Source organism: Plecotus auritus (assembly GCF_963455305.1).
Source record: "Plecotus auritus genome assembly, chromosome: 3".
In the NCBI taxonomy this organism is placed as follows: Eukaryota; Metazoa; Chordata; class Mammalia; order Chiroptera; family Vespertilionidae; genus Plecotus; species Plecotus auritus.
In genome coordinates, this window is record NC_137772.1 from 158302966 (window position 1) to 158447144 (window position 144179).

At 39.9% G+C, this 144179-nt stretch overlaps 3 protein-coding genes across 6 annotated transcripts; 1 reads left to right on the top strand and 2 right to left on the bottom strand.

Moving 5' to 3' along the window:
• Positions 1-6988: 6988 nt before the first annotated feature.
• LRRC10 (leucine rich repeat containing 10) lies at positions 6989-11012 on the top strand. Its single transcript, XM_080662866.1, has one exon. The coding sequence runs from the start codon at positions 7214-7216 to the stop codon at positions 8042-8044; it is 831 nt and encodes a 276-aa protein (XP_080518992.1). The 5' UTR covers positions 6989-7213; the 3' UTR covers positions 8045-11012.
• Positions 11013-14023: 3011 nt separating this feature from the next.
• CCT2 (chaperonin containing TCP1 subunit 2) lies at positions 14024-44336 on the bottom strand. Of its 2 annotated transcripts, XM_080662865.1 has the most exons (19): positions 43624-43898; positions 42499-42564; positions 39435-39589; positions 36963-37265; positions 35271-35345; positions 35107-35172; positions 34307-34418; positions 33758-33834; positions 33519-33631; positions 32140-32342; positions 30470-30570; positions 30146-30273; positions 27328-27431; positions 24428-24547; positions 23934-24062; positions 23642-23745; positions 21744-21843; positions 20720-20861; positions 14024-14297 (listed from the first exon to the last, which is right to left on the bottom strand). In XM_080662865.1, exons 4-19 carry the CDS (start codon positions 36963-36965, stop codon positions 14267-14269), a joined length of 1608 nt encoding a protein of 535 aa, XP_080518991.1. In that variant the 5' UTR covers positions 36966-37265; positions 39435-39589; positions 42499-42564; positions 43624-43898; the 3' UTR covers positions 14024-14266. The 2 variants fall into 2 exon arrangements, with proteins under 2 accessions (XP_080518991.1, XP_080518990.1); XM_080662864.1 differs by lacking the exon at positions 39435-39589 and having other exon boundaries at positions 43624-44336.
• Positions 43678-94669, bottom strand: FRS2 (fibroblast growth factor receptor substrate 2; the record flags this gene model as incomplete). Of its 3 annotated transcripts, XM_080662860.1 has the most annotated exons (9): positions 94589-94669; positions 93064-93106; positions 60809-60903; positions 60177-60228; positions 51515-51607; positions 50370-50556; positions 49443-49601; positions 48847-49010; positions 43678-44628 (listed from the first exon to the last, which is right to left on the bottom strand). In XM_080662860.1, the coding sequence occupies exons 3-9, from the start codon at positions 60862-60864 to the stop codon at positions 43678-43680; spliced, it is 1662 nt and encodes a 553-aa protein (XP_080518986.1). In that variant the 5' UTR covers positions 60865-60903; positions 93064-93106; positions 94589-94669. The 3 variants fall into 3 exon arrangements, with proteins under 3 accessions (XP_080518986.1, XP_080518987.1, XP_080518988.1); XM_080662861.1 differs by lacking the exon at positions 93064-93106; XM_080662862.1 differs by lacking the exons at positions 60177-60228; positions 93064-93106; positions 94589-94669 and having other exon boundaries at positions 60809-60905.
• Between the last annotated feature and the right edge of the window lie 49510 nt (positions 94670-144179).

Genomic DNA, 144179 nt, shown 5'->3' on the forward strand with positions numbered 1-144179 from the left:
CGCTTCTCCACAACACACCCCACCCCATCAATATGACTCGATCTGGGCAAGATTCAGCCAAGTGTTCAAACTGAGCCCTGCTGTCGGAAAGGCACCTGAGATAAGGCAATGTCAAACCAACGCCACTCCTTCTCCCAAAGGAGGTGGGAGAAACTTTCCAGCCAGAGAGACACACAGATCATCCTGGACCTCTGGGGAGTCCTTGGTTTGTGGCTTTCCCAAGCCAGATCCACAGTCTACTCACATCATCACGTAGCTGCTCGTTGGCCATTCTCTCCTCTACATGCACTTCCTGAGGGAAGCGTCACAGCTATCGACCAGCAAACCTGCAGCTGGAGGTCTTTTCTAAACTCCTCCAGGGTCCCTGCTTCTCCAAGATGAGGCCTGCTGACCTGAACTTCGATTAAAGAAACTCTGAAAGGCTAGAGAGGGATGAATGAGCGAGCATATGGCGTCAGTCCATCCCCAGTGTCAATTCGTCTCATTCCTCTGTCAGCTCAGAGGCGGGTGGGGAATGAGAGGCGACGTCAAGGAGAGACGATGTCACACCGGGCTGTGGCACGGTTCCCTTAGCTCCTCACACCACCAGGACCTGAAGGCACACCCGGGTCACCAAGGTAAGGCTCACTGTCCTTGTCCGGTGGCCGCTCACTACTCACCGGGCTTTGTGATGGCTCATTAGATTCCAAAGTTATGAGGTTGCTCCATCAATTCCAGGAGGTTCTGCGTTGCCAGTTAGTGGCCTGCCTGGGCAAATATCGGCATTCCTTAAAGACGCGAGGTGGTTTCAAGCAAGTATTGATGAGAGAACGTTTACAATGGGAGGGGAAAGCTGACCTGTATTCAGCTCCTACTGTATTCCAGGCATTTACTGTCATTTAACCCTCACCGTGACGTTGTTAATTACCTTCATTTGACAAATGTCGAAGGACTTTCCAAGAAGTCCAGCAACCTCACCAAGGCCATACAGGCAGGAAATAGTGGAACTAAAATGCCACCTCAGGTCACCACCTGCTAAGCTGCACCCACCAGATGTTCCCCTGGCAGAAACTGCTGGTTTTCTAAGGAACCTTTCCTTTCTTCCTTGATGCTAGGACCCTGGTTGCATTGGGACAGCAGCGTGCCCAGCTCCAGGTGGCCCCGGTTTAGCAGTATCTACCATCTGCTGGAATCACCTCCAGCCACTAGGCCTCATGCTCGAGCTGCAGCTCAGAATTTATCTCATTGAACCCATCTTACACACAGCAGTCAGCAAGACAGCACTGCTGTGTTATCACTGTGCTTCTGCTGTCCTACGGTTATGCCAACTCTTGTAGATTGACCTGGGATTCCATCATTTATAGCATTGTTTCTATGGAAAATACATTATAAGATCCACCCACCCCCTGCGGATTCCCCTCCCCCAACAAAACCAACAACTTAGAAGAGACTTAATGAGTCCTTTATAAGATTTACAGTCCATTCAAATTTCACAGGTCCAGTCTTGGCCGGTTTTCTCATTGGTTAGAGCAGTGGTTGGCAAACTCATTAGTCAACAGAGCCAAATATCAACAGTACAACGATTGAAATTTCTTTTGAGAGCCAAAGTTTTTAAACTTAAACTTCTTCTAACGCCACTTCTTCAAAATAGACTCGCCCAGGCCATGGTATTTTGTGGAAGAGCCACACTCAAGGGGCCAAAGAGCCGCATGTGGCTCGTGAGCCGCAGTTTGCCGACCACAGGGTTAGAGCATCAGTCCATGAACTGAAGGGTCCCGGGTTTAGAATCAATTCCAGTCAAGGGCATGTGCCTTGGTTGCAGGCTCAATCCCCACCCCTGGTCAGGGTGCGTGGGAAGGCAGCCAATCAATTTATCTCCTCACATCAATGTTTCTCGCTCTGTGTCTCTCCCCCTCCCTTCTACTCTCTCTGAAAATCAATGGGAAAATTTCCTTAGGTGAGGATTAACGAAACAAAAAAATTATTTTTCACAGGTCCAGACCCAAAGCTGCATTTACATTATCAACCCTTTACTTGCCTAGAACAGTGGTCAGCAAACTCATTAGTCAACAGAGCCAAATATCAACAGTACAACGACTGAAATTTCTTTTGAGAGCCGAAAACCGACTTCTGCGCATGGGCCACGAAGTTTCAATCGCACTGTACGTGGGCGCCCGCACGTGGTATTTTGTGGAAGAGCCACACTCAAGGGGCCAAAGAGTCGCATGTGGCTCGCGAGCCGCAGTTTGCTGACCACTGGCTTAGAAGATCTGGGGATATCAAGAATGCCAAAGCACTGAAAGTATGGTTAATATGAGGTATTTCTCTACTATCCAAGCCACTTTATCAAATTGAAAGAAAATTTTCCCTATGGGCTTAGAAGTTATATTTCATTTAGGGGGAAATAACATTATGATTACTCCCCTTTTCCCAATGAAAGACAACTTTTATGTGTGAAACTGCATATATACTATATGTCACATTACTCGTGTATGTACAATCATATATGTCAAACAAGGTTTTTACCTAGGGTACTATCTGTAGCAGTACTAACGAAGGATAATAAATGTGTGGTTTTTCTATATTTTGAACTATCCTTAAGTATTTAAAAATAATTTTCTGTGTGTAAATAAATGCCTGCTTCACTAGCCAGTTAGCATCAGCCCCTTTATTTCTGCTGGCTGAGGACTTACCAGGGGCCGGGCACTGAGACAGAGACCCAGCGGAGGGCTTCCCAGCTGACCTCGGCCTCCTGGAGATGACAGTCCCGTGGAGGATGGGCAGGCAACAAATGTTTACAGAGAGAACTACCAACTGCACGTTGTAAAGTCACTAACTCAGTCTGAGGGTCAGGAAATGACCTGAGGTGGGACAGCACAGATGAGCAAGAGAAGAGAGAGGGTGGCGAGTGGGGGAGCATTCCAGGCGGGGGTGGGAGAGGGGGGTGGAGGGGGGGGTGGGGGGAGGGGGCTGCATGTGGGAAGCCCTGAGGAGGAAGGTTGGCACCTTGGGTGACCCAGCAGGAGCCAGAGGAGGAAGCTCATGGTTCCCAGTGCACAGGGCCAGGTCCTGGAGGGTCCTGTAAGCCGCACTGAGGAGTCTGGACTCCGTTCTTCATCCTTCGGGAATCAGAGGCCCCTGCCCCGGCTAGAGGTGGGAATGAAGCTTTGCGTGGCCCCTGCGGCCCCAGGTGGAGGTGCTGAAGCTGACAAGTGAGAAATGAATAGAGTGGGGGCAGTGGGAGCACAATGAAAAAGCCAGGGCTCTTTTTAAAAATGATTGTTATTTTTTACTATATTTTTATTGATTTCAGAGAGGAAGGGAGAGGGAGAGAGAGAGAAACACATCAGTAATGAGAGAGATTGATCGGCTGCCTCCTGTACGCCACCCACTGGGGCTCAAGTCTGCAACCAGGCATGTGCCCTGACCAGGAATCCAACCGTGACCTCCTGGTTCATAGGTCAACGCTCAACCACTGAGCCACACCGTCTGGGCAGAGGCCAGTGCTCTTTTCCTGAGCCTCAAGGTCTCAACCCAGGAGCCACGAGCAATGGGAGCGGGAGGGCTGTGAGCGCAGAGTCCTTTGGGAACCTGCCAGGATCTCCCCCTTTCACACTCTGGTTTTCCTTAGCTGTCTGCTCACATTTGGGGGCTGCCGTGAAAGTTCAGTGTGTGAGGGCAAAGTTTGTCAACTGGTGTGACCTAACTCCAGGAAGAGCGCCCACCACACGCCCCCATGCTCTGGTGGAATCACATACTCTGTGAGATCAGGTCCCTGCATCTAGAACATAGTGGGGCTCAGTACATACCTGATGTTATTGTTAAACCTCTCTGAGCCTCAGTTTTTTCATCTGAAAATTGGGGATGAAAATATTTCTCTGGCAGGGGTTCTGAGAAGCAGTATCTGTAAAGCACCCGGCACAGTGCTCAGTTTCACAGATTACTCACAAATAACGAGTACTAATCATTATCATCATTATCATTTCTAGAGATGACAGCAGGGCAGCTGCTTCATGACCATTTGTGGTCACTACTGGCCACGCTAAATATAGAGGCGAAGCACAGTACCTGTTGAGAGGGCTGGTTATTACAGGACAAATCAACAAAGCAAGGAGAGGACTCAAGATAAAAGCCCTTGACATTCAATGTGGAAAGTCCAAGGGCTTCAGGGTGACCGAGTAGGACACTGCACCCCCAAATAACCCTGCAGGACGGCCATCCCCGTGGAATGGTCCTCTTCGCTCTGTTCAGTAAAGGCAGCCCAGGAGGTGACAGGGTGTGCCAAGTCTCCCCCCAAACTCGGACACTATCCAGACCAGAGGGCAGGCAAGCTAATGGATTGTTACTTGGGACTACAGCTTTTAAATTTAAAGGGGATGGCCCTAGCTGGTTTGGCTGAGTGGATAGAGCATCGGCCTACGGACTGAAGGGTCCCAGGTTCGATTCTGGTCAAGGGCACATGCCTGGGTTGTGGGCTCGATCCCTACTAGGGGGCATGCAGGAGGCAGCCGATCGACGATTCTCTCTCATCATTGATGTTTCTATCTCTCTCTCCCTCTCCCTTCCTCTCTGAAATCAATAAAAATATTTTAAAATAATAATAATAATAATAAATTTAAAGGGGATGTATGTCTATAGTTTTTTAAAAAGTCAAATAGTACAAGAAGAAATAGAAAAGTCAGCATTCCTATCAGAGATAATCACTGATTCCCCAGAGATAATCACTGTTATTGTTTAGATAACTTTATGCATATACAAGAACCTATGCATATTTTTACAGATATGATTATAAAAAACTGTTCTGAAACTTGCCCCCCCACTTTATCCTGAATAGCTTCGCATATCAATATATGTAGTTTTACCTACTTATTTTTGATAACTGCTCTATTAAGATGCGATAAGCCACCAGATCTGGAGGGCTTAACATAATTGAAGTTTATTTCTCACTTACCAATATCCAATTGGTGGTAGTAGTGTTTGGGGAGGCAGGAGGTGTCCTGAACCTGGCATTTATTCAGGGGTCCAGGATGACTAAGGCCCTGCCAACTTCCACATGTGACTTCCACATACTTGGTGGCTTCTAAGTTCACCCTGGGTGTTGATGCTCAGCTAGCAGATGGGGACAGTGCGGAGGAAGGTTAGGTCTGTTTTAAATGAGCCAGGCCCTGAAGTGACATATATCACTTCTGCCACATTCCACGGCCAGAATTAGACTCCCTCCCTGCCCTAGGCTGGTGCTAGAAAATGTCCCAGCTGGACAGCTGCTTCCGACAATTCCACACCATGGCAGGGAAGCATGAGCCTGTGATGGGCAGTGAGCTACACCTGCCACAGAGGCACTGTCGGAATACATTCTCAGTTACATAAGCTGTTGGAGGCTGGCGTTCTCTCCTCCTCTTTTTTCTGCTTTTCTACTTGTCTTTTGTCATAGGAATTTTTTTAACCTTTTAAAACTGTCTTTATTAGTCATTTACTTTGTTATAAAAGTAAAAATACTCTCTGTTATGGAGGTTTCATAGAGACACAGCATGGAGCAGACTAAGGATAGGGGAAAACAATATAGAGTTGCCTCATTCAAATAAATACAACACAGTATTCCACAGATGAATTGTCATTTAGTCAATCATTCCCCTACTAATAGTCAGGTGTGTTCTAGTTTTTTTTTTTATTATTGCAACCATAGTGAAATAAGCAAATATATGTATTTATACACTGGTATTTTTATTTTTATAAGAGTCTCCAAAGTCGAATTTCCAAGTTAGCATGTAGGGAAGTGTTGTGTGTGTGTGTTATTTTTATTTGTTATTTTAATTTTTATTGGATTTATTGAAGTGACATTGGTTAATAAACGTATATAGGTTTCAGGTGTCAAAGGCATTTTTAAAGTGTGGGAAACTATTACCTGGTAAGAGTGAAGGATAAGAAAATGGACACCTGTTGAGTATGTACAATGGTCAGAATTGGTTGGGTAGGGAGGAGACACCATCAATGAAAAGCTTTAAGAGGATACAAGTCTTTGACCCAGAAACACTTGTAAGGATGTTTCTTAAAGAAATGAGTGGATTACTACCCACATGGTACTTATGAGGATATTTATAACAGTTAAATGCTGTAAGCCTCGATACCCAATGACAGAGACCTGTCTAAATTACAGTGTATCCGCACTGGGACCCATGTGGCTCAATGGTTGAGTGTCGACCCATGAACCAGGAGATCACAGTTCAATTCCAGGTCAGGGCACATGCCTGGGTTGCAGGCTTGATCCCCAGTAGGGGACATGCAGAATGATTCTCTCTCATCATTGATGTTTCTTTCTCTCTCTCTCTCTCTCTTTCTCTCTCTCTCCTTCTCCCTTCCTCTCTGAAGTCACGAAAACGTATTTATTTATTTTTAATTACATCCACATATTTTTTTAAATGTACATTCGTATGATGGACTCTGCAGGTGTTTATAATTGTATAGATACCTGCAAACATAAATATATGTCCACACATTATGATAAAACATAATACTCCTGAACAGGATAATTTTTTTATATATATATATATATATATATTTTTTTTTATTGATATTTTACAGAGAGGAAGGGAGAGGGATAGAGAGCTAGAAACATCAATGAGAGAGAAACATCGATCAGCTGCCTCCTGCACACCTCCCACTGGGGATGTGCCCGCAACCAAGGTACATGCCCTTGATTGGAATTGAACCTGGGACCCTTCAGTCCGCAGGCTGACGCTCTATCCACTGAGCCAAACCGGTTTCGGCAGGATAATTTTTTAAAACAAACTGATTACTTGTAAGAAAAAGACTGGAGGACAATTATTAAATTGTTTACAGTATTTATCCTTGAGTCGTATGACTATGGGTGTTTTCCACTTTCCTCTTTTACAACCTTTATGTAATGCCTCACTGTTTTATCATTAGAAAAAAACAGTGCAGCTATTTTCAGCTTGAAACAAACAAATAAAAAAATGCAGATAAAGGAGATGGGGTTTAAGGGATTGAAAGCAAGTATGTGAGGCAGACCTGGGCTCCTGGACCTGGCCTGTCTATTAGGCCTGTCACCCAACACTCAGGTTGCTATCAGAAGCACTTTCCTCTGTTGAAGTGACTGGCTGCTGTCACACCACCCGCTCCCCCTCGGTTATAAGGGGAGGGGAAGACAGGCCTCTGAGCAGTGGGCAGCAGCCCCATCGGTTGGTGGGCCGGGGCTCGCCATGCCTCCAGCCTTCGCATGGGGAACACCATCAGGGCCCTCGTGGCCTTCATCCCCGCTGACCGCTGCCAGAACTTCGTGGTCAGAGACCTCCGGGAGATGCCGCTGGACAAGATGGTGGATCTGAGTGGGAGCCAGCTCCGCCGCCTCCCGGTGCACGTGTGCTCCTTCCGGGAGCTGGTCAAGCTCTACCTGAGTGACAACCACCTCAGCAGCCTGCCTCTGGAGCTGGGGCAGCTACAGAACCTGCAGATCCTGGCCCTGGATTTCAACAACTTCAAGGTGCTGCCCCAGGTGGTGTGTACTTTGAAACAGCTCTGCATCCTCTACCTGGGCAACAACAAACTCTGCGATCTCCCCAATGAACTGAGCCTGCTCCAGAACCTGCGGACCCTGTGGGTCGAGGCCAACTGCCTCACCCAGCTGCCAGATGTGGTCTGTGAGCTCAGTCTCCTGAAGACTCTGCATGCCGGCTCTAATGCCCTGCGTCTGCTACCAGGCCAGCTGCGGCGCCTCCGGGAGCTGAGAACCATCTGGCTCTCAGGCAACCTGCTGAGCGATTTCCCCCCGGTGTTGCTTCACATGCCCTTCCTGGAGGTGATTGATGTGGACCGGAACAACATCTGCTACTTCCCCAGCCTGGCCCACCTGTCAAGTCTGAAGCTGGTTATCTATGACCACAATCCTTGCAGGAATGCTCCCAAGGTGGCCAAAGGTGTGCGCCGCGTGGGAAGATGGGCAGAGGAGACACCAGAGCCTGACCACAGAAAAGCCAGGCGCTATGCTTTGGCTGAGGGAAGCCAGGAGGCACCTGCCCCACCTCCTCCACTTCCTCCTACCAACTCCTGAGGAGCTTCAGTGGTAGGTCAATACCAGGAACCCAGCTGGCATCTTCCAGAGACCTCTCCAGTGAAGCATAAGAGTGCTCTGGGACATTTAGGGAGGAGCCGATGGAGTCAGATGAAATCCCTAAATCACACCAAGAGGAAAAAATTTCTGGCAAATCTCTCTCCCAGAGGGCAGCATGACAACTTCCTTGCCAGAAAACCAGTCTTTCCAAGTAGGTATTTTGAAACAGTGAAGAGCAAGGACTGGGGCACTGGGGCCTCTTCCGCTCTTCAGAGTGGCTGGTCATGAGGCTGTGAGCACCTCAAATAAGGACTTTGTAAAGAACATACCTAAGAGGACTGTCTCCAGCCCTTCACACATGTATTTTCTTACTATGAGTGACCACAAATAGTATGAAAAGATTACTAATTCAGGCCACTTTAAAAGGACATTTCTACCTAGTCAGTCACTCACTCACAGAAAGACCTTGCTGTTGCAAAGGCTGCCACCTTAAACTTGACAGTGGTTCATGCTGACTTGACTCATTTTCCCTAAAAGGTTTGACCCAAGGTCTGCTCTAAACTGTTTCCTGTCGCTGACAATGCTAGAAGTCATGTAGGAAGTGGAACCTCTCTATGGCAATGTGGTCTCATTAAAATGAAGCCTAGTTTTAACCCTGGCTGCCTCTGTGGAGCAGAGCCCTGCTGTTTCCCTGCCATGGAGGGAACCACATTTCCAGAATCGTACCAGGTTAAAGGTAGTAGGTGGGGAAATCTGTTCACTTGAAACAAGCACTTGGAAATTTGAATTGCAGGTTGTGGTATAGAGGAAGCTTTTGCCTCTTTAGCCTCACGTACCTCTGATTTGTTTTGATTTTTGTAGATAGGGTCCTTCTGATGATCAGTGTATAAACGTAGGAATTTTGGACATTTTTAAAGTATGTAAATTGTGACCTTCTTCCCATGGATACTTTAAAGAAACTGCTCATTTCATTCATTTGAAACAGGGGGAAGTTGTTCTATTGATGTTTGTACAGACTTCAGTTTTAGTTAGTAATGTATCTCAATTTTAATGACTCCTTGCTGTTGGACTAAAGCTCATGGGAGTAAAATGTTCCTTTGCTACTTGGGGGGCAGAGGGGAAACTGCTATCAGTGGGTGATTTGATAACACAATTCTTTATGTAAAAAGAATGATAGAAATTCTGTATTTAAATTTTTTTATCAATCAAGGACACTAAAAATGTCATCTTAACTAAAACATACTATATAGCTTTTTGCCATAAAAGCATCTTAACCCATCAAAGTTTGGTTCTCAAATGACATTACACAGCAGACTATTTTCATTTTTCCTACCACAAATATTTCTTAGTAAGCCAGACTAAGTTTCATATCACATAGTCTTCCTATCACCACTCCCAGTCTGTGGAGTACTTGCAACCCATTGATTAAACTTTAATCATTAAATGTAATAGGTCATCAAATATTTAACTCCTTTAGTAATGAGCCCAGATTTCTATTAGATAGTATTTATAGTCTATTTACTCATTCCTAATGATTGAAACTAAACTATACTCAGTTCATGCTAGAAACTTTCTGCCAGCAGGCAGCCTTATGATGAAAGTTTTGACTTTTTAAAAATATGGTTTTATTGATTTCAGAGAAAGGGAGAGGAAGTTAGCAACATCAATTATGAGAATCATCGATCAGCAACCTCCTATACACCCCACCTCCTACTGTGAACAAGCCCGAAACCTGGACATGTGCCCTGACCGAGATTCAAACTGTCATGGGTCATAGGTTGACGCTCAATCACTGAGCTACACCAGCCAGGCTGGACTTTCTTTAATGCTCACCTGAGGGATGTTTTTTTAGAGAAACATCGATGTGAGAAACATCCATTGGCTTTCTCCTTTACTTGACCTGACCAAGAATCAAACCCAAAACCTTTTGGTGTACAGGATGACGCTCCTTGTTTTGGCTTTGAGTTTCTTTTGACCCTGTCTTCCCCTCCCAAGATTAACAGCTCACCTTTTCCAGTGTAGCCCCATGACCTGCGGCTATAAGCCATAAGACAAAGTGAAGCCACATGACCTATACAGAGGTTCCATATAATGAGCTACCCAGTCTGAATCAAATGTTAAATATCAAATGTTAAATTATAAACATTTACACACAAACTTTTTTCTTTTAAAATAATACATAATAAACATTTCTCAAACAGTATGATTAAGAAATCACCTCTGATTTTGCTGTACAAAATGTTTCCACTATAGGGTTTCAATAAATTTTAATAATTGATTAACTATGTAAATGCATATTTCCATTTCCATTACTCTTTTTCTTGAAATTCTGACACAATTAGAAAGTTAAAGAGCGGAAAATGTTGAAGCACCAAATGTAACTTTACTTATGATTTTAAAAGTCCTGAACCTTAAAGTGTTATGCATCAGAGGAAAATCTCTTCCAGAATTTTGTACAGAATTTCAGCTTCCATAAATATGAGTGATGCCAACCAAAATCTTTTACTATGCATTCTAGGGAAATGAGCCAAAAAAAATTTTTTTTGTCCTAAAATGTAACATGTAATTTCACATTTAAAAAGTGGGCTTGTGACCTGATAGTCATCTAGACTCAAATTTTAACTAAAAGCGCAGTGTGGTTATGATGATTAAGAGCATGGCCTTCAAACTACCTGAGGTCAAATCCCATGTTTGCCATTTACTGGTCAGTTACCATCTGTGTACCTCAGTTTTCTCATCAGTAAATGGTTAAGTTCCTACCACTCAGGTACTACAAGGATTAAACTAATACTGTGTATAAAGTGCACAGAAGAGTGCCTGGCAGGCGACAGTTGATGTTTACATACCACATTCTTATGCCATGCAGCACAATACTTATATTTACCCTATTATTATAGTTCCTTGCTTGAAGAAAAAAAAACATAAATGCCATAGAAAGAAACTTTTCTTTTTTCAATAAAATTTTCAACAACAGTATCTGTAGTCTTGAATATGAAAAATATAACTGCCATGTGGTCAAATGCTTCTGGCTTATCTAAATAGGAAAACACAGATGTAATTACCAAAGACTTCACTTTTAAATTTCTAAATGAATATACTTTGCCCTTTCCCTATTTATTCTAGAATCAATAATATCACCAAAGTACAGTTAAGTCCTCACATAACATCGAGAAGTTCTACAACTTTAAGCAAAAGGACATAAAACAAAACCAATTTTACCATAGGCTGATATAAACAGGAGTTAAGTTCCTACAGCATCTTATCAACATAATGAAAAATTGGAAAGAGCATATGAGAAACTGCTGTACTTGAAAACATGAGGCTATTCCTTGGCACTAAACCCTATGTGTCTTGAGGGGCAGGAGGCCTCGGACTAAAGACATGGGTGTGTATCTGCTAGACACATTACTCTCTGGCTTTTATCACTGTAAAAAAAAACATGCATATACCTTTATAATCTCATTACCATAGAAAGGGTATTAACACTATTAAAAAACAACTAAGTTTATGTTTTTCCCTCCTGGACTAACTACCTCTGAACAGGAAACAAGTGATATTATCTGTGAATCTCCAGTGGCTAGTACAATTCTACCAAGTTACCTGAATTTTGGAGATATTATCAGGCACCCAGCCCACAGGCATGGTATGTACTATCCTCAGGGTCTTGGGTAAGTCAATTCATATAACCTTTTCAATACCCATATGAACTGTATAGCTCACAATTTAAAAATGAAGTTGTGAAATCAGGTTTGCCTTATTCTTCATATTGAGAAGCTGGAATGTTCTATAGTAATTCTAATTTTATTTATTTTTTAATATATTTTTATTGATTTCAGAGAGGAAGGGAGAAACATCAATGATGAGAGATGCCTCCTGCATACCCCCTCACTGGGGATCGAGACCGCAACCCGGGCATGCCCTTGACCAAAATCGAACCTGGGACCAATACTCTATCCACTGAGCCAAACTGGCTAGGGCAGTAATTCTAATTTTAAAAAGATTAAGTCCTCTTTACACTTCTGTTCTATGAATGTTCTAATACACTACACTAGATAAAGACAAGTCAGACTTTAGAAAATAATTCTATACAAAGAGTATTCTGTTAACTTTTATCAGTCAGGGTCCTGGCAAAAAAATTCATTCCCCCCCTTCCCCCACTCCGCATATCGTTTACATGGGGAGACTTTAATACAGAACTATTACTGAGTAGGATTAAGGGAGGGAAAAACCAATACTGAGGTGGTAATACTATAATACTGATACACAGAAACAAGAGCAACAGCAGCAGCTGTCATGACCTGTACGGCTAACTGAAAAGGGAACAGAAATGTTACCCAAATCCAGTAAGAGCTGAGAGCCATAAGAGGGGCTGCCCTGTGAAGTAATTACTGGTACGTCTCACAGAGATGCAGCCACTTCCAGAGACAGAGTAAGAACAGGAGGAAAATAGTGATTCCTTCTCTTGCCATTGCCTCCTGAGTTAAATCACAGGAAACCAGCACAGAGAATTGTGAAGCAGTCATCCAGTGGAAGCCCCATGGCGTCCAAGCAGGCCAAAAATGGACCCTGGCTTGAGGAAAGCTCAAAAGAGAATAATCAGCCCTAACCAGTTTTGCTCAGTGGATAGAGCATCGGCCTGTGGACTGAAAGGTCCCAAGTTCGATTCCAGTGAAGGGCATGTACCTTGGTTGTGGGCACATCCCCAGTCAGGGGTGTGCAGGAGGCAGCTAATCGATGTTTCTCATAGATGTTTCTAACTCTATCCCTCTCCCTTCCTCTCTGTAAAAAAATCAATAAAATATATTTAAAAACAAAAAAAAGAGAATAATCAGCACACATTCTCCTGCAAATAAAACTCTGAAGGCTACTAGATTTTAAAATCCTGAGCATTTAGACAATTTTCCATGCAGTGATTATTAATGTACATTCCAAATCTCTATTTCCATGTTACATAAGTCTTGTGAAAATCAAGTTCAGTTTCTTTGTTTTGAGTTAACAGAAACTCTATTCTGAAACTCATAGAAATTAGAAGGGCCTAGGTTAGAACTTCACCTACTTGTTAACTTGGGCCCTAACGGGTTTGGCTTAGTGGATAGAGCTTCAGCCTGCAGACTCAAGGGTCCCAGGTTTGATTCCGGCCAAGGGCTTGATCCCCAGAAGGGGTTGTGCAGGAGGCAGTTGATTGATGTTTCTAACTCTCTGTAAAATCAATAAAAATATATTTTTTAAAAATTTTGTTAACTTGGGAGTATTCTAGGGCCACGATAATAAAATCTGTAAGGGCTTCAAGGTTCCCAAGCTCGATCCCCAGTGTGAGGCGTGCAGGAGGCAGCCAATAGATGATTCTCTCATCACTGATGTTTCTATCTCTCTTCCTCTCCCTTACTCTCTGACATCAATAAAAATATATTTTTAAAATGACTCTTTCCGCCCTGACCAGTTTGGCTCAGTGGATAGAGCATCGGCCTGCGGACTGAAGGGTCACAGGTTCAATTCCGGTCAAGGGCATGTACCTGGGTTGCGGGCACATCCCCAGTAGGGGGTGTGCAGGAGGCAGCTGATGGATGTCTCTCTCATCGATGTTTCTAACTTTCTATCCCTCTCTCTTCCTCTCTGTAAAAAATCAATAAAATATATTAAAAAAAAAAATGACTCTTTCCCACTTGAAGTAACAGAAACCATCATAAATTTTCCTACATAAGAGAGAGTGCTTAGGCTACACAAAGTTAAATGGGTACTGAAGACTAGGTATTTTCACTAAACAAAAATAAATGGTTAATAAAGGTTATCTATAACTGAAAACCAAAAAATTAGTGTATGTGTATCATATTTGACTTGGACTTATATTACCCAAGATAACTATTTCATTAATGTTAAGGTCAATCAGTAGTTCAGTTGAAACAACTCTATACTGAAAGTACAATCATTCATACCCATTAAGTTACAAGTAACAAATCACTAAAAAAGGTAAGACATAAGTAATTGTTCAAATTTTTATTTTGATGCACAATATGAGAAATGTACTTTTAAAACAACTGAATTTTATGGAGAATGAACAGCAAATAAGTTAGACCCATGTTAAAATAAAAGGTCAGCTAAATGTCTACATTTAAGGATAGAAGAACCACAGATCAACTTCGATTCCACAGTCTTCTTTAAGAAGTCGAAGTCTTTCAAACTTTGCTATGAACTGGTCCAGAGCATAACAGCATATAGGAATGCTTAACAAGGGTGGTGATCAGGGACACGTTTCCTGCAAGGATTACATAACATACACTTTAGAAAAAAGTCAATGGTGAGAATGAAAAGCATGATTGTAACCAAAAGTTTATATTATTAAGACCATTATAACCCAATTCTCTACAAGATGTTTTTACCTAACATCCCTCAATTATCATTTTATTAAGAGGACTTTACAGAATCTATGAAATACAAAGGTCCATAGTAATTTAGCAGTTCTTAATTTCTTGTCCAAACAACCTACTTAAACAAATACGTCATTTTCCAGAAAATGCTTAATATGTATTTTCCAGAAAATGGTTAATTCATGTTTGCAACTACTATGTGTTAGGGAATTTTACTAAATTAGTTAAAGACAGTTATTCTTAACCAGAAACTGTAAAATGACAAGGCTTTGGAGCCTCCAGAAGAAAATTTTTGGATTACTGAAGAAAAAAAAATCCAACAGGTAAGGTGGTGATGGTGTCAAGTAATTCGCCAATAGTACCTCTTACACGTTAAACTTTTATTCTCTCATAACCATATAGTGAATGGCTCAGGAAGGTGGCATGGTAGGGGTACTAGTGAAATTATTTACTTAATGCCTGTTCAAGGAGGTAGGATTTGAGAAACACCGCTTCTAAACACAATAGTTACTAGTAAGAGAAGCAGAAAAGCACGAATACAGACCCAAGGAGTATAGACAGCATACTGGAATCATATAAAGAGATAAACCCAACCTCAAAAGCCTATGGGAGTATGACTAAAGGATGCTAAAAGATGTCAATATAGAAAGTTATTAAGCAGCTGTTAAAGGGCACTGACCAGGAAAATAAGTCCTCTGGATGCTATTAACTAGTACGAAAAGAAGTCCACAGCCCAGATCAGAATTTCTAATAGATTTAATACACTTAAACCTCTAAAACAGTATTACCAGATCAAGTGAGGTATTACAGTGTGTATTTCAAAAGCAGTGGAGGGAGTTAAATTATTGTGAAGATTTCTGAGAGTGTGGCTATGTAACCTTGACCCAAATAAGAAAAGCTTAATTACAGAACTGTTTCCTTTCGCTATCATTCTGCTTAAAAACAACAAAAATCCTAATTGCATTTAATCATCTTTGGTGGCACTACTTCCAAAAAAACTTTGTCAGCTTCCTCTTCTCACCAATTTTCCATTTCAAAATATGGGAAACTGGTGAGGGAAGTGCTCCTCATTATCCTATCTTCCCAGTACCAGAAGCAGGGAATCTCTAGATTTTTCATTCCAGTCCTCTTTCCACTACATCACAGTAGATTTAAATACCATTTCATCTGTTCTCTCTACATCCAAATCACTATTCTCTACTCTTTCCTTCCTCTAATAGTATTATGATAGTTGCCACTCACAGAAGTCAATGAAATGAGTAATGCAGGGTTCTGCACAAAAAGTCACTTTGTAACTTTGTGCATTTAAGGTACAATTTCCTAGTAGCATTCCAACTTCCTTCCTATTACTCCAGATTAACTCCCTGTGCTCCTGTCTAAAACCAACTCCTGCTCTTAATTCGCTGATCTCCCATTCATCCTTGTAGCTGCTTAGTGGACAGCTCCCCTTTTCTGCATCCATCATTTCCTCTCTAGGAAATCTCTCCCTTAAGCTGAATTTTCAAGGTAAAGACCCATACACCATCTCTAGCTACTATCGCACTTATCTGCTCCCATTCACAGGACTCCTCCAAAAAGCGGTCTATATACACTTCTCCAATTCCTCTTTTCCCACCCCCTCCATTCCACTAAAACTACTTGTCAAGATTACCAATGGCCTGTGTTATTAAACACAATTTTTTTTCTAGTATTTTTTAATTGATTTTAGTGAGAGAAGGAAGGATAGATAGAAACATCAATGAGAAATATCGATCGGCTGCCCCGTACTGGGGATGGAACCTACAACCTGACCAGAAATTGAATCATGACCTCCCAGTTCATGGGCCAACACTCAATCACTGAGCAATAACTGGCCAGGCATTAAATCCAATTTTTAAGGTCAATTATCAGTCCTTATTTTACTTGAGCTATTTGCATCATTTTGACAGTTGATCACTCCTCCTCCCTAAATCCTTTCTTCACTTGACTTCTGGATACTCATTCTCTTGATTTTTCCTCCCACTGTAGTAGCACCCCCCCACTATTCCCACCTTTTGTATTACGGAAAATCTCAAATGTATATAAAAGCAGAGATTATATCATGAATCCAGTTTGAATCTTTCCAAACTGGAATTCTTCAGTGCTCAGTCCTTAAAACTCCTTTCCTTTTTTAACTACACTCACTCCCATGGGGACTGGGCCAGTCTAATGGCTTAAAATAACACACATAGGCTGACAACTCCTACATTTATAACTATAGCTCCAACTTTCTACTAAACTACAAAATCAACTACCCAACTCAACTATCAAAACACATCTCAAATTCCCAAATTGAAATCCCCTTCTTCCCTCCCAAAGCCATCTTAGAAAAGAGAAACTCTATTTCTCCCTACAAAAACCTTGAATTAGCCACAATTCCCTTTCCTCTCACATCTTGCATCCAACCCATAATCAAATCCTACCTTCAAAGTATGTATCTTTTATCAACCACTTCTCACCACCACCTTCACTTCTACCTCCTGGTTCATGCCACCATCCCCTCCCATCTCCCGGAACCACCACTAACAAGTAAAAATAAATGATTTTGGTAACTATTAATAAATTAAAATTATTAACTGAGGAGAAACCAAGATGGTGGCATAGGTAAGCACCTAAACTGCTGCCTCGCACAACAATTTCAAAACTACAACTAACAAAAGGGACACCATCCAGAACCACAGGAAAGCTGGCTGAGTGGAAATTCTACAACTAGAAGGAAAGAGAAAAGCTCACAGAGAATTGGAGGTACGGCAAAGGGTCTTTGTGCGCGCAGAGAGGAAGGGCGGCTGAAAGCCTGGCTGACTTTCTCTGGCGGAAGGGGGAAGGAAGCCCCTGACCGCACTGAACCCCAGTTCCGACTGCACTGAACCCCAGTTCCGGGCGAAACCCCGTGGACCCAGGCTCATACAGGGGAGTCTGGACTGTCAGGTAGAGAGAAAGGCACCCGGAGACTCGAAGACCCGGGGGAGCCCCGGCGGGCAGGGGTCTGGAGGCACGCGCGCCAGTGTGCACAAAGACGGCGGAGGTTGCCACAGGCTTTCCCTAGCAGAAGGGAGTCAGAAGCTCCTGACTGCACTGAACCCCAGTTCTGACTGCACTGAACCCCAGTTCCAGGCGAGCCCCTGGGGACCCACGCTCTTACGGGGGGGGAATCTGGACTCTTGGGCAGAGGGTCGGGAGCCGGGGAAGGCAGAGGTCTGGAGGCGCGCGCCAGTGCGCACAAAGATTGCGGAGGTTGCCATAGGCTTTCCCTAGTGGAAGGGAGTTGGAAGTTCCTGACTGCACTGAGCCCCAGTTCTGACTGTACTGAACCCCAGTTCCAGGCGAGCCCCTGGGGACCCAAGCTCTTGTGGGGGGAATCTGGACTCTTGGGCGGAGACTTGGGAGCCAGGGAAGGCAGAGGTCTGGATGCACGTGCGCGCGAGGGCAAGGCTGACGGGAAGCCAAGACTGTCTGCTCTGCCCTCAGACTCCACCCCATCCAAGCTGAGCACAGAGGCTTTTGCAATTTGGCAAGTCTAATCCTATAAGGCTGTCTCCAGCACCTAACTTCTCCCAGCATAGACACAGCTGATCCTCACAGCCAACTGGCCTGGAGGTCAATTCCTCCCAATGATACCAACAACAATCAAGACTTAACTACAACAAGGCGGTATACACAGTCCACAAAGGGGTGCACCAAGAGTGTCCACCTCAGGTTAACTGGGGAGGCCAACCCACTGGGCCATATAGGAAACCTAGCATTCAAAGCTCCCCTACCAACTCAGGGAAGCAGTGAAAATGCGGCGACAAAGAAAACAGATCACAAACGAAAGAAATAGAGGCAAACAAACGACTGGATATAGAATTCAAAACCACGGTTATAAGGTTTTTCAAGAATATCCTAGAAAAGGCCGATAAATATAACGAGACACTCGAAGATATGAAAAAGGACCAACTAGAAATTAAACATACACTGACTGAAATAAAAAATATTATACAGAGACCCAACAACAGACTAGAGGAACAGAAGAATCAAGTCAAAGAATTGAAATACAAAGAAGCAAAAAACACTCAACCGAAAAAGCAAAAAGAAAAAAAAAATCCAAAAAGTTGAAGAGTGTAAGAAGCTTCTGGGACAATTTCAAGCGTACCAACATCAGAATTATGGGGGTGCCAGAAGGAGAGAGAGAGCAAGATACTGAAAACCTATTTGAAGAAATAATGACTGAAAACTTCCCCCACCTGGTGAAAGAAATAGACTTACAAGTCCAGGAAGCGCACAGAACCCCAAACAAAAGGAATCCAAAGAGGACCACACCAAGACACATCATAATTAAAATGCCAAGAGCAAAAGACAAAGAGAGAATATTAAAAGCAGCAAGAGAAAAACAGTTAGTTACCTACAAGGGAGCACCCATATGATTGTCAGCTGATTTTTCAACAGAAACTATGCAGGCCAGACGGGAGTGGCAAGAAATTTTCAAAGTGATGAATAGCAAGAACCTACAACCAAGATTACTCTACCCAGCAAAGCTATCATTCAGAATTAAAGGGCAGATAGAGCTTCACAGATAAGAAAAAGCTAAAGGAGTTCATCACCACCAAACCAGAATTATATGAAATGCTGAAAGGTATTCTTAAAGAAGAGGAAGAAGAAAAAAGTAAAGATAAAAATTATGAACAACAAATACATATCCATCAACAAGTGAACCTAAAAATCAAGTGAATTAAAAACCTGAGGAAAAGAATAATCTGGTGAATATAATAGAATCAGGGGCATAGAAAGGGAGTGGACTGATAATTCTCAGGGGGACGGGGGTATGGGGGGGTTTAGGAAGAGACTGGACAAAAATCATACACCTATGGATGAGGACAGTGGGGGGAGGTAAGGGCAGAGGGTGGGGTGGGAACCGGGTGGAGGGGAGCTACGGGGGGAAAAAGGAGAAACAATTGTAATAATCTGAATAAAGATTTAATTTTAAAAAATTATTAACTGAATATTCAAAAGTTAAAATTTTCTTGCCATTTAATCATTTTAATGTGACTTTTAAAAGAATTTGACATCTTAGAAAAGCTGCTGATATAGGAACATGCAAGAAACTCTGCTCATTGTGTGCTTAAGAATGTCGGTATGGCCCTAGCCAGTTTGGCTCAGTGAACAGTGTCGGCCTGTGGACAGAAGGATCCCAGGTTCAAGTCCGGTCAAGGGCACATGTCCCGGTTATGGGCTCGACCCCAGTAGGGGTTGTACAGGAGGCAGCCAATCAATGATTCTCTCTCATCATTGGTGTTTCTATCTCTTTCTCCCTCTCCCTCTCTCAAATCAATAAAAATATATTTTAAAAAAAATGTTGGTATGGCCCTAGCGGGTTTTGTTCAGTGGATAGAGCATCAGCCTGCGGACTGAAAAGTCAAGGGCATATGCCCAAGTCAAGGGCACATGCCCAGGTTGCGGCTCGGTCCCCAGTGGGGGGCATGCAGGAGGCAGCCAATCAATGATTCTCTCTCATCATTGATGTTTCTATCTCTCTCCCTTCCTCTCTGAAATCAATAAAATAAAGAAACTACAGGAAACTCATCGTTGCAAAAATTAATAAAGAATGCCGGTATGGAAAAGTGTGCCCAGGACAGGAATGACTGGAGCTGATCCATTATGGTAAGATATCAGTTCTTCCCCTGCCCCAAGCTCTCTGGTTCTTAACCTTTTCAAGCCTGGCTCTTTATGTGCCCTTTCAATCCTGAGAGCTACCCTGTGTCACCATACCTTACTCCCCTAAATTTTTCTGGCTTAAATCTAAGAGTTGTGATTACATATTTTAAGTAACTTGCATAATTCTTTTATCTAGGCAAAAATGGCTACACTTTCTATCAACTACCTATCCTATGTAATAAAAGGCTAATATGCAAATCAACTGAAACCGGTTGCTATGACACGCACTGACCACCAGGGGGCAGACGCTCAATGCAGGAGCTGCCCTCTGGTGGTCAGTGCACTCCCACAGGGGGAACTCTGCTCAGCCAGAAGCCAGGCTCACGGCTGGTGAGCACAGCAGCAGTGGTGGGAGCCCCTCCCACTTCTGTGACAGCGCTAAGGATGTCCGACTGCAGCTTAGGCCCGCTCCCTACAGTAGGACATCCCCCAAGGGCTCCCGGACTGTGAGAGGGTGCAGGCCAGGCTGAGGGATCCCCTCTCCTGCCCCCAAGTGCACAAATGTCATGCACCGGGCCTCTAGTCAAATATATGCAGCTACCTGATTGTTTCCATGTCAGTAATTTTTTTCTAAGAAACGTTTTATAAAGTGCTCCAATACCTTGGTGCTGCTTTGATGATATTATCCACACGCAGAATCACCTCCGCTGCTTCAGCTGCACTCAGAAGAACTTGCCGTTTCACTTGGAAACTTTCTGTTATGCCCAGTATTGCCATATCACCAATAGTACCTTCCTTCATATCTGGAAAGAAAAAGTTTTTACTAAATAAACTACAGTTTTAACAAGTATCAAAACATCACTAATGACTTTTAAGAAATGAATATAATCCTGTTACAATTAATAAAATTACAGCACCTACTGACTCAAGTCTATGACTCAAGAAAAGCCTTTTAAAAAATCAAAACATCAACTACTGATGATTTGTATTAATGGAGAACTACTAAGTCAAATAATGAAAATTTTACACAAAATTTTATACTAAATAACCTACCTATCTTGAACATATATATAAAATTATAGAAAATTTGCTAATTACCATTAATTCTTAAGCACTGGGAGAATTTAGAAGTCAAATATTTTTATTCTTGTGAGAATCCTAACCTCATACAGATCATTATTCATCTGCTCTCTTGTTCAATGGCAGGATTACTTACCCTCTAAGACTGTTCCTATAACATCCTGGATAGTTTGTTGGGATATTTTTCTATCTGAATTAAATTTGCCTTTTTGGCCATTTTATCTATGTATCAGAGATCTGCATTCAAGAATGTCTCAGAATAAGTCTACTGTGAGATTAGGAATTGATGCTGATTATATTACAATAGATATAGTGAAGTTTACACACTTATTTCAGAATGTAAGTACTGCTTATGTATTTAAATTCTATAGTCATAACATAACAAACTAGTTACAAGTCTTTTATCTAGATTTATACCCTTTATGGAGTAACCAAGTTTGGCAATGTTAAGTATATGAAGTAAAACGTTTTTCTAGATTATGTAATGCTTACAAAAGGGCCACAGGAGTCTTTTATATGGTTACGAGAATTCATTTTTAAAAAAAGGTAAAGAACTTGGTAAAAATTTACTCTTAACAACTACAAGGTCCCAACTGATTTCTTACCCAGTCCAGCAGTTGTATTGCCTTCACTATGGGCAGCTCGGAGCTGTGCCACCAGATCTGCACTATCATAGCCTGCATTGTCAGCTATAATAGTAGGCAACTATAAAGTGGAGAAGACAAAATGTTACTATCTATTATAGTATAATTCATTTATGCCTGCCCTGGCCAGTGTTGTCCAGTGGTTAATATCAGCCCAAGCATCAAAGGGCCAAGGGTTCAATTCCTGATCAAGGGCACGTGCCTGGGTTGTAGGTTAGATTGCTGGCCCTGGTTGGGGCAAAAAATATCCTTGGGTGAAGATTAACAACAACAAAAACAAAACACATTTATGCCTAACTAGGATAGCGTTTTAAAAATACCTAACACTGTAAAATCTGCTTCCTTTTAATCACTACTCAAAAAGGATTAACTCCAGAATCAAATTTGTTTTTTCTTTAATATATATATTTTATTGATTTTTTACAGAGAGGAAGGAAGAGGGATAGATAGTCAGAAACATCGATGAGAGAGAAACATCGATCAGCTGCCTCTTGCACACCTCCTACTGGGGATGTGCCCGCAACCAAGTTACATGCCCTTGACCGGAATCGAACCTGGGACCCTTCAGTCCGCAGGCTGACGCTCTATCCACTGAGCTAAACCGGTTTTGGCCAAATTTGTTTTTTCTTAATCCCCACTTGAGGATCTTTTTCCCACTGATTTTTAGAGAGTGGAAGGGAAACATTGATGTTAGAGACACATCGATTGCTTGCCTCCCACATGCCCCTGACCAGGGCCGGAGCCTGCAACCGAGGTACATGCCCTTCACTGGAATTGAACCTGGACCCTTCAGTCCGCAGGCCTACGCTCTATCCACTGAGCAAAACCAGCTAGGGCCAGAATCAATTTTTTTTTTGTTTTGTTAATCCTCACCCAAGGGTATTTTTCCATTGGTGTTTAGAGAGTGAAGGGGAGAAGGGGAGAGAAAAAGAAACATCGATGTGAGAAGCGAGACATCAATGGCTGCCTCTAGCACAAGCCCTGACCATGTGCAGGCTGATGTTCTAACCACTGAACACACCAGCCAGGGCCAGAATCAAATGTAAAAGTAGTGTGAACCAGTTCTTTTTCTTAAAGGCAAGAAAATAAGCATTTTGTGTCCAAGTTATAAAAATACTAGTGCCTCATTGCACATTTTTGTGCACACTTTATAGGTGTGGAAAGGAAATTACTTAGAAAGTGACCAGCGGGCCCTAGCTGGTTTGGCTCAGTGGATAGAGCGTCAGCCTGTGGACTGAGGGGTCCCAGGTTCGATTCCAGCCAAGGGCACATGCCTGGGTTGTGGGCTTTATCCCCAGTGGGGAATGTGCAGGAGGCAGCCGATCAATGATTCTCTCTCATCGTTGATGTTTCTCTTTCTTTCCTCCTAAAATCAATAAAATATATTAAAAAAAAAAAAAAAAAAAAAGTGATGGGTGGGACGTGACTGGGCGAAACAGACCGGACGTGCCCTGGAGTCAACCTCCCGTGGTCCCTCCCTGGCCAGCCACACCTCAAAGGGCGACTGTGGAGTAAGTGGGGTCCCTCGGGCAGGTGGGGTCCCTTGGCCTGGCCTACGGGGATCGGGCTGAAACCAGCTCTCCGACATCCCCTGAGGGGTCCTGGGTTGCCAGGGTGGTTCTCAGGGGACGCACCCCAGAATTGGGCTCCCTCCCCTCTGGTTCTGGGGTGCATCACCCAAGAACCGCAGCTGCCAAGTCACCGCAGCTTGGCAGCTCCTGTGTTGAGCATCTGCCCGCTGGTGGTCATTGCATGTCATAGCTACCAATCGGATGGTCGCTTAGCCTTTTATATATATAGATATTAAAAACCATCAAAATCAACAAAATTTAAGTTCAGATCTCTTGTTCTTAACTTACCATTCTCAGTGCTTTAGCATAAGACTCCATTGCAACAGCTTCTTTACCTGGTGTTTTATTGGCAAGCTGTGACACAGCATGAGCCATCAGCATCTCTGAACAGCCTGTGGGTTAAAAATTCAATAAAACACCATATGCTTAGTTGTCTCAAAGACACTAAATTACTGACTTCCCTTAGATATATCACGCATTTGAAAATTAAGTGCAAAGGCAATATATAGTTTCTATAAGAACCATTAAAAACCACTTACAATTTATACTATACTTTAAGAAAAGAAATAAAATGTTTTACCTCCTCCATAAACTGTTCTAGAATCCTTCACAGTTTGTGCAAGAACACAAAGAGCATCATGCAAAGATCTTTCTGCTTCATCTAAAATTTGTTGAGTGGCACCACGAAGAACAATAGTGCAAGCCTCACCTAATGTTAAAAAATGTCACAATGAGCATTTAATTATAAAACATAAAAATTTGCCTTCTATCATTTATGTGTTGGTTATATTACTTTGTTTTGAAAGCTGATATGTCTTCCACTGTTACACATTCTCTACCAGCAACCCTTGTTCTAAATTATCTAAAAAACAAGTATGTTGAAAATGCACTGTTCCCAAAGATAATATAAGGCTGACCTCAAAGGAGATTAAAATTAACATACACCATACTTCACAAGAATTAAGACACATCATATTCTAGTAACTATGTAACTTGTGTGGTTTTTTTTTTTTCATTTCAACAGAGTCTAGCAAAGATTTAGGAACCTAAACCAGGATCTACATGATCACTCACCAAGGGCTACCCCAGAAAAGTGAATGAGTGTGTCTTCTCCAATCATGACTTCCTCAATAAGCTTGCAACTTCCAAGTTTTACAAGTTCTGGGTGGTCAAAGGTAGAGGCAATTTCACCACCTACGAACATAAATACACAACAGGCTTAAAACTTGTTTTTTAACAAGCAGTAATGGACAGATAACATTTTTAAAAATTGCCAACCACTGTTTGAAGCACCTCAAATGAACTGGTTTATTAGTCTTTGTAACAAACCTAATGAGGTAAGTTCCATTATCATTTAGAAATGATAAAATTAAGGCAAAGAGATATTTAGTTTCTTATCCAAGGTTACACAGCTTGAACAAATAAGGTAAAGCTAGGATTCAAGTCCAAGCAGTCTGGCCTCAGACCTATATACACATACTGTATACTACAACCCACAACCTGAAAGGTTAAACTGAAACTTTAACATTTAGCTTTAAGTCAGAATTTAAATACAGATTCTCTTCTGAATCTGGTCTAGAAGACCAGTACTCCTATGACCCAATTTCTCAAAACAAAAATGAGAATATTTGACTAGTCCTATTATGTCAACAGTATTATGACAACAGATGTACAAATTTTAGAACCAGCTTAAATAGTGAGCACTTGATATCTGCTAATTATCACAATAACTGAAATGTCAGAGAGCCCCTGTAATGCCTAGAAAAGAGGGAAATATATAATTTCCAAGAGCAAACTTAATTGAGGTGTCAGCAAAATAAACTTCGCTTTCTAGACTTGAGACCCAATAGATATGTTTGGGACATCATATCCCAAAAATGAGACTAATTTGACTTTTGAGAATTTTCACTTATCCTACACTCACTCATCTACATCTGCTTACAAGGTATTTCTTGATATTTGCAAGAACCAATTTCACACACCTTGACAACATACAAGCCAATAGAATGGGAGCCACCCTTGGGGTCAAATTCAGTTGGTGTGCTTAGTGCAGCAAATTTTTTTCTGGGTATATGCCTCAATTTCATGTATAGGATCAACTTATGATATCAACTTATCCCATAAATATGCTGTCATTCACATTTACGTCTTTAATTTTTTGCAATAAAGAAGGAATTACATAAACAAGAGCACCTCAAGTTTAATCACCTTAAGCATCACATGTGCAATGGCTTTTAAAGAACTTTAATTAGAACAGGTAAACCCACTTCAAAGCAATTAATAAAAGAAAAATGCTTCTTTTTAGGTCAGAAGATTATGCTTCCCAGATTATTCAAAATGGCTGAAGAAACAAAATAACAAAAAAGAGGGAAAAAAAATGGCTGAAGAATTCTGAGATGAGACTAATTCTACTCTACATTAATTAGTATCCTTTAATTATTTCTAATACTCATGGCAGTTCCAAACGGAATTCAACATTCCCGGTGGCTTTACTTCCCAAACCCCAATCTCCTCAATTCTCATTGCCAGATCCCAAACCAACTTTCCAAACTATTCATTCATTTACAAAAACATGAAAATTAAAATAGAGGTTTTTAATACTTAAGCTTATCTGTAAACACAATTTCTATTTCACACAACTGGGATATCACTCATACCTGGTGTTGGAGTATACTAACTTTTCATCATACATTGCCGAAATGTTTCACACTTATTTCAACATTTATTGCTTTTAGAAATGTTTTTTTTAAAAAAATAAAAACAATGTTTAAATTCTTGACCCACTCTCTGGTATATTGTTAAGTGTTCAGTAAATATTCTATCATAATTATACTACCATGCAGGGCATAAAGTATTAAACTACTCACTTAGCACTAGAAATTAGTAAGTGAATAAACTAGATAAGACATATCCTTTAAGCTCCAGCTTATATATAGACTTTATGTTTAGAACAGTGGTCCTGTGAGTTTGAGAAATAATGTAGTATGAATCTTTAAAACACAACAAAAAGAAATCTATACCAAGAGTAAGCCTGACATGTAATTTAATATCTATAATAATAAAAGCATAATATGCTAATTAGACTGGACGACCTTCTGGACGAAGCTGGGGCTGTGAGGGAAGCCTGGGTCCCAGGTGCCAGAGGGAGGCCGGTGCTGGCAGCCGGGGCAAGGAAGGACTACTCTTGCACAAATTTCGTGCATCGGGCCTCTAGTGTTAAATATAATGTGTTGACCAGTGCGGCTCAGTGGTTGAGCGTCGACCCATGAACCAGGTCATGGTTCGATTCCCAGTCGATCAGGGCACATGCCCAGGTTACGGGCTCAATCCCCAGTGGGGGGGGGGTGGGGGGGGGGGGGGTGCAGGAGGCAGCAGATCAATGATTCTCTCTCCTCATTAATGTTTCTCTCTCTCTCCCCCCCTCCTTTCCTCTCTGAAGTCAATAAAAATATTTTAAAAATAATAATGGGGGTGGGAGCAGGTGGGTAAAGGTCAATGGGGGGAAAAGGAGACATATGTAAAACTTTCAATAATAATTTTAAAATAAATGAATAAACAAATAAATAATGTAACTAAAGATATCCAAAAAGTTTAAATCAGATTTCAGAATAACAGTTTATATTCCAAACTCCTTAAAAAGGGATTTCTTTGTACTCTCAGCAATGAGTTACATATATAGTTGACCCTTGAACAACAGGGTTTGAACTGCGTGGGTCCACTTATGAGTGGACTTAAAAAACTGGGTACGTGCAGTTCAAACCCGTTATTCAAGGGTCAACTTTTTCCATTGCAGTTGGGTGTGAAGGGCTAACTATTATGTTTTTGCGAACTCAAGTTGTATGAGATTTTTGACTGCCCATGGTTGGTAGTTGGCTCCCCTAACCTGCCCTGTGTTGTTTGAGTCAACGTACTAAAACTCAATAAATCCAAGAATGATTATTATGTTTGTAAGAATTAATGACTTTTCCCCATACCTGTGACAAGAGCCAGGCGTTCTACACCTGCAAAATCTGCATGTTCAATAGCCATAACACCAGCAGCACCAAAGAGCTGTTCAGGATAATTATAAATTAATTGCCTATAAATAAAATACATAAGTACATTGTTACTTCCTAAGATAAAATACATTAGACTAAACAAAAACGGAAAATTTTTCACAACAGAAATCAAAGAAATACTAATTAGAAGATACCATTTCTCAGCTATGCAATAATTTATAAATTGTAATACATCCATGCTAGTATTAAAAACAGGTGTTCCTTTACACAGTCAAGCCTCAGTTCTTGACCGACTCCCATCTTGAACAATTTGATTCTGGACTAAGTTGTTCAGAGAAAAAATGTGTTAAGTTGTCAAGCCAAACTTCTTGTTGAGGAACCAAACTTTGACCTGACCACCTTTTCAGCATGACAAAAAAGGTCTCAAGCAATAAAGGAGAGAATGCTTTTGATGCTGGGTCAGTCTATGATTAGCACAATTTTAAAACATAAAGAGGCCATCAAGAGTGCTAATGTTGCTACGGGTGCGGAAAAAAACGATGACAGGCAACTGAAGTGGTAGAAAAACTGTTGATTTGGATAGCAGTTAGCCAGTGACAGCATTTCAGAGGCAGCCATATATGAAAAAGTGAAGATGCCTCATACTGACTTCCTGAAACTCCTGGAATGAGTGCAAAAAGTGATTCATGTAAGGCTAGTAGCAGATGCTTAAATTTTTTTAAAAAAGTGATTATTTGCCTTAGCCAGTTTGGCTCGGTGGATAGAGCGTTGGCCTGTGGACTGAAGGGTCCCAGGTTCGAGTCCAGTCAAGGGCACATGCCCGGGTTGTGGGCTCGATCCCCAGCGGGGGGGCGTGCAGGAGGCAGCCAATCAATGATTCTCTCTCATCATTGATGTTTCTATCTCTCTCTTCCTCTTCCTTCCTCTCTGAAATCAATAAAAATATATTTCTAAAAAAGTGATTATTTATATACTAGAGGCCCAGTGCATGAAATTTGTGCCCTGGGGCGGGGGGGTGTCCCTCAGCTTGCAGTACATGAGCTCCCACCACGCTACTGTGCTCACCAGCTGTGAGCCCAGCTTCTGGCTGAGTGGCGCTCCCCCTGTGGGAGCACACTGACCACCAGGGGGCAGCTCCTGCATTGAGCATCTGCTCCCTGGGCGTCAGTGAGCATCATAGCGACCCATTGTTCAGCTGTTCAGTTGATTTGCATGTTAGCCTTTTATTATATAGGATTAAACAATACATTAGACATGTACTATATAAAACAAAGGTTAAAAAGGAATCATTTGGGAGTCTGGAACTAAAGATTAATTCAATTTACATTATTTCTAATGGGAAAAAATTACTCCGTCTTTGAACAAATCACTTTCCAAACAGCCTTCCAGAATGAATTAAGTTTAAGAACTGAGGTTCCACTCTATTGCTATTGGTAGTATCAACTGAAAAGCAATTTAACAGTAATGCAACAAAACCATGTCAATATTCACATGATTTAATTCCACTCCTAAGAATCTACAACAAGAAAATTTGGTATTAAAACATGTAATGAAGATATTTGTAATAATTTTTACATAGAATAACAAAATTTGCCAGAGATCCAATGTCCACTAGAAGAGTGCTTGTATGAATCACAATTTACAAATTATAGAAAGTCTGTAATTTTAGGTAAAAATATATAGATTTCAAAAGTGAGTTACAAATTTACAGCTTATGAAATTAGACTGCCACATATACAGACACACACACAAAAGTTAACTTTTGTAAAGGAAAGACTTTCTGAGTAAGACCCTTGATTGTTACTTCTTTATACTTTCCTGTTTTCCAAAATGAGCATATGTTACTTTTACAACAGGAATAAAAAGAACATATGTTTAAAAGTTTGTAAGTTTTTTTAAAAAAGCCAAATTATAATTAGTATAATACACTGCTAGGCAAAATGTCTTATCAGATTCACAGATTACATAGTTGAGAAACTTACTTTTAAAAAGCCCACAAACATTTAGCCTAAACAATTATTTTTCATTAAACATTATCTCCCAAAGTTAACTGCAGCCATTTCACTGAAATGTGATGTTCCTCTTGGTATTTTCTCCATTCAAAACAATCCATAAAAGCCTTCATTACTGACAATTAAGAATACATGAAAAAGGTTTACATATATTTTTTCATACAAATTAAAAGCCCTGCCCTAGCTGGTTTGGCGCGGTGGATAGAGCGTTGGCCTGCAGACTGAAGGGTCCCAGATTCTACGATTCCAGTCAAGAGTATATGCGCGGGTCGCTGGCTCTATCCCCAGTAGGGGTCGTGCAGGAGTCAGCCAATCAATGATTCTCTCTCATCATTGTTGTTTCTCTCTCTTTCTCCCTCTCCCTTCCTCTCTGAAATCAATAAAAATGTTTTTTAAAAAAAAGTCCTAAAAATTCTTAATATTTTCATCTCTTCATTGTTTTATCTCTATGCTTTTAGCTACTTCAAACTCCCATCATTTAATACAAAACTCTCTCCTCCAAATACATGTATACTATAGCCAAAATTATAGCATATCTGCCAAATCAGAAAATTGTTTTTGTTACTGTTAACATAAAAAGGCTTAGTAAAGTATAATCAGTAAATATCACTAAAATCTTTGTAATGCAAATGCCTTGTGTATAATTATATTTCTATCTGGGGGAAAAAAGCAGTTCCTAAATAAATCATTAATTCCATATAAAGTACTTCCATAAGCCTTTTTAGAAAAAAAAATCCTTCCTTAGATCGTTATAAATATTGTTGGCACAAGAATGCACAGACCTGTTAATAAAGCAATTTATCCCATGCTTAAGAATACGTTCAACTTTCTCCTTCATTTTTTCCTTTTCTGCTTGTTCTATTTCAGCTACCTTTGCTGTAGAATCAACTCTTACACGGGAACCAAATATCTAAGAGGAAAGCAGAAAAATAGCATCACTTTCATTACTCTTCAGAGTCCCATAGCACACATATACATTTTTATGTAAACACACCAAAAAGTGTACATGTGCATATATTCATATATAGTCTAACCTTTATGGTACAATGGATTCCCAGCCTGAGTTTATAGCAGCTAGGAACTAGTTTCAAGAAATGTAAACATACCTTTATTTTGTCTGTATCCATACCAGTATTTGCAATAAGAATTTTAGCATTTTCAATTCGCTTTGGTTGATTTACTCCAATTTTTTTATCCAACAGAAAGCCTATAAGGATAGTAAAATACTTCAAGGTTAATAACACTTACAAAGTTGTCTGCTTTACCAAATTGCTTTCAAAGAATGCATTTAAGTCTAATTTAAGACTTTAATACTTAAACTAAGTCTAAGCTCCTAGACCCTATAAAGCATTCCACACTAGAACATTGATCACAAAAATCAATTTAGTAGGTCATTTAAAAAACACTATATGAAATGGAAAAATTTTAGAGTATGGCACAAGTACTAAGAGTCCTAGTAAACACAGTATTTTGAAACTTTTATCAGATATACAGTATACTACATACACAGGAATGTGGGTTGCAATGTAAAAGTATCAAGTCCACTATTATTAGCTTAAAACGAACACAAAAGAAAACAAGTTGTGAATATTTAGATACACAACATACTGCTAGAAATTACTGAGATACATAAAGAACTGAGGCTGGTGATAAAATGAAAAAGCCACAATGGAGTCTGACAAACCTGTCCCCAATCACACCCCTGCTGCATATAGGCTATGTATGCAACCTTAGGCAACTTATTCAACTTTAGTTACTCATCTGTAAAACGGGAATATAACCAATGGCATAGATTATTAGTTAACAGCATAGGACCCTGTTGATTTAGAACTATCCTAAGAACACGGCCTCTCTCTTCAGGCTTCTTTCAGATGTATATGTAACTTTTATCTTATTAATCCATTATCACCTTGAGTTTTCTGCTCTATTAAGCTGAACCTAATTCTCACTATCATAAGGAATGAGATTTTAAGTAAAATTCCTATTAGAATGCCTGGCACAGAGCAGACATTCAAAGAATGGTAGCTATCTTTGTTTTATCTTTCCCTACCATCAGTCCCTATTAGAAATGATAGAGGCCTTGCACATAAATTAAACCAAGAATATTTTCATAATTATTACTCCCTTTGGTAGATAAAAATAACATGCAGCAATACCTGGAAGCTAAATCACTGGTAAAGCAGAAATTGGAAAGCACAACTTACTCCCTTTTTCCTTCTCTATAAAAGATAATGCCTACTCCACTTTCTACAGGCCAGCTTATGAAGTAAACACAATGGTAAAGGTACTTGGAAAATTCCTACTTTATGAACAAAATACACCAGTATAGGGAAATAGTACTTGCTAAGACTCATTTATCACTCTGAGAACACCAAGAACTATATCCTCAACACCTGCCAACTAAAAAATTATTTGACTTATTAACCCAGACCCTTCCTAAGAACCCATGTAGTCCTGGAAAATGCACCATTTGAAAACAGCTGACTTAGTAAAACTGTAATTTCTCTTTACTAGAGACTGAAAATCTTCCTGGTATAAAGTAAAATCTGGATATTATCGAAGAAATGCTGACATGGTGTGAGATGAAGGACACTGTCAATTTAACGAATGAATTGAAATGACAAAAATGGTTGCAATATAATTTTTGTCCTTAAAACAGGTTTTCTGGCTTTGTACAGTCACTCGTCCTGGACTAGCTAAAGAGGATTCACAGTATTTAGCCTTCAACCTCCCATCAGAGCTTCTTTTCCCCCATTTAACATATATACATACATACCTTCATCTAAATAGGAATCCACCAGACTTCCTCCTAGCTTCTTGATGACATGAATTGCCTCCAGATTACCAGAGCCTTTCAATCTGAGAACAGCTTCTACAGCTAACTTAGTAAAGTGATCTTTGTGATGAGTAAGAAGTTTTGAGGATAACGTTGTTCCTGCAATGTTCATTAAATCTTGGCGGAATTTATCTTCATCAGAACTACAAAACCACCAAACAAAAAAACTCATGACTTTTCTCAAATGAAATGCTTAAGTTGCTTCTTCATTCTTAAATGCTTCTTCAGAGATATCAACCCTAATTTACTTTGCAAAATTTATGCAGATAGATACATGCCTGTCAATTTCATCCCAACCAGTCAGGGCTAACGTGGTAAGAATTAAACCACACCAATAAGCAAGAAATGCAAATTAAAGAACACCATTTTCCCCACTAAACTGGAAAATACTAAAAAAGAAACAGCCACACAAAAGCATACCAAACATGGAAAAACAGGCGCTGTTATACAGGCAGTGGAAATGTAAATAAATTTTTTTCTGGACGATTACTTGTAAATTAAAACACGCACATTTGCCTGGCTGATGTTGCTCAGTGGTTGAACATCGACCCATGAACCAGGTCACAGTTCAACTCCTGGTCAGGACACATGCCCTAGTTTCAGGCTCAATCCCCAGTAGGGGGTGTGAAGGAGACAGTCAATCGATGATTCTCTCTCATCATTGTTTCTATCTCTCTCCCTCACCCCTCCTCTCTGAAGTTATTTAAAAAAAGAACTTATTTAAAAAAAGAAAAAAGAAACAACAACACACATTATCTTTGAACCCAGCAATACTTCTTGGAATATTTTCTTGGTAACAAGTTTGTCACAACATGAAAGTTAACACTGCGTGGGTCAATCAATAACCTCTTATACTGCTAGTGGGTAAATATCCTGGATGGCTATTTGGCAGTATCCATTCAAATTTTTCCAATGCACACACCCAAGCAAACCTTGGTATCCACCCCTAAACTCTAACTACAGATAGGTAAATTATACTGTAGTGATATAATCAAATGCATACCTCGATTAAAAATGTTGTGTAGAATACTGATACCCACAAATCTGGTTGTTATTCAACTGTGCTAAAGAGGCTAATACTAATACCCCTCTACGCAATGCTATTATTTGTTTTACTTATGATTAGGCAAAAAATAAAAACCCAAACTTTAACTTTAGTGGCCATCTCTGGAGGGTAAATGTGGGGTTTTTGGCTTGGGCAGGATGAAGCAGCAGGATCATGTTTGTGTATGCTTTTCTTGTTCTCTAGACTTCGTGCATGGAGCATACTTTGGACAGAATGTCGAATGTTTAAAACAGTAATATTTTGGTATACCAACCCATGATCAACTGCAGAATTCAACAAAGCCTGTCTTGCTGCCTTTGTGGCTTCTCTCCAACCCGCAATGATGGTCTGAGGATGAATCTTTTTTGCAATTAAAGATTCTGCTTCCTATTAATAAACAGTGAAAAATACTTGTCAACAGTAAAAATGTAGGATGTAAGGTCTTATTTCTGACATTCAAAACCACAGAAGCAAAAAAAGTTAATGACATTAAAGTTGCTCAGATAGTCTTACCCTTAGTAATTCTGCTGCTAAAACAGTAACAGAGGTAGTGCCATCACCAACTTCATCATCCTGAACCCGTGACATATCTAGAAAAAAAATTTATTAACTCACTTATATTTGATTCTGCCTTTAAATTACTTCTCTGTAGCTTAGCTAATCCTCCAAAAATACCCACTACCAATCCAAGTCTCACTTAACCATGTCTCCTTACCTGATAAATTCTTTGCAACTTTTCAGTCTGAAATGCAATACTTTTACTATCAATAATGGCACTCCAGAAGCTTTTATTTTAATAATGACAATAATTAGAAAGTGGACAACAGTTCATTGAAAGTAGTTAGTCAACATAGGCTATTTAAAATTTATTTCAAGCCCTGGCCAGGTAACTCAGTTGGTTAGAGCATCATCCCTATAAAGCAAGGCTGCAGGTTCAATCCACGGTCAGTGCACATACAAGGATTAATGCAACAGTAAGTGGAACAACAAATTGATGTTTCTCTAAAACAAATAAAAATTTTGTTCGAAATGTTAACAAATCAGAATCATCTTCAGACTCACCAACTAAAACTTTAGCTGCTGGATTATCAACACCAATGTTTTTTAGAATAGTTGCACCATCATTGGTCACCATAAGAGAGGCTTCTCGTCCACTGCTTAAAAGAATTTTGTCCTAAAAGGAACATATTTGGCTCAAGTTAAGATCTAATTACATCTTGAACACTGCATGGCTCAATCAATACCCTCATATACTGATAATGGGTAAATATCCTGGATGGCTATTTGGCAGTATCGATTCAAATTTTTTCAATGCATACACCCCACAAGCAAACCTTGGTCTCTACCCCTAAAAACACTAGAAGAACAAGGGAGATAGGAACAAGGTTATTTCAGCATTGTAATAGCCAAAACAATGGAAACAAACTATCACTCAATACAATAAAAAATGTAAACTATAAACTAATCAACATGCCAAATACCATTTGACACTTAAAGAGGCAGAATTTTAACAAAACAAGCTGCAGAAAAACTACATATAAATAATACCTACGATAAAACAAAGTATTACCTTGCAAGTCTAAAAAATACACATAAGATACACATATATTTACATAAATGAACAAAAATACTGGGAAGATTTACATCCTAGTGGTAATAGCGGTTGGGATGGGGGGGTAGGAACGAATGGGATTTCAGCCATATGACTACTGTTTTGATTTTTAGTAAAAAGAATATATCCATGTCTTACCTGTATAATTAAGAGTTAAAGTTGAAAGATTAAAAAATGTTATTTACTATGTATATTTCCACTAAGGGCTCTAAAACAATATCAAAACATAAAAATTCCCTGTTTTTCTCACCATGCCTTTGGGTCCCAAAGTGCTCTTTACCAAGTCTCCAATAGCAATGGCACCAATAAAGGAAGACTGGAATAAAGATCAAAGAGATGGTAAAAATCAAGTCTAGTCTTAAAATTGTAAAAGTACAACTGTATCTTTAAATGAATGAGGAAAACAAGGTTTACCAGACGAGCTGTCTCTGCTCTCTCTTCATCAGCGCCAGCCTTGAAGATGTTGACAGGTGCAAGAGAAAGGGACGCCTAAAAAGAAAAATCAAAAATCAGTTTGAATACAAATATTCATTTTAAATATTTTTAATTTCATCTTTTATATTTCAACTAGTGGCCCAGTGCACGAATTTGTGCACATTAAAAGGAAATTAGAAGAAATGTTTAAATATTGCTCTTCGCCCTTTCTCTATAAGAGTCAATCAAAGTCACAATCAACAATGACAGATCAAAACACCTGTGCGATTGGCGCCAGCAAGAGCTTTATATGTATCAAGCATGCGCAAATCAAGTTACCCTTTCATTGATATAGAATAAACTTGCTTAATTAGACCTGCTTTCTGATTTAGCTAAACTTTTTCCAGCCCAGGGAAGCACCCCAACTTCTCTTTCAGGTAATTGTCAGCAACACAGCAGTAAATATCAACATGAAGCAGATTATTATTGTAGATCACGCAGGGAGAACAACAGGTAAAATATTTAACTGCAGCAGTGTTTGACTACATTCTGTGCAGTGAGAAAACCTGAAGCCATTTTCAAGGTCCACCATTTCTTCTTTTCAGTCAGGCCAAGTTTCTAAGCTTTCTAAATCTCCCTTTTCTGGCTAATGAAAAGAAAATAGGATTCCACTGAGTCTCCTATCTACCTACTCCAGGACTTCTGTGAGGATCAAATGTGATGAGGCACAAGAAAACGCTTCACAGACATTGGGTTAAAGTGTGAAATGTTTCCACCTGGCTAAAGTGTTCCTGGGCGGAAGAAACTGCAAGGAGGCTAGTTGGTAGGGAGAGGAAGCCTGGCATTGCTACATGATGTCATTACCTGGAAGAAGGGAAGGGCACTTAGCATATTAGCCTTTTATATAGAGAGTTGACATTCAGTATTATTTTACATTAGTTTCAAGTCTCCAGCATAGTGGTTAGACATTTATATAATTTAGAAAGTGATCCCTGGGTTAAGTCTAGTACCCACCCGAAAGCCAATATTTAATACATAAACTTAGATGTCTTCCATTAGACTTACAAGTAGGTAGACAAGAAAAAATTAATTTACAAGATTGTACTTTTTCAAACAAATGGAAGTTCTCCATCATCCAGGCAGTCACTTATTAAAGGGGGAGGCGAGAGGGACTTCTAAACGCTACATAAGGAAGGCGACCTTTTATTTTGGATGCACAAATGCTCCAGTAATAAAAATCACACACTAAAGAGACGGTGTGTGATTTCAAAAACAGCAAGACTGAAGATGATTTTAAACTAAGAATAAATCAGGCATGGTTGTAGGCCGCTAACGGGCCAAGCGCCGGGCGAGGAGGGACCGCTCCCTCCCCGCTGCTCCGGCTCCGCCCGAGGAAGGCGGGGCCAGTCTAGCCGCCCCGGCACTAGAAATTTCTCCGCTGGAGGTGCGCCCCCGGCCTCGGAGTTCTGGGGCTGTGGAGAGGCCGTGTCAGAGCAGGCCGCTGGCCGGGAGGCCCGCCCCAGCCGCTAGCCCCCACGGAAGGGGCACAGGCCACATGCCACAGCCCGCACCATGCGCGGCGGTTCCGGGGCACAGAAACAGGGAGCCGACGGCGCAGGAAGGATAAGAGGGGCAGTGGGGCAGAAGGACACGGCGGGAATGGCAGGGCAGGGCCAGTGGGGCCAGGCTCACCATGGTTCCGAAGAGGCGGCCACTCACGGTACTCCCTCACAACTCGCGGCCGGGATCCGAGGGGTAGAGGAGCCGGATGTGACGCCACACGCTCTGCCGCAGGGGGCGGAGCCTCTGACGGCGTGCCGCTCCAGCTGCGCGCCCCTCGCGGCGGAAGGGAAGGGAGCGGGGACGTAAACCTGCTCTTCACAGTGGGGGGCGGGGCCCCGGCTCCGCCCCGCCCCCTGCGGCTCCACCGGCTCGCGAAGAGGAAGGGGCGGGTCTGACACTGTTGGGGGGCGGGCGGATTGGCAGTAGAAGCGCCTAGAACAAGAGACAGACGCTGCGCCCCAGGGTTTGCCATAGTAACAGAGTTTCTGCTGGCAAGTTTTTCTTAAATTTAATATTTAAAAATTTGACTTAAAGTACCACGTGGAGAGGCCGTTTCATATAATATGTATAATATTTATACATATTAAAGTGTTATACACTAATAATGAACAACCTAATTCACCAACCTCATCACTTCCTCTTTGTTTTGGGGGGTTCCTTACCATAAAATACCTAAGATTGTTATTGCTATTTTAACTTTACTGAGTATTAGAGAGGAAGACTTACGTTCCTTTTATTGAATTTTAAAGCGCTGTTTTCAACTGGACGTTGACTGTCCAGGACAAGGCTTTCTGAACTCTGACGGAGACATTTATCTTTGCCCTGCTGGCTTATTCAGGAGGCTTTGCATTTCACTCGTCCCCCTTTCCCCACTACTAGAGATGACTGACATATACTCGCAATAATGTCTTGGTAGAAATCAAGATCAATCCCAAACATTTCAGTTCATCAAAAAGTTTTCTACTTTCTCTAAATTGGCCCTTTAAAAAAAAATCGTTTTCTGTCACCTACTGATACTTTTCCCTTTGATTAACTAAACAATTAGCAAGCTCTTGGATTTTTGGCATTCGTTATCATTTTCCATTTTTAATTTATTCTACCGGGTTAGTTTACACCAGGGATTGACAAACTATGGGGAGCCAAATCCCTCCTGCCTACCACCTGTTTTTGTGTGACGAGAGTAAAGAATAATTTTTACATTTTTAAATGGATGAAAAAAATTATTTCGTGATACATTAAAATTATGAAACATATTTCGGTGTCCATACTTGGTTAGAACACAAGCGTACACATTCATTTTTTATACTGTGCAATGCAATGGTTATACAATGGCAGAGCTGAGTAATTGTGACTGTATAATATAACCCATAAAGACTAATGTATTTATGGTCTTATCCTTTATAGAAAAAGTTTGCTGACCCTGGCTTACACTATTCCCAAGGCCTATCATGAAGAGGGCTGTTGAGACTGGATATCAATTGGTTCCACTTATTTATGCATTCATTGGTTGATTCTTGTATGTGCCCTGACCAGGCATCAAACCCAAAATCTTGGTGTATCCGGACAACACTCATTACTAGCATATGACCTAGTTCATGCTCATTCATTAAATAAAAACATGTGAATAGCTATTGTCTTCTAAGGAACTCAAAGAAAAAATACATAAATAATCCAAAGTTCTTAACTTCTGAGAACAAATACCTACACTTCCCAAGATTTGGTTTCTGCCACATCTTTACTAATTATGTGTTCCGTGGTGTCTGGCACATAGTAAGCACCCAATCGTTTGTGGACTTGTCTTTCCCCTCATTGTTTAAATGATTTCCATCTTGAGTGTATCCAAACGGGCTTTGCAGTGTCACTCAGTAACTAAAAACAGGTTTGGAGACCCAGAGCTGAGAACTACTAGTTTGGATGACCACACATTTAAAACAGTGAGTCTGTCAAATACTTAAAATTTCATTTCACTTTAATGAAACATAAACCTTAACCCATTATATGTTCACTTTGAAATGGAGGCCGTGATATGAGACAAAGAAATAAAACCTCTTATCATAGTTTCAAGAAATGTGTGAAAAATACAGTAAAACTATAAATAGGTATCCAAGCTTTTATTGGGGCTTTATTGCAATCTACTTTCATCAGTAAGAGGAAAGTATCCATAAGAACTCCAACCAGATTTCATTCAACAAAGCAGTTTTTCATGAATGCTTAAGGTCAGTGTATAGTCAGTCAGCTCAGTTTCCAATATCAACTTGAGTAACTCATCATGGAAATTTAGGCCAGAATGACAACAGTAAGCCATCACAAGATCCTAAATCCTCTAAGATTAAACCATATTTTACATATAACTTTGGGACAGTATACTAATACTCTACAATAAGTAAAGATTTAAAAAAATATATTTTAAAAATGTGTTGTTTAGCCCTTGTTGAACTAAATTCAATTATTAGCATATTCTTTTAAGTACTCCAGTTACTAAAGGTTTGATTGTACTTCAAGAACTCTGACTTTTCCAAAGATTAAAAATTAGTTCTTATTTGTTATGACAAAAATTAAGCTTAAAAGCACATTCACACTTGTCCTTAAAAGCATGCTTACATCATAAGAGATAACTTTTCATGCCTGGAGACATGGTTCATATGGCAAAAACTAGAGGGTAATTCTCCCATCTCCACATCCTCCAAAAAGCCACACTCGGCCTCAGTGTAAAAGTTATATTTTATTGCCATGCTACAAAATGTATGAAGTTGGCACTGATAGGGAGAAACAGAGAACAAAGGGTGGGGAGGAAGAGAGGGCAAAAGATGATGTTACATATACAACAAGGTTTTAATCAACAGTGGTAAATTTTGCCAATATTAAAAATGCAAAGCAAATTTAAAATGCTGTTATGAAACAGCATTAAAATACAATTTATGCATAGTACAGTATCACTTATGTCTTTTATTAGAGAAATGTGGAATGTTTATAAAAGAAATTAACCATAGGGGGTAAAATTCATATTTCATATACAATTTGGCAATGGTAGTCCCACTGTTAAACAATTTTATATAAAAGAAAAAAATTAAAAATCTAATAAGCTACCTTTATACAAAGTTGCTATATTTATGCCTTTATGTAGGAAAAAAACATTTATAATGCAAATTAGGACATACAATAATCTTACAGTATTATACAATGTAATGAAAATAAAAACATAACACAAAATTTGTCCTTTATAAAATGTATATTTTGCATTTACTAATGCAAATGTGGCACACCGGTGACTACTGTACTATTAATAACCAGTCCATCATAGAATTGCAATCATAATGATGCTACAAAAGAATTGTGTTATACCCCCAAAAACTGAGAAAGTAGGAATGGGGAATAGGGATATAAAGAACAGGAAAGATAGATATGGTGCTGGTTTGGGCAGAGTATATTGTGGTATGTAATAAAATAGTTGTTCATTTTTCAAGCCAAAAACATTTTGTATACATTCTGGAATTTCGTACCAATGCCTTTATTCAAATTTGGCAAACATCAGGGAAAAGGTAATTAGTACCATATACCTCACATATCAGAAATATGAATGAGATGCCAATACATCAGTTACTTCTGAATGTTGTCTCTGATGGTATGTCTATTTCAAAGATAAATATATGTATATGTATACATATACATATATATTTACACATACTACACATTGCACAAAACACTTGGGCATTGGGGGTTAGGAATAGCACAGGGGGAAGTGGGAAGTACTTTTTAGCTTGTTAAAACTTTTACCTTGAGGCAAAAATATGGTGGCACATTATTGAGAAATTATGAAAACATAAGGCCCCTGTCCCATTTTTAATAGAACATTATTGAGGTACATTTTTATATGTTGTGCCACAGATTTCTTTGGGGGCGGGGGTGATAAACACTAGCTTGACTTATAACATTGAACTGTGGAGTTAACATAATAACTATAAAAACAAAGATTGCTTGGCAAATTTTCTTAAGTCCCAAATGTGATCTATTCTGGATATACTGGGAAGTGAAAAGTTTTTTGCTGAATCTTCTAAAGTGCATATCTCATCACTCCACAGCAGCAGTAAATAAAAGAACTATTTGCCAGTCTTCCTGGAGGGAGAGAAGGCACCATAATTTCATTTTTAAAGAAAGATGAAACTGGGAAGTAAAACGCACTAAGAAAAAACACAGTCAATATCCATATCTGTTTCCAACCCTGGTCTGGGATAAAAGCTGTTATGATCTATAATGATAAAAGAGGATTCTATTTAGGAAAATATATGAATAATTATTATATTTCCAAAACTGAAAAGTAGGATCACATAGTCTAGCAACATAACAGAATATCTAAAATTAGGTCTGTCTCAGAAAATCTGAAACATATGGCCACAATTATATCCCAATAAAATATCTCATTCTAAAATGCACCTAGTAATAGGTACATTCTTCCAGGATAGAGCTTAATGCCCATTACCAGACTACTGCAAAGGAAAAGGAGTGTTCTACATTACTTTTTATTAAATAGGAACACAGGTGATTTCCAGAGACGACTAGAAAATAACACCAGTTTTATGTGTACATCTTCCTAATACTCATAGTACCTAAAATCAAATTCTTAGCAGACAAATTGGTCCCATTTTCATTTTTAAAGCACACAGTATTAAAGCATAAACTGCAATGATTACATTGGAGTTACCTAAAAAATATAAAAACTAATTAGAATCTGGAAGGGAAAATGAAAAGGATGAGAAAAAGAAAATAAAGTATCCAACCTCCAAAATGAATAAATAGGTCAGCCCTTCCATTTGGAGGTTAATGTTCTGTCTCGACTGCTTATTTCAGAGAAAACCATGTGTACTAATTGCATCACAATTCTTATTCCACATTACAAAAATCACATAAATTTGGCACGATTAGCAAACTACTCAGAAGAAAACATAAATGCAACAATATATTAAAAATGGAAACTGCACACCTATACCACTGCTCTCTTTTTAGAGAACAGTGAACACTTTAGTAAGCACCAAGTTCACAGAAAAAAAGAGAAGAAATTCTGCTATGCACATAAACCAATGGCACTGAAAATAATAGACACCTTTAATAATTTATTTTCTTTATAATGGTCCCATTCTAATAATTTTCCTAATCCATTCACTGTCCTATAATTGGTTTTTTATTGAACAGGTTGGATGCTATATGACTGAAACTTTTTCATGCTAACTTAACCTTAGTTACATCTGGTAGATACAGATCATAATCTCAAACTTCCTCATATTTAGAGAAAACGGTAAAATATTTTGCAAGGTTACCTAACCTTCTTTTCACTCTACCTTCTCTTGTCTTCTCTAGTGTTTGGGAAACTGGGACATTCTTGATTTCCAAGAGTTGGACATATGACCTCTCGTCAGTTTATATAAGCTTTAATTCATTTTAAATCCTAAATTATGACAATCTCATTGCTACACGACTTCCACTGTACTTGCTATGCTGGCAATAATCTTAGCATTCCATTGAAATCAGGGATAATCAAAGATCCAGCTACGAGTGAAAGGACAGCAGAGCTGAGGAGCACTGCAATGGGCAAAGTATAACTGCAGCCGTGTGACTTTGAGGGAATCACTGCTAAAGTGCTGGGGAGAGTGCCCACGAGAAAACACAGTACCTTTCGGGAACTTCGCTTGTTAAAAGTAACTTCCTTTTTTTTTTTCTCAGCTGCTAAAAAGATCACCTATGGACACAAGTAAAATTTAAAACTGAGAGAATGTTTTTATCAACAACTTGAAAAGTAAACAGCATATAAATAAATACTGGACAAGGGCAACCCTGTTATAGAATAACAGTAAGTTCTAAATGAACCTTCAAAACCACAATTTGACAAAAATGCAAACTAAACAACAATAAACACATAATCCAATTTAAAAACTATATACAAACTCAAACATTTTAAATTGAAAAAGACATTAAGCAACAAAATACACCATCCCAAACACCAAAGGAGAAAAACTGAAGGTGAGTGGCAATCTAATGGCACACCAGAACAATGTTATTGTTAATAATCCATAGGAGAGACACTTTCAAAAGATCATGGTTCAGATTTTCAAATGCTTTTGGATATAGTGACCTGAGACTGATTCTTGAGCCTACTGTAATTCTGATTAAGATATCTGGGCATGCCCTTCCAATGACATCATGAGATGAATAAACAAAGTATTGTCTCCTTCCCTGCCTTTCAACACACCAATAGCAAACCATATTCACGGACACAGGACTCTTTCTAGTAAGATGAAGGCAAAGGAGCTGACGGGTATATAAGGAGTGTGGTACTTCTATTTCCTTTACATATGGTTTGGCTCAAGTCAAAAAGCCTACAATTAATGAAATAAAGGATTCTTCATGTTACATGCTGAACACCACATACCATGAACAGTGAATCTACAAATATTACTTTCAAAGCCTAGAGTTATCTGTTAGCAATGCACATTATCAAGAGGCTTTATAAAATGTTTGAAATGCCAACCATGACTTAGGCATGAATGATATGCCTAAGTCCAGAATATTGATAAAAGTCAACCAGCATGTCACTCACTCCAACTCTCATTTTAAATAGGCACTGTGAAAATAGGAGTGCTGCTGTACAGTAATGAGTTGTATATAATGAAATTAGTGTTCTTTAATGAGTACCTGCTCTACATTAATTCCCTTTAGTTAAAGAAGCACATGAAATATTAAAAAAAATTATCAGTCTATAAAAGGAGTTAGTGTTTAGAAATGAAAATGAAGTACTTGCATCTTCATTTTTTTTAAGTTCACAAAGGTGCAAACAATGTAATGCTTTCCAGGCTCACATAGGCAGATCAGTACTATTATGTCTAGTTTTCCTAGATGTACCATCATCTCGTGGTAGTGCTTTCTGCAAATTTGACATAGCAGCAGTTTTCTCGATGTCTATCACAGCATACAGCTCTGTGCGCCTGGTAGGGGTCTGTGGAAGAGGAGTTGTAGGAGTTTTTGGAGTCTGAGGGTTGTCGGAGTCACTGCCCCCTTCCAAGTCAACCTGTATGTAATTGAGCTGCCTGTGTTCTAAACTTGGGCGTCTGATATCAAAGTTAAAGACTGTCGGTATACAATCCCGACGCCTTGAATATTCTATTTTGTGAGCACTTGCTGGCACTGTTACATTCTCTGTATTTACATAGTTATGCATTGGATCTAGATTATTATGGTAGCCATTTAGAGATGGGGTCTTTGGTCCTAAATTGTCATCTTCATCCCTACTTAGTTTGCGGGCTTCCCAAACAGGAGGCAAAGATGGTAAATTTTCATAGTTTAATAATGCAGTTCTTCTCTGAGCTGAGTTGTTGATATTTTGGGTATCTGAGGTACTGGTAGATGTCAGACGACCTCTCCGGACCCCTGAGGCACTAGGGATAGATAACCCATTTATATTTTCATACACTAGCTTGTTAACAGAGGGTGCATCTCTTCGTTCATCACTGTCATATCCAGTGTCCCATTCTGTGTTGTTTGCACCACTTCCGCCGACTTGATCTCTTCCAATTTTCTCCAGTTTCTCTTTTTCCATTAATTGCTTTTGAACAGGAGTTGGTCCTAAGACAAATCTAACTACTTCAGGTTCAAGAAGAATCTGAGGGTCCCTGTCCTCAATACTACTTGGTTCTTCTTTTGGAGTGTTGCTTTCAGCATTAGAAATTCTCGCCTCCAACGGGACATGCACAGCTGCACAATTTTTCCGCTCTTCTTGCACACCTGTAGTATTGACATAGGTATGTACCTAAAACAAGAAAGTGAATCAGTAACTTGCTGAAAACAATAAAAATACCCAGCCAGGGTGTGGCTCAGTGGTTGAGCATCGACCTATGAACTAGGAGGTCACAGTTTGATTCCCAGTCAGGGCACATGCCCGGATTGCAGGCTCAATCCGCAATGCGGGGGGTGGGGGGGGGGGGGTGGGGGGGGAGCGTTCATCACTGATGTTTGTCTCTCCCTTCTTCTCTGAAATCAATAAAAATATATATTTTTAAAAATCCTATCTAATAAAAGAGTAATATGCAAATTGACTTTCACTTCAAGACATAAGATGGCCACCACAAGATGGCCTGCAGGGGAGGGCAGTTGTGGGCAGTTAGGGGTGACCAGGCCAGCAGAGGAGGGCAGTTGGGGGAGGCCAGCAGGGAGGGCAGTTAGGGGTGACCGGGCCAGCAGAGGAGGGCAGTTGGGGGAGACCAGGCCAGCAAGGGAGGGCAGTTGGGGGGGACCCAGGCCTACAGGGGAGGGCAGTTGGGGGTACCAGGCCTGCAGGGGAGGGCAGTTGGGGGGACCCAGGCCTGCAGGAGAGGGCAGTTGTGGGCGATCAGGCAAGCAGGGAGGGCAGTTAGGGGTGACCGGGCCGGCAGAGGAGGGCAGTTGGGGGAGACCGGGCCAGCAAGGGAGGGCAGTTGGGGGGGACCCAGGCCTGCAGGGGAGGGCAGTGGGGGGGGGGGACCAGGCCTGCAGGAGAGGGCAGTTGTGGGCGATCAGGCAAGCAGGGAGGGCAGTTGGGGGGAACCCAGGCCTGCAGGGGAGGGCAGTTGGGGGAGACCAGGTCAGCAGAAGAGGGCAGTTGGGGGGACCAGGCCTGCAGGGGAGGACAGTTGGGGGGACCAGGCTGCAGGGGAGGGCAGTTGGGGGCGATCAGGCAAGCAGGAAGGGCAGTTAGGGGTGACCGAGCTGGCAGAGGAGGGCAGTAGGGGGAGACCAGGTCAGCAGGGGAGAGCAGTTAGGGGGCACCAGTACTGCAGAGGAGGGCAGTTGGGGCGGGGCATGCCTGCAGGGGAGAGCATTTGGGGGGGACCAGGCCAGCAAGGGAGGGCAGTTGGGGGGGACCAGGCCTGCAGGGGAGGGCAGTTGTGGGGGGACCAGGCCTGCAGGGGAGGGCAGTTGGGGGGGGGGCAGGCCAGCAGGGGAGGGCAGTTAGGGGTGACTGGGCCAGCAGGGGAGAGCAGTTGGAGGCGACCAGGCCTGCAGGGGAGGGCAGTTAGGGGTGACCAGACTGGCAGGGGAGGGCAGTTAGGGGTGACCAGGCCGACAGGGAAGGGCAGTTAGGGGCAATAGGGCCTGCCGGGGAGCAGTCAGGCGTCGATCAGGCTGGCAGGGAGTGGTTAAGGGGTGATCAGGCTGGCAGGCAGAAGCCGTTAGGGGCAATCAGGCAGAGGAAGGCAAGCAGCTGGGAGCCAGAAGTCCTGGATTGTGAGTGGGATGTCCGACCACCCAGACATCCCTCAAGGGGTCCAAGACTGGAGAGGGTACAGGCTGGGCTGAGGGACACACACCCCCCCCCCCCCCCAGTGCACGAATTTTGTGCACTGGGCCTCTAGTAAATATATAAAATATGTCTGATCTTATCAGTTAATTTTATTAACTTTCTGTCTAAACAATACTTTTTCTTTGAAACTTCTGCACCTGTTTTTTACTAATAAAAAGGGGTGTATAGCCAAAACCGGTTTGGCTCAGTGGATAGAGCGTCAGCCTGCGGACTGAAAGGTCCCAGGTTCGATTCCGGTCAAGGGCACGTAACTTGGTTGTGGGCACATCCCCGGTAGGAGGTGTGCAAGAGGCAGCTGATTGATGTTTCTCTCTCATCGATGTTTCTAACTCTCTATCCCTCTTCCTTCCTCTCTGTAAAAAATCAATAAAATATATTAAAAAAAAAAAAGGGGGGGTGTATAAATGTACTTTCCTAATTTGATAAAATAACTACTCTAACATGAAACATTATACTTGATAGTGAAACATAAAAAAAAAAGCATTCTATAAAAACACAAAAACATCAGGAACAAATAGGGATTAGCATTTTGGTGGTATCTAGAAATTTTCATGATTCATAAATAAATATTAAAAAGGAAAGACAGGACTAGCCAGTGTAGCTCAGTGGTTGAGCATTGACCTATGAACACCAGGAGGTCACAGTTCGATTCCTAGTTAGGGCATATGCCCAGGTTGCAGACTTGAACCCCAGTGGCGATGTGCAGGAGACATCCAATCAAAGATTCTCTCTCATCATTGATGTTCCTATCTCTCTCTCCCTCTCCTATCTTTCTCTCTAAATCAAAAAATTATATTTTTTTAAAAAAGGAAAAGACAATTTATCATTATTTACCAATGATTTGACTATATAAAGAAATAAACCCTACTAGATTTAATAAGACTTCTGTAAAATGCATGGACATAAAATAAATACTACCTATTAAGAAATAATCACTAAAATTATAATGAAAAGCTCAATGGTATTTGGAGAGACAATATAAAAAACATTTAGTAGCCTATACATAAAATCTGAAAACCTTAAAAATAAAATGCAAAATTGAGAGAAATGTAATTATCCTATCTAATAAGAGTAGTATGCAAATTGACTGTACCTCTGCTACACCCGCAAGCCACGCCCACCGGCCAATCAGGAGTGAGTATGCAAATTAACCCCATCAAGATGGCTGCAGCCATGGAGAGAGCAGGAGGCTTGGGTTTCCCCAGCAATGGAGGAAGCCAAGCTTTCCACACACCCTGGCCTGCCTTGGCCTCTGCTTAAGGCTACAAAGTTTCAATTATAGAAGATAAATAAATCCCAGATACCAGGGCCTCCACTTGGGTCGCGGGGCATGGCCAGCCTGCAAACCACCACAGGCCCCTTGCCCAGACCTCCCCACTCCCCAAGGGAACCCCCACCCTGATCCGGGACACACTTCACGGCAACCAGCCGGCCCCCACCCGGGCACCAGGTCTCTATGCTATCTAATAAAAGAGTAATATGCAAGTTGACTGTCACTCCAACACACAAGATGGCTTCCCCCATGTGGTCAAAGATGACTGCCCCCATGTGGACACAAGATGGCCACCACAAGATAGCCAGCAGGGGAGGGCAGTTGGGAGGGACCAGACCAGCAAGGGAGGGCAGTTGGGGGCGATCAAGCCTGCAGGGGAGGGCAGTTAGAGGTTACCAGGCCGGCAGAGGAGGGAAGTTGGGGGCGACCGGGCCTGCAGGGAAGGTCAGTTGGGGGGACCCAGGCCTGCAGAGAAGGGCATTTGGGGTGGTACCCAGGCCTACAGGGGAGAGCAGTTGGGGGGGACCAGGCCTGCAGGGGAGGGCAGTTAGGGGTGACTAGGCCTGCAGGGGAGGGCAGTTAGGGGAAAACAGGCTGGCAGGGGAGCAATTAGGCATCAATCAGGCTGGCAGGGGAGTGGTTAGGGAGTGATCAGGCTGGCAGGCAGAAGTGGTTAGGGGCAATCAAGAAGACAGGCAGGCGAGCAGTTGGGAGCCAGCAGTCCTGGATTGTGAGAGGGATGTCCGACTGCCCGTTTAGGCCCGATCCTGGTAGGATCGGGCCTAAACGGGCAGTCGGACATCCCTCGAAGGGTCCCAGATTGGAGAGGGTGCAGGCTGGGCTGAGGGACACACACCCCCGTGCACGAATTTTGTGCATCGGGCCTCTAGTAGTAAATAATGTAAGAACTCATGTTCTGTGTAAAGAACACAAAAATGAATTTTAAAACAATAAAAATTTCTTAATGATAAATGACAATGTGATTTACAAAAGATAATTATATAACTAACTAATACATAGATAATGTTTAACCAGATACTTCATTCCTCAAATGAAAAACAGAATAATCAGGAATATTACATAGCTCTATAAAAACATCGATAACAAAATCTACCTTCCTGCTAGTAGTCCACTAACTATAAACGCTGTAATATAAACAGTAGCATAAATTCTGAATTGACTGGAGGTTATTATAATGGGAACTGGCCACTGTTATGTCTGTCTTTATCTGTAGATGCACCTCTCCTGTGAACCCACAAACTACTCTAATGCTAAGTTTCCCTCAACACCTGCACATATTTCAGCAGATTTCAACAAACATATATTTCCTCTGATTCTTCATTACAAAAGTCATACACAAACATTAAAACTAAAATCTTCAACTCCACACAAGTTAGACAGTAGCACGTGCTTACCTGTTCCTCAGCCACAAGCAAAGGATGTGTGGATTCTTCTCCCACTGAAGGCAAGCGAGCACTTCCCACAGAAGGGTGCCTGCTTGAAGGGTGGGATGAAGCATCTCCAAATGAGGGATATCGGGGATATCCATTAGGTAAGTTCTGAGCAGCAAACCCTGGAGCTGAGTTTTTGTTTGTATATTGGTTTAAGAAGAAAAGCAGGATACAGAGGCAGGGGAGAGAAAATAAAAATGAATGAGAATCCAATCTGCACTGACAGGTTTAAGGAAGGTGTTTCTGGCAAATAAAGCAGAAACCAGACTTATTATTTAGATAATGATAAGTATATAACTAATAAAAAGGAAAAGAGAGGCCTGGCCGGTGTTGCTCAGTGGTTGAGCATCAACCTCCATGTCAACATTCTATTCACATTTTAGATACTATGGAACAGTTAATGTTATTATATTTAAAATGTTAAATACATTTATAATATAACCAATAGCTTTTTAAAACTGACAACCATTACTCTTACATTTCTAACATTTTATAGATTAAATATCCACAGTCTATAAATGGCTGCTAATCAAAATACAAGAAGGAAAATGGGTATTTACTTGTAGGTGTTCGAGGTGTTCTGGGGACTTCCAATTCTGTCTGATGATTATTCCTTTCAACAACTGGTTCTTCCACCACATTTATACTGTTATTTTGCATTATCTCTTGCAACATGTTAAATAATTCTTCTGCACGGGCACACTTAAAGGCAAAGATTCCTACAAATATAAACCAGAAGGGAACAATGGTTACCACATCTTTTAAAAAGATACAGGAGCACCGATTAAAGAATAAAATTATAAAATAAGCATTCTGTGTACCAATAGCAAGAAAGGCCATTTAAATAAATGTCTGATAAATTATTGAAATTCCCTGTTTCAAAACATAAACCCAAAAGAAAGTTCACAGAATAATTTTCATTTGTCTAAGGGAGATGGCCCAAAATAAGGCAGATAAAAATAAGATTTTCACACTTGCTTCTGTTTGCTTCTTAACAGCAGGGGGAGCCCAACTCACCATTACCAAGGTGATCCTTTACCATTTGACAGGCCGTGGCTCTGTTATGTTTAATCATTATAATAGTTCTGTAAGGCAAGGATTATCATTCGCCTCTGATAGAGAAAAAGAGAGGTAACTTGCCCACGGCCTTTCAAATTGCAGGTAGCAAAATAATCAAACTTGCACTGTTGGACTCCAAAATTTAGTTTCTTTCCCCAACAAGTTGTAACAGTGAAAACACACAACCCTGTTTACTGGGCTGGGACTAATCATTTACAGAAAATCTTAAAGCTAATATGAGTCAAAATTCTGGACACAGAAAAGGTGCTAAATGACTACTATATCTCTTTTCTTAATGAGGCACTTATTTAGGTAATTTTTTTTCTATCAGAAGAAAATAAAATATTAAGCACTGTGTATAGAATAACTGAAAGAATAGTACTAGTATTTCAAATGTGACAAGGTTTGCAGAAAAAGGCTCTGCCTACCTTGTCCAGTTTGACATCGTCGACCACTTTCAAAAGAGAAGAGATTTGAATCATAGCCATAGCGTCTCAGGCAGAGGTAGTGCCATTTCACCGAATCACGTTTGCGAGTGTATAAGATCAGTTCTGTCTCTGTAAGTTCCATTATGCCAGAACCTAACTCATTCCCATCATCATCCACATTAATGACCTAAAAGAGAAAGTTAATTAGTGCCAACTTAATGCTTTTCACTTGACAGTCATACTCATATTTCACCGATTTGTCAGGAAAATACACTGTTGCTGATTGGTTCAGTTACTTACTCCTTTGTTAGTTTATTCACCAACCAATGTGTGTAGGACTATGTAGCAATATAATACCTGGTTCATATCTGCCAAGGAACTCACATTCCTACTGGGGAAATAAGTTCATGTTAAGATAAGGCTTTATACTGAGTTTCAGAAAATGGCCAGAGACTGTGAAGAACAGATACTGCTTTGGGAGAATTTACTACACCCCTGGAACTAGACAGTGTTGTACATGTATTTTCCCCACTTAATCCTCATAACACTCCTAAACTGCAGGTAATACTGTAAAAAATCAAAGACTTAGTGACAATCCAAGATCACAAAGCTATGAAGCAACAGGGTTATAACCTACACCTAAGTTAGTACGATCCAGAGGCTATGATTTATAGCAGACTGAGGCCAGACTACAAGAAATGAATGAGTAAGGAATGGAGCATTTAGCTTCTAGGTAACAGAAAACCATAGACATTTCAGAATGATGAAAGAGTAATTTGATGTCAACTGCAGGACGGATCACAGTGGTGACTCAAGGTAGAGTCCAGTTAAGAAATTATCCAGGCATGAATCAATGACTGGAGGTGGTGAGGACTAAAGAGGAACCTACAAAATGGTGTTTTAAAGAAAGTAATATCAGAACTGTGTGGCTAATTAAATACAGAGGACCAAAGGGAAAGTATAAGATGATTTCACATTGTCGGTGAAAAAATATCATCATCATTTGCTAAAATGAGAAAAGGCAGAGTGAACAAAAAAGGAAATAAAGGATCTGGAGATAAAAGTGAAAAAGTAAGATATATTAAGTGAAGTAAAAGAATATCCAAGTACGCAATAAGAGAGATAATTCAAGCAGTTTTACTGACCTTAAACTTGTTCCGATGGTTATCTGGGACAGTGTCTTTATCTGGACAGCTACAACAGCTACCCATGGCTTCTTTCAGAAGACCATGTGAGCACTACATGAAAGATAATTAGAAAAAAATTATTAGATGTAGGATATAAAAATCATAAAATAAAAAAGGTTTTAGAAATCATCTAACACAAGCCCTGAATTATTTTGATGAGGAAAATGAAGCCCAAGAAAGTATATGGCTAGAGGTAGATTTCACACAACTAGCTGGTGAATTTTGCTCAATGATAATGATAATTTTGTGAGGTAGACGTCGCAGGAATCTCAAATTTCCAGTTTAATTTGCAAAGGTCTGCCTATTTTTAAATTATCTTAAAAAGCAAACCAACTTCAGGTCTCATATGTAGCACTACTTAAATAAGTCATTGAAGGAATTAATCTTTTATGGCTTACCAGGAATTTCATGTCCCTTTTTAATAAATTTACAAAGGATGCTTGACTTCTGACTTGGCTGATATTTTTTATTACTCATTGTAGTATTCTTTATGTACTCCACCAAACTAGAATTCATTGGTAAATCTGACACAAAACCAAATTTGGAATAGTTCACTAAGAAAGAAAACTCAAAATTCAAGCAATAACCAAAACAGAATATTGACAAAACTGATAGAGTGTATCTATCTAAACCTTCTTTTCCACTGAAGGTTACAGATAAGAGGTTATAGGTGACATGAAGTGTTTAAGAACACCCCAAATGAGCAAAGGAAAAATCCAAAATGTCACAAAGGAAAGAGAATAAATGTGACAATATTTGAAAAAAGCAACAAGAAGCTACAAAATATTAAAAACATAAATTTGATGAAAACTTGCTTAAAATTCTTCAGTGGCTCTTTACTACATTCAGGAAAAAATTCAGAGCTTATGCCATGAGGTTCTTCCCAGTCTGGTCCCTGACTACAGGTCTAGACTAAACTCTCCTCTCCTCTCTGCTTCAAGCCCTACCCAGGCATATTAAACAGTTTCCCCAGAGTATCTTATTCTCTCACACCCTTCTGCTTCTTTTCTTTCTCAAGATACAACCCAGAGTACTGTGGGGTTCAGGAAGCCTTCTCTGACTCCACCCAACTGGGCGAATTATACTTCTTATGTAACCCTTCCCCCAAAACACCCTGGGCATCCCAGTATCACAGCATCTTTCAGTGTTTACTTAGTAGAAACTGTGGTAGATTGTCTGTTTACTTATCTACCTTCTTCCCTACATAAGGAGCTCCTTCCAGCAGCAATGAACCTTATTCCTTTTTGCATTGCTCATGCCTAACACAAAATCTAGCACACAGTAGGTGCTCTAAGTCTCTTGTACGCTGAATAAACTGTACTAAACAAAGGTAAAGAATGTCTGGCAGGCATAAATATTAAGAAGATGAAAAAGGCCCAGCTGGTGTGGCTCAGTAGTTGAGTGTCAACCTATGAACCTTCCTCTGAAATTAAATTATATATATAAGAGAAGCCCTAGATGGTTTAGCTCAGTGGATAGAGAATTGGCCTGTAGACTGAAGAGTCCCGGGTTCGATTCCAGTCAAGGGCACATGCCTGAGTTGCAGGCTTGATCCCCAGTAGGGGATGTGCAGGAGGCAGCCAATCAATGATTCTCTCTCATCATTGATGTTTCTCTCTCTCTTCCTCTCCCTCTCCCTCTAAAACCAATAAAAACATTTTTTTAAAAAGAGAAAGAAAATGTGATACTTGAGTTATTTGCTGTTTTAAGATGACATAGATGTATGCAGGTTTGTAATCAGTAGGTCAGGAAAGGTTTTAAAATATAGGGGGAGATTTTCCCCGGAGAGCAGGCCTTGGAGGTGGTAGTGGCTGTGGGGGAGCACCCAAGGCAAGGGACACCTGGGTCCAGGTGTGGTCTCCACCCCAGTCCCCCCAGGTTTTAGTTAACTAGTGGAGTATCTGAACCTCCTGACAGTGGTTGTATTTCCAATCTGGCCAGCGTGAGCTTCTCCCAATTACAGATGCTTTCTAGTTTCTGGGACTCTAGATAGAAGGCTGGGCCTCAATTTTGGCCTGGCTTCTCTAACATGCAAGAAGAGGGAGATGGGGATAGGCAATGGGGACTTGCTCTCCCTCTCCAGAGCCTTTCCCTTCCCATTCTTCCTCCCAGGAGCCTTGCCTTTGCCTTTGCCTTTGTCTCCCCTAAGCTCCAAGGGCCCTTCAAAGCCCCTGTAACTTGTCTCCTGAGCCTTTGCAGCCCATCTGGCTCACTTCTACTACCTCTGTAACTTTCTAAATAAACTTTGTTATAATTTGAAATAAAAAAAAGAAAAGGAAAGGGGCAATGGGGACACACGGAGGACACCTTTACTCTTGGCTGGTTCTAGCAAGCTGTTTCATATCCCCTTTTGAAAACCTGGGGCAGGGTCTCTTCTCTTTATGCCAGACATGTTACCACAACACATGTACTACGAATCCAGGTAAGTCCCCAGTGACCCCAGAGTCATTACTTTCTGGTGACATTCTAATAAGTAATCTTTCTGCCAAACACTTCACAAGTATAGTCAGGCACTCCATGGGTTATAGCCCAGCAGACAGTGGAAGTATGAATATTAGGCCAAGATATACAACCTCGATAGATTTAGGGTATGGTCCTTTTAGGTACTACATCTGGTCAAAGTTGGGAAACTATCTATATGATTTCACAAACCGTATTTGACACAGGCAGGTGGTTGGGATATAAGCCAATCCTGAGGCTAATTCAAGGCTTTCTGGAAACGGTAGTTGCTTTTGGTTAAGAACTATTCCAATAGGGCTTTCTGGGAATTGTAGTCTTCCCAGACCTACACTTCCAAACCTAGTGATTGAACCATTTCCCCAGACCAAAAATGACCAAACATAGGCTCCTGGGGGTAAAAAAAACACACACACTATATATATTATTTATATATATATATATATATATATATATATATATATATATATATATATATATATATATATACACATACACACACACACACACACACACACACACACACACACACATATCGAGAGAGAGAGAAGAAGGAGGAGGAGGAGGAGGAGGAGGAGGAGGAGGAGGAGGAGGAGGAGGAGGAGGAGGAGGAAGGAAAGAGGGAAAGAGAAGGGAAATAAAGGATGGATCAAGACAAAGGGGAAGACTAAAGATGAGTTCCAAAGTGAGACATCTGACCAGAGGAGGAGGAATGCCTCATGCTGTGAAGAGAAAGGGAAGAGGATAAGGACATGTGGAAGGAGCATAGTAGAGAAGCTGAAGGAGATTAACATCCTAAATTTCCTTTGTAAAATAGAAGGCAAGTTTACAAAATGAGAATGACAGGGTATTTCACTGAGGAACTTACCCAAGAAAGGTTGCCACATTATTAAGTAGGCTGTGCTGATAGCTCAGAGAGGCTACAAAGTAAGTTTATGCTGTTTTTCTAGCTGTGCTCAGCAGTCCAAAAGGTAGAAAGTTCAACTGGCCAGGATGAGTGAAGGTAAGAGGATAAGAAAATTAAAGAAAGAATATTGGCAACACGGAGTTGGGAGGGAGGTATTAAAGTGGTCTGTTCAGGATAGAAGAAGAAGCCTAATGAAATGGGAGAAAATGCAGGCAAAAAGGAACAGGAAGCTTTAGTAAGGTTGAAAAACAGGCTTAGTATTGAGTGAGAGACTGAAATAACTGGAACAACAGGCAGTTGTGGTCAATTTCTAACATAAAAGGAGACTTATTTTAGTGTGGAGTTTTCGTCCACATCTTTGACTGCTCTTCGTGAACCACAAACTCCTAGGCAAGATACTAGATATTCTGCATTTATGACCACCAGACTAATACTTGGAAACCACATCTGAGTTATGTAAGACCTAATAATATGCGCTAATACTGTAACACTTGATGAGAAACCATATGATCTCATCATCTCACAGTGCCAAGTTCATTACTCAGCAAAAACACAAATAGACTTACTATGCTCCTTTAAGAAAGCAACTTAGGAAAGTAACTAGGGTTCATTCAAGAACAAAAGATAGCTACTGTTTGGGAGGATCAATATTGCAACAAGTTTGCTGAATATTTTATATTAGTAAATACTGTCTTAGTTTAATTAAAGCCCTTTATCCTTATTCCTTGGAGGTGGGAGGTGACAGCAAATCAGCAGGCAAAATGAGTCCATTCAACAAAACATTATTATGGGACAGATTGATAGTAATACAGTCTTAGTAGAAAATTTTAACACCCCATTGGCATCTATGGATTGATGCCAAACAAAAAATCAACAAGAAAACAGTGGGCTTAAACAATACACTAGACCAGATGGATTTATTTTCAGAGCATTTCACCCCAAAGCAGCAGGATATATACATTCTTTTCAAGTGCACAGGGAACGCTTTCTAGGATGGACCACATGTTAGCATACAAAACAAGTCTCAATAAATTTAAGAATGTTGAAATCATATCAAGCATCTTTTCTGACCACAATGGTATAACACCAGAAATCTACAAGAAAAAAACTGGTAAACACAAAAACACATGGAAGCTAAATAACATGTCAATAAAAAATGAATGGGTCAACCATGAGATTAAGGAAGAAATCCAAAGTTACCTTGAAACAAATGAATGTGAACACACAACAACCCAAAATCTATGGGACACAGCAAAACCAGTCCTACCTAAGAGAAAAATTCATAGCAATACAGGATCACCTCAAGAAGCAAGAAAAATCTTAAATAAACAATCTATACTTACTAGTACACTTAAAAGAACTAGAAAAGGAACAACAAACAAAGTCCAAAGTGAGTAGAAGGAAGTAATAAAGATCAGAGTGGAAATAAACAAAATAGAGACTAAAAAGACAATACAAAAGAGCAATGAAACCAAGAGCTGGTTCTTTGAAAAGAGTAACAAGATTGATAAACCTTTAAAGAGACTCATAAAGAAAAAAGAGAGAGGACCAAATAAATAAAATCAGAAATGAAAGGAAAATAACAACTGACACCACAGAAATACAAAGGATTATAAGAAAATATTACAAATAAATTGGACAATCTGGAAAAAAGTGGATAAATTCCTAGAAACATACAATCTTCCAAAACTGAATCAAGAAAAATTCTAAAATCATGCCCTAACCGGTTTGGCTCAGTGGATAGAGCGTTGGCCTGTGTACTGAAGGGTCCCAGGTTCGATTCCGGTCAAGGGCATGTTCTTTGGTTGCGGGCACATCCCCAGTAGGGGGTGTGCAGGAGGCAGCTGATCGATGTTTCTCTCTCACCGATGTTTCTAACTCTCTATCCCTCTCCCTTCCTCTCTGTAAAAAATTAATAAAATATATTTAAAAAAGAGAAAAAAAGAAAGAAAAATCAGAAAGTCAGAACACAGCAATTACAACTAATGAAATCAAAGAATTAAAAAAAAAAAAAAAAAAACTCCCAGCAAACAAAAGTCCTGGACCTGATGGCTGGCTTCACACGGGGGAGTTTTACCAAACACTGAAAAAAGAACTAACACCAATCCTTCTCAAACTATTTCAAAAGTTCAAGAGAGGAATCCCAAGCTCATTTTACAAGGCCAGCATTATCCTAATTCCAAAACCAGATAAAGACACTACAAAGGTGAACACAAATGCTAAAATCCTCAACAAAATATTAGCAAACCAAATCCAGCAATACACTAAAAAGATCCAACACCATGACCAAGTTAGATTTCTTCCTGGGATGCTAGGTTGCTACAATAACTACAAAGCAATTAATGTGATACACCACATAAACAAAATGAGTGATAAAAATCATATGATTATGTCAAGAGATGCAGAAAAACCATTTGACAAAATCCAGCACTGATTTGTGATAAAAAGTCTCAGAAAAGTGGGGACAGAGGGAAAATACCTCAACATAATAAAGGCCTTATATGACAAACCCACAGCTAGCACCATACTCAACAAGGAAAAACTAAAAGTGTTTCCCTTAAAATCAGGAACAAGACAGGGATGTCTGCTTTCACCATTCTTATTCAATACTAGAGGCCTGGTGCATAAATTCCATGCACCAGTGGGTTCCCTCGGCCTGGCCTGCAGGGATCGGGCCAAAACCGGCTCTCTGACATCCCCCGAGGGATCCCGGATTGTGAGAGGGCGCAGGCCAGGCTGAGGTACCCCACCAGTGCATGATTGGGGCCAGGGAGGAACCGCAGGAAGGATCCAGGGCGTGTCCAGCCCATCTCGCCCAGTCCCGATTGGGGCCATCAGGGCCGATCAGGGAGGGACCGCAAGAGGTTGGATGGCCGGGGAGGGACCGTGGGAGGACTCTAGGACGTGTCTGGCCCGACTCGACCAGTCCCAATCAGCCGGACCCCAGCAGCAAGCTAACCAGTCGGAGCATCTGCCCCCTGGTGATCAGCGTGCATCACCAGGGGGCAGATGCTCCGTCTGGTTAGCTTGCTGCTGGGGTCCGGCTGATTGGGACTGGTCGAGCGTGCAACTGATTGGTTAAACAGTTGGACACTTAGAATATTAGGCTTTTATTATATAGGATAGTACTGGAGGTTCTAGCCACAGCAATTAGACAAGAAGAAAAATTAAAGGCATCCAAATTGGAAAGAAAAAGATAAAACTGTCATTATTGCAGGTTTTTAATGGAGTCCTTAAGGTTCTCTATATACAATATCTAGAGAACCCTCCATTAAAAAACTAGTAGAACTGATAAATAAATTCAGTCAAGTAGCAGGATACAAAATTAATATTCAGAGATTGCTTGCATTTTTATACACCAACTGGAGGCCCGTTGCATGAAGATTCGTGCAATAGGCCTTCCTTCCCCAGGCTGCTGGCACCGGTTTTCCTCAGGCACCCGGGACCCAGGCCTTCGCAGCAGAGAAGCCAAGCCTCTACAGTCTTTAGTCTTCATTCGTCTTCAGTCTTTGCTCAGGCCAGAGCCTTCAGTCTTTGCTCCACGCTTGCATATGCAAATTAACCCGCCATCTTTGTTGGGTTAGTTTGCATACTCACTCCTGATTGGCTGGTGGGCATCACGGAGGTACAGTCAATTTGCATATTTCTCTTTTATTAGTGTAGATAGTGAACTATCAGAAAGGGAAACTAAAAGAGCAATACCATTTATACTGCATCAAAAAATAAATAAAATACCTAGGAATTAATTTAACCAAGGAGATAAAAGACCTGTCCTCAAAAAAATGGTAATACACTGAAGAAAGAAATTGAATAAATGGAAGCATATATCGTGTTCACAGATAGGAAGAATTAATGTCATTAAAATGTCCATACCACTCCAAACAATCTATAAGCAAACACAATTCTTATCAAAATACCAATGGCATATTTCAAAGAACTAGAACAAATAATCTGAAAATTAATACAAAACGATAAAAAAATCTGAAAAGCCTCAGTAATATTGAGAAAGAAGAACAAAGTTGGATATCACACCACCTGATATCAAACTATGAGGCCATAGTAATCAAAACAGACATGTAGATCAATGGTACACAAGAGAGAGCCCAACAATTAATCCATGACTATATGGTCAATTAATATTTGACAAAGGAGGCAAGAACATACAATGGGGTAAAGATAGTCTTCAATAAATGGTGTTGAGAAAACTGGACAGATACATGCAAAAAAAAAATGTAATCAGACCCCCTTCTTACACCATGTACAAAAATAAACTCAAAATGGATTAAAGACTGAAATGTAAGACTTGAAACCACAAAAATCTTAGAAGAACACATAGTAAAATCTCAAACATTTCTCTTAGCAATATTTTTTCTGATCTTTCTCCTTTGGCAAGGGAAACAAAAGAAAAAATAAACAAATGGGACTACACCAAACTAAAAAGTTTTGCACAGCAAGGGAACCATCAACAAAACAAAAAGACAACCTATTAAATTGGAGAACATCTGATAAGGGGTTAATATCCAAATTTTATATAGAATTAATACTATTCAACATCTAAAAAAACAAACAATCCAATTAAAACTGGACAGAGGACCTGAATAGACTCATCTCTAAAGAGGATATACAGAAGGCCAATAGACATAGGAAAAGATGTTCAACATCACTAACCATCAGAGAAATGCTATTAAAACCACAATGATATATCATCTCACACCTGTCAGAATAGCCATCATCAATAAATGCACAAATGACAAGTGCTGACGAGGATGTGGAGATAAGGGAACATTAGTGCCCTGTTGGTGGGAATGAAGATTGCTGCAGTCACTATGGAAAACAGTATGGAGTTTTCTCAAAAAAAGAAAAAGGAAATTGCCCTATGACCCAGTGATTCCTCTTCTGGAGATTTATCTAAAAAAAAAAAAAAAACAACACCCAAATTACTAATTTGAAAGAATATATGCATCCCTATGTTCATTGCAGCATTATTTATGATAGCCAAGATGTGGCAGTAATTCAATTGCCCATCAACAGACAAGTGGATATATTGTGAATAAAAAAGCTGTGGAACATATATAAAATGGAATACTACTCAGCCATAAAAAGAATGAAATCTCACCATTTGCAACAACATGGATGGACCTTGAGGATATTATGCTCAATAAATTAGTCAGAGAAAGACAAATAGCATATGCTCTCCCTTATATGTGGACTCTAAAGAACAAAATAAATGAACAAATAAAATTGAAATAGACTCACAGACAAAGAGAGTGGACTGGTGGTTGCCAGAAGGGAGGGAGGTTGGGGGGGACTAGGAGAAAGAGGAAAGAAGTGAAGGTGATTAAGAAATACAAACTGGTAGTTACAAAATAGTCACAGGGACATAAATTACAGCATAAGGAATATACTCGATAATACTGTAATAACTATGCATGGTGCCAGTTGGATACTGCAAATATTTGAAGGGCACTTTGTAAAGTATATGAGTGTTGAACCACTATGCTATACATCTGAAACCAATACAAAATATTAGTGAAAGTAAACTGTAATGGAAAAATTTAAATTCATAAAAAAAGAAAACATCAAATTTCTTGTTTAAAAAATATATTTGTGGACTTAATGATTTTTTATGCTATTTTTTAAAATGTATTTTTATTGATTTTAGAGAGGAAGGGATAGGGAGAGAGATAGAAACATCAATGATGAGAGGGAATCATTGATTGGCTGCCTCCTGCACGCCCCCTACTGGGGACTGAGCCTGAAACCTGGGCATGTGCCCTTGACCGGAATCGAACCCAGGACCCTTCAGTCCACAGGCCAACGCTCTTATCCACTGAGCCAAACCAGCTAAGGCGATTTTTTTTTTTTTTTTAAGATAAACTTCAACTCACCTAGATCTGGCCATGTATATGCTTAACCTCTGCTGCAGCCGCAGGAGTTTAATCATACTTCAGAACACCATGTTTTCTTTGTTTGATGACTTAACCTAAAAGAGAGGAGAATTTTTTATTTCTTTTAAAATAATAATTTTCCTTATGAGACTTCTGGCAGCACTGTTAGTTCAAATTATCTATTTAAACTCAAAATATCTAAAATTTGATTTACAATTATTATTAGTTGTTGTTGTTAATCCTCACCCAAGGATATTTTTCCATTAATTTTTTTTAAAGAGTAGAAAAGAGGGGGAGAGACAGAGAGAGAAACATCGATGTGAGACAGACATATCGATTGGTTACCTCCCACAGATGCCCTGATGAAGGCCAGGGACTGAACATGCAACCTAGATATGTGCCCTTGACCGGAATCAAACCCGGGACCCTTCAGTCTGCAGAATGACACTCTATAAACTGAACCAAACCAGCTGGCTAGGGCTAAAAATCATCTAATAGATAAGATATATTTTAAAAATATTATGTGTAGATGTTATAATTAATATGGCCTTTTCAAAAGAGAAAGTAATAGTTTGAGTTCTATGTTTAGAAATATCAGGGCTTTTAGAAGCCATTGATTCTGGCTTTTCCATTATAGCTATGACTTTGGATAACCCACTTCTCTATCCTTACCTCCTCAGCCATAAAATGAGAAGTAAACTAAATCACCTCCAATATTCCTTTCCAGTTCTAAAACCCCATTTTAGCCAGTGGCAGGCTAATTCTCTACCTCCAGTGCCTTTTCTAAAACCTCATCATCATCTTTCCAAAGAGCAGTCAGTGACTCTCTTTAGAATCCCTCCTCTGTATCTTCCTATGCTATGAGAAGCCCCCAGAACAAAATCAGGAGTCAGTCATCACTAAACAGTCCATATGAACAAACATGCCAGAGTCACAGGACAATATAAGTTATAGCAATCAATTACAATCTAGAGTTTCAAGAGATTTCAATACACTTTTGAAATTTTTCTGGTGAATTTACTCACTTTTTTAATTGATTTTTTTTTTTTTTGAGAGAGAGAGGAAGAGGAAGGGAGGGAGGGAAAGAGGGATGAGGGAGTGGGGGAGAGAGAAAAAGAGAGAGGAGAGAGGAGAGAGGGGAGAGAGGGGAGAGAGGGGAGAGAGGGGAGAGAGAGAGAGAGAGAGAGAGAGAGAGAGAGAGAGAGAGAGAGAGAGAGAGAGAGAGAGAGAGAGAGAGAAATATGGATGTAAGAAATATTGATTGGCGGCCTCTCTTATGCACAACTGGGGACCAAACCTGCAATTTAGGTTATGTGCCCTGAACAGGAATTGAGCCTGTGATTTTTCGGTGAACAGGATGATACTTCAACCAACTGAGCCACAGCAGCCAGGGCATTTATTCACTTCTTATAGCACAGAAAAAATTAAACTCACTCAAACACAGGCACTAACATTTATTGCTATACTATATCAGGCATTATTTTAGAGGTTTGTGAATTGTCTCATTTTAATCTATATTAACTAGAGTTAAAAGAATATGACTGATAACCAAAATGAACATTTCCAAAAACATGAACCCATACTCAATCAAAAATTTCAATTCTGGATTTCAGGCTTATATATATAATCAGTTCAGCCAGGTATTTGCTCACACCCCTAATAAGGTGCTGCTACACACCACGGTGGGGGTGGGGGGTAGGGGCAGCACCCTAGTGTCTCTTCCTTAGCACACCCTTCTTTTCACCATAAACTTAACACACATCATGCTTTGTCTCTGGATTGTAAAACTGTCCTGCTGCTAGCCCTAGCCAGTTTGGCTCGGTGGATAGAGCATCAGCCTTCGGACTGAAGGGTCCCAAGTTCGATTACAGTCAAGGGCACTTGCCCGGGTTGCAGGCTTGTGTCCCAGTGGGGGGCGTGTAGGAGGAAGCCAATGATTCTCTCTCATCATTGATGTTTTTATCTCTCCCACTTCCTTCCTCTCTGAAAAATAAAACTGTCCTGCTAATTCTACCATAATCCATGCTTTTTATATAAAATACGTATTGTCTATCTCTTTTAAGAAAGTTTAGCCAATCAACTCAGGAAAATCTGTCTTCCTCTCTTTAATCATTCTACTTATAAACATCCCACAACCCCCACCTGAAATGAGTTTAAACACAGTAAATATAATTAAGACAGTGAGAGTGATCCATCTATAACCCTGTATCAAGGAAAAGTCCTAAGTCTTGAAATGAAACATTAAAGAACCAGCGTACCAACCTATAAAACTCTTGAAAATACTAAAAAGCCTCCATTAGAATCTCTGGAAACTTTTTATTCTATCTAACCTTCAAATCTCTTTTTTCTTTCTTTTTTCAAATTTTTTAATTGTAGTAAAATACACATAAAATTTGCCATCTTTCCCACTTTTAAGTATACATTTCAGGACTGTTAAATATATTCATTATTGTTGTGCAACCAATGTCCAGAACTACTTCATCTTGCAACATTGAAATTCTACCCATTAAACAACTCACTTCCCCAGGCAACTGCCATTCTTTTTATTTGTACTACAAGTAGCCCTGCGCATGAATCCATGCACCAGTAGCTCGCCAATAGCTCTTCGCCCACTGCCCCACCCTCCTGTAGCTCCCTCCTCCCCCCCAAACCCTCCTCATAGCTTGCTGCCCTGCCCGCTCCTGTAGCTCTCCACTGCCCACTTGTAGCTCACTGTCCCACCCTCCTGCTGATCCGTGATCTGGTCGTTACGCAGTTGGTCATTACGCTTCACAGTGTAATGACCATTTGCATATTACATCTTTATTATATAGGATTAAGTTGGACTACTCTACTAATAGATACCTCATATAAAAGATCATACAGTATTTATCTCTGTGCCTGCCTTATTTAACTTAACGTAATGTCCTTAAAATTCATTCATGTTGTAGCAAGTGTCTGAATTTCTTTTTAAAGGCTGATTAATATTTCATTTATGTATATTGCAAACTTTGCTTATCCATTCATCTGTTGTTAGACATTTATCTACCTTTTGGCTATTGTGAATATGCTGCTATAAACATGGATGTACAGATATGTCTTGGAGACCCTGTTTTCAATTCTTTTGGATACAGACCCAGAAGTAGTATTGCTTCTGGGTAATGTTATTAACTAGACCACATGGTAATTCTATTCATAATTTTTTGAGAAATGGTCATACTGATTTACATTCCCACCAGCAGAGCACAAGGGTTCCAACTTCTTCACATCCTTACTTACATTTGTTTTTCTTTTTTTTTGTATCAGCCATCCTAATGAGTGTGAGGTGATATTTCACTGTAGTTTTGATTTGCCTTTCCCTAATGATTAGTGATGTTGAGCATCTTTACATGTGCTTATTAGCCATTTGTTATCTCCTTTGGAGAAACGTCTATTTAAGACCTTGGTCCATTTTTTAACGAGGTTGCTTGTTTTTCTATGACTGAGTTTTAGAAGTTCTTTATATATACTGGATACTGTCCTTTATCAAATATACTAGTAGCCTGGTGCACGGATTTGTGCACATTGAAAGGAAATTAATTAGAAGGTGGCAGGTGGGGAGGGACTGGGCAAGATGGGCCGGACATGACCTGGAGCCAACCTCCCGTGGTCCCTCCCTGGCTGGCCACACCTGGGGCAACACCGCAGCTAGAAGAGCGTCTACGGTCACTGCAGCTTGGCAGTAAACCAGATTCAGGGGCAACAGTGACCCAGCAACAACATAACCCACAGCCAAAGGTGGAATTGCACACCCAAACCAGGCTCCCTCCTCTCTGGTTTCAGGGTGCGTCAACCAAGAACGGCTGCTGCCAAGTCACCGTAGCTCGGCAGTTCCTGTGCTGAGTGTCTGCCCTTTGGTGGTCAGTGCACATCATACCTACTGGCTGGTTGCTTAGCCTTTTATATATGTAGACTAGAGGCCCGGTGCATGAAATTCATGCACGGGTGGGGCGTGTGTGTCCCTCAGCCCAGCCTGCACCCTCTACAATCTGGGACCCCTCGAGGGATGTCTGGTAGAATTGGGCCTAAATGGGCAGTCGGACATCCCTCTCACAATCCAGGACTGCTGACTCCCAACTGCTCGCCTGCCTTCCTGATTGCCCCTAACCACTTCTGCCTGCCAACCTGATCACCCCCTGACCACTCCCCTGACAGCCTGATTGATGCCTAACTGCTCTCCTGCCAGCCTGTTTGCCCCTAACTGCCCTCCACTGCAGACCTGGTCACCCCTAACTGCTTTCCCCTGCAGGCCTGGTCACCCCTAAATGCCCTCCCCTGCAGGCCTGCTCCCCCCCCCCAACTGCTTTCCCCTGCAGGCCTGGGTCCCCCCCAAATGTCCTTCCCTGCAGGCCCAGTCGCCCCTAACTTCCCTCCTCTGCTGGCCTGGTCCCTCCCAACTGCCCTCCCCTGCTGGCCATCTTGTGGCGGCCATCTTGTGTCCACATGGGGGCAGCCATCTTTGACCACATGGGGGCAGCCATCTTGTGTGTTGGAGTGATGGTCAATTTGCATATTATTTTTATTAGATAGAACAGAGGCCTGGTGCATGGGTGGGGGCCAGCTGGATTGCCCTGAAGGGTGTCCTGGATCATGGTGGGGGCTCCCGTGGGGTGTGGGGCGGCCTGGGCGATGGGCCTGTGGTGTTTTGCAGGCCAGCCACGCCCCCAGCAACCCAAGCGGAGGCCCTGGTATCTGGGATTTATTTATCTTCTATAATTGAAACTTTGTAGCCTTGAGTGGAGCCAAGCCTCCTGCTTGCTCCATGACCACAGCCATTTTTGTTGGGATTTATTTATCTTCTATAACTGAAACTTTGTAGCCTTGAGTGGAGGCCTAAGCCAGCCAGGGTGTGCGGAAAGCTTGGTTTCCTCCATTACCAGGGAAACCCAAGCCTCCTGCTCACTCCGTGGCTGCAGCCATCTTGGTTGGGTTAATTTGCATACTTGCTCCTGATTGGCTGGTGGGCGTGGCTTGTGGTGTGGCAGAGGTATGGTCAATTTGCATATTACTCTTTTATTAGATAGGATAATTTGCAAATATTTTCTCCCATTCTGTGGGTTGCTCTTATCCCTCTGTTTCTTTAATTTTTATTTATTGATTTGAGAGGAAAGACTTCAGAAAGAGGAAGGAAGAGGGAGAGGTAAAAACATCAATAATGAGAGAATCATCGATTGGCTGCCTCTTGCACACTCCCTTCTGGGGATCAAGCTCACAACCTGGGCATGTGCCCTGCCTGGGAATCAAACCATGACCTCCTGGCTCTGGGTTGATGCTCAACCACTGAGCCACACCAGCCGGCTGTTCCACTTATTTATGCATTCATTGGTTGATTCTTGTATATGCCCCAACTTGGAATTGAATCCACAAGTTTGGTATATGGGGATGATGTTCTAACCAACTGAGCTACCTTGCCAGAGCTGTTGACAGTGTCTTTTGAAGCACAAATATTTTGTTTTCTCAGGAAGTCCAATTTGTCTATTTTTGCTTTTGTTACCTGTGCTTCTAGTATCACATCCAAGAAAGCACTGCCAAATCCAATGTTGTGAAGATTTTGGCCTACGTTTTCTTCTAAGAATTTTATTGTTTCATGTCTTATATTTACATCTGATTCATTTTGAGTTAATTTTCATGTATATTAGATAAGGGTTGAAGTTCATTCTCTTGCATGTAGACAACCAGTTTTCTCAACACCATTTGTTGAAAAGACTGCCCTTTTCTCCATTGAATTGTCTTGGCACTCTTGTCAAAACATTTTTGAACATGAGTTTTTTCATCATGTGAGGGCTTATTTCTGGTTCTTTATTCTATTCCATTGATCTACAAGTCTGTCTTTATGCCAGTACCACACTGTTTTGATTATTGTGGCTTTGTAGTAAGTTTTGAAATCAGAAGTGTAAGTTGTCCAGTCTTGCTCTTCCTTTTCAAGATTATTTTGGCTATTTGGAGTTCCTTGAGATTCCATATTAAATTTTTGTAATTTCCTTTTCAGACTGTTCATTGCTTGTGTATGTAAATGCAACTAATTTCTGCACATTGAGTTTATATCCTGCTACTTTGCTGAACTCATTTATTAGTTCTAAGACTTTTTTTGTGGAATCTTTAGGGTTCTCTAAATAGAAAATTTTGTCATCTGCAAACAAAGATAATTTTACTTATTCCGTTCCAGTTTGGATACCTTCTATTTCTTTTTCTTGCCTAATTGCTCTGGCTAGAACTTCCAGTGCTATGTTGAATAAAAGTGGTGAAAGTGTGCATCCTTGACTTTTTCCTGATCTTAGAGGAAAAGCTTTCAGTATTCACTATTGAGTATGATGTTCACTGTGGGTTTTTCATATATAGCTTTTATTATGTCGAGGTAGTTTCCTTCTATTCCTAGCTTTTTAGTGTTTTTATAAAAAGGTGTTGAATTTTGTCAATTTTTTTTTCTGTACCAATTGAGATGATCATGTATTTTTTATCTTCCTTCTGTTAATGTGTATTATATTGACTGATTTTTATATGTTGTAAAATCCTTGCATTGCAAGAACAAATCGCACTTTGGCTGAACTTAGTTTGCTAGTATTTTGTGGAGGACTTTTGAATCAGTGTTAGTAAGGGATGTTGGTCTGTATTTTCCATGTGGTTTCTTTATCTGGCTTTGGTATCAGGGTAATGCTAGCTTCATAAAATAAGTTAGCAAAGCGTTCCTTCATCTTCAATTTTTTGGAAAAGTTTGAGAATTGATATGAGTTCTTTAAATGTTTAGAAGAATTCATCAGTGAAACCAGGGGTTTTTCTAGTCAAGAGATTTTTTATTACTCATTTAATATCTTTACTAGTTATAGCTCTGTTCAGATTTCCTATTTCGTTTGTGATTTAGTCTTGGTAAGTTTTGTGTTTCTAGGAATTTGTCTGCTTCATCTAGGTTATTTAATTTGTTAGTGTACAATTGTTCATAGTATTCTCTTACAATCATTTTTACTTTGGCAGAATCAGTAGTGATGTCCCCACTTTCATTTCTGATTTAAGTATTTTGAGTCATGTATGGTCTATAGCTGTTTTCTTTGTAGTTGCCATAAGGATTACATTTTGCATCCTGAAGTTATACCAGTCCAATTTGAATTTATACCAGCTTGACATCAATAATATACAAAAACTCTGCTCCTTTAACAGCTCTGTCCTCACTCCTTTCAGTTATTGATGTCACAAAACTACACCTTTATACAGTGCACCCAGAAAAATAAACAATTCTTTTAATTATTTTTCTTAAATTATATAGAAAATAAAGTTGCAAACCAAAGTTAAAATACTAGCTTTTAGATAAGTTATTTTTTTCTTTGAATGTAGTAGTCCCTTAAATACTAAATCAGAAAACAAAAAAGTACAGTTACAAATCTGTTATAATAGTACTAGCTTTTAGAATTCCCCTTGTGAGATCTTTATTTCTCCACATGGCTTCAAGTTAGTGTAGAGTGTCCTTTTGTATCACCTTGCAAGGACTCCCTTTCTTAGAGAATGCATTTCTTAATGGCAGGTGTAGTGGTAATAAACTCCAGCTTTTGTTTATCTGGTAATGTCTTCCTTTTTCCCTCCCTCATTTTTGAAGGACAGTTTTTCAGATATAGGATCTTTGGTTGACAGATTTTTTGTGGGTCTTTAGCATTTTCAATATATATGTCTACTTCTGTCTAGCCTCTAAAGTTTCTGATGAACAGTTTAGTAATAATCTTATTGAGGATTCCTTGAATGTACAGTAACAATAATTTGCTTCTCTCTTGCTGCTTTCAAGAGTCCTGTGTTATAAACTGGATTATAATGTATCTTGGTGTGGGTTTCTGTGGGGTAATCTTACTTGAAGTACAATGAGCTCCTTAGATATTTATATTCATCTATTTCTATATTCTCTGTGCCCCTTTCTCTTCCCCTTTTCAAACTTCCACAATATGTGTTAGACCACTTGATGGTGTCCCACAGATCCCTTAGGCTCTGCTCATTTTTCTTCAATCTGTTCCTCAGACTGAATAATTTCCATTGTCCTATCTTCAACTTTGCTGATTTGTTGTTCTGTCTGCTTATGTAAGACTTTGAATCCTTCTACTAAATTTTTCATTACAGTTATTGTACTTTTCAGATGCAGAATTTCTATTTGGTTGCTTTTTATGTTTCCTATTTCTTCATTGACATTCCTTTTATTCATGCATAGTTTTCTTGACTTTTTCCACATCTTCCTTTAGTTCTCTGAATATCTTTAAGAGAGTTGTTTTAAAGCTTTTGTGTAATATATCTGCAATCAGATCTTTTTCACCAGTGATTTTTATTGATTTTCCCCCTTTGAATGGGCCATACTTTATTTCTTTGCATGCTTTGTAATTTTTGTTTTTAAAAACTGAACATTTGAATCTAATAATGGTATAACTATTTTGTTAGTTTTCTTTCTTTATTTTTTACAGTTATAGGCTATCTCTGCACCAACTGTCAGCCTGAGGTGTAAACCCAAGGTGTTCTCAGGTCTTTTCTGAGCCTTTCCTTCAGTGCACGTGGTCACTTTCTAATTTTTCCTGTATATGCAATGTCACTGATTTCTAGTCTTTAATTTCTGGCTCCCAAAAAGGGGAAAAGGAGAAAAATAAATGAAGCAAAAGAGGATACTAGCTCTTTAAATATCCTGGAAGTTACTTCAGCTGGAGGGGAAGGGGCTTGCAACAATGGGGAGGCACAACACAATGGTTGCCCATCTCTTTGTCTGCTCCTCTACTATCAAAAGCAGTAATCACGCATAGATTCCTGATATTTGGAGAGGGTCCTTTGGACCTACGCTGGGTCCTATAAGCTGTGTATAAGATGTACAAGGCTGGGAGTAGATGATGGGTAGCTGCTACTATGTTAAAAGTTGAACTTGATCAAAATTAAGTGCAATTTACATCTAAGGCTTTTCTCCTGAAAGCTACAAATCCTCAATAGCTCCAGAGATCTAGAATAATTACATCAGGTTCTGCCCGTGCAGGGGAAATAGATTCTGGATGCTTGCTACTCCACCATCTTCACAGAATCTTCTCCAGACCTCTTTGTAAGGATCAAGATATATTCAGTTTATTGTTTTAATTACTTTGATTATTCGCATTGCCAATGTATGTGTTTTTGCTTGTTTTTACTGTTTTTCAGTGCAAATATCCACCATGTCAGTTGTATCAGGGATTAAAAGAATTCATGTACCTCATTTAAAAGGATACTTTCTACAAGAAAATATGTTTGGGTTCCAAATAACTGACATATCACAGTACTTCTGGAATGAACATAACCCAATGGGCTGCAGGTGCCCTGCCACTGATTTTGGAACATGGATACCTTAGATACTCTCCATGACTTCTTAACTCTCTTTGGTTTCTTCCCACTAGTGGAAGGCTTAGAGCCAAAAGGTGATTGGGAAATAGTAAAAGGGAAGAGGTAACTATAGCCACTATACGGAGCTATGATCTTGTTGTAACATGAATGTTTTTCTATAAAATAGGTATATATAGCTGCATGTACTATGATTTATTACTCAAGAAAAATACAGAGTTTAACAGGATAATCATCAAGAAGCTAAAAATTACACTAAATACTGTTTAAGAACACCTTATTTTTCAATAGTAAACTGATTTTAAAGCGCTCACTGTATGACAGACACATTCATTTGGATTATCTCAATCCATACAACCACCCTATGAGGTAGGCACTATCATTATTTCCTTGTTCCAAATGAGGAAACCAAGGCTTGAAGAGGTTAGGTAGCTTTCCCATGGTCAATAGAAAATAAGCAGAAGAGCCAGAATTAAATCCAGATCTAACTCTTAATAATCAATACATGTAAAAACCTTAAAATAATGCCTAGTATATGGTAAGCAGTTAGTAAATGTTAGCTACTGGACTAATGATGATTTATTTTAAAGCAATGCTATATGCCTTTGGCAGTTGGTCAACCTTTCCATGCCTCAATTTCTTCATTTATAAGATTAGGACACCTATTTCACAGAGGTATTGTGAAGACAAAATAAATTCTGGCTATGAAGACATTTAGAAAAATACATAGTTTAAAAAACAAGGCATTATTATATTATCAATAACAGTAAAATCCTGTCTCTAGTATCACAAAGAAGCCTTTTGCACTATAAGCTTAGAATCCTAAAACTTAAGCACCATCCTCATAACAAGAGTTACATTAATACATTTAGTAAAACTATCCTAAATTATTCCAATTCTTACAGACAGACAAGCAAAGAGAACACTGAACTCTATTCATAAGAGTGATTATAAATTTGGTGCTCAGGAAGGTATATTTGCTCTTTCAGTTCACTAGCATTGAGGGTGAATTTGACCTTTACTACAGTAGTTCTGTTCAAATACAGCCAGGATAGAATATCTATAGTTAAGAGCTTAGCAATATAACTCTAAATTTTGGGCACAGCTAACTGTCATGTTTAAGTACATTAAAACAATCAAGAGAATGGCATTCAATTCCTGTTCTTTGTGTCAATGGTCTGGCTGCATTGTTTTTAAACTATCAGGTAGGTCTTTTTTATACTGATACACAACAGTTTTAGACTTATTCTTAACACTGCTAAAGATTTTTCATCTATAATAATAAAAGTGTAATATGCTAATTAGACTGGACATCCTTCCGGACGAAGCCAGGGCTGCGAGGGAAGCCCGGGACCTGGGTGCTGACAGCCAGAGGGAAGCCCGGGTCCCGGGTGCCAGAGGGAAGCCGGTGCCGGCAGCCAGGGGAAGGAAGGCCTACTCCTGCATGAATTCCGTGCATTGGGCCTCTAGTTATATTATAAAGAAGAGGAATTTTTAAAAAAGCTAAGGAAGGAGATTATTCAGTACATTCTTCTTGACACCTAAACAAACCAGAGCCATTCTGTGAAAAGTAAGGACACCTGCAACACAGTTTCCTTGTTAGCTGAAAATTTTAAATGCAAATATACACACAAAACCAAAAAGTATCCAACTCTTTTTTAAGCATCTACCTATGAATGTGGTTGTATCTGTATATTACAAAAAGGTTTTTTTCTTCCTTTAGGTTTTTTAGTCTAAGGGTAATGTTTGTGAACCAGTTTGCAATTCATAAACCTCCATCCACACCCCACTATTTAACTCTAAAAAAAAAAAAAAAATCAATTAAACTATTTACAAATCACTTCAATATCTGGTACTTTCTTTTCTGGAAACTCTTAGTCTAATCTAAATTCCTTGTACTGTAATTTAAATAAGATTTCTCTCATTTCTGTTTCCTCTGTAAGAGACACGTAAAACCAGGATGATCAAGAAAGCTTAAGGGCACGCTTACATGTAATTTAAACTGACATTAATTCATTTTCCTATAGATAAATCTAAAATATTAATAAAGTAACATTTCTATATTTCAGACATAGTTGTTTGAAATAATAAAAGGTTACTTAGTAGATAAAAATTATTTATAACTCTAGCCAGTTTGGCTCAGTGGATAGAGCATTGGCCTGCAGACCAAAAGGTCCCTGGTTTGATTCTGGTCAAGGGCATCTACCTTGGTTGCAGGCTCCTCCTCAGCCCAGGCCCTGGTCGGAGCTCCAGCAAGAAGCAACCAATTGATGTGTTTCCCTCACATCAATGTTTCTCTCTGTCTTTCCCTCTCTCTTCCACTCTCTCCCTAAGAAAAATGGAAAAATATCCTCAAGTAAGAATTAACAACAACAAAAATAATTTATTTGTAAAGTTATGAATATTAAAGAGAGAATAAAAATGAGTTCATTCATTTCTTCATCTACATCAGGGGTGGGGAACTTTTTTTCTGCCAAGGGCTATTTGGTTATTTATAACATCATTCGCTTAATATAATTCACTTAGTATAAATTTATGTTTCTATGAAAAAAGCTCCTAGATTTATAGAATTTCAAGTCCTGCCTCCAGTTGCCTTGGCAGGGCCAGACCAAATTATTTCAAGGGCCTTATACAGTCTGGGGGCCAGACATTCCCCACCCCTGATCTACACCACTGAGGCATTCAATGAATATTTTCTAAGCACTAACTCTCTTTGCCAGGCACTGAGTTAAAATGCTAGAAATAAAGATACACATTCCCCAGTTCCAATGAGCTTACTAGTTACTAAAGGAGACAGACAAGAAAATTAATACATGGCAGAATTGCTGACCCATGCACCATTGCCATCAGAACATTTAACTCAGAGCAGGAAAAAAGTGATAAGAAAGGCTTCCTGAGAAAGGTGACTTCTAAGTCAAGTCCTGAAAGACAGATGGGAGTTTGCTAGGGCAAAGGCAATCCAGACCAAGAAGATTGCATGCAAAAACACAATATGCCCTGGCCCATATGGTTCAGATGGTTGGGCATTGTCCCATGCACCAAAAGATTTTCAGTTCATTTCCCAGAAGGGCACATGCCCAGGGTTGTAGGCTCGACTCCTGGTAGAAGGCATGCAGAAGGCAGCCGATCAATGTTTCACTCTCACGTTGATGTTTCTTCCTCTCTCCCTCTCCCTTCCTCTCTAAAAATCTATAAAAAATATGTTTTTAAAAATCTGAAAAAGCATAGCCTGTTCCAGAACCTGAAAGTAATTCCTTATCATTGAAATGTAGGAATGCATGGGAAAACATTAGGAGATAGGCGGGAAGGTAGACTTATACAAAGGGTCAGTTTGCAATACTGTGAGCAGTTCACATTTCCTTTATAATCTTAAAAGACACCACTAATGGCCTACCAAATACATTCTTATAGGGGCAGAAAATCTATGAACAAAACTTCCAATTTATATGAATAAAATTAATGGTGTTTAATTATTGACTAGAGGCCCGGTGCACAAAATTCGTGCACGGGGGAGGGGAGTAGGGTGTTCCTCAACCCGGCCTGCATCCTCTCCAATCTGGGACCCCTCAGGGGTATGTCTGACTGCTGGTTTAGGCCTGATCCCTGTGGATCCCTGTGGATCAGGCCTAAACTGGCAGTTGGACATCCCTCTCACAATCCAGGACCGCTGGCTCCTAACCGCTCACCTACCTGCCTGCTTGATTGCCCCTAACTGCTTCTGCCTGCCGGCCTGATCGCCCCCTAACCGCTCCCCTGCCAGCCTGATTGCCCACAACTGCCCTCCCCTGCCGCAACCCACCTCCTCCACTGAGACCCGCTTCCTCCACGCAAGGCGGCAGAGACGCCAGGACTGGCCTCCTCCACGCTGCGCAGAGCCGCGGGACCCCCGGGCCTCACTGCGCGGAGCAGCCACTGGGTCCTGCTTCCACTGTGCATGCAGCCATCTTGTGGTGGCCATCTTGTGATGGCGTCGCACAAGGGCGTGACGCCACCTAGGCTTTTATTATATAGGATGATGTCCAAAGTCTAACCTAAAAGTAACAGCATCCATCCATAATATTAACATTCTCCCAAAAGCATCTGGACCTGCAGTGTCATTGTAGGATGATGACATAAACCTCAGATAATCCTTCCAGACCTAGAAAAAGTCACCCACTTTAACCTTATATTTCACAATGAATTTCACAAAGTCTCTTTCAATTATGGACTTTGGCTTTTAGGAACAGAAATTTAAAAATCTGTATCTGTTTATCTTTATCTACCATCTATCAATCTATCAATCAACAACTGTCTGTATGTAGCAAACACTGTTAAAATGGTACTAAAATGGCTTGCAAAAATAAAACAGGAGAAAGCTGAAGTGGAAAATTATATAAAAACACAATTCTGCCTTAATTCAATCCTAGATTCATCTATAACCTTGGAACATACTTACACCCAGAAGCTAGTGATGAAATTTACACAATTAAGTCAGAGTGCCCATAATCTCTGCCCTAAGATATAAAAACGCACCTACAGATGTGCAAACCCAGCAGATGAGTCACTCTGCCTTAGCTAATTCAATAATGTAATCAGTGCCGGATGGCAAAACTCCCAGTACCTTCAATCACAGGAAAAAATAGCATCGGTCTTGGGGACTCTCAAAGAAACTCTTAGTTTAGTACTTTATGTTGCAATATAAAAATATGTACAAGGAAATCAAATACTGTCCTCCAGCAACATAAAAGTGATAAACATTCTGTATGACAGATCACGGAGTTCTCCCCACTAAACTTCACAGACTGCACCATAAAAATGCAAGCGATTGCAAGATAGCAGAAGAGAGTACAAGCATTCTCCAGAAAGTATTTATCATTAATTCTAAAAACTGCAATGAATATATTTGATATTACAAAGATAGTGCATTCAGCCCTGGCCGGTGGTGCTAAGTGGTAGAGCCTCAGCCAGAGCACCAAAGGGTCTTGGGTCCAATTCCTGGGTCAAGGGCACATACCTGGGTTGCAGGTTCAATCACAGCGGGGCACATGCAGGGGGCAACCAATCAATGTGTCTTTTTCTCATCGATGTTTCTGTGTGTGTGTGTATGTGTGTGTGCGCACGCGTGTCCCCTCACTCCCTTCCTTCCACACTCTCTAAAAATCAGTGGGAAAAAATATCCTCGGGTAAAGATTAAAAAAATAAAAAAGATAGTGCATTCAATTTTCTATACTTATTTTATATCAGACTCCTGTATTTGTGTTCTTCAAATATTATTATTTCTATATATTAATAACATATAATTGTGTCAAATTAATAAATGACTACTTAACCCTCATAATAAATCTCTAGTTTATAAATTTACTATTAGACACTAGTCCACTATTAAGGACTGAATCTAGCATTAAAAATGTTTAACTTATGAGGTTTTAGTAAACTGAGCATCCCTCTGACCTTACTTCATGTTAAACAAATATAAAACTTAGTCAATATCAATCAAGCTATAACAATCAACAAAATATAAGGCATGCAAGAAAATATCTAGACATCTTCACTTTTTATATAATACTAGAGGCCCAGTGCACGAAATTCGTGCCCCGGTTTGGGGGGGGGGGCGCAGGTCCCTCAGCCCAGCCTGCACCCTCTCCAATCTGGGACCCCTTAAAGGATGTCCGACTGCCCGTTTAGACCCGATCCCACTGGGATCGGGTCTAAACGGGCAGTCGGACATCCCTCTCACAATCCAGGACTGCTGGCTCCCAACTGCTCGCCTGCCTGCCTGCCTTCCTGATTGCCCCTAACCACTTCTGCCTGCCAGCCTAATCACCCCCTAACCACTCCCCTGCCAGCCTGATTGATGCCTAACTGCTCCCCTGCCAGCCTGTTTGCCCTCAACTTCCCTCCTCTGCCGGCCTGGTAACCCCTAACTGCCCTCCCTTGCAGGCCTGGTCCGTCCCAACTGCCCTCCCCTGCTGGCCTGATTGCCCACAACTGCCCTCCCTTGAAGGCCTGGTCCCTCCCAACTGCCCTCCCCTGCTGGCCATCTTGTGGTGGCCATCTTGTGTCCACATGGGGGCAGGATCTTTGACCACATTGGGGCAGCCACCTTGTGTGTTGGAGTGATGGTCAGTTTGCATATTACTCTTTTATTAGATAGAATAGAGGCCTGGTGCATGGATGAGGGCCAGCTGGTTTGCCCTGAAGGGTGTCCCGGATCAGGGTGGGGGTTCCCTTGGGGCGTGGGGCGGCCTGGGTGAGGGCCCTGTGGTGGTTTGCAGGCCGGCCATGCCCCTGGCGACCCAAGCAGAGGCCCTGGTATCTGTGGTTTATTTATCTTCTACAATTGAAACTTTGTAGCCTGGAGTGGAGCCAAGCCTTCTGCTCCCTCCGTGGCAGCAGCCATTTCTGTTGGAATTTATTTAACTTCTATAATTGAAACTTTGTAACCTTAAGTGGAGGCCTGGGCCAGCCAGGGTGAGCGGAAAGCTTGGCTTCCTCCATCACCGGGGAAACCCAAGCCTCCCTCCTGCTCTCTCTGTGGCTGCAGCCATTTGGTTGGGGTTAATTTGCATACTCGCTCCTGATTGGCTAGTGGGCGTGGTTACTGGGCATGGCTTGTGGGTGTAGCGGAGTGGTGGTTAATTTGCATATTACTCTTTTATTAGATAGTATGCTTAACTTAGAACTAAATAAACAAAGATAATAAAAAAATAAGAAGGGATAATTTTAAAAACTAAATATACAAGTGCATAAGTAGAATATACCATAAATCTGTATTTCCAAACTCAGGTGACTATCATCTTGTTAACTAGACACATATAAAAAGTGTAAATATTAACTGTGTGTGTGTGTGTATTTTATACACACACACACACACACACACACACACACACACACACAAAGTCTGCACAAAATAAAGCCAAATGCCAAGTTTCTGCATTTAACTCAATTGAAATGCTCGTAAACATATTCTCAAAGGAAAATAAACTGATTATTTTCTTTTAGAGCAAAGCATTAAAAATTCTTACAATCTAGCAAACTCACCTGATTCAAATACACCACTAATAAAAATGATTTGATGTATGGGTGTGTTTTCTAACACTTCCGACCCTCACAAAATGCCACAAAAAAAGTTAACCAGAAATATTTACAACAGAATACATCTATCCATTTGATGTACATTTATAAGGCCATTAATAAACATTGTTTAAAGACTATTTAATTGCAAAAAAATGTTCATGGTATAAAGTTAAACAGAAAAAAAAAAAGGACAAAACTGTTCTTTTAAAATGCAATATGGTATTCTGAATTGTATCCTGGGACAGAAAAAAAAACACAAACATTAGTCAAAAAACTGGCGAAATCTAAATAAAGCTTATAGTTTAGTTAATATTATCATACTAGTGTCAATTCTTAGTTTTGACAAATGTACCATAGTTGTGTGTGATTAACATTAGGGAAAGCTGGGTAAAGGGTATATGAAAAGCTCTGTACTATCTTCCTAATTTTTTTGTGATTCTAAAATTATTCAGAAAATAAAGTTTATTTTAAAAATTACTCTTGCCCTGGCTGGTGTCTCAGTGGTTAGAGCATTGACCAGTGCACCTAAGGATCTCAGGTTCAATTCCCAGTCGAAGGCACATACCTGGGTTGCAGGTTCAATTCCCGGCCCCAGTCAGGGCATGTGTGGGAGGCAACGTATCAATGTGGCTCTCTCACTTCCCTGTTCCTCTTTCTCTTTCTCTCTCTCTCCCCCCTCCCTCCCTCCCTCCCTCTCTCTCAAAATATCAATAGAAAAATTATTCTATGGGATGAGAATTTAAAAAAAAAATTTTAATAAATAAACTAAAATAAAAATTGCTTAGTGACCAGTAGCAAATTTGACAGGATTTTTTCTTAGTTTTAAAAAATAGCTTTTGCACTTATCTATCTCTCTTCTACCCCTACAAAAATACATAAACCCGAGGTGGGGGGAGGGGAACTAGACTAAACCATACTAAAATGTTAATGCTGGTTCATGTGGTGGTAAGACTTTTTCTATAGTGTGAATTGCTTTTATAATCAATAATAAATTATTAGCTAAAGCATATACAAATCAATATTTATTAAAGGCTTCTTTAGAAAGAAAAGCTATTAATGTCTAAGCAGATCCCAAAGGCAGACTATATACTAAACAGGTTAGGGCAGAGTGTGGCCAAGAGAAACTGCCAGGAGAATTTAAGTAGGCAAAACCTAATTAGTAAATGCTGGAAATCTGCCAATGCACAGAACTTAACAGCCACTCTTAGGCTAAAGGTGCTCGCAGCCAGCAAAGTTATTCTCAGAATTCACATGTCTTAAGGAAATGTCCCGAAAGGCCCCCTAATACTAAGAATTTATGAATATACATAACCTGGGTTTATTCCAAACAAAAATAATGCAGTTGGCCATCTGGTGTACAACTGCCCACTGAGAGCTTCTAGAAACACTCTTCAGTACCACAGTCTGTTCTCTAAGCTTTTCTCCTCTGCTACGTCTTTCCTCTCCAACACCTTCCTAATAACCTCTATACAGTCCTTAGCCCGAAGGCCTCAAAATGGCACTTTGGTGTCATTGAGCAACAAGGGTAGACAGATCAGGGTCCAGATACCACTGGGATTACAGAATCAAATCCTATTTCAGATGCTTGACAGGTGAGTATCAAAAGTTTTACTCCCCCCCTAATATTTTCAGGGCAAAATATGTTCTAGGCAACTTCATGAAGCCACAAGAGGGGATAAATAATCACCAAGTGTTCCCCAGTCAAAATGAGAAAATAAAATACATTTTGTCCTTTAAAAAAAGTGCCAATGGAATCAGACAGCCTGCATTCTGATAAAGAATCTTTCCAAGCTGTAATCGGTGACATATGTGTTGTCAGGCTGTCTGCCTAGTTCTGGGTTTTATGTTGTTGTTTTTAAAAAATAGTTTTTAATTCTACTTTGTTGATCACCCTCTTTCTCAGCTGACAGTATATACAGCAGGTCCTAGAACTGTCACATAATAAACATGTATTTGTGTTTTCGTTGTGTTTGCTTTTATTTTTAGTTTACGCTTTTGAATCCTTATAGACTCTATAATTAGACATCCAAGCCTATTAAAACTAGATGCAAGTCCAGCCAGTGTGGCTCAGTGGTTGAGCGTCAACTTATGAACCAGGAGGTCCTGGTTCAATTCCCGGTCAGGGTGCATGCCCAGGTTGCAGGCTTGATACCCAGTAGGGTGCATGCAGGAGGCAGCCAATCAATGATTCTCTCTCATTATTGATGTTTCTATCTTCTTCTCCCTCTCCCTTCCACTCTCTGAAATTAAAAAATAATTTAAAACTAGATACAAAATAAAGCCCTATAATCAGAAACAAAAGAATACTGTATGCTAAAGTATATAATCTTTACTTTATGAGATTCATAACAACAATTTTTTCAAGCACCAGAAGCCTTTTTTGCTTACTTTCCAGTTCTTGGACATGTTTAAGAAAACAGTCTTACCCAAACAGTAATCCTCACGTATGGAGGCCACTACAGTTATTGTTGTTGTTATTTTGAATACTAATGGAGATACTAGTACATACTGTTTTTCATCAAAGCTGAGATACAATTGATATTAAGGCTGACTTTTTAATATTTTTTTATTGATTTCAGAGAGAAAGGGAGAGATAGAAAACATCATTGATGAGAGAGAATCATTGATGGGTGGCCTCCTGCACACCCCCTACTGGGGATTGAGCCCGCAACCAGGACATGTATCCTGACAGAGAATCAAACTGTGACCTCCTAGTTCACACCAGTAGGTCGACACTCAGCCGCTGAACCACACCAGCTAAACACCAACATTTAAGGGAACTGCAGAGGAAGAGAAGCCCACAAAGGAAATTGAACAGGCACTGTCCAAGAAAGAGAAAGAAAATCTCCAAAAGTGTGGTATCACAGAAGCCTAAGGAAGAGAGTGATTCAAAATGAAATTGGATAAGAACTGTCTAGTCACTAAGGTAAGATTGCAAAAGGATAAAAAAAATATTTAGCAGTAAAGAAGAGTAGGGCAGCCCTATAGAGAGTCAGCCTACGGACTGAAGGGTCCCGGGTTCAATTCCAGTCAAGGGCACATGCCCAGGTTGTGGGCTTGATCCCCAGTAAGGGGCATGCAGGAGGCAGCCGATCAATGATTCTCTCTCATCATTGATGTTTCTATCTCTTTCCCTCTCCCTTCCTCTCTGAAATCAATAAAAATATATTTTTTAAAAAAGAAGAAGAAGAGTAGGGAAGAATAGTCAGCTGTCTTCAAATTTCTCTATTTTATGGAATAACCTGACTTGCTCCTGGAACAGAAGTTGGACCAAACCATAGAAAGTCTACAAGAATAAAACAGATTTCCATCTAACAAAAAATTGAATTACTTTAAATGTTGAGTTCCCAATCACTAGCAATGTTCCGTAGATTCCACTACTAGTTAAGAAACTGGATGAGATGACTTGAGCTTTCTTTCAATTTAAGTAAATTTCAAGGACCAAACTAAATCTGAAATACTTTGCATTAAAAAGAAGGGAAAGACACAACAAAAAAAAGTTTTTAAATATTTAGAATTATAAAGTAATGGTTGTATAAAGTTTTAAAATTAGATTAAATTAATTCTAAGTAAAACACATAAAAAAGATAAAGGGATTTTTATAACCTTGTGAATCCAAAGTAAAACATTTAACATGATGTAAAAACTTTTATGACTGATATTATTTTTAATACTTCTTCTGTTCCATGTCATTAAAACCTATCCAACTGAGTTTTTATAACTTTTTACAACTAAAAAATTATGTTCTTTCTTTTCTTCATTTTAAAGTTCAGGCACATCGGTCAGTTGGTTTGCTTATTTTTATGTTTGTTTGTTTACTTGGTTTTGTTTATTTGTTTTTATGTTGGTTGTATGGCAGAGTTTATAAAAATATTTTTGCAATGTTGGATATTTTCCATCTATCCTCCAGAGTGACCTGCTCTGGGCCCTGGGGGCATGGAGCACCAGCAGACCAGGTTAGCTATGGATCCATTCCTTACTAAGCTTCTCTACTGATAGCTCCCATCAGGCAGCCCTCTCCTATACTTACAGCTCTTGCTGTTCAGGTGATCACTCCCTTCCTCTGTCCCTTTTAGACAGAGGTGGTAACAGCTTCTGCTGTTAATAGCTAGCCTGGTCATCATTTTTGCTCGCTGGTTTCCTTTAACCTGCCTAAACTATGCAAATAATCCTTTCATTAAATTCTTTTCTATTAACACTGTCAGTGTTCTGTTTCCTGCCAGAACCTGACTCAAAGTTGTTACTGATGTTTTCAATTCAATAATTACATATTGTACTATAACCACTACAGAAAATAGCACATGAGAAAAGAGCCATGATCATCAGCTTTTACATTTCTTATCAAACTAAATTCTTAATGGAAAATAAAAATTATCAACATAAAAACGGATAAAAAATAAAATTATTTGTAAGTTTTACTGATTAATACCCAAAAATCTTGCAATTGTCCTTAACAACTCATTCTCACATCCCATATCCAATCTATAAATCCTTTCAGATCTATCTTCAAAATATATCCCAGTTCAATAGCTAGCTGTTTACCATCACCACCATTCTTCTCAGGTTCAAGCTACCATCATTTCTAGTCTGAATTTTTGCAACAGCCTTCTAATTGATTGAAGGCTTCTGCCTCTGCTCTTGTCCTCCAACAGAGCAGCCAGAGTATTTCTGGTAAAAAAAAAAAAAATGTTATTACCTCAGCCCAGTGGTCGGCAAACTCATTAGTCAACAGAGCCAAATATCAACAGTACAACAATTGAAATTTTTGAGAGCCAAATTTTTTAAACTTAAACTTCTAACTCCACTTCTTCAAAATAGACTCGCCCAGGCCGTGATATTCTGTGGAAGAGCCACACTCAAGGGGCCAAAGAGCCACATGTGGCTCGCGAGCCGCAGTTTGCCGACCACGGCCTTAACCGGTTTGGCTCAGTAGATTGAGCGTCAGCCCACAGACTGAAGGGTCCCAGGTTCAATTCCATTCAAGGGAATGTACTTCAGTTGCAGGCTCGATCCCAGCCCTGGTAGGGGTACATGCCAGAGGCAACCTGTCGATGTGTCTCTCTCTCTGTCTCTCCCCCTCCCTTCCACTCTCTCTAAAAATCAATGGAAATATATCCTTGGGTGAGGATTAAAAACAACAAAAAAAGTGTTACTGGATTGGATATATTTTTAATGGTAAAAATCACGACTCTTATAAATATGGTAAAATGAACATATGTCAAAGATATTATTTAACTCACTAGAGGCCCGGTGCATGAAATTTGTGCACAGGGATGTGTGTGTGTTCCTGAGCCCAGCCTGCACCCTCTCCAATCTGGGACCTCTCAAGGGATGTCCGATTGGCAGTCGGACATCCCTCTCACAATCCAGGACTGCTGGCTCCCAATTGCTCGCCTGCCTACCTGCCTGCCTGATTGCCCCTAAATGCTTCTGCCTACCAGCCTGATCACCCCCTAACCACTCCCCTGCCAGCCTGATTGATGCCTAACTGCTCCCCTGACAGCCTGATTACCCCTAACTGCCCACCCCTGCAGGCCTGGTCCCCCTAACTGCCCTCCCCTGCAGGCCTGGTTGCCCCCAACTGCCCTCCCCTGCAGGTCTGGTCCCCCCAATTGCTCTCCCCTGTAGGCCTGATCGCCCACAACTGCCCTCCCCTGCTAGCCATTTTGTGGCGGCCATCTTGTGTCCACATGGGGGTGGCCATCTTGTGTGTTGGTGTGACAGTCAATTTGCATATTGCTCTTTTATTAGGTAGGATTAATTAAGTTGGGAACCATTAAGATGTTATAACTGGTTCAAAGGAGAGTTCTAAGAAACACTCCTATACAGGGTGTCCCAAAAAATATATATATGTACAATTTGAATAATTATTAATTCCAACAGGTTAATCTGAAAAGAAAGAAACATCAATTGAGCTATCAGCTGGTAAAGTGTGTATACATTTTTTGGGGACATCCTGTATAAAGAGAGAATGAGGAATCTATATATATATAAAAAGCCAGCGACCATAAGGGCCATAACAACCCTAAAGACCGGTTGCTATGATGCCCACTGTGGCCAGCAAACTGGCCCGATCATAGGGTGGGGCCGGCCCCTCCCCGCTGCCGGCCTGCCCCTGATCAGACTCTCCCACTCCAATCAAGAGCGGGCTGCCGGCCAAACGCCCCCTCCCTTCCCCCTGGCCAGGCCCACCCCCCAATCAACCCGTCCCACCATGATAGGCCCGCAGCCCCTCCCCCTGGCTGGCCCATCCCTGTCGCACCCCCCAGCCCAATAGGGGGAGGGGCAGGCCAATCAACCTCCTGCAGCCCTTTCCCCCAGCCAGCCCCGCCCGATTGCCCCCCCGCATCGGGGCAGGGCCGGCCAGCCAACCACCCATGGCCCCTCCCCCAGGCCGCTGTCCCCCGATCAGCACCCCCCACCCCATGTGGGGTTGGGGCCAGCCGGCCCACTGCCCCTCCCTATGGTTGGCCTCACCCCCAACCAGTCCCCCAACGCCAATCAGCCCGCTGCCGCTTCCCCCAGCCGGCCCGGCCTTGATCGGGCCCCAATCAGGGGCGGGCCAGCCGGCCAACCTCCCACCATCTCCTCCTCCCCATAGGCCCAGCCCTGATCCGCCCCGACTGGGGTCGGGCCGGCCAGACCCCACCCGTGCACGAATTCGTGCACTGGGCCTCTAGTTCTGAAATAAATTTACAAGTAGATGTAAAGCAGTTCTTATTCACAGGGTAATAATCAATTGCATTCCACTGGACACAACTAATTTGCATCTCTATGGATAAGAATCGTGTGCATTTTTAAGTTTCTACTAATTACAAAACTATAAAATAACTCAAAGAAAATGAGACAGAGATAAATCCAATGGATTAATAAGACAGAACCCCCATTCATCATTTTCTGCCCACTTCAAAGTCATTCACAATTTTTCCTGACAAAATCTTGCATGGCTCCCCTGTCCCCTGGAAGTAAAAAGTAAACACTTTTTAATGGCCTGGCCTACAAGGTCCTAATATTTTGGTGGCATTTCCTGCTCTTCTGATTCAACTACTGATCTCATGTGCTCTCCCCCTCCACTCTCTATTCCAGCCACACTGCTGTTTCTGAATACACTAGGCATGATCCTACCTCAAGATCCTTTGCCAACTGTTGTTCTATCTGGAACACTATTCTTCCAGATACCCACAGAGCTCCCACCCTCCCCTGCTTCAGATCTTTGCTCACAAATCAATTTATTAGAGGACTTTCCTGAGCACCCTATTTAAATAGGCAGACTCCTATCCTATAACGGTACTCCCTTTTCTGCTTACACTGCTGTATTGTTCTCCAAATGACTTACTGCCAACTGACACACTATATATTGACTTTTTGTTGTTGCTGATAATCCTCACCCAGGGATATTTTTCCATTGATTTTCAGAGAGGGTTTAGAAGGGAGGAGGAGGGACAGAGAGAGACATCGATGTGAGAGACACATCTATTGGTTGCCTCCCACATGTGCCCCAACCAGGGCAGGGGATCAAGCCACCAACCAAGATATGTGCCCTTGTCTGGAATCAAACCCGCAACCCTTCAGTCCGCTATCCAATACTCTATCCACTGAGCCAAACCAGCTAGAGCTATACTGACTTCTTTATTTTTTGAGTCCCTCTCTCTCTATCCCATAGCCCCCACAAAATGCCTTCATTGAGGCGAAGACTTTTTTTCTTCACTGCTATATCCACAGTGCCTGCCATGCTGAACAAATTAAATGCTCAATAACTTTTAGTTAAATGAATACCCTAGTATTAGATAACGTTTCAAAAAAGCAGCATACTTTTTGTTGTTGTTGTTAATCCTCACCCAAGGACATTTTCCCATTGATTTTTAGGGAGAGTGGAAGAGAGAGGGAAAGACAGAGAAACATCAATCGACTGGTTGCCTCCTGCACAAGCCCTGACCCGGGCCCAGGAGGAGCCTGAAACTGAGTACATGCCCTTGACCAGAATCAAATCCGGGACCCTTCAATCCACAGGCCAACGCTCTATCCACTGAGCCAAACTGGCTAGGGCAGCAGCATACTTATTAGGGATAAATCTTGTCCCTAAACTTCTGCAACAAGAAAACATATCAATAAAACTACAACCAGATAATTTTACATTTTCACTAATTAACATGTTACTTCATATTTATTTATAGATTATTTTTTTAAATAGAGCTCAAAATTATCACTTAGATTTGTCTAAACACTGACAGCTATGTCATGCAAAATGCTTTGAAATTCAGCATGTTATATCACAAATTTCTCTTAGAAGCAATTATTCTAAGCAATGTGACTGTCAAAGTGAGCAAGTATATTCACAAGACTTAGCTGCCACCAGATGTCCTCCTTTTCATACTACATAGATTCAAAAACTGACATTTGGATTATAATAATTATAGCAGATGAAATGTCTAAAGATTCTGTCTGGGCAAGTCAACTGCCTGAAAGTCATTTTCCAACCTGTATCACTTCCTCCAAGCTAGGTCACTCCTTCACGTTGAAGGTGAGTAACTCTAGGGCTGAGACTACAATTTATTTGGATTTCTGATCCAAACCCTTTCCCTAAGTTCTTTTCATTTTTAACCTTAAAAGGTACCTAATATTAACTAGTATTTTCTTTGAATATCACTTGAATCACCTGCCATATACAATTCCAACACCAACATCTTTGGTTTAATTATTTGATATTTCTTTGGTAGTTACTTCAGCTAAAAAATACGTAAGTGAAAAGACAAGTGTGAAACATCACAGGCTACTAAAATAATGGTTTAACTATTACAACATTTGTTTCTTCAAATATCTTCTTTCTGTACCCTAATTCACTCAGAAATCTGTTTAAAGATGTAAGAATAAAAGAGGTCATCTTTTTCTTCTTTCATCTATAAATAAACTAAAGGTAAAGCTAACAAAGTAAGGTTTTAAATTCCTGTTGATAATGCTAAAACTGTTAAGGTTGACTTTGCTAGCCTTTTCACTTTTTAATTAAAATGCTACATATTAATGTTTATTTAGTCAAAAATAAGTATGTCTGTTGTTTAGTAAGGAAAAATATCTAGAACACACTCCACCCCAACCCAAGAAAATACCTGGGTTGGAGGCAATAAATGCCATTTTCCTAATGAAGAGTGTGACAAAAGTAGGTTTACAATTATTCGTATGGAAAATAATACAGTAACTAATAGATAATAATACAATAATAAGCCGTGTTTCGCATATTCACAACTGTAAAAATACTTTCCCCCCACATTGTATATGGCCTCAGTGATGTTTGAGTAATAAAAAGAAAACCAAACCATCATTCAATTGCCTAAGGCAAAATTATTCTAAAAAACAAATTACTTATTTGAAACCATTATCTCTCTTTAAATTATTGAAACTATGTTAAGATTATATCAAAGAATAAGAAAGGACTTCTAGGTTAACAAATTATACTTCCCAAAGTATAGTCAATATTTTTTACAAAAATTTTGGTTGGTCTGAAGACTAAAAATTTCAAATGATACTAAAGAACTTAAGATTATAATAAAAACAACTTTCTACTTGTGGGGAGGCCTTCAGCTGGCAGCAAATGCAGCATAAAAATGTTAAGCCTGTTTGCAAGAACCAGTTATGCAATACCCTCAAGCAAATTATTCTATTACCAGATTTTTAAAAATTGGGTTGCTCCAGGAGTAGTACATATTAAAGAATGAAATACGAGCAAAAATCTGTAAAAGTTAATACTTGAGAACCCTGGCCTGTGTAGTTCAGTTGGTTGAGCAACATCATCCTGTGCACCGAAGGGTTGCCAGTTCGATTCCTGGTCATGGCAAATGCCCAGGTTGTGGGTTCAATCCCCGGTCAGGTGCATACATAAGGCAACTGACCGACTGGTGTTTCTCTTGCTCACATCCATGTCTCCCTCTCCCTCTCTCCCTTCCTCTTTCTCTAAAATCAACAAAAACATTTTTTTTAAATAAAAAAATTTTGAGACTCCAAATCATTTTTTGTTTGTTTTTGTTTTAATCCTTACTGGAGGATATTTTTCCATTGATTTTAGAGAGGGTGGAAATGAGAGGGAAAGACAGAGAGAAACATCGATGTGAGAGAAACACATTGATTGGTTGCCTCCTGCATGAGCCCTGACCAGGGCCTGGGCCAGGGAGAAGCCTGCAACTGAGATACATGCCCTTGACCGGAATCAAACCCAGGACCCTTCCGCCCGCAGGCCAATGCTCTATCCACTGAGCCAAACCGGCTAGGGCGAGACTCCATATCTTTTAATTTGTTACAATTAATAAACTAATATAGTTTATTCACATTTCCTTAGTTTTTACATAATGTCCTTTTTTTTTTTTGTCATTCCAGGATCCTATTCAGGATATCACATTACATTTAATCACCATATCTTCTTAGGTTCCTCTTGGCTTTACAGAATATCTGATTTTTCCTTGTTTTTTGATGCCGCTGGCAGTTTGGGGAAATACTGGTTTTGTAGATCCTTTTTTGGAATTTGTCTAATGTTTTCTTCATGAGTAACTTATGAGTTTTGGAGAGGAAAACCACAGAGATAAAGTGCCATTTTCATTACATCATATGCCCTGAAGCCCTGATAATGTCTGAGGACCCCATTACACTTCTAAAAATTATTTGAGAATTTTACAAAGAGCTTTTGTTTACCTGGGTTCTGTCTACTCATATTTACCAAATTAGAAGTTAAATCTGCAAAATGTCTTAAATATTTATTAGTTTATTTAAAATAAGCCTTTCACACATACATAATATATTTATTTTTAAAAAATAACTGTTTAAAAACCCTACTTTCCAAAAAACTCAGTGAGAAAAGTGATAGCATTTTATATTTTTGCAAATATCTTCAATGTCTTGCTTTATGACAGGGGGTTCTTTTGACATTCTGTTTCAGTTAAAGTATATAAGCATATGAAGATATATAGTTGCAAAAGAGAATATTGAAATAATCTATTTCAAATAACTTGATATTCTTGATACTATACCTAAACTCAACAAATGGTAGTTTCTTAAAAGTTAGTTAAATTTGGATTCTAAAACCATATCTCTAAACTTTCATGCTCTACTACATTAAAATCTACTGGTTTATCTTGTACTTTGCATCTTTACCCATGTGATTGTATATTATCATACATTGGTTATCTGGTAAATATTGGTTCACTGAATTATGCAGATATTCCAAATTAACAATTCAGAATACAATTATCAAGGGCATACAGAGGATAAATGGTGATGGAAAAAATGAAATAAAAAATTTTAAAAAAAGTTATACCTGAGAAATGCCAAATAACCAACTGAATTCAAAGATGAAATTATTTTAATCTTTTAATTTCCCTCCACAATGCTGTGCCTATATCTCATTTCAAATTAATCAAACACCAACCATGTCAAAGCAAGTAGACTATCTGATTAAGAAAAAATAATGTGATGCTAATGTAATACAGAGCCTCCAATGTTCCATCTACTTCACATCCTAAATGTATTATACTTTTATGACCTCATTAAAGATCAGCATATTATTGTAGGGATTTGTTAACAAGAATTTAAAAAAACAAAAAAGCTCATGGTTTAGTAAGTGCCTATATCAATGTCTATGCCTATATCTCATTTTAAGTATTAGCAATGGCAAAATCTAAACAGTGCTTCAAATAAGTGGGGTATAGGTTTGACCCATCCCATTGTTCCTTGAATCATATTTTTTACCAAAAGCCAGAACCTCTCTTTGGATGCTTCAGGGAAGAAACACCTAATATATTAAGATATGATCTCCTTTGGAAAGAATAAGAACTTTTTTTTAATAGACAACATATTCTTAGGACTTACAAATAATTCTGAAATTCAAAGTGCCAAGGAAATAAGCACAATAGAAGGAATAAATACATCATTCACTTTGGAAATTATTAACTATATAGAGTATATATGACAAAGGGATGAGTTGGTAAAAACATTTATCCCAAGATAATTTTTTTAATAATATGAAAGCAAGTGTGCATCAAGCAAAATAAATTCATTCCCATTTCTTTTCTTTTTTTAACATTTATTTCAGAGAGGAAGGAAGAGAGAAAGATAGAAATATCAATAATGAGGGAAAATCATTGATGGACTGCCTCCTTCTCTCCCCGCACTGGGTTTTAAGCCTGCAACCTGGGCATGTGCCCTGACCAGGAATCGAACCGTGACCTCCTGGTTCATAGGTGGACGATCATCCACTGAGCCACACTAGCCGGGCTTCATTCCCATTTTATCCACCACCAGAACACCCTCCCTTTCTCCAAAAATACACACATAAATACAAAGTAGATATTTTCAATCTAAACTGTAAACCTCAGGCTCACATGAAAACAAAATGATTTTAACCACACAAATTCCAGCACTCAGACTTGTAATTTCAACACGCTGCCCACACAGCATTTTGTGAGCATGTGATTAGGAGGAATGATGCACAATCACACCACATTCCTTCCCTCAGCTCACACATCAAGAACTTGCCCTCTCAGCTGCATTCTTCTCCAAACAGCCATGGTCACCTTAGCAACCCTATGCTCCTAATATAGACAGCTGGTCCATTTAAAGTCAGCCCTTCTTGGCAGGGAAAATGCTTGTTCTTCAAATTGGGGGAGAAAGAAGAAGTTTTCTTTTCAATACACATTACAGGGATTGATTCAACTTGATCAGCACTTTTGTTATGTGGCAGCAAGTTGTGTCGGGCTTCAACCTATTCTGAATTTGTTTGTTGTTGTTTTGTGTTTGTTTGTTTGTTTTTTAATCTAAAACAAGTGGCTAAAAATAAAGGCAGCTCATATGGAATTATAAGGAAGAGTAGAACTTGAAAAATAATTATATTCTTTTATAAAATGATAAAGCCATTCACAATTTTGGAAGTTCAAATTTACTTAAATTTAATTGTAACATCTGAAGCCTTCATATGCAATAAGAAATCAGAGTCAGAAACCTGTCTATTTTAACATATAGTTTTTGTTATTTTTGAACAACAAAAACATTGCTAAACTTCAAAGTCCTATAACTCCAATCTATTCAATACACTGTGAGTCAATGGATTTACCCTACCACCTACATGTAAAATCTCACAGTCTTTCCCAAGGCTCAAATCTAAACTAGGTATCGAAACCAAATGGCTAGTACATCTGAGAATATTCTAGACCTAGAATGACCTAGGATAGCACTGGATTACTCAAAACCAATCTTAATCTTATGCTTATACCCTGAAAGCTGAGCCTGAACCAAATTAATTCTCTTGGGTTAAAAGATACAGGTTTATAATATGTACGCCTGATTTTTATACTACAGATAATTTGGGGATTACCAGATTATTTTGGGGGGATTAGCAAAGGATTACCCTGTTCTTCAATATGTGAGATCAAACTGCTTTTTCCATGCCCACAAAAGGATTCTTATCTGCCATCCATCAAAATTAGACATTTACAGAAAGTACACAGGCATGTTCAAAACTAAAAGATATCTAAATTTATGGCCTTCATTGTAAATGGGAAATATTTATGAAATACTTTTCTATATAACAGTGGTAGACAAAATCTATATTAACTTAATAAATGCTTAAGGATATAAAGTCAGTCAATATACTGGAAAGTTGTACATTAAGAATAATTGAGCCCTGGTGGGTAGCTCAGTTGGCTGGAGCATCATCCTGTACACCAAAAGGTTTCTGGTTCAATTTCCTTTGTTTTTAGTTGTCAGGATAAAAATTTTATGTCATTGTATCATGCATTGCCTTAATGTTTAAGACTTAAATTTCATTTGCCATAAGAACAGCAACAAAGATGTAACAGATCAGGTTCAGCAACAAAGATGTAACAGATCAGGTTCACTAAGATTAGATCCTCTGAAGTTTCTGTTTTTGCTTTAAGCATTGTGGTCCAGGAAAAGAAAGATCTGGATTTCTCCTGCAATCTTTGAGCAGTGCCCTGGAAGATCAGATAGTGCTACACACAGGTTCAGGATCCCCTTCCTTAACACCCAGAAGTAGAAGGAAAAAAACAGGGAAAAAGAGTTTCACAAGAAACTTGAAAATGAAAACTATTGGTGATTTGCCCTCCTTCCTCCTCATTAATCCCTTTATTTTAACCCTTAGTTCTCAGTTATCATGCTAAAGACTGAACTGAAACCAGTGGCAGTCTCAAAACTAGGTGGAAAAGATATGCTTGAGAGACTGCCAAGTGCCCCTCTGGACATAGGATACTGGAAAAAGTGAATAAATGAGAGTTATTGATCTGAGTAATTAGCTAAATAAGTATTTCCAGTTAACAGGTTGAATTAATCTGCAGTGATCACCACTACCTATACTAAGAAGTTCCTAAAAAATTTTAACCAAAGTAACTTAAGGCTTCCAAGAAATTGATTTTAAGTTCCTGGCACAGTTGGTAAGCACACCAATAAGGAGATTTTACTATTGACTCACTTGAACATTTCAACCTTCAAAAGTCAGGAGTATAATAATGTAAATCAATGATGATTTAAAATCCATTGCAAAGGTGCTCATTCGGTATTTTTTTAAAATACTAGATGTTACTCAGTCTTTTATTATCTATCTGGTAAAAAACATATACTTTTTTTTTAATCCTCACCTGAGGATATTTTTTTTTTCATTGTGATTTAGAGAGAGTGAGAGGGAGAGAGGGAGAGAGAGGAAGAGGGAGAGGAGAGAGGGGGGAGAGGGGAAGAGGTAAGAGGGAGAGAGAAACATCTATGTGAGAGAGACACATTAACTGGTTGCCTCCCACAGGAGCCCCAACCCGGCCAGGGATCAAACCTACAACCCAGGTACATGCCCTTGACGAGGAATCGAACCCAAGACCCTCCGGTGCACAAGCTGACAATCTAACCACTGAGCAACACCAGTCAGGTGCATTATACTTTTAAAACTAAATATAACAATTATACAATTTCCATAGGTGGAAACATAGCTAAATAATTTCTTTTAATTTAAAGCCCCTAAGAAAGATTCTATGAACCTTCTACTCTGCAAAGTCATTTAGGTAATATCCATTGAGATAAAAGGTGAATGGGCCCCAGGGGAAGAAGAGAACTTTTTCATAAAATGGACAAACCCACTCCTACTGACACTAGGAATAAGCTCTGACCATGAAAAGTAGTATTTGAGTTTCAAAGGTGACTATCTTTATCATACCCTTTTAATCCTAACTTCAAATAAGATGAGCGTGTTCCCTTTTTTTTTTTTTTTAATATATTTTTACTGATTTCAGAGAGGTAAGGAGAGGGAGAGATAGAAACATCAATGATGAGAGATAATCACTGATCGGCTGTCTCCTGCACACCCCCAACTAGGGATTGAGCCCACAACCCAAACATGTGCCGCTGACCAGAATCAAACCAGGACCCTTCAGTCCACAGGCCGACACTCTATTCACTGAGCTAAACCAGACAGGGCGAGCCTGTGCCTTCTTAGCCTATACTGAGGTAGTAAAAGTTTGCTAATAAATCTGTGAGAATCTCGTAATAATCAAGAAAAGATATGAAATAAAGATGGGGAAAGAATTTTAAAATCAAGAACAATTGCCCAGCCAGTGTGGCTCAGCGGTTAAGTATTGACCTATGAACCAGGAGATCATGGTTTGATTCCTGGTCAGGGCACATGCTCGAGTTGCAGGCTCTATCCCCAGTAGGGGGTGTGTAGGAGCAGCCAACCCATGATTCTCTCTCATCACTGACATTTCTATTTCTCTCTCCCTCTCCCTTCCTCTCTCTGAAATCAATAAAAACACTTTTTTAAAAAAAAATCAACAACAATTAAGCCTGTAATCAACTATATTTAGTTTATTACTATATTAATTTCTTACCTTGTGGAATTCTCCTCTGAGGAAAATAGATACAATTTTGTTCCTAAAAAAATTTCAGGTAGAAAAGTTGAAATGTTAGTTTCAAAACAGAAAAGTCTCTTAAAAATGAAAAGTTACAAAATGCTAACATAGTACATACAGACTACTATGACATTTGGTATTACCAAAGCTTAAGTAAGAGACAGTAAATCTCTAATAATAAAAGTAATTTATTATTTTTATGAAAATGTCTACATATATAAAAGCCTAAGCAGCCGTTAAGACCAAACGACTGCTCGACCAGTTGCTATGGCAATGCACTGACCACTAGGGGGCAGATGCTCAATGCAGGAGCTGCCCCTTGGTGGTCAGTGCACTCCCACAGCCAACCTCCCATGGCCAGCCATCCTTCCGAGGTCCCTCTCCCCGGCCGGCCAACCTCCCGCGCCCCCCCGGCCAGCCGGCCCCTATCGCCAGCAATGCTGAGGGACCCCACCTGTGCACAAATTCGTGCACCGGGCCTCTAGTTTATTATAAAACGTATTTCTTATCATTACAAAAATACTTATTCTACTGCCTGTCAAATCATTTTTTCTAGGTACATAATATGGCACATTTTCATATTCTACAATATTATTACTCAACTGGGTTTACTTTAGTCAAAATTTGATATTCTGAAGGGTACTTTTGGGGTTTAATCTACATGTCGTAAAATTCATCCTTTTAATGTATAAAATACAGTGGTTTTTACTATATTCATAAAGTTGTGTAACCTTTACCACTAATTCCAAAACATTTTCGTCACTCCCAATAAAAAACCCTGTACTGAAGCAAACATTTTTCCCCCAGGGAGAAACATCTGAAACAATTTAATTTTAAAAAATACACAAGAAGCATACTCTACAACACTATGATCAAAATTGTTTTCTTTTAAATGTGTAGAACAAAGACTGGTAGGGAAAACAAATATTCTAAAATTATAAGAGTAGTTATGTTGGATAATGATATTATAGAGACTCCTTCTCATATATTTCCTCTAAAGCTATGATTGTATAATAGTACCTTTATTGTTCTTAAAAGATACAGCACACCCTCTCCGGTTTGGCTCAGTGGATAGAGCGTCAGCCTGGGGACCAAAGGGTCCCGGGTTCGATTCCGGTAAAGGGCATCTAACTTGGTTGCAGGCTCCTTCACAGCCCAGGCCCTAGTGCAGGAGGCAACTAATCAATGCGTTTCTCTCACATTGATGTTTCTCTCTGTCCTTCCCTTTCTCTTCCACTCTCTCAGAAGATCAATGGAAAAAAAATATCCTTGGGTGAGGATTAAAAAAACAACAACAAAAAAAAACAAACAAAAAAAGGTACAACACCGACATCATTTTCCAGAGCTATATGCTAAAATTTGTACTATAATCCACAGTAAAAAAACAAGACAAATACAAATTGACACTTTTAAAATATCTCACTGTATTTTTTTTTTTTAGTAAATGTTTTTCAAAGTAGATAAAATAAGTATAAAGTTAAAGAAAAAAGTTGGCCACACTTACTAATCTGGTTGAAAAGCCACAGCTGCATTTTACTTTATGACAAATTGGTTGTTTCATCACTTTGCATCTGGGCATCTACTTCTCCATGGTCATTTCTGAAATAAAGATGCAATAATTAAGAATATATTATAACAAAACATGAAATCTTGAAGGGCAATTATCTAAATTTCAGTGACTACAGGGAGCCATCAAAACAGTTCTTGAGCAACCTCCTAATAAAAACAATAACAGGACTGAGGGTAAGGTGGGATGGATGAAATACAGGCTATGGTCCCATAGGCCCAGAATTCCATAGTTATGTTACAATTACTGCATATAGAAATCCACAACCTCTTTTAAATCCTAAATCCCTTTCACCCACCAGGGTCTTACAATTCCTAAGAATGCCATTTAAAAGAAAAAAGGAAGATGCAGAAGAGAAGTCCTAAAACTGCACATTTGAAAACAATAAATTGCTTGTTTGTTATGCTTGTTTGTCTATTTCCTCCTCACACTTATGAAGTAAGCTCCAGAGATTTTTGTTAGTTTAATTTACTGATATTTTTCAAGCATCTAAGAAAATGACTGCCTGAGTTAAGTGCTCAGTAATATTTATTGAAAAATGAATATTACTGATGAATGATTTAACCTTAGAGTATTTCAAAACAGCCAAGTGTCAAAATGGCATCTCTTCTACACATACACCACTGATGCTAATGCCAACTACATCATCTTTGCTGCTTTGTTGTCCAATAAACAAAGTCCCTAATTAAAAGACAAGACATGATCCCAACCTTCAAGGAACAGAACAAAGGCATATGTCACTTCGTAATTGTATTAGTGAAACTTTTGTGAAAGACTACTGAAAGGGGAATTGCTGGACATGCAATTGTGCTAAAAATTGTCCAATGGTGCCAAAACCGGTTTGGCTCAGTAGATAGAGCGTCAGCCTGCGGACTGAAGGGTCCCGGGTTCGATTCCGGTCAAGGGCATGTACCTTGGTTGCGGGCACATCCCCAGTAGGGGGTGTGCAGGAGGCAGCTGATCGATGTTTCTCTCTCATCGATGTTTCTAGCTCTCTATCCCTCTCCCTTCCTCTCTGTAAAATATCAATAAAATATATTTTTTTAAAAATTGTCCAATGGTGTGGGTGAAGGTCTTTTTCTTTTTAAAATATGTATGTTCTTAAAAGTGCTGGTTGTGAAGACAGTTAAGAATATAAGAGAAAATCTTTCATACAGAGTGAAAAGTTGACAGGTCTCAAAAATAACCCTAAAGGAAACTAGGAGCTCCTTTCTATCCTATAGCTCAATCAGTATTCCACAAAATGCTACACTTTTTGTAAAAATTGGGGGAATGCAAATATTGATACAGATTTGCTTTTTTTTCTTTCAAAAAGAAGCAATGGAAAGATAAATTGAAACCATTTTTAAACAGTTAACTATTAGAGAAAGGAGAAAACAGGGTAGAAGGGATAGAAATGGAAGACTTCTCAGAATAAACCTTTTAATTTTTACTTTGAAGACATATTTTAAAATCAAATGAACATTGAACAACCATTGATTGAAACATTAAACACATAGGACATCTTTGGATGTTGCTAGGGCACTAACTTATTATCTGACATTTGATAAAGGGGAATAATCAAGCATTTATCCTGGCTTTCTTATATGAAGAAATACCCCAAGGTAATCAAGAGTCAATAAACGAAAGCTCTTTTTTATAGGATTCCAAATTTAAATATAAAAGGAATGAGAGGATTGGAAAATCAGCATTTTGCCCAGCCAGCATGGCTCAATGATTGAGCGTCGACCTATGAACCAGGAGGTCACAGTTCGATTCCTGGTCAGGGCATATGCCCAGGATGCAGGCTTGATCCCCAGTGTGAGGCGTGATTCTCTCTCATCATTGATGTTTCTCTCTCTCCCTCTCCCTTCCTCTCTGAAATCAATAAAAATATTTTTTAAAAAAGAAAAACAGCATTTTGTAACCCCTAATGAAATAATAGATATTTAAAAATGATCAATGATTGCTAAAACCATTAGGTAATAGGCTGATGGAAAACTTTATAATGGATAAATCAAATTGACAAAACTAGTGATTAATCCTAACATCATTAAAAATGGTTCAACCAGATATTATGTGCAGAAGTATTCATCACTATCCATTAAGTATTCATCCTGGGAGCTCTGGTTCCAAATGATATCCACAATATTACCACTCCTATCACCATGGACCAAGCCACCTTATTTCTCACCTGCATTACTATAATGGTTTCCTATCTCAGTGGTCGGCAAACCGCGGCTTGCAAGCCACATGCGGCTCTTAGGCCCCTTGAGTGTGGCTCTTCCACAAAATACCACGTACCCTAATTAAGTTAATAACAATGTACCTACTTATATAGTTTAAGTTTAAAAAATTTGGCTCTCAAAAGAAATTTCAATCGTTGTACTGTTGATATTTGGCTCTGTTGACTAATGGACCACTGCCCTATCTGAACTCCCAGCCTCCTTCCTCTCCCTTGCTCACCTCAACAAAGCAGTCAGATCCAGGGGTGGGCAAACTTTTTGACTCGAGGGTCACAATGGGTTCTTAAACTGGGCCGGAACAAAAGCATGGATGGAGTGTTTGTGTGAACTAATATAAATTGTGTGAAATATAAAGTAAAGGAGCGGAGGGGAGAGCAAGAGAACCCTCCGCTCTTTCGGCTCCGCGGGCCGGATAGAACAGCCCAACGGGCCGGATCCGGCCCGCGGGCCGTAGTTTGCCCATGGCTGGGACCTTTTCAAAAGAAAGTCAGATCATGTCATTCCTCTGCTCAAAACCCTCTAATTGAATCCTCCTCACTAGTATAAAAGCCAAAGTCCTTACAAAGGCACAGGACCATGATCTGAAATTTCCCGTCTCTCTAACCTCACTTCCTACCACTCTCCATGTTTTTCAGTCCATTCTAGCCACATTGGTCTCTTTCCTGTCTTTAAATGCATAAAGCATGTTCTCAGGGCCTTGGGATTTGTCTTTCACTCTGCCTAAGACACCAGCTATCTCTCTGGCTTATTCTTCCTCCACCTCCCTTAGAACTGTTTTCACAAGTTATCTCAAAGAGATATACCCTAGTTCCCTAGGCAAGCCCAAAACCTCTGCATCAGATTTTCCTATTTGGGAGAGAATATGCTAGGAAAAATCAGCCATAAATTTTGGAGATGACAATCATTTGAAATATAAATGAAGATACAGCTACTACAGTGTGATTTTTTTGTTGTTTTGTTTTTAAATCATCTATATCATAACACTAGAAAGGAGGGGGTTAAAGATTTAAATCAAATGGCTTCCATTAAAAAAAATTAGCCAAATAAATAGCACTCCCTTTCCTCCCACTCCTTTAAGGATTTCTGTAGGGATTACATGATAAAGTTCCAATTAATCTCGGGAAAAATTTAACTACTTTCAAATGTATCTGCTACCTCAAGCACCATGACCACCAGAAAGAATCAAAAGAACTCACTAACTCTAACATGACTAGACTAGCTATGACATAGTTGGGATGTTTGAACTTAATTATTTTTCTTTAAATAAACAAACTCCCTCTGGAGTAAGGCCTACTCTGTTTTAAACATCTTATGGCTGCCAAGCTTCAGGGTCTTAAGAGAGATAGCCAGGGGACAGAGAAAACAGCAAGTATGACTCAGTGATCACATTTAATAGTCTCTGAGACCAAAACAAAGATACCAGTTCTGGCAAGAGTTCTCTAGAATTGCCCCAAAACTGACTTATCCACATACCTTTCATCTGAACAATTTCTTTTTACTTAAAGTTTCACAAAGCACTTGTTATGTGCCTATGGACCTTAGGTACAAAAATAAACCAAGAGGACAATGAAAACAATCAGCAGGGGTTCTAAGAGTTGGAGGATGAAATTTAATGTTAAAATCTGTTTTGTTTGGGGAGAAGGGAAGAATTCTTGAGTATTTTTTGCAGAAATGCCCCCTCTCATTTGAAATCAGACTTTAACAAGTTCAGTCACTTGAAAGAAGGTTAGTAATTTTAAAGTACCCTTTATTGAGCAACTCTGTGTGCCAAGTATTTACATTAGTTCACAATTCTCAGAATTTCCCTATGGGAAAGGTATTAACAAAGCATGTGGAGTGGTTAAATATTTTGTCCAAACCAAAAAGAGACAGTGCCGGGATACAAAATGTCAGTCTTTCTTTTTCACTATTATAATCTGCAGTAAACTGGAATAAAAATATTTGTCACAAATATCACATTTGCCCCACAGGAGTATCATAAATCCAGGCTGCTCATTTAAGAAATTTTGTTCCATTCTTCCAAAGTTGCTTTAGATAAAAAGGCAAAAGGGGGAAAAAAAGGTTTACTGTTAACACATTAATAAGTAAACTGTGGCATTGTAGGAAATAGGCCTCTGTGATCCATCTTCAGCATACTCAACTTTTTTTTTAATACATATTTTATTGATTTTTACAGAGAGGAAGGGAGAGGGATAGAGAGTTAAAAACATCGATGAGAGAGAAACATCGATCAGCTACGTCCTGCACGCTCCCTACTGGGGATGGAGACCACAACCAAGGTACATGCCCTTAACTGGAATCGAACCCGGGACCCTTCAGTCCTTGGGCTGAACCAAACCGGTTAAGGCACATAATCAACTTTTAATGGAGGAAACTAACAGCATGTTGCCAGTTGGTTACTGACTTTTCCCAGGGCACACAGGATGTAGGGAGGAAGGGAAAGGGTATAAGAACAAAGAACTGTATACATGACCAGCAACACATTTTCCAGGAAGATCCACCCACCACAACTAGACAAAGGGAGGTGAAGACAACTAGAAAAAGCCTCAGCCCATTTTTTTTTTAAATAGCCCAATAGGAGGCAATAAGACCTGGGGGACATATAGGTAAAACTATTAACCCCATAGTACTCAGCCCATGAGAAACCGGGGGGGGGGGGGCGGAATAAATAGCCTGTGATCACAGCTCCAAGTGTGCCTGTTCAACCAGATATCTGATCTTGCAAGACCACATTACAAGTCTCATTTTCGCCATACTTTGTGTCTCCAAGTCTATTATTTGAATTCAGACAGGTGAGCATTTCTCACAGCATTAAGGGATGAATCACAAAAACATGCTACATTTAGGTCTAAGGGAACTAGTAAGAGTAAGTTAGGCACTGCACAGCTCACTAATTACTATTCATTCATGATTAACCTAATCACCTCTAAGTGATCGCTATTCCATTACTGGTTTCCAACAAATAGAAAAGTAGAATCCATGTCACATGAAAGAACCTTCAGTAAACCCATATCCCAAATATTCAATAAAAATAAATAAAAACATGGTCTCTGGTGAAGTTTTTTTTTTTTTTTAAGATAAGAGTAGCTGACTGAACATAATGTCATTAATATATTAAAAAGGATATAAAAAAAAGGAAAATAAATAAAAAGATAAGAAACTGTATATACCAATATCCTGTATTCAACCTAATAGCTTAATAAATGGACTATTGCCCTAGCTGGTTTGGTTCAGTGGATAGAGCGTCGGCCTGTGGACTGTAGAGTCCTAGGTTTGATTCCAATCAAGGGCACATGTCCAAGTTGCAAGCTCAATCCCCAGTATGGGGCATGCAGGAGGCAACCAATCAATGATTCTCTCTCATCATTGATGTTTCTATCTCTCTCTCCCTCTCCCTTCCTCTCTGAAATCAATAAAAATATTAAAAAATAAATAAAAAAAACAAATGAACTATTGCCCATCTGAATATTGCTGGTCCACTAAAACAGTTCAGGTGGGGAGGTAAGGACAAAAAGCATAGTATATTGAATATTAAAAAATGTAATACTTAAAAAGACAAAAATCACTTTTCATTTCATGGACATTTACCCTATATCAAGTACTTCTCTAACACTCAACCCACAAGTAGACGGTCTACAACAAGCATGTCAAACTCGCGGCCCACAGGCCACATGCCTCATTTATTTGGCCTGTGTTAGCCTTTGAGTTTGACATGCTTGGTCTACAAGAATATGTGTGTGGAAGGGCATTTGATCTACTCACTTTAACAAAAATTATAGCTGCCCATTTAGTCCCAAAGGCACATGTGAATAAAATTACATCATTATGAAATGCTGCTTTGGTAGCATAGAAAAATCTGCAGTACAGACAGACTTGTACTAAATGAATAATTAATAAGAAATTTATGAAGAAATACTCTAGTGTGATTGACATCATAGTAACTATGGGAGTTTCTTTACAACTTTTCCTCCAAAACCAAGTTGGATATGTCCCAAGTTAAATAACAGCTCCTGTTTATTACTCCTAGATAGCAAATATTTTTTTTTAGTTTTCAAATAGAAGTACACAAGTCGATTTAAAATACAAACTGGTACAGAGGCTTAAAACTTAGTTTATTCTAGAGATAGCATTAATTCTAACTTTAAAAAAAAGGGCGGGGAAGGTGCTCAATGACTTTCCTAAAGCAGAGGAAAAATTTCACTGTTTTTCAACCATTACAAGTAACAAAGGGTACCACTTTAGCCAAGTTGGTATGGCTCGACCTCTGAACCCGGTCAGAAGTCCGGGTTCGATTCCTAGTCAGGTCACATGCCTGGGTTATAGGCTCAATTCCCTGTGGGGGGCGTGCAGGAGGCAGCCAATCAAGGATTCTCTCTCATCATTGATGTTTCTATTTCTCTCTTCCTCTCCCTTCCTCTCTGAAATAAATAAAAAATATATTTTAAAAAATACCACTTTGTAGGATAATGTGTTCTCAGTCCTTCAATATATATTTGTCTGCTTCTCCCTCGTGTGTGTGCGCGCGCGCATCACTATGACACCTAGTACATTGCATCTTACTTATTTACATACTAGAGGCCTGGTGCACAAAATTTGTGCACTTGAGGTGGGGGGCGGTGTCCCTCAGCCCGGCCTGTGCCCTCTCATAGTCTGGCAGCCCTCGGGGAATGTCTGACTGATGGATTAGGCCCGCTCCCCAGGGGAGAGAGGGCCTAATCCATCAGTCAGACATCCTTATGATTGCCACGGAGGCGGGAGAGGCTTCTGCCACTGCCGCTACACTCGCCAGCCGTGAGCCCGGCTTCTGGCTGAGTGGTGCTCCCCCTGTGGGAGTGCACTGACCACCAGGAGGCAGCTCTTGCATTCAGAGTCTGCCCCCTGATGGTCAGTGCGCATCACAGCAACCAGTCGTTCTGCTGTTCGGTAGATTTGCGTATTAGCCTTTTATTATATAGGATTTGTCTTCCATACTAGGCCCTGCCTTGGTCTTGGTCATTCTATGTCCCCTCTCCTTGTTGACCTGTCTCTCTTACACTCAATAAATGGCTTCCAAACACTGATACTCAGAGAGACAGAATTTTATCAGGCTGAAGTGTGTGGCAAAGTGAATTACAGTAAGTTACTAAATGAGAAAAATAATCAGAAATTATTCAATTAGTTAAAAATAGATAAAATTAAAGCCACAAATTTTCAACTTCCTTTAAAATGCCTAAATATGTATACATGCCATACATACGATTTTAATAAACTTAGTAGCATCAACCTAACAGATTAATTTACAGGATTTTGAGCTAAATATGTCAGGGGGAATTAAAACAGTTTAATACAGAGGTTATGGAATCATAGTCTTTGGAATCAGAGCTCTGAGATTGTGTCCCAACTCTGCCCTGATTAACTATGATTTTTGGGTAGGTTTCTTACTCTCTCTTGGCCTATTACCTCTTGTCTAATGTGGGCATGATGTGCAATAATCTTATAAAACACTTAGCATAGTGCCTAGCATATAGTGAAGGCTCAATACATATTCACAGCTAAAACATCAGATGCACCCTAGCCGGTTTGGCTCAGTGAATAGATTGCTGGCCTGTAGACTGAAGAGTTGTGGGTTGGATTCTGGTCTAGGGTATGTACCTCGATTGCAGGCTCAATCCCTGGCTCCGGTCAGGGCCTGTGCCCATGTGTCTCTCTCACATTGCTGTTTCTCTCTGTCTCTCCCCCTCCCTTCCACTCTCTCTAAAAATCAATGGAAAAATATCCTCGGGTGAGGGATTAACACACAAAAATAAAATAAAGCATTGGATGCAGTGAACATCTTTAATTCTTTCTGTCTGCCTTTCCCTTCATAAGTTTGGTAACTTCCCCCACTTTATGATTTCAGAAGGTCAAATGGTTTGCTACATCTTAAATTTGAGAACTTCCTCTCATCATTTCTAAAGGTCAAATGCTTTCCCACATGTCCTATACATGGGCTCTGCCAAACATATATACCCAGCCCAGACTAGAAATAGGCAACTAGTGAGCAAGAAAAGTAGAGACCAGAAGGAACTCTCTCTCACACTAATGGTGGAATAATTGCAGCCAGGTCAAGTCCAGGGCAGAGGTGGCAGCATTTAGAGTCATCCAGAGCTAGAGTCACTGGGGCAGGCTGTGGCGTCTATCAGTCTGTCTCTAGATGGTGCTGGCATCCTCGTGGGAATCATTGTGCAATGTGATTTGGGGCACTGTTTCTGGCTGCTTAGTGCTAAATCTGGTTCTCTAACCCATGCAACAATTTGATGAACCACTGAACTCTAACCAATATCCTTTTTAAATACATGATATGCTTGAATTGGATTTTACTGTCACCAAGAATTCTGACACACATCAAGTAGGGGTAATATTTATTCTTACCTGCCTCATCTCCACAGGGAAAAAAAGATTATTTTTAATCTCTCCAAAGAAACACAGAAGTATTGTTCACATTCAAGCATGGATTTATCCTGTGCAATCTTGGAAAACTTATTTTTATAAATTTGAATAATCATTTTCCTAATTTAGAATATGAGAAATGTCTAACCAATTTTAAATTTATTTCAAAGGAACACAGTTAAAGAGAAGTGATGACACAGGAAAATACCTATATGCAAGGAGTAACTACCACTGAGGCAACAGAAATTATTCCAACATTCCTAAAACCTCGCTCTACAGCTTTCTTCCCAGCAGGAGGTTTTCACTTGAGGTTCTATAACCAAGGAATTCCCTCTGCCTCTTGAGGATCATTTTAGGGTAAAAATATGTTTAAATTATCCAAACGCCTTAAATATTCCTCTTTTGTTTTAACAACTCAGTAAAGAATCCACATAACAAAACTATTCAATTCTCTGTTAAAACCATACATAGCAAGTCAGTGCCTCATTGCCATAGGCTGATTTTTTAGTATGTAAAACACATGCCTCTTCCCTGGTAGATTTTTCTGCAGGGCTATTTCATCTAGAATGTTAAAGCTCAAATCCATTAACTTTTTATTATTCATTTATTTATATTACTTTGTCAATATAAATGTGATACAAAGTTTATAGGGAGGGTGAAACTGGGGCATTAGATGTGTTTTTTTTCTAAATCTCAGAAGTAAAAACATGATATGCAAGTCACTATATAGAGCTGAAACTATCCTATATAATCAAAGGCTAATATGCAAATTGACAGAACGGGGAAAGACCATGCGCTCCCACAGGGGGAGCGCTGCTCAGCCAGAAGCCAGGCTCACGGGAAAAGGGCCTAAGCTGTCAGTCGGACATCCCCCGATGGCTTCTGGACTGTGAGCAGGCACAGGCCGGGCTGAGGGACACCCCCTCCCCGAGTGCACGATTTTTATGTTCCAGGCCTCTAGTGTTTTAATAAATAAAAGAACAATCTAAACAAAACCAAACACAGCTTTAAAAAAAAAAAAAGTGATTGCCTTTTCAGAATAAAATTAAAGGGGAAAAAAAAATCAAGCACTGGAAATGTATGTTGATGTCTAATATCTACTTAACATTAAAAATACAATAAAAAAAAAATGAATTTTGCCGAAACGGGTTTGGCTCAGTGGACAGAGCATCAGCCTACGGACTGAAGGGTCCCAGGTTCGAACCCAGTCAAGGGCACGTACCTTGGTTGTGGGCATATCCCCAGTGGGAGGTGTGCAGGAGGCAGCTGATCGATGTTTCTCTCTCATCGATGTTTCTAAACTCTCTATCTCTCTCCCTTCCTCTCTGTAAAATATCAATAAAATATATTTTAAAAATAAATAAATAAATAACGTAAAATAAAATAAAATAAATGAATTTTGGCAGAGATTTGGGGTCGGGGAGAAGGCCATAGAATTTTAGGGTTCTTAATAATTCTGCACCAGAGCTATGTTAGACAGAAGTAGTCCAGGTCTTGAGAATTAGCAACTTACCCAAGTAGCCTATCTTCTGATTACTAGCTGGTAATGTCATTAAAACATCTTTAACAGTATGGAGTTTCCTCAAAAAGTTAAAAATGGAACTCCCATTTGACCCAGTAATCCCACTTCTAGGACTATATCCCAAGAAACCAGAAACACCAATCAGAAAGGATATATGCACCCCTGGAGGGGGCTTGCCCGGGGTGGAAATAGCTGGGTGGTTGGGGGAGGTCAATCAGGGAAAAAGGAGACATATGTAAAACTTTAGACAATAAATAAAATAAAGTAAAACTGTAATCCTATTGCTCTCTCCCCCCAAAAAAAATCATTAGCTTGTCCTCAAATTAAGTCAAAATAAAGTTAATTGAACACCATCTGATATTAATGCCTGCATTTAAAATAACCAAAAAATTAGTAAATCCAAGGCAAGTGATTTCAAAATCCAACTGTTAATAACCTTCAATATAAATAAAATTCTGATTTATGTTAATTTATAAATACTCTGGACTTACCTATATAGTCACCAAAAACATAAAACCTGTCCAGCCAGTATGGCTCAATGGTTGAGCATTGATCCATGAACCAGGAGATCATGGTTCAATTCCTGGTCAGGGCCCAGGCCCAGGCTTCAGGCTTGATCCCCAGTAGGGGATGTGCAGGAGGCAGCCGATCAATGATTCTCTCTCATCATTGATGTTTCCATCTCTCTCTCCCTCTCCATTCCTCTCTGAAATAAAAAAAAAAAAATGTTTTTTTTTTAAAGTAGAACCTTTTGCCCTGACCGGTTTGGCTCAGAAGATAAGAGCGTCGGCCTGCAGACTGAAAGGTCCCAGGTTCAATTCCGGTCAAGGGCATGTACCTTGGTTGTGGGCACATCCCCAGTAGGAGGTGTGCAGGAGGCAGCTGATTGATGTTTCTCTCTCATTGATGTTTCTAACTCTCTATCCCTCTCTCTTCTTCTCTGTAAAAAATCAATAAAATATATTTTTTAAAATTAATTAATTAATTAAGTAGAACCTTTTTATGATGTCCATAAGTTTATTTCTATGTAATTCCCAAAATGTGTTAAAAAGTAAAATCATTTTTGCATTGTATGCTAAGGGCTATTTTATTAATTACCAATTATAATTTATTGGTTGTTATTACTGCATGCCCTCAGAAAATAACTTATACTTAAAAACCATGATTTTAAGTTTATGCCATTTAACACACAAAAAAATTTCTGGTCATAATCTATCTCCTCTAAAAGGACACCATAATCCCTTATAGAAAAGTTCCTTTGCATTTTGTTATCTATACTATACAGAGCAGGAACTTCCTACTCAAGGGAGTAAGAAGAAAAAGTTCACACAAAATCTAATCTTCCTTAAACAAGTCATGGCCAAGTCAAACCAGCTATATTTGCATTTCATAAGAGGTCTATAAAGCAGCAGGGCTTAAAAGGACCTAAGGCTAGCGCTAGATTACTACCTTATTATGAAGACTAATTCATGATATAAAACAAGAGTAACAGCCAAAACATTTTTTAAAGGTACAAGAACAAAAAGTAGATAAAACCCAAAAGAGAACAGGGAGAGAATCCTATATAATAAAAGGCTATTTAATATGCAAACTGACTGAAAGGCGGAATGACCTGTCGTTATGGTGCGCACTAATCACCAGGGGGCAGACACTCAATGCAGGAGCTGCCCCCTGGTGGTCAGTGCACTCCCACAGGGAGAGTGCCGCTCAGCCAGAAGACGAGCTCACGGCTGGCGAGTGCAGCAGCAGTGGCAGGAGCCTCTCCCATCTCCACGGCAGCGTTAAGGATGTCCAACTGACGGCTTAGGCCCACTCCCCATGGGATCCCAGACTGCGAGAGGGCTCCCAGACTGCGAGAGGGCTCCCAGACTGCAAGAGGGCACAGACCGGGCTGAGGGACCCTCCTGGGTGCACGAATTTCGTGTACCAGGCCTCTAGTTTGTGTATAAAGAGGCAAAAGAAGGTTTACAGCAAGTATGGCAACCCCAAGGCATATGTACTGCTATTTCCCCTCCTTCAAAACTGGCCAACACAGGTAACAGGTGATAGCTCTATGGAGCTTGGCAAAGCATCAGAAACCTCTAGAATGCTACTGCAAAGCAATGGAAGTTGTCAGACCAAACAAAACATTGCCATTCCTGATTTGGACTGACTAGAGCAGTGGTTCTCAAACTTTCTGATGCTGCGACCATTTAATACAGTTCCTCATTTCGTGGTGACCCCCAACCATAAAATTATTTTTGTTGCTACTTCATAACTGTAATTTTGCTACTGTTATGAATCGTAATGTAAATATCTGTGTTTTCCGATGGTCTTAGGCAACCCTGCTAGCAGTTCTCAACCTGTGGTTCTCAATGCTGCTGTAGAGCCTAAGACCACCAGAAAACACAGATATTTACATTACAATTCCTGACAGTAGCAAAATTACAGTTATGAAGTAGCAACGAAAATAATTTTATGGTTGGGGGTCACCACAACATGAGGAACTGTATTAAAGGGTCGCAGCATTAGAAAGGTTGAGAACCACTGGACTAGAGGAAGAGTATAAAAAAAAACTATTAAGGAAGGAATGGGTATAAGGAAAAACAGTAAGAGCCTCAAATATTTACTGAGCTATTTCTTATTTTATATTTCTAGGTTGCATATACTTCTTCATTGAACAAACTTCATAATTACTTATTATGCCTGTTTTATACACAGAAAAAAACTGAGGTTTATAGAATTTTAAGCCACCAATATGTTAGAGTCATACATAAAATAAGTGGTGAAAATGAGGCTCTAACATGATCTGAGCACTTTACCACTCCTTTTAGATAGCTGATCACGGAATTCAATAACTGGTCTACCCTCTATCCACCCGCCCATGAAAATCCACCAGAACAGATTTTTTAAAATAAAATTTTAATTATTTAAGTAATAACATGTTTCTTATTGAAAACCTAGAAAACATAATGGAAATACTAAAATTCATTTCTTTTAATTGCTTTTATAATTAATATTTTAATGAACACCTTATACATATAAATCTCTGTGCACATTTTTATTCCCTTTATAAAGTATTATAAATGGAATTCTGGGTGAAAGAATTGTGAATACATTCTGCCAGAACATCTGATTTTAATATTACTGAAATGATAAACAGATAATAGTTCCTTGAAAGAACCAACCATGCCTTACTCTCCCTTGTATCCAAAATGCCTAAGCACATGAGCAAGTGTTCAATGAGTGCTGAATGAATGAAGAAAGTTTCTCTTCCCTCATCACAGGGTCGGAACAGAGAATTAAATAGAGAATTAAATTCTCCCCAACTAGAAGACAACAATCATGCCAAATATCAAGTTCATTAATGGCTGCATAAAACTCTTTGCTAGGGGGAGAAGAGAGGGGTTTGCAATAGGCTTCAGGAATCAAACCCCTGCCAACACAATGGTAACCAGCGATAAAAAAGGTGCCCATCTATCAAGCTAAAGTTTATAGCCAATATAACTATACAACTGCCTTTATTTGTTTGGCATACTTATATTTAAAAACCCCAAATTTTCCAAGCCCTGACAGACATCGTCTCCCTTATTGCACCACTTTTCTCAGATTAGACATTTTCACCAGACTGTGAAGCCACGCCCTTCAGCCAATCAGGGTACTGTACAGTAACTCATCAGGGAATACTAGTAGATAAAAAGAAGAGAGGAATCTTCATTGTGTGTGCTAGCCCGCCACGTTGCTGGTGCATTGCATCCTTTTGTGCAAAAGTAAATCTGCCTTGACAACCGCCCCCCCCCCAAAAAAAAATCCGCAATTTTTAAAAATAGTAAGAAATGTAGGGGGAAAGCAGGCCTTCAGTTAAGCATGACTAACCTGACTCCTTCCTGAAACTCACCTTAAAAAATTAAAGTTGTTTTAGAAGTACAAAATCCATAAGGATACAAAGAATAAGGAAAGACATAACAGCAAATAAAAAAATTAACAATATTTGGGAAGCTAGAAAGAGAAAAAAAGTTATAATAACCTAATAAGAACAAGAAAGGTGAAACCTAAACCTGAGAGGAAGAAGCCATCAAGAAGCAAGCTGACTGAGAAAACCAAGATGGCGGCATAGGTAAGCACCTAAACTGCTGCCTCGCACAACAATTTCAAAACTACAACTAAAAGACAGAACGGACACCATCCAGAACCACAGGAAAGCTGGCTGAGTGGAAATTCTACAACTAGAAGGAAAGAGAAAAGCTCACAGAGAATTGGAGGTACGGCAAAGGGTCTTTGTGCGCGCAGAGAGGAAGGGCGGCTGAGAGCCTGGCTGACTTTCTCTGGTGGAAGGGGGAAGGAAGCCCCCGACCGCACTGAACCCCAGTTCTGACTGCACTGAACCCCAGTTCCGGGCGAGCCCCTGGGGACCCACGCTCTTACGGGGGGAGTCTGGACTCTCGGGCGGAGACTCGGGAGCTGGGGAAGGCAGAGGTCTGAAGGCACGCACGTGCCAGTGCGCACAAAGGCTGCAGAGGTTGCCACAGGCTTTCCATAGTGGAAGGGACTCGGAGGCTCCTGACTGCACTGAGCCCCAGTTCTGACTGCACTGGACCCCAATTCCAGGCGAGCCCCTGGGGACCCACGCTCTTGTGGGGGGAGTCTGGACTCTCGGGCGGAGACTCAGGAGCCGGGGAAGGCAGACGTCTGAAGGCACGTGCGTGCGCGCAAGGGCAAGGCTGACGGGAAGCCAAGACTGTCTGCTCCGCCCTGAGACTCCACCCCATCCAAGCTGAGCACAGAGGCTATTGCAATTTGGCAAGTCTAATCCTATAAGGCTGTCTCCAGCACCGAACTTCTCCCAGCATAGACACAGCTGATCCTTACAGCCAACTGGCCTGGAGGTCAATTCCTCCCAGTGATACCAACAACAATCAAGACTTAATTACAACAAGGCTGTACACACAGTCCACAAAGGGGTGCACCAAGAGTGTCCACTTCAGGTTAACTGGGGAGGCCGACCCACTGGGCCATATAGGAAACCTAGCACACAAATCTACCCTACCAACTCAGGGAAGCAGTGAAAATGCGGCGTCAAAGAAACATCACAAACGAAAGAAATGGAGGAAAACAAACGACTGGATATAGAATTCAAAACCACGGTTATAAGGCTTTCCAAGAATATCCTAGAAAAGGCCAATAAATATAACGAGACCCTCGAAGATATGAAAAAGGACCAACTAGAAATTAAACATACACTGACTGAAATAAAAAATATTATACAGAGACCCAAAAACAGACTAGAGGAACACAAGAATCAAGTCAAAGAATTGAAATACAAAGAAGCAAAAAACACTCAACCGAAAAAGCAAAAAGCAAAAAAAAAATCCAAAAAGTTGAAGATAGTGTAAGAAGACTCTGGGACAACTTCAAGCATACCAACATCAGAATTATGGGGGTGCCAGAAGGAGAGAGAGAGCAAGATACTGAAAACCTATTGGAAGAAATAATGGCCGAAAACTTCCCCCACCTGGTGAAAGAAATAGACTTACAAGTCCAGGAAGCGCACAGAACCCCAAACAAAAGGAATCCAAAGAGGACCACACCAAGACACATTATAATTAAAATGCCAAGAGCAAAAGACAAAGAGAGAATATTAAAAGCAGCAAGAGAAAAACAGTTAATTACCTACAAGGGAGCACCCATACGACTGTCTGCTGATTTCTCAACAGAAACTATGCAGGCCAGATGGGAGTGGCAAGAAATTTTCAATGTGATGAATAGCAAGAACCTACAACCAAGATTACTCTACCCAGCAAAGCTATCATTCAGAATTGAAGGGCAGATAGAGCTTCACAGATAAGAAAAAGCTGAAGGAGTTCATCACCACCAAACCAGTATTATACGAAATGCTGAAAGGTATTCTTAAAGAAGAGGAAGAAGAAAAAAGTAAAGATAAAAATTATGAACAACAAATACGTATCTATCAACAAGTGAACCTAAAAATCAAGTGAATTAAAAATCTGAGGAACAGAATAATCTGGTGAATATAATAGAATCAGGGGCATAGAAAGGGAGTGTAATGATAATTCTCAGGGGGAAAGGGGTATAGGGGGTTCAGGAAGAGACTGGACAAAAATCGTACACCTATGGATGAGGACAGTGGTGGGGAGGTAAGGGCAGAAGGTGGGGTGGGAACCGGGTGGAGGGGAGCTATGGGGGGGAAAAGGAGAAACAATTGTAATAATCTGAATAAAGATTAAAAAAAAAGAAGAAGAAGAAGCTGACTACCCCGCAGTAGGGCTTAGTGGTTGAGGTCACTGTTCCATTCCCTGTAGTGCCCAGGTTTCAGGCTCAATCCCCAGTAGGGGGCATGCAGGAGGCAGCTGATCAATGATTCTCTCTCAGCAATGATGTTTCTTTTCTCTCTCTCTTCCTCTCCCTTCCTCTCTGAAAATCAGAACAAAGAGCTAAAAAAAAAATGAAGTTGATTGCCACTAAAGATTGGGAATTGGAGGTCAGAAGGGAAGAGATGGGTAAGCGCTATTTTAATAATCCTTGAATTATTCAACTTTTAAAACTACATATGTACAAATATTTTCTTTTTAAAATAAAAATTTAAAGAGATAAAGCAGATTTTGTCATGATGTTAGAAATATCTAAAACTGTCTAAATTCGATATACATCATTTTTTCCAAACTATTATATTGATTTCTGACAACTAGAATTTTCAGTAGTATTGAGGTCAATAGTACTAACTACTTTTCTTATAACACAATTCATGAACTGACACAGTATGCAATTCACAGGAGAAATACTTTGGGCATGTAGCAATTCTAAAGCCTAATTGTATAAAACCACTCCGTAAACACCATGTTTTATTTATTCTTCCCCCCTAAGAACATCTATTTGGATGTATTTATATAAAAAGTTTATATTATTTGTAACTCTTGGGTCAAATCCAAATTTTGACATTTTAAGCATCAGTGATGGGAGAACTGAAAATACAGTTGGAATGTCAAATTATACAAATGGACAAACTGAAAGGCTACTTCATAGAAAAAAATATGAAGTACTAAATACACAAAAGAAAACAGGAAAGAATCTTATCTGCAAGAACTACATAACTTGCAACATTTTAAAAGCACATTCTTGTGGGCACAAATTCACCAACTAAATATAATCTAATTAACATATTTCTTCTATAGCCAAAACCAAGAATTTCATTCCAGGAAAAAAAAAAAAAAATACTTCAAAGCACAGATTAAAAGACCATGAGCAACTACATCAGAATCTATTGAAATTTTTTTAATTTAATGAAGTTCTCTTCATATAAAAACTATGAGACAGCTCTTTCAAACAATACTAACGGACTGTGCTGATCTATAACATATAGTTGTCCAATTTTACATATCGACTATGTAACAAATTTACAAATAATTAAACAACTGCTACAAAGGATTAAGAGCATTAAAACCATGTTATTTTACATTGTAATCAAATGAGAAAAAGAGTCAGAAATACAGCAACCAATAAAAACCAAGTATTTATCACTAGGAACCCACATGTCAGGGAGTATGAGAAAGAAATGCATAGGAAGCAAGTCCTGCATTCAGGGAGTTTGAAATTTACAGTGCAGAAGGGGTAAGAAGTGTATAGTGATAGGAATGCCAAGGCTAAGACATGAAAAAAGAAAAATATGAGCAATATAAAACAGTAAAATGACTGAATACTATACTATCTTACATAATAGAAGGCTAATATGCAAATCGACTGAACTGCGGAACAGCCAGTCGCTATGACACGCACTGACCACCAGGGGGCAGACACTCAACACAGGAGCTGCCCCCTGGTGGTCAATGCGCTCCCACAGGGGGAGCGCCGCTCAGCCAGAAGCCAGGCTCACGGTTGGCGAGCGCAGTGGCATTGGCAGGAGCCTCTCCCACCTCCGCGGCAGTCCGACATCCCCCAAGAGCTCCCGGACTGCACGAGGGCACAGGCCGGGCTGAGAGACCGCCCCCCCATCCTGAGTGCATGATTTTCGTGCACCGGGCCTCTAGTCCTCTATAATAAAAGGGTAATATGCAAATAGACCAAACGGCAGAACCAACCAACCAATCAAAGCGTAATATGCTAATGATATGCTAAGGTGGCTCAACTGCTTGCTATGACATGCACTGACCACCAAGGGCCAGACAGTCAACTGGTCGACCAGTTGCTATGATGTGCACTGACCACCAGGGGGCAGATGCTCCAACTGGTAGGTTAGCTTGCTGCTGGGGTTCGGCCCATCAGGACTGGGAGAGATGGGCCAGACATGCCGCGGAGCCCTCCTGTGGTCCTTCCCCGGCCCAATTGTGTACTGGTGGGGTCCCTCAGCCTGGCCTGCACCCTCTCATAGCCCAGGACCCCTCAGGGGATGTTGGAGAGCCAGTTTCAGCCCAATCCCGCAGGCCACTCCCCATGGGAGGGTGCCAGACACAGGGCTCATGGCTGGCGAGCACTGTTGCGGCAGCACAAGCCTCTCCTGATCGGGACTGATTGGGCGCGAGCCCGCAGCAGGCACAGCAGAGACGGGATGAGTGGGAGCGGCAGGTAGGAGCTGCAGGCAGCATTGGACTGTGGGTTTGGGCCTGCTCCCTGCAGGCCACCCAGAGGGACCCCACCCGTGCACCAATTCATGCACCGGGCCTCTAGTTAAATATAAAGGATAACGATAAATTTAGAGAAGAAGATAACAGTGGGCTTGAAAGAGGAAGTAGGCACTGAACTAGGTGGCCCTCAAAAGAATTAGAAAAACATTTGAAGAATTAAGGAGAAAGATCAATTCCATTCTCTCCCTCTAGATTTTGCTGTATATTTGAAATTTTTTCATAATGGCCGTGGCCAGTTTGGCTCAGTGGATAGAGTATCAGCCTGTGGACTGAAGGGTCCCAGGTTCAATTCAGGTCAGGGGCACATGCCCAGGTTGTGGGCTCAATTCCCAGTAGGGGTGTGCAGGAGGCAACCGGTCAATGATTCTCATCACTGATGTTTCTATCTCTCCCTCTACCTTCCTCTCTGAAATCAATAAAAATATTTTTTTAAATAAAATTTTTCATAATGAAATTCTGGGGGCAAATATATATAAAATCAAAAAAGGAAAAGAATCTGAAAAAGAACTGACATAGAAAAGGAAAAATAAACAAAGTAGTAAACACGGGAAATTATCCACAACTTCAAAAAATAAAAAACAAAGGGTAAAAAAACAAATAACCATACATCTTGTATATCAATAAATGTTCACACTATTTTGATTAGCCTCATTCCATTACCTGAGAGAGAAAAGGAGTAAGAGCTTTATAATCCCCACTTCCACAATGATAGAATGACAAGAAAAAAAAAAGTTTTCTTTAGCAACAAAACTACATAAGGACAGCTAAAATTTCCTGATTCCCAATCCTATCAACTATCCAGTATCCTACATATTACGTATTAAGTATTTTACACTGGACTTACTTCATTACCAACTTCAATCTCCCATAAAAAACAAAAACATTAGGATGCTATAGCTACTATTTTTTTTTTAATGTCCATTTTAAAGTGTGCTACAATACATAAGAGCCTAATGGGTCTCATTTAAACCACAAAACTTTTATAACCAAAACCTTGTGGCCTTTCCAGTAAATTGAGATGTTACTATTCCAATGTGTCCTCTAGCCAACAGGCCATTCTAATGGTCAGAAGAAGAGAGGATGATGCTCAGGAAAATTTCAGAGCTAGTCATAGTTCCAAGGAATTCATATTCTGTACAAAACTTTTTCAATGTTTTATCTAAATTATTTTGGTTGGCCCATCCAGTGTAGCTCAGGGGTTGAGCATCGACCTATGAACCAGAAGGTCATGGTTCGATTCCCAGTAAGGGCACATGTCCAGGTTGCAGACTCGATCCCCGATGCAGGAGGCAGCTGATCAATGATTCTCTCTCATCACTGATGTTTCTATCTCTCTTTCCCTTTCCCTTCCTCTCTAAAATCAATAAAAATATATTTAAAAAATTAAATAAATAAATTATTTTGGTTGCATGCTGACAGCTGCATAGATAGGGACTGAAATGCAAGAAAAGACATACTTAATACGTATATCTAAATGAAACACTATAAAATAATGAACTGCACTAGTAATTATGTCATATTAGTCACAAACTTACAAGCTTTCTCAGGAATTAAAATAAAATATTACTTTTAACACCTAAACTAAATTTTTCCCTTCTCTAAATTAGTAAGACCTTATTAGTTTTTCCACATCTATAAATAGGTATCTATGTTTATTAGTGTTTGCCAAACCAGATTAACATTCGTCATAAAATGAAAAACACTCATTGGTCCAGCATCTAGGAGCCATGGTGCATTATATTCTCTCACTTCTTCCTGTTTTCCCACACCCAAAGGCATAAAAGAGTCTCATGCTCTCCTATTATATATACTCCCACCTGAAACCTTCCTGAACAGTAGCCAAGAGCCACCCACTTCTTCCTCCGGCCCTTCCACAGAGATCCACTACTGAATTAACTTCCCATTTCCACAGTATACAGAAGGATCTAACTAAGTAATCCAACATTTTTATATGTGTTTATGTGTGGCTGGGAGGAGCAGGGAGTTTTGAATGGAGGCACAAAAGAGCCCAAGACAACCTTCAGCCCTCTAAAGCAGCTGTGGCACATTACAAAAAGCAAAGTACCTGGAGTAGAGGAGCAGAGTCTTAGCCTTGACTTTCTCAGCTGAGTGATCTCCTTCACCTAGCATTTCAACTTGACAGGTTCAGCCTCCAAAGGCACACCCAGGAAACCACTTACCTTAGCAGTCTTTGATAACTAGTCATGCTCTTAATCACTCCACTAAGCAGCCATACAGTGGTGGATGGATCATTATTTCTACTTTACCTTTAGATATGTTCTGTGATTTTTAGCATACTTTTCCTGATTATGTCTGTCTTAGATTAGTATTTAAAATTGTATTACCTGAGCCTATCAACAAGGAAATAATTATAGTGAGCATCAAGAGCAAAACAGGAACTTGAAGCAGTGTTTTATCAATCACATTCAGAAAATCAATAATGAATAATAACACTCACTAAAGTACTTCATTAACCACTCAGGAATTCATTACTTTTAATTCTCTGAAAATGTATCAGTTCATGTGCACCTGCGCACACACACAACATGAATTATTATGTCTTAATTAGTCTGTTTCAATAATCACATATCAGACTAGTTAAATATTTAAACCAACAAAATATGTCCTAATGGACAGTTAGATACCATTTAACTTTAGTTACATTTCACCAATAACTATAAAAAAGGCTATACAAATTTCTATAGCTCACCCAAAATTATATCACAAAATATTTTTCTTGCTGCCACCACAAAGTTTTATCTAATACTTGAATAAAGTATTAACATTTATTAAACAGTCTCCTTACATATATTCAAGTTATTAATTGCATTAATATTTCATTAAAATTATTTTACCTAAAGAATATATATCATTACTTTTCCAATTTATCAGCTTAACTATATTTGCAGTACTATTCTAAAGTACTGAACAAGCTCTAGCTGGTTTGGCTCAGTGGATAGAGCGTCGGCCTGCGGACTGAAAGGTCCCAGGTTCGATTCCAGTCAAGGGCATGTACCTTGGTTGCAGGCAAATCCCCAGTAGGGGGTGTGCAGGAGGCAGCTGATCGATGCTTCTCTCTCATCGATGTTTCTAACTTTCTATCCCTCTCCCTTCCTGTCTGTAAAAATCAATAAAATATATTTAAAATAAAATAAAATAAAGTACTGAACAAATTAGAAAGAAGACTAAAAGTTAATTATAACTTTCTGAAAGATCTAGGATCAAACCAAGTTACACAGAACCCCACTAAAACAATAAAATCCAATCTATTCTTTGGGGATATAGGACCAAAAACCAGACTTCTGGAAATCTTATTAACATTAAGACAATAAACTAAATTTTGAAACAATTCCCAGAAGTATTAATGCTCGAAGTAACTCTTCTCCTTGAAGATAAATTTATGCAAAATAAGCATGTCTTAAAAGCCAACTCAAACAGTGTTAGAGTGAAAATAAAAGACATCTGAAGACAACTTTACTGTCCCTTAATTTTTAAAAGTTCTAGGAGAAAATTTAAGCCTAAAGTAGTAGAAAAACATTAATTAAAGAAAATATGAAGATAAAAATAAGAAGAAAAATTAATGAAACACTCTGGAACAAAAGGGAGAGTGGCACTCTAATTAACCAAAGATGAAAATAACAGAGCCCTGGCCTGGCAGTTCAGCTGGTTAGAGCGTTGTCCCAATATGCCAAGGTTTAGGGTCAGGGCACATACAAGAATGAACCAAAGAATGCATAAATAAGTTGGAACAACAAATCCTCTGCCCCTCTCTCCCTCTCTCTCTCTCTCTCTCTCTCTCTCTCAGCTCCCCCTTCCTCTCTCACTCAAATCAATCAATAAAAATTTTTTAAAAGAAAATAGAAAAAAATCAAGGAATTCATGTGGAGAAACATTTTTGGAATTTGCATCAAAATTTAATCATACAGAGTAACCACCAGAAATGAGGTCCCATCTACTGTGCTAAAAAGCATAAAGAGTTGTATCATTTTTTTTTTTAAAGAATATATTTTATTGATTTTTTACAGAGAGGAAGAGAGAGGGATAGAAAGTTAGAAACATCGATGAGAGAGACATCCATCAGCTGCCTCCTGCACGCCCCCTACTGGGGATGTGCCCGCAACCCAGGTACGTGCCCTTGACCGGAATCGAACCTGGGACCCTTGAGTCCGCAGGCCGACGCTCTATCCACTGAGCCAAACCGGTTTTGGCAAGTTGTATCATTTTTCCATGCAAACTCTGCAAAGACTTTTCCTCCACCATAAATACACAAAAGGTTTTTGTTGGTGCAATTTACTACGCCTATCCTCAGCCCTAGGATATTTTTGTACCCAATCGCAAATTGGAAATGGGATGCTATCTGTCCTCAAAATGTCGAGTTATTGGCAGAAACATAGCTCCGTGTCTAATAGAACGTTTATGCTCCACTAGAAGTCTTTTAAGTGGTATTCTTCTTTAGATTTAACTAAGACCACCTGTATAATTTGAAATAGAAATCAAAACTTATGGGACACATTGTTCGTTGATATAACCAATCTGAATGTTTCCCTAGTATGAGAATACAGTCTTAGTACTTATTTATCACTAAACCGTATCATTAGATCCTATCTAATAAAAGAGTAATATGCAAATTGACCGTACCTCTGCTACAGCCACAAGCCACGCTCACCAGCCAATCAGGAGGGAATATGCAAATAAACCCAACCAAGATGGCTACAGCCACAGAGAGCAGGAGGGAGGCTTGGGTTTCCCCGGCAATGGAGGAAGCCAAGCTTTCCGCCTGCCCTTGCCGGCCTAGGCCTCCACTCAAGGCTACAAAGTTTCAATGATAGAAGATACATAAATCCAAACAGAAATGGCGGCAGCCATGGAGCTGGAAAGAGCAGGAGGCTAGGGTTGCCCGCGGCGATGGAGGAAGCAGCCCTGGACAGCCCAGGCCTCTGCTTAAGGCTACAAAGTTTCAATTATAGAAGATACATAAATCCCAACAGAAATGGCTGCCACCTCAGAGCAAGCAGAAGGCTTGGCTCAGCTCCAGGCTACAAAGTTTCAATTGTAGAAGATAAATAAACCCTAGATATCAGGGCCTCCACTTGGGTCGCCAGGGGGCGTAGCCAGCCTGCAAACCACCACAGGCCCCTCGCCCAGGCTGCCCCACGCCCCAAGGGAACCCCCACCCTGATCCGGGACACCCTTCAGGGCAAACCAGCTGGCCCCCAACTGTGCACCAGGCCACTATTCTATCTAATAAAAGAGTAATATGCAGATTGACCATCACTCCAACACACAAGATGGCTGCCCCCATGTGGACACAAGATGGCCACCACAAGATGGCCAGCAAGGGAGGGCAGTTGGGAGGGACCAGGCCTGCAAGGGAGGGCAGTTATGGGTGATCAGGCCAGCAGGGGAGGGTAGTTAGGAGGGACCAGGACTGCAAGGGAGGGCAGTTGGGGGCGATCAAGGCTACAGGGGAGGGCAGTTAGGGGTGACCAAGCCAGCAGAGGAGGTAAGTTGGCGTCGACCAGGCCTGCAGGGAAAGGCAGTTGGGAGGGACCTAGGCCTGCAGGGGAGGGCAGTTACGGGTGACCAGGCCTGCAGGGGAGGGCAGTTAGGGGCAATTGGGCCAGCAGGGGAGCAGTTAGGCATTGATCAGGCTGGCAGGCAGAAGCGGTTAGGGGCAATCAGGAAGGCAGGCAGGCAGGCGAGCAGTTGGGAGCCAGCAGTCCTGGATTGTGAGAGGGATGATCGACTGCCCCATGGGATCGGGCCTAAATGGGCAGTCGGACATCCCTCGAGGGGTCCCAGATTGGAGAGGGTGCAGGCTGGGCTGAGGGACACCCCCTCCCCGTGCACGAATTTCTAGTTAATTCATATTATGTATATCCTTCATTTCATGGACTTAGTTTTTCAAGGATAACTACACAGTGACTCTTACTTTCCCACCAGTGTAAAAGCAGAAAATGTTCCTACAGAAATAGACTCCCAAAACATTAAGCCAAAAACCATTCACTACGAAAGAGAATCGACACTTCCTCTGCTTCCATTTCCTCATTGGAATATTAGGTACCACCTGAGATCCAATACTTTTAAAGAATGCAAAGTGGAAACGTATTAAGAATTAAGCCTTTAATCTGAATACAGAAATAAAGCAGAAAAGTCAGGGAGATTGGAAGGTCAGAGAGATTGCTTTTAAAGACAGAGGGGGCCAAGTGGCAAAGAATATAGGCCACACCTCTGAGCTGAGAGTAGCTCCCAATTGATAGCCAGCAAGGAAATGGGATCACAGTCCTATAGCTGCAAAGAATAGAGTGCTGCCAACAATGTGAATGAGCTTTGAAAGAGCCTCCAGACAAGAACTTGGCCCAATTAACATTTTTATTTCAACCCTATGAAACCCTGAGCAGAGAACTCTGCCACACTGAGCCCAGAATTGTGACAAACAAATCTTGCTCGGCCAGCGTGGCTCGGTGATCACAGGTTCAATTCCCAGTTAGAGCACATGCCCAGATTGCGGGCCCGGTCCCCAGTGTGGAGCATGCAGGAGGCGGCTGAACAATCATTCTCTCTCATCACTGATGTTTCTCTCACTCTCTCCCTCTCCCTTCCTTTCTGAAATCAAGAAAAAAAAAATTTTTTTTTTAAAAGGTGTTCTTGCCCTGGCCGGGTAGTTCAGTTGGTTAGAGCATCATCCCAATAAGCCAAGATGGCAGATGCGATCCCCAGTCAAGGTATATACAAAGAATCAACCAATGAATGCATAAATGAGTGGAACAACAAATCAATGTTTCTCTCTCTCTCACTTCCTCTCTCTCTAAAATCAGTAAATAAACATTTTAAAAAATAAAAGAGTGTTCTTTTAAACCACTGAGTTTGTGGTAAATGGTACACAGCAATAGAAAACTAATATACGCCAAAACCGGTTTGGCTCAGTGGATAGAGCGTTGGCCTGCGGACTGAAAGGTCCCAGGTTCGATTCCGGTCAAGGGCATGTGCCTTGGTTGCGGGCGCATCCCCAGTGGGAGGTGTGCAGGAGGCGGCTGATTGATGTTTCTCTCTCATCGATGTTTCTAGCTCTCTATCCCTCTCCCTTCCTCTCTGTGAAATATCAATAAAATATATTTAAAAAAAAAAAAAAAGAAAAGAAAACTAATATACTCCCTGAAAGAATGTAGGAAGTAAGTTTCCTTTTATTGTCACACATGATTGTCCTGGCATACAGGTATGCAATAAATATTTCCTGAATGAATAATCAATAACCAAAAATCAAGAGTAAATTGTGCTATATACGATATTTCTTAGAAGGAAGTGAAATAACTACATTATTGATTGGGCATGCTGCAACCAACAAAATCCATCCTAACAACTAACCTCCCTTTAATACAAAACAGAAATGTGTTTTTTCATACATGGCTTTTATAAATGCCCACAGTGATATCGTCCATTTAGAGAATGCTTGTAGCCTGGTAAATATACCAATAATAATAGAATGGTGTTTTAGTAAACAATATAATGAAATATTGATTAGGATGAATTTACCTTCAGTTGATGGAGCCAATTCAAGTCATTGCCTCTTTCCACACAATTACCGTACACCCTGCAGAACCAGAGTTAAGGAATCCTACTAGGCTTGAAGAAATTCAGAACCAGAAAAATCTACTGATGAGCAGCAGGGTATATTTCGAAAGAAGGGATCACATTTACATTTAGTTTCTTTGTTGGGCTAAGTCGAATGCTGCTCAAAGTAAGTTTAGAATCCCTAATACAAAAAATATATATTAGTAATCAATATTCAAGAATATATTAATAACCTTCTACTAGATATAAACTACAGACTCAGACACTTTCAAGAGCAGATGATGGCAAAAGAGATATCCAATTCTCTTTTAACACATCTCTTTTCTGCCAAAATCAATTACTTCTACAGCAGTTCCCAATTTAAACATGGTACATTCCAAAAATGATTTGTTGGCCTGTCACTTGGAAGTCATGAATGCCTTTTGGCCCCACAGAATCACTGTTATAAATGGTGATTAGGTGATGCGATACAGTTCTGTACTACAGGTACATTATAAGGTTTTGTGGCCTAGCAACCACCACTATGTGTTTCATTTATTTACATTTTGGTTCATTCATTAAAAGGGGGGAAGGGATTATGGCTGATTCATATGTGACAATTTAATGATTTTTTTATACTGAAATTTCTAAACTAAGTCTTTTTAATTGAAAAAAAAAAGTTAATCTTAAATTGGGGCCAACCACCTAAATTCAGCTTGAAAATAAGGTATGAGCCTGGTGTGGCTCTGTTGGGTTGAGCGCCATCCCATGCACCCAAAGGTCACTGGTTCGAGATTACTGGTCAGGGCACATGCCCAAGTTGCGGGGTCAATGCCCAGTAGGGAACGTGCAAGGGGCAACTGATCAATGTTTCTCTCTCTAAAATCAATTTTTTAAAAAAAACATATGTGTGTGTGTGTGTGTGTGTGTGTGTATAAATGTTACCTTTTAAAAAAAGAAAATAGGGTATGAAAAATGTGCTCTTAGATATTCTTTAAAATGAATTTTATAATGCAAAGAACAAAGTATGTACTACTATGGGTAATTCACAAAAAAAATAGAATTATTTTATCACCACAAATTCAAAGAATTTCTAAAATATATTCAGAGGTCAGGGACAAATTTTCATTTTAAGGATAACAAAAATATAAGTAAACTGTTAATACAGTCATTTTTCCTCCAACCTACCCACCAAAAGTAAAAGGAACTTCACATCTGTGACCAGTGTTGGTTCATACCCTGGTATATTGCTCAGAGACAAAAACTCTGCAAAACTATTCCTCAAAGTTATTCATACCCAAGATAGAATCTCTAAGGTGGCATTTGGCTGCGTTCACTGCAGTTATTGGGATGGGGCACATTGTACAGACATGGGGTTCCTGATTTGGAGGCCATGGTTGGTCATCATGGAGGTTGTAAGGTTCTTTGAATTTGAATGTAAAATCTGTAATACTGTAATTTTAACAATGTTTGAACCTTTCTTCAGATAATGAAGGGGTACATGATGACACCAAACAGTCCCTCTCCCAAAATACAGAAAACTAGGGATCTGTGTAAAGAAGTGAGGCTTTGGGTTTGGAATTCCTGACTGGTTTCAGGTCATAGCACTGTTCTTCTAGTTTCCTCCTCATAACAAGACATTTAGCCCCATACTACTGTCACATGTCCCCAAAGCAGGCCTCATCATCTTTCTGAGGCTTCAGTTTCTGAACAAGGAGGTCATGGTTCAATTCCAATCAGGGTACATGCCCAGTGTAGGGCGTACAGGAGACAGCCGATCAGTGATTCTCTCTCATGATTGATGTTTCTCTCTCTCTCCCTCTCTCCCTTCCTCTCTGAAATCAATAAAAATATATTTTAAAAAAATTTTTTTAATAAAATAAATGTATTTAAGTAAAAGTCATTTAAAGAAAGATACTGCATTTTGGAGTGGTCCTCAAAAAACAGATGTGTCAGAAACACTGCTCTGACCCAAACTGTGGCTGTTTTTAAACTCAATTATTTCTCCACATTTTCTCACTTCTGTGATAACTCCAAATCCTCAGCAAAGCTCCAGATTTCAATATAGTACCAGTGCATGTAATTCAATACCTCCAAATGAAACCCATTCTCTTCTGGATCAATCCACCACCACACAAGTCTCAAAACCTAGGCATCATCTGACGCATCCCTCTCTATTCCGTTTTATTTGTGTATTATTCTAGCAGTTACTAATTCATTCATTCCACAATTCATTCATTCATTCCACAAACACCTGTTGGGTTCCTGCTGCATATGAATAAAACTGTCATTTTAGAAAGCCATTTCTTTAAAAACTTCATAATCTATGAGAAGAAACATGTAGCCTTGTGAACTCTTTTCCAAAAATTGGGAGTGGTCGGGAACAGGAAAACATAAGATGGGACAAGCATCCTAATTTCAGAATCTCAATATGTCTTCTGCCTGGCCTCTAGTAACCTTTGTAAAGGTCATTGTCCAATACATTATACATACTGTTGGCAGAAAAATATTTCTTAAAATTTACCTTTACTAAATTACTCTTCTATTTGACAATCTTTAATGGTTCCCTACTGCCTATAATAACAGTTGCTTACTCTGACAGCTTTTCAGAGACTTCTATAATCTAGCCACAATTCCATGTATATAAAAAAATTTCAAATAGCATTATCACAAATTAAATATTAGTGTTTTATCAGAAAGTTATATAATAGCCAAAACTACGTAAGACTTAAAAATCTGGCATACTATTAATAATTCTGTTGGGCACTGTTAATACACCTAAAATTCAGATTTTTATTACATCCTCCATTTTTCAAAGACTCCATTTTAGAGACCCTAGATTGTATTTAGGAAGCAAGCTACAGTCCAGTTAATCAAAAGGTATTAATAGATTTATCCATATAAGGATATACTTATATTGAAAGATCCATGGGAAAAATTAATGGGATTTTAATGGTATAAAGTCAACACTAGTGGGTAAGTGCCAGGCCACCAGGCACAAAATAAATTAAGCTGATTATATTCAATGTATAGTTTTTGCTCTAAGTTGTCATTAGGTTAAAGCAATTGGTATTTTTGCTCTATAACATATCACTTCAAGGTTCTTAGTTCTGTGATATTTAGAAGGTATTTGCTTAGCACTTATAAATGCCATTTGTTATTACTCACTTTTGCCCAAGAGTATGTGTTCTTGGATGACAGAGATAAATTATGCAAAAAGTTCCTGCTCATTAATGCTCTTCAGCTCCCAAGGAACATCCAAAAGCCTAGGGGATTTACTGACTCAAAACCTAAAAGGAACAGGCTGGCATGGGAGAACTTTCTCAGATATTGTGAGGATTAAATGCCAGGTCAGCACTTTAAAGACAGTGAGAGTGACTCCTTAAATGCTGTGCCCTAGTGTTTCCTTCTTTACCCTAGTCCTGGCCAGGTGTAGAGCCAGGAATACTGCTAAACATCCTATAGTGCATAGGACAGTCAGTCTCCCATGACAATTACCTGGCCCAAAATGTCAACAGTGCTAAAGTTAAGAAACCCTGGTAACAAAAGAACACTAAGTGAGAAAGAAGCCCAGCTCCCATAGCATATTAGCTAAGTGACCTTCAACAAATCATATAACCTCTCGAAGATAGTTTCCTCGTGTATAAAATGGATAACATCTTATGTCAAAGGATTTAGGAGGATAAACTGATACAGAAGCTTTTAGAAACTCTACAAATGTTAGCTTCCATTCTTCAGAATGAGTACAAAAATCTTCTCTTTCAAAGATCATTTCAAAATATAAATGACACATGGTACTATAATTGATTTATTGTATGAATCTCCTATCAAAGTCTAAGCAACTTGAAGGCAGGGTCCTTACCTTATTGAACTTTGTATCCTCAGCCTCTACAACAAAGTAAGTATTGGGTAAGTATCTTTTAAATGGCCAAATGGGCAAATAAGCTCTCAGTATCTACCCACAACAGAACATACATTGCAATACATTGTGGAGAAATATCAAAGAATGCACAAAAAACATCTTTGTACTGGATAAATTGTAAAATAGTAAGAGATGCCTAACAACAAAACAAAATATACAGGACTCAAAACCATAAAAATCCTAGAAGAAAACAGGCAGTTAAATCTCGGACATTTCTAGCAGCAAGATTTTTTTTCTGATATATCTACTCGAGCAAGAGAAATAAAAGTAAAAATAATGGGACTTCATTAAACTAAAGAGTTTTTGGATAGCAAAGGAAAGCATCAACAAAATGAAAAGACAACCTACTGAATGAGAGAACATATTTGTCAATGATACATCTGATAAGGGGTTAATATCCAAAATTTATAAAGAACTTATAAAATTCAACACCAAAAAAAAAAACAGTCTAATTAAAAAATGGGCAGAAGACCTGAATAGACACTTCTCCAAAGAGGGCATACAGAAGGCCAATAGACATATGAAAAGATGTTCATTGGCACTCATCATCAGAGAACTGCAAATTAAAACCACAATGAGATATCACCTCACACCTGTCAGAATGGCTGTCATCAATAAATCAATAAACAACAAGTGTTGGTGAGGATGTGGAGAAAAGGAAACCCTTGTTCACTATTGGTGGGAATGCAGATTGGGGCAGCCACTATAGAAAGCAGTATGGAGTTAAGTCAAAAATTTAAAAATAAAGCCTAGCCCTGGCCGGAGTGGCTCAGTGGTTGAGCACTGACCTATGAACCAGGAGGTCCCAGTTTGATTCCCAGTCAAGGCACATGCCAATTGCAGGCATGTGATTCTCTCTCATCATTGATGTTTCTAGCTCTCTCTACCTCTCCCTTCCTCTCTTAAATCAATAATAAATAAATAAATAAATATAATCAATCAATCAATCAATCAGTGGGGCCCTAGCTGGTTTGGCTCAGTGATAAAGTGTCGGCCTGCAGACCAAAGGGTCCCGAGTTCTCTTCCGGTCAAGGGCATATACTTCAGTTGCAGGCTACTCCCCGGTCGGCCCTGGTCAGGGCTAGTGCAACAGGCAACCAGCGGATATGTTTCTGTCACATCCATGTTTCTCTGTCTTTCCCTCTCTCTTCCACTCTCTCTAAAAATCAATGGAAAAAAATATTCTCGGGTGAGGATTAACAACAAGAACAGTGGGAAAAAAATACACAGGTTTAACACCAGGAGACCCGCAAAAGAAGCTCAGGGATTGATGAGTAAAATTTACATAAATAGCTAAGGTCACAAATGAATACCAATGAAATGCACACAAAAGTTAGAATTAAATTAAACAGATTTAATTAGGGAGGCCTATTTTTTAATTAGTATAATCCTTTAGAGTACATGCAGCTAATCTTACAAAGGCAATGAAACAGTACACTTAAAGAACAAACATCAAAATGACAAGTTCTATCATTTGTCATGTTGGCAATACTCAGCCAAATTTCATAATTCAGATAATGGTAGCATATTTTAATAGGTTCAAATGCGATTTTAACCAATTTTTTAAACCACATTAGATTTTAATGGAAGCTTATCAAATTCCTGACATCCAAAATCTATCTTAATTATCTTACAGGGCCTGAGAGAATAAGACCAACAGGGCTGATTGCCCAAGTGTCTGAATACTTTGCTGAAAGGCTGAGCTCAAGCATACCCAAAGTGTGTTAGAGCAACTTTTTAAATGCACAAATATAACAATTATTTTTAAACCAACAATTTTAGAAAATAGTAGCTGCTAGCTAAAGCTTATATAAATATGACACTAGGTTTGCAAATGTCAGCAAAGTTTTAAGATCCCTTTCTAAAGTAATAGTCTCCTTCTGTTTTGCTTGGTATCTTAATTTGCCTTTAGTTTCAAAAGTAAACTTGCCAACACTATTCCTCTCAAAACCTCAGGAATTCCATTACTAGTTTTAAGCTAAATTAAAGGAAAAGAGACGCATTCAACCCATGGCAGAAGTATTCACAAAGTGTTTGTTGATGCTCATAAATAGCCTGAGAAATTTAGACATGTCTGAAGGACAACAGCTGTATAGTCAACTGTTTTGCTCCAACCGTGGAAATGAATAGGAAAAGAATTATTGCTACTATTTCATGTGAGACCAGCACAGATACCTTTAAACCATCTAGGATATAACAGACAGAGCCTATGTGCATGCTTCACTTCAGGAAAGAATGGTCAGAGAACCCTTAAAAAAATCCACATGGAGCCAATATATTACTGTCCTCTCCTCCAAAAACAATGCTTAAATGCCCTCAACACTGACCACCCATTTGCCTAAAAAAATAAATAAAAAATAAATGGTAAGATTTGGGTTTCTTTCTCACTATGATTATTTCTCTCTCACATCGATGTTTCTCTCTCACACTGATGTTTCTCTCTCGCCTTCCTCTCTCCCTAAAAATCAATTTTAAAAAGGAACAAACTATAAATGCTTAACATACAGATAGGTGGTTCTTTTTTTTTAAATATATTTTATTGATTTTTTACAGAGAGGAAGGGAGAGGGATAGAGAGTTAGAAACATCAATCAGCTGCCTCCTGCACACCTCCTACTGGGGATGTGCCCGCAACTAAAGTACATACCCTTGATGAGAATCGAACCTGGGACCTTTCAGTCCACAGGCAGACGCTCTATCCACTAAGCCAAACCAGCTAGGGCCAGATAGATGGTTCTTTGTCTTAGCATTAGAAATCTTCTTTTCCATTCCATTTCCCTATTTTCAGACTCTGTAAACCTTCCTGACAGTTATAGATACTGTTACTCTTTATCCCTCTCCATCACCTCCAACAAGCCCTAATTAATCTCAACTCATCTGAATCGCAGGTATCGGGATCCCTTGAATGGAACTATTAAAAGACAAAGTTACTATGAAGGAAAATCCCATCTTTCCCATTTGCCTGCTCCCTTCCTTCTCCTGTCCCAGCCCAACAGAGAAGCAACGAAGGGAAGGAATAAACCACCTTAAGTCCATTCAATGGCTATTTCCCTAATTCACTTCACTGCTCCCTCTAGGCATCTGCTTCTTGGGCACCACCCTATGTGACTCTATTCCCCTGCCTCAGGTAATGGAAGTCACAACCAGGAGCCTCGATTTTGGGAAGACCCAGTTCCCTAAGACAGGGATGCAGCAGGATGAACTGGTTTCTACCAGTGTTAATAAAGGGTAGTTTGAATATACTGTGATATAATGGGTAACATTCTTTTTATTGCCTAACCTAATAAGCTAAACACCATTTTTAAAAATATATATATTTTTATTAATCTGAGAGAGAGCAAGGAAGAGAGAGGGAGGGAGGGAAAGAAAATTGATCAGTTGCCTCCAGCATGCACACACCCCCCACCCCCCCCAGCCAGGAATCAAACCCGAAACCTCGGTATGTGTCCAGACCGGGAATCAAACCAGGACCTTTGGTACATGGGACAAAGCCTAACCAAATGAGCTACACCGGTCAGGGCTAAACACCATTCTTATATGACTTACTGGAAAAATAGACTCTTAATTCATAATTCCTCTTTGTAACTACCAATTTTCCCTACTGCTAGCACCTAGCCAAAATCCTTTTTAAACAATTCCTTTACAAGATAGAGGCTACCTATATAAAAGAGTAAAATTACAGTAACTACTAGTAATTAAAACAATACATTTTTGACAAAATAAGTGAATACCAGTAGCTTGTGCAACATGAGTGACCCATGCTTAAAACCACATAATGAATAAAAATAAAATAAATCTAATAGAATATTATTCAACCATAAAAAAGAATGAAATCTTACCATTTGTGACAGCATGGAGGGACCTAGAGGGTATTATGACTGAGTAAGTCAGTCAGAGAATGATTTCACTTATATGTGGAATCTAGAGAACAAAATAAATAAACAAAATGAAACAGACTCATGGATACAGAGAACAGGCTGATGGTTGCCAGAAGGGAGGAGGCTTGGGGGACAGGCAATATCTATCAAAAATTTTATGCATGGCCGAAACCGGTTTGGCTCAGTGGATAGAGCGTCGGCCTGCGGACTGGAGGGTCCTGGGTTCGATTCCGGTCAGGGGCATGTACCTTGGTTGCGGGCACATCCCCAGTGGGAGGTGTGCAGGAGGCAGCTGATCGATGTTTCTCTCTCATCGATGTTTCTAGCTCTCTATCCCTCTCCCTTCCTCTCTGTAAAAATATCAATAAAATATATTAAAAAAAAAAAAATTTATGCATGTATCTTTTGGTACACATATTCCACCTCTAACATTTAAAGTACTGCTATATTTGCACAGATGTGAAACATGTATGCAATACTTGTTGCCACATTCTATATAATGAAAGCCTAATATGCAAATCGACCAAATGGTGGAATGACCAGTGGAACGACCGATTGCTATGATGTGAACTGACCACCAGGGGGCAGACGCTAAATGCAGGAGCTGCCCCCAGCCCGCAGGCCACAGGCCAGCCAAGGTAAGTGCCAGCGGAATCACCCCACCCCCATCGCCCCACCGGTGGCCCCACAGATTGGCCCCGATCGCAGGCCAGGCCTAGGGACCCTCCCCATGCACAAATTTTGTGCATTGGGCCTCTAGTTATTTATAAAAGCAAAAGATAAGAAACAAGCTTAATTTATAGTACATTAAATACAATGGATACTATTCAACCAATAAAAAGAGTGGATAAGGTTGTAAATGTAGGAAGAAAACTTGCTACAAATAGCAATTGCCCCAGGAGAGGGGACCTAATAGAGAGGTAATGAAAAGAGACTTGCTTTTTACAATAAACCTTTCTGTACCTTTAAATTTGGGGACATGTATACATTATTATCCTTTTGTTAAAAATTTGTTAAAGAATTTAGACCATTTACTCCAATCCTCTGATGCATCATGCATAGTTCTACTATCCTCATCTGCAGGCAATGTTCATTAAAACTGAGAATCTAAGCTACTAGAGGTTACCAATAACCAATATACTAGGGTAGGGGACTCATTTCCTCCTTAGTGCAGAGAGGTACAACTATGGCAACTTTACATCAGTCGAAACAGAGTACAATAGATGAAAAATAGATGAAGAATTTATCTTACCCAAGCAGCCTTTATTACAGAAATAAAATTGGATGCAATATAATTTTGTCATCACTCTAAAAACCATGCTTTGTCAAAAGGAAAAAACTACCTGGCTGGATTTTCTTGTTAGGGTCTAGATCTCAATGGCTACATGTACCAGAAATATTTTGTAAAAACCTAAGTCGTCCCAAAATCATTTGAACCCAAAATGCAGTTCAAAACAAGGGTGGGGGGGAGGGGGGACAAAGTCATGGGCAGTAAGTTTCAAACGCCAAAAAAACACAACTTTTTTTTTAACAAGTGTTATAGCAGAGCTGACTGTATTCTTTAATTGATTTGAGAGAAGGAGGGAGGGAGGGAGGGAGGGAGGGAAGGAGGGAGGGAGGGAGGGAAATACAAAAAACATCCATCAACTTACTGCACACACCCTGACCAGGGATCAAACCCGCAACCCAGGTATGTGCCCTGACTTGAAATTGAACACAGAACCTTTTTGCTGTATAGGATGATGCTCCAACCAACTGAGCCTGGGACAGAACAAACTTTTAAGATACCATTTTTCTAACAGAATTTTTGTCTTCATCTCTTAAATTCCAAGTAAGACTGAAAACAAAGTTGTCCCTTGGTTATTAAAACTCAAGAAAGTGAATGGAGCCCTGGACTGTGTGGCTCAGTTGGTTGGGTGTCATCCTGTGCAGCAAAAGGCTGATGGTTTGACTCTCGGTTGGGGCACATGCCCGGGGTTGCAGGCTCATAGGGGACATGCAGAAAGAAGACAATGATAGATGTTCCTCTCTCACGTTGATGTTTTTCTCTCTCCCTCTCCCACCTTCTCTCCCTAAAAAAAAAAAAAAAAAAAAAAATCAACAAAAATATTTCTTTAATAAAAATAAAGTGAATGAAACAATTCAAACTAATTTTTAAATGTTGCTATTGAATGAGATTTTTGTTTTTGCACTAAAGAGATTAACAGCAGCTAATACTAAGCTAAGCTAGTTGCCCTCTTCTTCCTCTGATTCAAAAGTATTACAATCTCACTGTTTAATTATAAAACCAGAAAGCTAGAAAAATAATCTTGAAGGAGGAAGTACATAACATGGCAACGTTTAGAGGAGGATCATATTTATTTTTTGTAAAAAAAAAAAAAATCCTTTTATTGACTCTTCTGTTAACAACATTATGGCTCGTGATTTGGCCATGTAAGCACACTGTTAGCTATAACACTATGAACAAATTCTAATTTTACAAATTTAACGATCTGTTTAAACAAAAGGGTAGCCCGGCCAGCGTGGCTCAGTGGTTGAGCATCAACCTATGAACCAGGAGGTCACAGTTCGATTCCCAGGCTGTGGGTTTGATCCCTAGTGTGGGGCCTGCAAAAGGCAGCCAATCAATGATTCTCTCTCACCGTTGATGTTTCTATCTCGCTCCCACTCCCTTCCTCTCTGAATCAATAAAAATATTTTTTTTAATTTACTGTGAAAAAAAAAGAGAGAACTATACAGCCCAAAAGTATGTTGTCATAATCAATTACAGTCTCATGAATCTAAAATATACCTTAGTAAATGAAAGATGCTAGCTGACATATCAAAAATCAGTACATTCCTTTGCCAAATTCACTCAGACTAATGCCAAAAAACAAACAAATAAAACCCAACTTCATGAAAGGTACACTCAAGAAAACAGGAGGTAAAAATGCTTCAGAATTAGTACTACATATCTTGACATTTACAGAGAAAAAGGACAAGAATGTTATCAACTGATAACTTTTAATTTTTATTCTAGATTATTTTATATTTATGGCTCAAGAGTGTTTGAGGTACTTGATACTCAAAGAATGCTAATCATAGTATCAATTATAATCACATCAAACTCAGGGATGAACAACTACACTCATGAACATTTAAATTCAGACCAATGGTTTCCAATCCTGAGACCAGAACCACTTAAGATAGGAACTGAGAGTTCACGATTTAAAAATAGCCAAGTAGCCTCATAAACTGGATGAAATAGAGCTTTGTACACTAAGATACCAAATTTCATTTTGAGGGCTGGAATTAAAACTTAACATGGTAATACCAATTTCTCATCGTGATTAGAAGCTCTGGTTATAGTTACAGTCTTCAACAGTAAAAATAGAAAACCCAATGAATAATTATGTAATAAACATATTTAATTTTGTGGAAAAACTTCTTTGGATTCTAAAACGTGAAAAGTACCTGGCCAATTTGGCTCAGTGGACAGAGCGCCAGCCTGCGGACTGAAGGGTCCCAGGTTCCATTCCTGGTCAGAACACATGGCCAGGGTTGTGGGCTGGATCCCCAGTAGGGGGCGTGCAGGAGGCAGCCAATCAATGATTCTCTCATCACTGATGTTTCTCTCTCTCCCTCTCCCTTCCTCTCTGAAATCAATAAAAATATAAAAAATTAAAAAATATATAAAACGTGGAAATAGTATAGTTTAGTTTTTTTAAAGGTTCTAAAAAAGCAAAATGCAAACTAAAAATAGATACCAGACTCTACATATTGACAAAATGTTTATCAGGATAAGGTTCATGCTGGGTTCGAATAGAAAGACACATGTGGCCCGCCCACCTGCCCGCCACCCCAACCTATCCACCCAGAGCTCCAGCGCGCCTGGCCCCACCCATGACCCTTCCGGCCTTCTCTGGCTGCTTCAAGCCGCACCCTCACACCCTCGGTCCTGCGAGTCATCTCAGGCTGGTCCCACCTCCTCCAGGCACCTCCCCGCTTCCACCCCATCTCTGGAGCAACGCTGCAGCTCCGCCCCATCATGGCACCGGAGGAGAGCATGGAAGCCTCCTGCCTGCTGCGGAGTTTCAAGTGCCACTTCCTGGCAGTGTGAGCGCTGCACTCCTTCCCGACAGGTGGGTGCTGAATAACTGGTGAGGGGGGGCGCTATGGGCTCTCACCCCCGCCCTCCCCACCGGGGATGGTCCCACCTCCTCCGGGTGCCTCCCCACTTCCACCCCATCTCCAGAGCAACGTGGCAGCTCTGCCCCGCCATGCATGAGCACGCAGCCTCCTGCTGATTGGTCGTTACGGCATGAGAGTGTCACAACCATTAGCATATTAGCTCTTTATTATATAGGATATACTAGAGGCCCAGTGCCCAAGAATTGTGCATTCAGATGGGGGGGGTGGTCCTTCAGCCCAGCCTGTGCCCTCTGGCAGTCAGGAGCCTTCAAGGGATGTCAATTGCCATGGAGGCAGGAGAGGCTCCTGCCACCACCGCTGCACTCGCCAGCCATGAGCCCAGCTTCTGGCTGAGCGGTGCTCCTCCTGAGGGAGCACACTGACCACCAGGGGGCAGCTCCTGCATTGAGCGTCTGCCTCCTGGTGGTCAGTGCGCGTCACAGCGACCAGTCATTCTGCCGTCAAGCCAAAACTAGCTCTCCGACATCCCCCTAGGGATCCCAGATTGCAAGAGGGCACAGGCCAGGCAGAGGGACCCCCACCAGTGCACAATCAAGGCTGGGGAGGGACATGGGAGGTTAGCCAGACAGGGAGGGACTGCAGGAGGGATCCAGGGCATGTCTGGCCCATCTTGCTCAGTCCCGATTGGTGGGACCCCAGCAGCAAGCTAACCTACCGGTTGGAGCAACTGCCCTCTGGTGGTCAATGCACGTCATAGAGACTGGTCGACCGGTCAACTGTCTGCCCCCTGGTGGTCAGTGCACGTCATAGCGAGCGGTTGAGTGGCCTTAGCATATCATTAGCATATTACACTTTGATTGGTTGAACGGATGACTGTACACTTAGCATATTAGGCTTTTATTATATAGGATTATCCTTTTCTTTAAATCCTAATGGCTCAATTGATGTTTTAAGAAATAGCAAGTGCCCTGGCTGGTGTGACTCAGTTGGTTAGTTAGGGGTTGTCTGTGCATTATAAGGTTGCTGGTTTGATTCCCGGTCAGGGCACATGCCCAGGTTGCAGACTCAATCCCCAGTAAGGGGCTTGCAGGAAGCAACTGATCAGTGTTTCACTCTATCCCTCACCCTTCTTTTCTCTCTAAAAATCATTTTTAAATCTTTTTAAAAAATAACATTAATGATAAAGGATAAAGATGACTGATCAGATCCCAAACTATGAAGGAAATTTAACAGAAAGATGAATTTATGTCTGTGTTCTCTAACACCATTTTTCTTCCTTACACTCTTTTATTTCACAATTACCTTCACAATTACCTCAGCAGTTACAATTTTGCAAGATCTGCAAGATTTTAGCCACAGTTCTCACCTATATATATCAAATAAAAATAAAACAAATTATAAGCCTAATTTTCACCTTTTAATGCACCCTCATTTTTTAGACAGCATTGGTACGAAAAACTGAGGAGCAAAATGAAGCTGGATCCAAGATGTGAGATAATAGCAAGAACAACACTATCCCAAACATGACCTGAAGACCACTCAAGAATACTGAATGGGCCCTAACTGGTTTGGCTCAGTGGATAGAGCATCGGCCTGCGGACTGAAGGGTCCCAGGTTTGATTCCGGTCAAGGGCATGTACCTTGGTTGCAGGCACATCCCCAGCGGGGGGTGTGCAGGAGGCAGCTGATCGATGTTTCTCTCTCATCGATGTTTCTGACTCTCTATCCTTCTCCCTTCCTCTCTGTAAAAAAATCAATAAAATATATTATAAAAAAAAAAGAATACTGAATGGGAGAAACCAAGATGGCGGCATAGGTAAACACATGAACTTGCTGCCTCGCACAACCACTTCAAAACTACAACTAAAAGACAAAACGGACATCATCCAGAACCACAGGAAGGCTGGCTGAGTGGAAATTCTACAACTAGAAGGAAAGAGAAAAGCAAAATGAGACTCAGAGGAGGTGTGGAAGTAAAGTGCGGAGGTACAGAGGTACATGCGCGGTACGGGCTGGCAACTGAGGATGCGGTTGTCTTTTTCAATCGGGAGGGAGACACAAGCTCCTGACTGCTCTGAACTCCAGTTCCGGGCAAGACTCTGGGGACCCAGACTCATACGGGGAGAAACTTGACTGTCTGGCATCGGGCTGGAACACAAGAGCGGCCTTCTCTCAGAGGTGCTTACAGCGATTACCGAGGGAAACTGAGACCCGGGGGCCTCTTAGGGCAGGGCTGCTGATCAACCATAGCTGTTTGCTCCGCCCTGTGGATTCCCTGAGACCCTGCCCCACCCAAGCTGTGCACAGAGGCTTTTGCATATGAATGGCCTGGCCCTTTGCTATCTAAAATTACCTAACAAACTGCAGCTGGGTCAGAGAGCCCCAGAACTTCCAAAAGAAGGCCCAAGGCTCCACAGCAGCTTGCATTGCTTCACAGCTGGGCCTCATCTGGACACCTCCAAACCCCAAACAAAGAAGAGGAATCTGCAGATCTCTCCATAACTCCTGCTGGGTGACCTCAGGCAGAGGCTAAATTTGCACCTCCTTGGAGACCCAAGAGCCAGTGTACCCAGTGGTCAGAGTGGGACCATCCAGATTACAACTCCTCAGATCCATAAGGGACACACTCAGGGAGCAGACTCAGTGAGCACCAAAGCCCCACTGAAGCAAGTCTTGTCTCATAAGGGTGTCTCCAGTACAGAAGTTCTCCCATCATAGACACAGCTGATCCTCACAGCCAATTGGCCTGGAGGTCAATTCCTCCCAGTGATACCAACAACAATCAAGGCTTAACTACAACAAGACTGTGCACACAGCCCACAAAGGGGTGCACCAAGAGTGTCCACCTCAGGTAACTGGGGAGGCTGAGCCACTGGGCCCTATAGGACACCTAGCACACAAAGCCACTCTATCAACTCAGGGAAGCAGCCAAAATGAGGAGACAAAGAAACAGGTCACAAATGACAGAAATGGAGGAAAGCAAACAACTGGATATAGAGTTCAAAACCACGGTTATAAGGTTATTCAAGAATCTTCTAGAAACCGCTGATAAATTTAGTGAGTCCCTTGAGGATAAGAAAAAGGACCAACTAGAAATTAAGCATACCCTGTCTGAAATAAAGAATAATATACAGAGATCCAACAGCAGACTAGAGGATCCCAAGAATTGAGTCAAAGATGTGAAGTACAAAGAAGCAAAAAAAACACCCAACTGGAAAAGACAAAAAAAAAAAAGAATCCAAAAATATGAAGATAGTGTAAGGAGCCTCTGGAACAACTTCAAGCGAACCAACATCCGAATTATGGGAGTGCCAGAAGAAGAGAGAGAGCAAGATATTGAAAACCTATTTGAAGAAATAATGACAGAAAACTTCCCCCACCTAGTGAAAGAAATAGACTTACAAGTCCAAGAAGCGCAGAGAACCCCAAACAAAAGGAATCCAAAGAGGACCACACCAAGACACATCATAATTAAAATGCCAAGAGCAAAAGACAAAGAGAGAATATTAAAAGCAGCAAGAGAAAAACAGTTGCCTATAAGGGAGCACCCATACGACTGTCAGCTGATTTCTCAACAGAAACTATGCAGGCCAGAAGGGAGTGGGGCAAGAAATATTCAAAGTGATGAATAGCAAGAACCTACAACCAAGATTACTCTACCCAGCAAAGCTATCATTCAGAATTGAAGGTCAGATAAAGAGCTTCACAGATAAGAAAAAGCTAAAGGAGTTCATCACTGCCAAACCAGTATTATATGAAATGCTGAAAGGTATTCTTTAAGAAGAAGAGGAAGAAGAAGAAAAAGGTAAAGATAAAAATTATGAACAACAAATACATATCTATCAACAAGTGAATCTAAAAACCAAGTGAATAAAAAATCTGATGAACAGAATAAATTGGTGAATATAATAGAATCAGGGACATAGAAAGGGAGCAGACTGACAATTCTCGAGGGTAAGGGGGTGTGTGGGGTGGGGGAAGAGACTGGACAAAAATCGTACACCTATGGATGAGGACGGGGGGGGGGTTGGTAAGGGCAGAGGGTGGGGTGGAAACCAGGTAGAGGGGAGCTAAGGGGGGGGGGGGAAGAGGAACAACTGTAATAATCTGAACAATAAAGATTTATTTAAAAAATAAATAAAAGAATCAGCTGGCATCTAGGTATCTAGCACCTGCACAGCAGGTAAGGGGACATACTACATGTGAACCTCTACAAATCTGGATACAAATCCTGGGCTCCATCACTTATTACCTCATGACCTTTGGAATATGACTGAACTCTCTGATGCCTTAGCATTCTCATCTAAAACATGGAAATAAGAATAATAATTTAGTAGAAACTCTTTTAACAGACTTCAACTTTATCAACTTATAGAAATACAGCTCTTCAATCCCTCAATAAATCACTCCCTGATGCCTACCATAGGTTGATCATTTGCACCTGGTAATCTTCTAAGTAGACCACTTTCTTAATATATCCCCAACCTTTTGCTCTTACCAAATGAGCTGAATGGTTAACAAGAGCCAGCTGTTTGTTCCCAAACCAGTTTATGCCAACTAGACTTGTTATTGTAATTATGTAATTTAAGATTATGTAAACTAATGAAGTATGAGAGTGAAAGGGATTGTTTCTCTAAAATTCTGTTTAAAAGTTCAAAGATTCAAAGGCTAATTATTTTTTAAAAGTTATGAAATTAGGTGTATGTAAAAGCTTTAAAAGAATAAAGAAAAAAGCATAAAACTGTAGGAGGATTTTTTTTAACACACTAAAAGTGCTTTTTAATTCTCTCTTCTATAAGAAAGAGATGCTATTAAGATAATTAACAGATAATGCCTCATAGGTGTGGATTCTGCGAAAAAGACAATCCAGAACTCTAGGCAAAGGACCTATCCACAAAGAAAAACCTTAATTCTATAGGGAGGAAATGGTGAGAGAATGTATATCCAAGTTAAATTAAAAATACCTATCTTATTTATGATTCCTTGCTAACCAACTTTTCAACTACCTACTCAACATCACATTCGAGATCTTTATATGTAGCTACTGTAAAAATTTATAGGAATATTATAAAGACTAAATAAAGTACTTAAGCATAGTGCCTGGCACTTAGTAATATTCAATTAAAAACTTGTTTTATTTTAAGAATTTTGTTATTACTCTGATGGTCTACTGCTCTAAGAATACATATAGGAAAGTAAAAGTTTCACACTGTCCGTCTGTTATTTTTGTATTCATCTACATTATTTATACTCCATAGATTATTAGCCATATAACTTCCGTAGTGGCCATCAAAAAAGTAAAGATAGCCAATACGCCTAAGAGCCCCAGGTGAGTAGTCATTCAACTACAAGAAAACATAGTAGTGCATTAACATGTCAGCATGAGCTGACAAGAACACAAGAAAAATGAATGAGGTGCTGGTATGGTACCAGAGGAGGAAGATGCAGCTCTTTAAAACGAGAATAGACACAAGGGAAAAGGGCAAGGATCCAAACTGAGGAGAGTAACTAGAAGATAATGGCAGAGACCAGAGAGAGAAGCAATGAAGAAATTGGCAATCATTTTGTAGGCAACAAATCTGTAAACTAAAGAGGTTACAGGTGCCTTAGCCGGGTTGGCTCAATGGACAGAGCATCGGCCTGTGGATTGAAGTGTTCCAGGTTCAATTCTGGTCAAGGGCACAAGCCTGGGTTGCGGGCTCGATCCCCAGTAGGGGTCATGCAGGAGGCAGCTGAACAATGGTTCTTTCTCATCATAATTAATGTTTCTCTCTCCCTCTCCCTTTCTCTCTGAAATCAATAAAAAATATATTTAAATAAGTAAATAATGCTGCAATGAACATAAAGGTACACGTATCTTTAATAAAAGAAAAAAAAAAAGAGGCTACAGGTAAGGTATAGGGATAGATCTGGTGATTCAACCTCTTGCTCAGAACTGTTGAACACTGGGCACAGACATTAAAATGCTTTTCCAAATTACTTAAAAGCAAAAACACATCTTTAATAGTTCATGTCATTTTGACATTACAATCAATTTTACTCTTCATGGAAATTGTTACATAAAGAAATGCACTCTAAAATTAGAACAATGAAGTACCTTATTCACCTATGAAGTTGGGGGTGGGTAACTAATATCAACTCTAACAAGAATACAGTAAACTAGTACTAACAGTACCATCCTTTCGAGAAACAACTGACCAAATGTTTCAGGACTAAAACCTTCATATCCCTTGGTTCAGTATCACACACCTGGGAACCTGCCCTAGGAAATAACTAAAAATACAAAGAAATCTATATGCTGAAAGGTGTTTTCTGCAGGATTTTTTGTATTTTACAGAGGAGGAGAGAAACTTCCATGTGAGAAAGACACATCGATTGGTTTCCTCCCGCAGCACCCTTACCGGAGCTGGGAAACCTGCAACCGAGCTATGTGCCCCTGACCAGGAAATGAACCTAAGACCCTTTGGTCTGCAAGCCGACACACTTAGCACACTGGCAGGGTTGTACTGTCTAACCTTTTTAAAATGTTATTTTACTTTTAGAATTAAAACAAATTATATTTAAAATATGTACCAGTTTATGTCTCTTAGTCTTAGTTTCCAGAACTATAAAAGGTACTATTGTCATGACTATTAAAATAAAATCATTAAAAAAAATTATTAAATACAAAAATGGTTGGCAAACTGGAAAGCACTACACAAATGTAAGGTATACTATCAATGTACCTAGCTTTTCATTAAGAAAAAAACAAAACACACTGATACCACCCTGCATAACGCTTACTGGTTGCAAGGGGGGTGGGGGGTGGGGAGGGAAGTAATTGTATAGTGAATAAACCAGGTAACATCTTGACCTAACTTAAAATCATTAATGAGGGGCAAATGGACATTATGTATATCTAGATGTGATATCCTGAGAGGCACACATCACTTTTGTAGTAGTCTGACTAAAGATAAATAAATAGCCTGAATCAAATCACAAGGCAAATCAGATCAAATCAGACAAACCCAAACTGAAAAACTTTCTATAAAATAACTGACCTGTATTCTTCAATTAAATGCAAAACAAAAAAAGGCTGAGAAACTCTTCCAAATTAAAGAAGAGTAAAGAGAAATATCAACCAAATACAATACATGATCAAACTGACAGAACTGGAATATAAAATATAGATTAAAGTATCAACACTACATTTCTGGAATTTGATAACGGTACTTTAACTGCATAAAAAATATTCTTATTCTTAGGAAATATACCCTGAGGTATAAGAAGTAAAAAGGCATAAACCCATTCTTCAATGATTCACAAAAATAAATAATAATGTGTATATGTATGCCGTAAGACAAATATGACAAAATGTTAAAAATTAATGAATATGGCCCTAACCGGTTTGGCTCAGTGGATAGAGCGTTGGCCTGCGGACTGAAGGGTCCCAGGTTCAATTCCGGTCAAGGGCATGTACCTTGGTTGCGGGCACATCCCCGGTGGGGGGTGTGCAAGAGGCAGCTGATCGATGTTTCTCTCTCATCGATGTTTCTAACTCCCTATCCCTCTCCCTTCCTCTCTGTAAAAAATCAATAAAATATATTTTAAAAAAATTAATGAATATGGGTAAAAGGTATAAAAGCATCTACTGTACCATTCTTGCAACTTTAAGTTTAAAATTATCTCAAAATAAAAAGTTTAAGAAACAGGATACTAACTAACCTCCAGGGATTTAATTATAAGCTCTAAGTACACAATTTTAAAGTACTTTTAAAAATTACTCTATAAAATGAACACAGAGAAAGTTCTAAGAAACTGCACAGTTAAATTATAAAACAAACAAGTAAGCATGGCACCTGAGAAAGAGTCAGCAAAAACAAACGACAGAATTACATCTGCAAAGATATTGAAATTATCAGAAAAAATATATAAGATAATATATTCAATAGGTTTATAAGAATCTATTTCTTGAGAACATGATCAAGAAAAGGAGTAATGCTCTGGCCAGGTGGCTCAGTTAGTTGGAACGTCATCCGCTATACCCGTGGTCGGCAAACTGCGGCTCGCGAGCCACATGCGGCTCTTTGGCCCCTTGAGTGTGGCTCTTCCACAAAATACCACAGCCTGGGCGAGTCTATTTTGAAGAAGTGGCATTAGAAGAAGTTTAAGTTTAAAAAATTTGGCTCTCAAAAGAAATTTCAATCGTTGTACTGTTGATATTTGGCTCTGTTGACTAATGAGTTTGCCGACCACTGCCCTATACCAAAGGTTTCAGGTTTGATTCACAGTCAGGGCATATATCTAGTGCCCAGTCAGGCCAAGCATGGGAGGCAGCCGATCTTCCTTTCTTCCTTTCTTCCTCCCTTCCTCCCTTTCTTTCTCTTTCTTTTTTCCCCTCTTCCTTTCTTTCTCTCCCTTCCTCTCTCTAAAATTAATAAGTATATCCTCCGGTAAGGATTAAAAAGAAAAAAAGAAAAGGAATAAGACTACAAAAGCCCTAACCGGTTTGGCTCAGTGGATAGAGCATCGGCCTGCGGAATGAAGGGTCCCGGGTTTGATTCCGGTCAAGGGCATGTACCTTGGTTGCGGGCACATCCCCAGTAGGGAGTGTGCAAGAGGCAGCTGATCGATGTTTCTCTCTCATTGATGTTTCTAACTCTCTATCCCTCTCCCTTCCTCTCTGTAAAAAATCAATAAAATATATTTTAAAAAAGACTACAAAAAAGGAGTCTTAAAAAGTAATGAAATGAAACTTCTAGAAGTAAAAAAATATAGTATATGAAACTTTTAAAAACTCAATGAACATACTACAACATAAACTTTGAAGATACCATGCTAAGTAAAATAAGTCACACAAAAAAGGACAAATATTGTATGAGGTACCTAAAATAGTCAAATACACAGAGACAAAGTAAAATAGTTGTTGCCAGGGGCTGGTGGAAGGAGGAATGGGGAATTATTAAACACAAATGCTGATGAGTATAAAGGGCTTCAAAGATGCTGGCAGTGTTCTAAGCTAATTAGTGGTACATGGCAGTTCATTTTATAATTACTTAAATAGTACATATATTATACTGTACACTTTTGTAATAAAAGTAAATTTTAGGCCCTGGCCAGTGTGGCTCAGTGGTTGGACATTAACCTATGAACCAGGAGGTCATGGTTCAATTCCAGTCGGGGCACATGCCTGGGTTGCAGGCTAGATTCCCAGTAGGGAGCATACAGGAGGCAGCCAATCAATGGTTCTCTCTCATCATTAATGTTTCTGTCTCTCTCTCCCTCTCCCTTCCTCTCTGAAATCAATAAAAATATATTTTAAAATAATAAAATTACCTAACCAAAACACTCAAAGGAAACAAATAAGTCTTAATTTAACAGTCACTTAGGCAAGGTTTGCACCTTAAATTCCCCACACACACACCCTCTAAGAACCAGGGAGTCAATAAACTTCTCAGCTAGACAAATGAATGTAATTTCAATAAACACTTATGCTAATAACTGGCCTGTGTCCCCAGGAGGACTTCTGTGGCTTCACTTACATAACCCATTACACAAAGTGCTGAACTATTCTTTCTCTAGAAAGCATTTTGAATACTGATATTTGTAGTACAAGGTTTACTTGCTATGCTAAATTTTTAAAAAAAAAGCTTCTCTTGCTGTAGCTTCAAGGATCTTTCCTGCAGAAGAGGTAAAAAGGAAAGCCGGTTTCTACTACTCCACTATGTCAAAGGCAAGTTATTTATCTTGTTGGCTAATCAACAGAGTAATGACTTACAGCAGCACCCTCAGGCATCCCCCATGGTTAGCCAGTTGACCCCCTGGGACTCTGTTGAGAAACACAGCCTTCAACAAGTAATTTGGAGCAACTTGTTTGAACTCAACTGAAAACAATCTGAACTATCCCTTGAAATATGCTGTAAGTAATGTAAAAACTTGACAAAATTAAATTCCATGGTGGTGAGAATCACAATATAGTCCCTTAGCATAATACAAGGGCAGACTACCACAAATCTAACTTGAATACGCATAAATATGTTGGATGAGTACTCTCCCCCAAACCCCTGTTCTGTTTAAACCAAGATTATCAGATTTCATAGAACCAAAATCTTAAAAAATAAAATAAAAAATCAAAGGTGTCACCTTTATTTTGCCAAGGACATTTAAAAAGAAAATAATTGCCAATTACCATCACCATTATTTCATAAAAGAACTAATATGCTTACACCAAAAATGGTAAAAGATAATTTTAGAAAAAAATCTTTTAAATTCAACAGATTTAGCTTTCATAGAAGCTAACTCATTCTCATTCTCACTTCAGACAAGTGAAAACGTTGTCATGGACTGACACCACTCCATAGTACAGCATTTGGGAATGACAGGTCTAAGCAACTAACTCCCACGTGAAGAAAGAAAGCAACAGTAGGGCATGCCCAAACAAAATATTCAATAATGAGGAAATAGAGGCTTGGAGGGGTTTAGGGACTCTCCCAAGGTCACAGACCAAGAATTTGACACAGGCCTGACTAATTCCAGAATCAGAGTTCCTAACCATTATACCAAGTTTCCTCTAATATTCTTCCAGTGCTATAAAGACCCACCCTAATCCAGTCACCTTTGTGACCAATGACAAGCGAGGAATTTCCAAGGCAGCTGGTGGGAGTGAGAGGTATACTCCCTGGCCATCACTCAGACTGAAGCTAAATGGAACTCCTGACCTTTGCCTCATTAATACCAGGCTCACTGCAACTAAGCCAACCAGCCCAGACAAAGCACACAAACCCCCTGCCTCCAACAACATTGACACAGGGCTCTTAGGGTATTCCCATGTGCCTGTGATATAGTGAAAAACATATTCCTGAAAAACAAAACAACATATTAATTTCAAGAAGGAAATAAACACTTCCATAGTAACTCAGTCTAAAATAAATAAAACTTTCCCTCAAAAAGTTACAACTGTAAGCTTCATTCTGAAAATTATTAGTCTTCCATACATTAATACAGATTCCCCCTATTTAAATATCTAAACAGAAAACCACACAATTCTATAATTCCATGGTTCTTAAAGTTTCCAAATTAAAATAGACTTTACATATGTATCATTACATGATAGTTAAAAGTATCTTATCATTCTTTCCCTCTAAGATATAAGAATATTAGAGACAAAGCCATTCATGTTAATCAAAAGTACTTACTAAAGAATTAGAAGAAAAATATGTAACTAAATGCCATTTTCTATGAAAGGCACTATTAGCAGCCAGTAGTAACAGAAGGTACAAAAATTATCTTTGAATATTT

Excerpts from the sequence above, each read along its gene's own strand:
- LRRC10 (XM_080662866.1), top strand. The coding sequence starts at position 7,214 with ATGGGGAACACCATCAGGGCCCTCGTGGCCTTCATCCCCGCTGACCGC.
- CCT2 (XM_080662864.1), bottom strand. Across the intron at positions 24,548-27,327 it reads ACGCCTGGCTCTTGTCACAG|GTGGTGAAATTGCCTCTACC; the intron begins GTATGGGGAAAA and ends TTATGTTCGTAG. Across the intron at positions 20,862-21,743 it reads CAATACAACTGCTGGACTGG|ATATGAAGGAAGGTACTATT; the intron begins GTAAGAAATCAG and ends TTTTCTTTCCAG.